The sequence below is a fragment of the Vulpes lagopus genome, chromosome 5 (genome assembly GCF_018345385.1).
Source record: "Vulpes lagopus strain Blue_001 chromosome 5, ASM1834538v1, whole genome shotgun sequence".
Classification (NCBI taxonomy): Eukaryota; Metazoa; Chordata; class Mammalia; order Carnivora; family Canidae; genus Vulpes; species Vulpes lagopus.
In genome coordinates, this window is record NC_054828.1 from 103,417,794 (window position 1) to 103,561,972 (window position 144,179).

Below are 144,179 nucleotides of genomic sequence, written 5' to 3' on the forward strand. Positions count from 1 at the left end.
CAGAAACCCACAGAAACCTTAATCAAACAACCCAGGTCAAGGCATGAACAGGAACAATACCTAACTGGCACTTACGAAGAATTAAAAGGTCCTTTATTATCATCAATGGTAAAACTTATACTTCTCAGTTGGTTTATGTTTCAACATAAGCTGTCTATGACTCATATTAATTTTTCTGGTACTTGTAGAACTCTTGACTGGGTCTTAGGACTTCCAGGCTTGCTCCTAGCCTGTTTGTGGAGAGCCTTCATTGCTTCACTTATGCCCAATTTTAGGGGTAGGAGAGGAGGAGTCATTAGCCTTGTGGCAAGTGGATTGTTGGAGCAGGAGGAGCTAGGTGGTGGGTTAGGGCATGTTTGGAAGTCATGTTCTTCTCTACAACAAACAATATGGCTGTCTCTCCATCAGCCATTCCTCCCTTCCTTACTAACAATATCTCAACTTTGGTCAGATATCAGGCAATTTAGTGCTTTAGGGAAAGCTGATTTTAGCCCAAGGCAGGGTGGATCTTGATTACAAGATCCAATCATGGAAAGGCCATTTTCCTTGTCAAAGACTAGGAATTGGCATGAGTAGCAATTTTAAGCAGTAAGACTGTAAGAAAGTTTAAAGAAAACTTAAAATTAAGTTAAAATTTTAAAAACTAAATTAAAAACTTAAAATTCCCCTTGAAGAAAAGGGATTCAAGGCAGGAGATAGACTCTCTTTTGTTCACACTGTTACATCTCTATGGCGCACTTAACAACTTTGGCAGCCAGTTTGCAACTACAGAAGATAAATGTGTGGACAAGTCAACATTTTGGTTGGAAGAAAGAAGAGCAGAGGAAGGAGAAATAGAAAATGTATTATCAATTATTATTCCACTTTGAGTAATGAAATAGCCTAGCTTTCCCTTCAAGATTATATTGTGTCCTCAAAAAGGGGTTTACTAGACACAGCCTATGAGTTTTAATGTTGCCCTTTATGTTCCAGGAGGAACCTGCTAAAGACTTGGAGATGTGATCAGAGATCTCATTGGCAGGAGAGAAAAGCTATTTTGGAAACCCGTGGTGGATTGGTAGGTTGTGTCCAATATTATATCCTTATACTGTAAATTCCCCAGGTATGCTACCTGGGGAATCAGGCATAGTCTTAGATTTAAAATATTCATACTCATGGAACTGCAGATGATCTAATTTTGAAAGGATCTATTCAGCCTACAAAGATGCCTTTGGGTTGTGATCACTATCTACAAGCCTATTATAGACTCCCTGAGGCACAGTCTAACAGATCCCACACTCATCTCAGGGTGTTTCCTGAACAGCATTCCCAAGTCTCTCTACTGAAATACTTGATGCTATTTTCCTTTATATTTCCCTCTCGCCTTTGTAGTGTGTATGCTTCTCCCCTTCCCTGCCCACCCAAGAGGGAATAGCTGGCCAGATTGCTTTAGCAGATGCTGGGGAAGATAGAATAGAAATCAAGGTCATGTTATTCTTCATCTCCTTGCTGTGGGATTTAGGAGCACCATCTTTTCATGAGCAGATACAAACTCTCCAGAATCATATGTGAGTCTAATACATTCCCTTTATTCTCGTTTTTGGGGTTCCTGAATTTTTGTTGTTGAATTTCTCTTTCCTGCTTTTGGACCCACAAAGGGCATTTCTTTGCTTGTCAGCCTTCTCTTACCTTCCTAAATTGAATTTCCTCTTAGTTTCCTCTGCCCATTCTCTACTGCTCAAAACTATCTCCTTTATCCCCACATACCTCTTTTCCTGGGGTTTTTTTGTTTGTTTGTTTGTTTGTTTTGTTTTTTGTTTTTTCACTAAGAGACCTGTTATTTTCCTTCCTACCTGCCTGGAGCATCTATATGTATACCTAGTTTTAGCGGTTTCCTGGAAATCTCTTGTCTTAATTTTGGAAAGTTACCATGCGTTAGTCTTTTGTGAATGGTGTTTAGCCCAGAATGGCCACCAGCCCTCGGTTGTCACATAAGCATTATGAAAGATGTTGAAATTACTCTGAAAATAGTTATCCTTGTGAAAATATTAGACCAAAAAATTTCATGTTCTGTTATACAACTGCAACATTTCTGGTGAGATGTAACCTGCTTATCTTGTCAAGAACGAGTATCCTATCTTCAGTCATGATAAACCTACTCTAGTGTTTCTTCATGGAATTTGACAGATCCTGTCCCTCATCATTCAGGATGAAATAAAAGAAAACATGACTGTATATGAGGACAGGGTTCCAATTCAGGATGTAGGGTGTTGTTGGCCTTGACCTTCAGATTTAAATATAGCCACAACTAAAACCTAAACATGCTGTTTTCCAGATGGACATGCACATTTTTGGTTCTACATACTTAAAATAAGAACAGGAGGAAAATACTTAACCCAGGCTAAAATTCTTTATTTTTTCCAGGCTAAAATTCTTAAGTATTTTTAACATCTGTTATAGGCCAATTTTGCTGTCCCAAACTAGGGCCAAAATACAGCTAGTGAGGACAATATTTCTTGTTCAAGTCTCTTTTGGCTTTGCATCCCCTTTTTATCCACAATGTGCATTGTGCTGGGTTGGTCAAATATCCAGTGCCCCTGCTGGGAGGACAAGTAGGATTACTGAGGAGTTGGTCCTGAGAAGTGAGTGGCAGACGAGAGGCACGATATCTGGAAACTCTGAGGGGAGAATCCAAAAACAGAGGAATTGGCTTCATGAGATTTTGAGGCATTCCCAGCAGGAGGTGAGAGGATGAAACTGCAGTCTTTGAGAATCTTTAGGCATAAGCAGAACTGCTTGGAACAAACCGTGGCAGCACTGGTTAGAGGTTGATCTCACTGCCTCTATGTGGAATTTTCTTAGCTGTGGTGCCCACTGGACCAGAGGTTCCAGGAGCATCAGCAGTCTGCCTGCTTGGCACACACCCTAGCTTTCTCCATGGGCGCTGTCAGCACCAGCAAGGATATGGCTTTGTCCTTAAGAACTCTGAGGAAAGCAGATGCTGATGGGAGGGGTGCTGGAGGAGATGGCTTGGCTGGGCAGAGCAGTACATTGCGCATAAATACTTGCTCAAGAGGAAACCAACCAACCAGTCTATAAGTGATAGTGGTATGTCGCATCCCCTTCAGTTTTGTGAAAATGAAGCTACATGGCGGGTAAACACCTTTTCAAGTAATCCTGTCACAGAGTCAGAATTGCAATCTGGAGCCTGGATTGCTCCAGTTTCTGGGTTATCCATAGCAAGTGTGGTTCTTTCTAAGGATGAACTTCCATAGATTAAAATATGCAACACACGTTGTACAGGGAATGAGCATACCTTTAAGATGTTCCAGAGGCTTCTGGAAGGGAGCAGAGAATACCAAGTAGGGCATACTTGGTCTCTGCCAGGGTGGCATAGTATAGTACCCACAGGGTAGTAACAGGTGACTCCTCAGAAGCAATGTGAGCTCTGATTTGAGAAGTAGACTACACTACATATACTGCAGCAGCAATCACTTTATCTTCTGAGATCTGCCACTAATGTCACATGGTGCTGAGGAAGGGACTTATGGTGGGGGATTGTCAGGCTAACCCCAAGGAGCTATTGGCATTATATACCTAGAGTCCTCGAACTGCTACAGGTAAACAGAACTTAGTAGTTCCAAGTGTACACTCCCAAGTTCTACCTGTGAGTTCAAAGCCTAGCTCCGCTATCTTATAAACTAGGTAGCTTTGAGCAAATTATTTAATTTTTCTTGACTTTAGCTTCTTAGTGTAAAACGTGAATAGTAATAGTACCTCTGCTTTGGAGATATTGTGAAGCTTAACTGAAAAAAGTGATAAAAAATATCTTATTATGATTATATGAATTACCAGACATATGTAAGAACCTGATAGATATTCTTTTTTAAATTTTATTTATTTATTTATTTATTTATTTATTTATTTATTTATTTATTTAAGAGAGAGAGAGTGAGAGAGAGCACACTAATGTGAGGAGGGGCAGAGGAAGAGGGAGAAGTAGGCTTCCCATTGAGCAGGGAGCCTGATGCGGAGCTTGATCCCAGGACCCTGGGACCAAGACCTGAGCTGAAGGGCAGATGCTTAACCAGTTGAGCCACCCAGGGGCCCCAAGAACTTCATAGATATTGTTAATAAGTCTTGGTAGAGAATTCCAGGGATCTTCCCCTGTGACTTGGAAATCTGACTCTGGTATCTTAGATTCCATTGTTTCTATTTCCTCCTAGAACAATAGCTAAAAAACAAGGTTGCAAACAGAGTGGAAAGCTAACTCAGGTGACTGTCTGGCAAGGGGAGGAGACCAGGGATACATGCCTGTGTCCCAGTGCTCTTGTGTGGGGTCTTGCTGGGCTCCGCTGGGAGGTGGCTCGGCTAGTCTGGTCCCTGGGCACCTTGTACTCCTTGCACTCCTGTGCACCATTGGAGTTGACCTGCCTGTAATTTGTTCTTTGTGTGTCCAGGACCCAGTGCTCTTTTCTGCTGATCCAGGTCACCCTGGTGTGGCATACCTCTCTGAACTACACCTACAACCTTCATCTGATTCCTGGTTTAGGTTGAATATTCTACACTCAAAGTCTTGCCCTTTGGTTTCCAACTCAACTACTTTCCCAGTCCTTCATGGTATGAATGGTCCCAGCCAAGTCCCAGCCAAGGGAAGCTCAGAGGGATAACCAAGGTCCATTGCCATCTAAACCCCACACACTATTGTTTTTAATGTGCTGTGAGCATTTCTTAAAGGAGCAAGGAGTGTCCTCCCTCCCACTCCAAATGGGGCGAGGAAGCAAAAACCTCCTCTGCTTCCTGTAATCCCTCCCATCTCTTTAACTTCCACTTCCTGGATTCAAGCCCTAAAGGGGCAAACCAGTACATACCCTCTGTCTCTCTAGTTCTGTGTTCTCAGGCTCAAAGGTGATAGGAACATATCAAAGAGAAGAAGTAGAAGAGTCCTCCATTGGCCAGCCCCAACAGTATGTGGATAGTAGAGGGAAAATAATGTTTGAGAAGTATGGAAAAAACTTAGTGTAGGGGAAATCCTTCCAACCACTGGATGGGTAAAATTGTAAAAAGAAGATTTTGACCCTATCAGTAATGATTAGAAATGGGTGGCTCAGTTCATTGGGCATCTGATTCTTGGTTTCCACTCAGGTCATTATCTCAGGGTTGTGAGATGGAGCCCCATGTCAGATTTTGCTCTGGGCATGGATCCTGCTTGAGATTCTCTCTCCTTATGACCCTCCTCCCCTAAAAAAAAGAAAAGAAAAGAACGAAAATAAAAGAAAGAGAATGAAATTTCTCTCCTGTCAAGAATCTACTGCAAAATGCAGCATATGCAGTTATAAATGCTGCATGCATTTTCAAATCAGAAGATTTGAGATTAGTCACTGAAAAGATAACTTAATATGCCCTGAAATTTGACACAAAAGAGACCTGATGGAGATCTCCCTAAATGTGACAATAATACTCAAAATTCACATGACATCAGTAAGAAAATGTTAAAAGCTGAGAGAGACTTTCAAAAACTATCAATAAATATGAACTCTATTAACTGTGCTAGAGGAAAAACTGAATTGCCTTTCCATTTTCTTTTCAGAAAATGATATCCTCAATTTGGTATAATATGAAGAGCCAATCAAAGACTGAATGGCCAGAAAACTAGTACTAGAAAGGCATGCCATAAAGTTAATTAATAAAAATATTATTTTTCTGTTTGTGGTATACATTAGCTTTATAAAATTCATGATTTCTTTTCTCCTTCGAAATAAATATTTACTTTTACATCAAATTTTGATTCAGTATTTTTTTTTTCTTAAAGAGGTTTCCCAAGTTTGTAGATGCTTTAGGCACCACAAATCCTGGATCTGCTCCTGATGAGTGCTGCATGGCCAATAGTCTAATTTACAGTGGCCACCCATGGATATTTGGGCATGCCTGTGGGAACATGTCCTGCAAGTGAATGCCATTTAACATTCATATTATTGTCAAATAAAACAAAATGACAACAACAAAAAAATCAAGCCCCACTATTCTTTTTTTTAAATAATAAATTTATTTTTTATTGGTGTTCAATTTGCCAATATACAGAATAACACCTGGTGCTCATCCGGTCAAGTGCCCCCCTCAGTGCCCATCACCCATTCACCCCCACCCCACGCCCTCCTCCCCTTCCACCACCCCTAGTTCCTTTCCCAGAGTTAGGAGTCTTCATGTTCTGTCTCCCTTTCCTTCCTACCCATTTCTTCTCCCTTCCCTTCTATTCCCTTTCACTATTATTTATATTCCCCAAATGAACGAGACCATATAATGTTTGTCCTTCTCTGATTGACTTACTTCACTCAGCATAATACCCTCCAGTTCCATCCACGTTGAAGCAAATGGTGAAGCCCCACTATTCTATACAGCAGAAACAAGCAACTTTACTGGAGTCATTACCACTATCCTGAATTCAGTGTTTACTGTTGCTACATATCTGTTTATTGTTTTACCACATATATATTTTTATGCATTGGTAGCATATACCATGTGTGGTTACCATTCTGGTTATCTACTGTTGTATAAAACATTGCCCCCCAGCCTGTGTGGCTCAGCAGTTTAGCGCTGCCTTCAGCCAGGGGCATGATCCTGGAGACCCGGAATCGAATCCCACATCGGGGTCCCTGCATGGAGCTTGCTTCTCCCTCTGCCTGTGTCTCTGCCTCTCTTTCTCTCTCTCTCTCTCTGTGTCTCTCATAAATTAAAAAAAAAAAAAAATTGCCCCCAAACATAATGCCTTAAAACAACAATCATTTCCCTATGTCTTATATCTCACCTTCTTGGAGGGTGATCATAAATGTTTTCTAGGCCGATGAGGTGGCAGTGGCATTATCTTCTGACATCTCAGCTCGAACAAAAGAATGGTTGTGGGAAATAGAAGGAGCTTACATTCTGAGCACTTGTACTTGAGGACAGACCCTGAGAATATGAGGCAGGGGAGAAGGGGTGTGGGGCTTGGGGAGGCGTTTTGGGGAGGCGTTTGAGGTAAGGTGCAGATCTGACTGTCAAAATAGAACCATGAAACTCCCTAGTGGCAGTGAATGCAAGGATTAAATAGGTTATAACAAGGACAATCAATTCTAAGGGCATTGTCAAGGTGGAGTGTGCTGTCTGCTGACAAGCCAGTCAGATTTTGGGAGCTTGGAATTAAGCTTGGATGTGAGATAGAAAAGATTTGGCTGCTTTCCACTTACAAATAAAATATGTTGATTATAATAAAGCCAATATAGATACCGTCCTAATCTAAAAGAAGCTAAAATATGCAATTCCTTCTGAGAGGCCCAGATTTCCCACTGACTTCAAAGGTATTCCTGAAGGCTGGGGAGTTATGGGGAGGATGTTAGGTGTGTCTGGACAGGCTTGGGGAGGGAATCATTGACTCCCCTGTTCTCAGAGGAATTGAAAACACATGGCAGTATTTCCTTCAAGCCACAAGCACATTTTCTGTATCATGATGGCGACATCCACCTCCTTCTTATTATCTTTGAAAAAAATGTGATAGAATCTGATAATAGTCCCTAAAGAGTTCCTGACAATGTCCTTTTCTTTTGTACACTGATCTTCATTTAAAAAGCAATCTCTATCTACTTTTCCAAATATTCTCAGGCAGGTCTAGTACACGGATTTGGATTTTTTTGCTCCTACTGCTAAGCTCTTTTAGTGACTGCAAGACACCTATGAATTCTATAGATGCTGGTCATTCAAGTAGATGCTTCTGTTGTATTTAGGAGAATGTCTGTCAGAGGGCTCATGTCCACCCTTGTCCTGGACTTTGAGAAGTATCTACCTCCACTCCAGCTACCTGAAACAGTCTCCTGAACAACCAGAAGCTGCTTCTAGCTACTTAATGGTCTGTATAAATGGCTTATGATTATAGAGTTTTCAGTGTCTAGCTTGAAGACTGGCATGTAATCTAGAGATACCTGGTTAAGAACACAGGCCCTAGAAGCAAACAGTACTGCATTTAAACCTCAGCCCTTCAATTTACTAGTCACGTGAGCTTGAACAAATTATGTGACCTTTTATTTATTTATTTAAAAGATTTTATTTGTTTATTCATGAGAGACACACAGAGAGAAGCAGAGGGAGAATCAGGCTCCCAGAGTGGAACCTGATGCAGCAGTAGATCCCAGGACTGCAGGATCATGACCTGAGCCACAGGTAGATGCTCAACCACTGAGCCACCCAGGCACCCTTGTGTGACCTTTTTTATTTATTTATTTATTTATTTATTTATTTATTTATTTATTTAATTAATTTTTTAAAGATTTTATTTATTTATTCATGAGAGGCACACACAGAGACAGAGGCAGAGATATAGGCAGAGAAAAGCAATCTCCATCCAGGGAGCCTGATGTGGGACTCAATCCTGGAACCCCAGGATCATGCCCTGTGTCACGCCCTGGGCCGAAGGCAGGCACTCAGCCACTGAGCCACCCAGATGTCCCTTTTATGACCTTTTTTTTTTTTATGTATTATTTTTAAAAAAATTTTTAAAAATATTTTATTTATTTATTCATGACAGACAGAGAGAGAGAGAGAGGCAGAGACAGAAGCAGGCTCTGTGCAGGGAACCCGACATGGGACTCAATCCCAGGTGTCCAGGATCAGGCCCCAGGCGGAGGGTGGCGCTAAACCACTAGGCTACCGGGGCTGCCCCTTTTATGACATTTTAAACCCAGGTTTTGTCTTCTGTAAAAGGCTGATGATGTTGATTAATACTTGCCTCATTGAGGTACTTTGTCAATTAAATGAAATTATGAATAGATATTATTATTATTATTATTAATTGTGTTTTTGCTTTTTAATCTCTGCTTAGACTCAAAAGAGCTGCTTCCATGGAGAAATAATCATGATGACTATCATTTATTACGATGTGCCTAAATGGGCTAAACACTCCATCTATATTATGTGCAGTCCTCATGACAAACATGCTACGAAGAGATCTTTATGTTCTAAGCAGAGGAAACTGAGGGTCAGAGAGGTTAATTAACTTTCTCGAGGTGACAAATAGAAGGTGCAGAGCTGGGGTCTGATCTCTAAAGTCAGTGTTCTTTTCACAAAGCCACACTGATGTTAACATAGCTCAGTTTGTCATTCTCTCTTGGGATCAACATGGGCTGGAGAGGTCATTATTTCCCTCTTGCTCTAGAGAAAAATGGACATCTAAGATTAAGCAGCCCAGGTGGAAACTCATCTGCCCACAGTCTTCCATATGGAGTAACTGATTTTTTTTTTAAAGATTTTATTTTTTCTTTTTATTTATTCACGAGAGGCACAGAGAGAGAGAGAGAGAGAGGCAGAGACACAGGCAGAGGGAGAAGCAGGCTCCATGCAGGGAGCCCGATGTGGGACTCCATTCCGGGTCTCCAGGATCAGGCCCTGGGACTGAAGGCAGCGCTAAACCGCTGGGCCGCTGGTGCTGCCCAGCAACTAACTTTTTAAATGCTGGAGAAAAAAGAGTGGGAAATGTCAGGGAGGGAGACAGAACATGAGAGACTCCTAACTCTGGGAAACGAACTAGGCGGGGGGTGGAAGGGGAGGTGGGCAGGGGGTGGGGGTGACTGGGTGACGGGCACTGAGGGGGGCACTTGATGGGGTGAGCACTGGGTGTTATTCTATATATTGGCAAATTGAATGCCAATAAAAATAAATTTATAAAAAATAAAAATAAAAAAACCTGGAATAATAAAATAAATAAATAAATAAATAAATAAATAAATAAATAAATAAATACTGATGATTCTCAATGGGAGACAAACACAGTTACGCTGGAGAAGCATGCACTCCTGTCCAGGCTCCTGCAAGTAATAGCCTCAAGTAACCTTGATGTTTTTGGTTTGATCTTCCTTAGAGAATATAACCAAATGACTCTGGCTCATCAGCTTTAAATATAAGTAAAATCTCCCTGCCAGTCAGTAACCCAGAGTCCCTATTCTGGTCTACATCTACTCTGGTTTCCCTCTTTTCCTGCAAAAAAATGTCCTCTTTGGCCTCTCTCTCCCTCAGAATGTTTAATCTCAAAGAAAGCCTCATAGATAGCAAAGCAGTTTGCTAGCCACAGTCACTGCAACTTCGGAATTAACCAGTGGCCATTACCACTGAGCCTGCAGAGTTCACCTAGGGATGCTGGTGATTGGGTCAAGCTTCCTGGTTGCCAGTGCTCCTAACACTGTCAGACCCCAGGCCGGTTCTCCAGCCTTGTTCTTCTTTTTGTTAACTGGGCCCTGAAGCAACTCTGCCTGTATGCAGAACTCTACATGGCCTCAGGGAAATGGCTCATTCATCTTCTGTCAGTGATTCATGCACAAAAAAGCACGTATCTTCGTATCTTCGCATGAGGGAGCGGTAGTTTGTAAGCATGGTGTAGCTTAAACTATACTTCCAGAAAAAACAACACTGAAAACGTAACAAGGTCTCCAGAGATGCAATTTGCCCCTAATGTGGGCAACTTTTTTTATTCTCAGAGAATAAATCATCTCCTTTTAGCCTCAGCCATATCTGATACCTTTTCTATTGTAGTCACTACTTTATGTTTGCTTACCTGTTCTCTTACCCTTACCCTGCCCAGTCCATCTGATGCCCCCTAATCCAAGGGAGGAGTTCCCACTAGTGGATATCCAAATCTCTACTTCTTATTGGGAAGAACATTCCTTCTATCTTACACCATCTCCATGGACATTAAAAAGATCATAGGGTCTGTTCCAGCCATTTCTCATACTCTTGGTACCTTGTGCTTTCCTTCCATGGAAAACTCAGCAAGAATCCATGAAATAGGAGTGGGGAAGTTTTTCTTTAGGATTCACTGCCTTTTCTCTTTGAGAAGGTGTTTTTCTTTCTTTCTTTTTTTTTTTTTTAAATAAGGATTTGGCCCATTTTGATTCAGGTAGAGTAACTGCAGACTGGGGAGGGAACAACATATACAGAACACCAAAAAGAGAAAAGTATATTAAGGAAAGGAAAGGAAAAAACATGGGAGACCAGACTGACAGATAGAATTGGGGTCTTTAGAACTGAAGTGAGGGAAAACTGTAATGGCTCTGCTGTGTGATGTGTGAGTCTTCTTAAAGAACACACCTGCGCTAAGCAGTAGATAGCGAAGTGACTTCTCAGGCAAACTTAGAGGTCAGTAAGGACTTCGGTAGCTTTTTGGTTGATTCTATCAACTTCAGTTTAGCAAATGGTCTATGCTGTCCTGCTTATAAAGTGTTTATTTCTAGTGTCTTGGCAATTTTTTAGTGAGCAAATGACAATGTATAAATCTTTGTGGAATAATCCTTTTAGAGCTTTTTTTTGTTTGTTTTCTTTTTTTTTTTAAAGATTTTATGCATTTATTTGACAGAGACAGAGAGAGAGAACAAGCAGGGGGAGTGATAGGCATAGGGAGAGGAAGAAGCAGACTCCCCATGAAGCAGAGAGCCCCATGTGGGGCTGGTTCCCAGAACTCTGGAATCATGATCTGAGCCCAAGGCAGACGCTTAATCGACTGAGCCATCCAGATGCCCCTTCTTGTCTTCTTCTTTTAAATACTATATTCTTCAGGCCAATAATAAAATAGATTATGTCCTAACAAAGCCAACTTTCTAAATTGCCTGTCACTCAGACATAAGGAGGATGCCACTGACAAGTTGATAAAGATCCTGCCATTAATATGAAAGCAGGGGAAAAGGTTTTCATTCTTTGGATTGTGGTGGTGGGTCAGGTCCCAGAACTGGAATTAGAACCTTCAGACCACTTCAGTTACTCAAAGAATATTGCCAAGAACACGGAAATGCTTTTCCCCCTAGTTCCCCCCACCCCCCCACCAGTTTTGTATGACAACTGGGACGAACTCCTGATTCAGGTTAAATATTTATTTTTTTAAATTATTTATTTATTTATTTATTTATTTATGAGAGAGAAAGAGAGAGAGAGAGAGGCAGAGACATAGGCAGAGGGAGAAGCAGGCTCCATGCATTGGGAGCCCGAGGTGGGATTCAATTCTGGGTCTCCAGGATCGCGCCCTGGGCCAAAGGCAGGCGCTAAACCACTGCGCCACCCAGGGAGCCCCAGGTTAAATATTTAGATTTTGAATCTGTGGCTTTTCTGTAAACTAGCTGTATTCTTCCTTTTTGACTTTTCAGAGAAATCAAGCAATTTCCAGAGGTTCTGTGAGAAGAAAGGAAAAGGGAGTAATTATTAAGAGAAGTAGAGGAAATGGGGAAGCAAGTTCTCCAATTCTACAAAGCATGGTGATAACATATTCACAACTAAACATCTGAATGTATGATTTCATACAGAATAGGTGATTATGTATGAAAGCAGAATCAGCTGGAAAATCCAGACTGTATGGTTGGAGAATATGCTGAGAGTTTTCCTTCTCTTCTAGACATATCGAACAAGCTGTGAAGGATATTGTGAGGTCTTTTAGCAGTATTCTATATAAAAGGAACAAACTGTATATCAGAGATTTGAGAGACTTTGGGTCATTAGTTACCCTGTTTAAAATTTTTCTACTATTGTTGACTTGTGCCAATATTTTCTAAGATTTCTTCCAGGAAGGAAGACATAGACATTAGAATGTCCAAGTTAATTCTTCCCCCTAAAATCAAGGCCTCTTCTATCCTTTATCATAGGCATTTGTTAGAAGCCCAAATGAACAACTTGCAAAGTAATTTTTAAATATCTTATGGGCAGTGCAGCAGGACAACCGGCAATTTGTAAAATAGAGAATATAATCCCATATCATCCAACCAGTTTTTTTTTTTTTCATCCAACCAGTTTTTAACATACTTCCAGTTTTTTCTCTGTCCACACATGTCTTTACATAGTTGTAATCTACTTTTTCCTGCTTGACATAAAGATATTCTTCTACTAAGTTGTTAGTTGTGATTATTTTTAATAACTGCATAGTGATATATGAAGTGTAAGTTTTGATCAATCTTTAATCAAAGAGATGATTTTTTATCCTTTAAAAGAAACAATTTAAGATTTTTTTTACATTTTTAAAATTATAAAACCCAAACAAATCCATTTTGAAAATAATTTCAAAATTACAGAAAAGTTTCAAGAGTAAGAATAAACATTGATAATCTATATGTTCTGTATCCAGACTATTATTAACATTTTGCCCCATCTGTTTTATGGTTACTTTCTTCCTTTCTGTCGTCTCCTCTCTAATATTATCTAAACCATTCCAGAGAAAGTTTGATACATACTGGCACTTTAAGATACTCCTGTATGTGTTTTGTATAAATAACGCTATGTTTTTATAAATTTAATACTGTAATATTTCTATCTACCAACCATATTTTAATTTTGTCAGTTGACTCAAGGGTGTTAGAACATTTTTGCAGTCATTCTTTGTCTTTTGTGACACTGATAAATTAAGATCTCTTCAGAAAGGAACCTTTGATTCTAAATATGGAGAATATGAATGGGTCCATAAGGCCTGGGAAATGGATACAAGTAGAAGAAAATTCCATTTATAAAATACTGAAGGAATAGTATTTAATTGTGCTAAACAGGTCTACTTTGGATGTATGACAGACGACCCTTTTCAAAATGTCATTTACTGGTTCCATAAACCTTTTCATGTCTGGACCAAGTAACAAGTGCCATGAATTACCATTCACTGTTTATGTAGCACATACAAATAAAAGTCATTTTGGTAAGTTAAAAAAAAAATTGGAAGAGTATTTGAAGAATATCTTTTAAAGAATATATCCCCTCTTGTTTTTTTTTTTTCTCTTTCCTCTTTTAATAGAATGTTTTTTGTTTTAGGCCTATCTTAGGTTCCCTCATGGCTAGGTTCATTCCAGACTGGCATACTGCATAAATGTTTCTCTCAGAGCATGATATCTGGAGGCACATGATGTCCATCTGCGTCTTCATTGGTGATGTTAACTTTTTTTTTTTAAAGTATGCTCTACACCCAATGTGGGGCTTGAACGACCCTGGGTCAAGAGCCACATGCTCTACCAACTGAGCTAGTCAGACACCCCTGGTGATGCTAATTTTAATCACCTAGTCAAAGTATCATCTAATTTCGATTTCTATTTTTTCCTTTGCAATTAATCAGCAAATGTGAAGAGAAACTTTAAGACATGCAAATCTTTGACTCTTCATCAAATCTTTGCCCCTAGTTTTAGCATCCATTAATAATTCTTGTTTGACCTAGGCTTTGCTATCATGGTTGCAACGTGATGACTCTTCAATTCTAGCACTGCCTTCACATTTACCAATTGACCCTCAGCATTTTACTGTAAACAAGAGTCCTCCCTTCATCTATCTATCTATCTATCTATCTATCTATCTATCTATCATCTATTTACCTGTCCAATCTATCATTGGTATAGACTTATAGATTCTTATTTTCCCTATTTTCTATAATTCATTGTTGTCCTTAACTTGTTTTGGTGCTCAAATTGTTTCAAATGTGGCCAGTGGGAGCCTCTTCTGAGTCTTTTTTTGTTTTGTTTTGTTTTTTGAGTACCTCCTTCTTCTGCTACAAAAATGATGCTCATGGTTCATATTGTTCTCACCCTGCTCAAGTTCTAAAATCAGTGGTTTCTCAATGGACATCTGCTTCCTTTTAGTAGAGAATGGTACTAGAGGCCAAGATTGGGCACTAGGTATGATCGTTGCTACCTGGGTGTCTTTGTTTATAAGCCTTTTCTGTGGCTAAGAAATGGAAATATATGCATGTATATACATATATACATTGTATATACACACATGCATGCATATTTACACTTGCAAACACACACATATATATATGCATGTTTTGTAAATCTTCAGTCCATATCAATAACTCCAATTTAGTTCATCCTATAGGATCCACCTTACTTTCCCCCTTTCATTATTTGTATGTCTCTTCTTCCCCACTGAGAACCCTAGCTCTCAGCAAGAACAACACATTTATTTATCTATAATTCATCTAAAATATATTTACTCATATCTAATATATACATGTATATACATGTACATTATATAAATTGATTGCATATAATATATATCAATATTATATATAACATATATATATTTACTGATCCGTAAATCAGCTAAAATAGATTCAGAATTGCTTTGCCCATACCTCTACAAGAATAAGCCTACTAGAAAATGTTCAGGATTTGTTTGTTGTTCTCCCCTTGGATAGCCCAACCAAGACTGAGAAATATTTATAGTCTGATTCTGTGTTTGTAAATTACTTGGATTCATTGCCTTTTTTTCCCCTCTTCAGGGTGGCTATTCATTTAGATATTGTTATGATTATTTATTTGGTTTGCTTTCAATTTTAGTAACACTTTCCTGTCCTTGTTTATTTTTTTTGATCACGTAGAACACGTTTTCAAAAGTCAACACTATATAAAACAGTATAATCAGAAAAGTGTCACTTCATTCTGTATTCTTTCTTATTCCCCCCCAACACCTACCCCCTTAGAGGCAACTATTGTTTTCTGTTTAACCTTTCTGAGTTTCTTTTTGGACAAATAAGTGGATATACGCATGTTTTCTTATTTCTCCCTCTTACCCAAAAGGTAGCATACTATATATGCTCTTCTGCAGTTTGATTTTTCCACTTTAGAATATCTCTTGGGAGCTATTCCATACCAGTTCATAGAGATCTTTCTCTTCTCTCTTTATAGATACAAATTGCCCCATCATGAGTATTTATCATAGTTTATTTTTCTGATTACCTACAGTTGGATATTTCATTTCCAATATTTTGCAACTGCAAATAATGCAGTGAATAACCTTGCGGAAATGTATTTTTTTTGTATTATTGGAGTTGTACCTTCAGAGTTAATGTCCAGAAGTGGGACTGGCAGGTCAAAGTGTAAATGCATTTGAAGTTTGTTGGACAATGCCAAATTCCTCTCCATAGAGGTTGCACCATTTTGTAGCCTTAGTGAGAAAGTAGTGTGTGAGTGCCTGTTTTCCCCCATGTCCTTGACAACAAAGTGTAATCATAAGCTTTTGAATTTTTGCCAAACTGATGGGTGAGAAATGGTGTCTCAATGTTATTTTAATTTGTGTTTCTTTTATTATGAGTGAAGCTGAGTATTTTCTCATATGTTTAAGGTCCATTTCTACAACACTTTTTTTTTTGCAAATTGTGGACAACTTTTGCCCATTTGTTCATAGGATTTAAACATTTTACAGTTGTCTATTTGGAAGAAATAATTTTGGATACAATTTACACTAACTGAAGGCAGAATCCCAAAGTCCAAAGTACCTGCTGTGGATAAGCTTTGGTTTCTGTCCTTCAGGAATGCACAGTGTATATATATATATATATATTTTTTTAATATATTTTTAAAGATTTTATTTATTCATGAGAGACACAGAGCGAGAGAGAGAGCGAGAGGCAGAGACACAGGCAGAGGGAGAAGCAGGCTCCATCCAGGGAGCCTGATGCGGGACTCCCTCCTGGGTCTCCAGGATCACACCCCGGGGCCAAAGGCAGCACCCAGCTGCTGGGCCACCGGGGCTGCCCAGAACCACAGTTTTTATTTATTTTTATTTTTATTTTTATTTTTATTTTTATTTTTTTATTTTTATTTTATTTTTTTTAAATTTTTATTTATGATAGTCACACAGAGAGAAAGAGAGAGGCAGAGACATAGGCAAAGGGAGAAGCAGGCTCCATGCACTGGGAGCCCGACGTGGGATTCGATCCTGGGTCTCCAGGATCGTGCCCTGAGCCAAAGGCAGGCGCTAAACCGCTGCGCCACCCAGGGATCCCAGAACCACAGTTTTTAAAAAGTAATCTCCACACTCAACATGGGGCTTGAACTCAAGACCCCAAGATCAAGATTAACATGCTCTACCACTGAATCACCCAGGTGCCCATGAATAATTTAGATCCTTGAGCCCCTGAAACTCACTTTCTTGTGTTGGAGGGGTCTGTGTGGGCTGTAGAAAGAAACAAAACAAAACAAAACAAAACAACTAGGTAAACCAATTTTGACTGTCTTGTTCATTATTTGATTATTTGTGGTTTAGCACATATGACAGTGTCAAAATTCATTTGTTAAATTAAAAAAAATTAAGAATAAGTGACAGAATAGTGAAAAATGAAGCTCAGTACATAGGTAGGGTCCAAATCATGAAAGGCCTTGTCAACTATTCTGAAGAGTTTGGACTTTATCCTGAGCAGAGAAATCACATCAACAGATCTGCATCTAAGAAAACTCAAGCCAGTGGCTGGGTGGAGGACCCATAGAAGGGCCCACAGTGACATTACCTCAGTGCAGTGGGAAATGATGGTGCTGAATCAAGAGGAAGGCTGAGTGGATGGATTGGAGGTGAGCTGGACAGAGATTCAGAAGTCAGAACTGACTCATAGACTTGCTTGATGGAGAGGGGAAGCGCGAGAAGGGAGAAATCTGAAGTAACACTGAGGTTTCACTGTGATGAGAAACAAGAGGGATAGCTGACTGGCGAAAACGAAGAAAGGACTTTTTTTTCAAGATTTTATTTATTTAATCATGAGAGACAGAGAGAGAGAGAGAGAGAGAGAGAGAGAGAGAGAGAGAGGCAGAGACATAGGGAGAGGGAGAAGCAGGCTTCATGCAAGGAGCCCGGTGCTGGACTCCATCCTGGCCCCCAGGATCAGGCCCTGAGCTGAAGGCAGACACTCAACTGCTGAGCCACCCAGGCACCCCAAGGACTTTTCAACACACGCAGATTTGAGGTGACTGTGGGACAATGCTCAATCTCTTGACTGTATTTGCATTTGACTTCTCCACGCTCAAAGTCAGGAGTTGTGTGGACCTGTGCAGGGCACTGTAGTACCAGTCCAGGATATACTTAGTGTCTAATAGTGGAAAGGAAAGCAGTTAGGCCAATAGACTAGGAGTAGAGCTGTGAATCCTTGGGGGTCCGTGATGGGGGGTGCTCAATACTAAGGTAACTGCTAATTCTAACTAAAGTTTATTCTTTGTCTGCAAAAATACTCATCTTTGTATCTTCTCTCATGCCCAAGACCATTTCTTGCATAAAACAGATCGTGGGCAACATTAAATAGTTGCTGCATGGGGAGATTATGAAAGGAAATCCATCATTAAACCAGGCTTATGGCTGGGATCTTAGGGGCACTGAAGCAGGATTCAGGGAGTTAGGAAGCCCAGGAGGAGGTCCAGCTCCCTTTCTATAAAGACAGAAAACAGATGAATAAATCCTGCAAGGATGGCACTGTGCAAGCTCCTAGGACACCAATGCTTTTTTAGAGATCATGCAAGATGAAAGGCTGTGATTTTTAGACTTGTGAGAAGACCTGGACAAGACAGCAATTTGGACACCTGGACACCTGTCTTGACCAAAGAAAAATAGTTTTGAATGCATTGGTGATGTGGTAAAAATCCAAAAGAAAAGAGACTGTGTTTCACAGAAGCTTCCAGAGGCTGGTCTGTCTGTCTGTCTGTGTTTATTGATTTAGTTGGTATTTATTTTATTTTTTTATATTTTTCTTTAAATTTTTATTTATTTATGATAGTCACAGAGAGAGGCAGAGACATAGGCAGAGGGAGAGGGAGAAGCAGGCTCCATGCACCGGAAGCCTGATGTGGGATTTGATCCCGGGTCTCCAGGATCGCGCCCAGGGCCAAAGGCCCTAGGCGCCAAACCGCTGCGCCACCCAGGGATCCCCAGTTGGTATTTATTTTAAAAGGTGACCTGAACTTTCTACAGGATATCACTGGATTCTCACAAGAAGGTTCATCATAGTAAAAGACCTCCTACAATTCATTTTCTGATGACAGTGCTTTCTGGCTTGTCCCTGCAGGTACTAGGGGCAGGAAAGGTTATGCACAGTCAAGAGGATAGGGGGAGGGTCTCATGAGCAGATAGGAACTAATGCAAATAAACCATAGGATGGTCTCAGAGGGGAAGCAACATTAGGGACTTGGGCGAGCAAAGATCAAGAGGAGAAGCAGGGCAGAGCAATAGCTTGGGAGGGGGGACAGTGAGGGAGGAAGAGAATAGCCGTGGAGGGGAAGGTGGGGGATAAAACAGAGAAAGGAAGGCGTTCGCGAAAGCAACCTCACGTGCAGAGCACGAGTTAAGGATAATCAAGAAGAGCCGCAAGAAGAATTGGGTTACTGAACTGGGAAGGAGGGACCTGGTTCTCTGGAGATCCCCTCTGCGTTTACACAGACCAGCCCGGCGCTAAGGGGGTGTGGTACTGAGCTCGGAGCTGTGCGGGGCGAGGCGAGGCGAGGCCGGCGATCGCGGTCGGGGCGCCGCCCAATCCCTTCCAGAAGTGGGAGGCCAGGAAAACCCAGCGACCGGCGGGCCGGCGGGGAGGCTGGCAGGGCGGAGGCGGAGCGAGGGCGCCGGTGGGCGGGACGCGAGAGGGCGTGGGGAGGACGAGGAGGTGCTGGCTGCTGGCGGCGCTAGGACCCGCGGGCGCCCCGCCGGCTCCCGGGAGGTTGATAAAGCGGCGGCGGCGTTTGACGTCAGTGGGGAGTTAATTTTAAATCGGTACAAGATGGCGGAGGGGGACGAGGCAGCGCGGAGGCAGCAGCCGCACCAGGGGTTGCGGCGCCGGCGCCGGACCAGCGACCCAAGTACCGGGGTTAACCACGTCTCGTCCACGACCTTCCTAGGTAAGCGCCGGCGGGGCGGAGGCGCAGGGCCTCGGTGGGAAGAGGGCGCGGGCCGCTCGGACCCGCGGGCAGCGGCCGCAGGCGGCGGGGTCGTCGTCCGTGGCTGGTTCAGCGCTCCTCCCGCCGCCGCGTCTGACGGCCGCCGGGCCTAGCCCCCGCCGCGCCCCGAGCTGTGGCGGCGCGCGGCCTGAGAGGGCGGCCCTGGGGCCGCGGCTCCCGCAGCTGTCGGGTGAACTGGCGGCGCGCGCGTCTGCGCCCGGCCCGGCCCCCTGCCCGCCCGCCCGCCCGCCGCGTGGCTGCCGCCGCGTCCGCCCCGACCTGAGGGGGCGGCCTTGAGCTGGGGCCGCAGACCTGGGGCGCTCGGAGGTCGGTGGCGCCGCGGCTGGGTGCTGGAGAGCTGCGGACGCGGCAGGGCGGTGTGTCTCCCGGCGGGCGCTGTCTGCCCTCTGCCTTTCTCTGGGAGACGGCGGAGACGGCCGGGGCGTTCTGGGCCCCGCGGAGGAGGAGGGCGCGGAGCGCGCGGCGGGCGCCGACCCCTCGCCGCCAGGTCGGGGAGCTCTCAGACACCCTTCCAGGAGGGAACCGCAGTCCGCAGGCCAGGGCTGCGCCCCGGGGCCCGCGTGCTCGGACGCCTCGGCCCCGGAGCCTGTTCTCGCGGGTTGCGCGGGGCGAGGGTGCGAGTCCGGGGAGTTGCCAAACTAGGGTTGTGAGCCGAGTACGAGTCGCCCGGGCGGCGTAGTAGGGCCCGGGGAGACTGTGGTGCCTGTGGTGTGAAGTCACCTGACCCGTCGCTGCCGGCTTTTGCTGAGTGTGAGCTGCTCCTGTACGTGTACGAGGAGCGCCGCTGCCCCCTCCGAGGCGCGTTCGCTTTGGCCGCGCGCGGGCTGTCGTGGGTCCCTCTCATAACACCCCTATTTTTAGGACGTTCGGCCTTTGATCTTTTCGCTGCGGTGTGACTTGAACGCATGAAGTCCCGATGGAGAATCTTGGTAGTACTTAAGGCGCAAAGTTTTTTTTTTTTTTTTTTTTTTTCAGAGGTTTATAAACAGTAAAAAGCTTACGGTTAGTTGAGTGCGTCCGTGGCATGCGTTGAGTCTATAAACTACTCCAAATGTGGACTTGGCGTTCTTGAGATTCCGCTTTTCTCCAACCTGATAAAGGTTTCGTGAGATGAAATGTAAAGCATTTTGATAAGATGTTATCCACGAAGGCCAGCTTCAGCAGGAAAGTTTATGTGAAACAGATTTCATCATTTTATAGTGACCTTTGAATGTGTTGAACGTATGTCCGAGGTGGTGACAAACCGTCGAGTTTTGATACAGGGAAAAGAACAGGGAATAAAGCGTATTTTATTATTTGCCTGCCAACAAAAGCACTTGACAGAACTGTTTACCTGTAGAAAAGAAAAAACACAACCAAAGAGAGGTTTTGCCTTAGTGCCCTTCTGGTTAGAATTCTCCAGTAATTAGTTTTGGAATGCTGATAGATTGATTAACTTAGATCTCTTGGACCCCAGGGGCGTGTGTGTGATGTGTGTATACGCTCTTGCACTTATTCGTATGTATTTTTAAGATAGCCGTTTTAGATGTAGTTTCAGAGTGTTTTGTGTACTTGCCTTATTAGGAGAAGCATGACTTTGTGACTTAGTCATGATTATGAACATCGTTTTTATTTTATGGCCCATCGAGAAGAGATGTGCTTCTTAAGAGTTGATAAATAGGGCTCACCATTTATTAAACATGCTGTCTGCTTACAGGTTTTTCCTACTCTTGGAGGTAGCCCTTCACTTGATAACCATACCTATCAAATGACTAAAACCTGCTGATTTGCTCTGGAGTCACTGTATGACATAAAAATCCAAATAAAACTTAAGATTTGTGTTTAAAGTCAGAGCAAACAGGCTGTGAATGAGTAGGGACTCGGCTGGTTTTGACTGTAGAAGAAACTCTTTGTCTCCCTCTGCTTTCTGGATAAGTAAACTTGAAGAATTGAGTTCAGGGGTGACTCAGGTGCCACTCTAGTAGTTTAGTTTTAGGAAGAGAAATGCATACTCTCTTTAGGAATGTAGGATCTTTGTAAACATTTATGTACTCTTGTATTTTAGTGACTTTGCAGATGACAGGTTCTGTTCATGTGATTAAATATCTTGGAAATTATTTGGGGAAGAAGGAGATGTCTTATATACAGTAAAGAGGTATTTATTATAGGGAAAATAAACTGTGAGTTAAAATGAGATTCTGGCCTTAATGGGTACACCTATTTTGGGATTCAGTTTTACTTTGCCACTCTTTTTAACTTTAGGACAAAGTTTTAAAATATTCACAGATGAAAGCAACTTTCTTGAAATTATTAGACCATTTCCAAAATTGTGCTTTTTCCATCTGTCTGATATTAAGCTGTTGTTAAAGAGTACTTGGAAGACTGTCACCTCATTCCATGCTGTAGTTCAAGGAATATGTTTATAGTTGGGAGACTTTTAACAAGAAGCATATTAAAATTTTGTTTATGTTCAAATAGGGCTCTCAACATTAAGAGACAAAAGAAATTTAAGAAATGGAAATGGAAGTTAACCTTTTTTTGTACTGGTGATTTACTGCTTTATAGGAGTTTTTTCTGGGGTGGAGTGGCTGTAGGAAAATAGCTTTTTTTTTTTTAGTGTAGTGCTATTCTGATTGTATTACTATTTTATAGTTTTAAAATTCAAGTGTGTTACTTTCTTGGGCATTATTTAACTTAAGGAAAATAGATGTGAATATTGAGTCACTGAACTTGATCCCCAAAGAATTCATTACTCATATAAGTTTCTTCCTATCCTTTACTGTTCCTCACCATCCCTCCTATAAGAATTGTTGAGTGCTTTCTCTATTGCTTTGAAAAAGAATTGCCAAAAACCTCCCACCAGTCTGAAAATATGATGGCAATAGAATAATCCTTGATATTTTATAAAGCGCTTTAAACGTTTTGCCTTTTTTTTTTTTTTTTTTTTTCTGCCTTAAAAATCTTTTGAGGGAATCCCATTAGAGGGAGTGATTTTAACTTGTCTACAGTCACAGAAACTACTCAGAGGCACTCTTACTGCTGTGGACTTGGAGGAGAGTAGGGGCCCTTTTTCATTGAAAATTATTGCATACATAATTAGAAATGTCTCAGTAAAACTGTTGAATGAATGACATCTGAAATCATACTAATGAGTAGTTGGAGCAGTTAATAGATAAGTAAAGATAGATCAAGTCACTAAGTGGAGTGGGAAATTTTGAAGTAGGAAGGGAAAAGGTAGATGTTGTAGAAAGAAGTAGAATTCATGAAATAGAACAATTTTGTTTGTTAAGGACATTGAGAAGTAGGAAGTGTTCAGAAGTGCAAAGCCAAGATAACTTTTACAAATGATTTTTTCAGGTTATTGGTAACCGTATCTTTGTGTGTTTAGGTGTAACATATATGCTAATCTTAGATAGATTTTTGTAAAATGTGTATTTAAGTACCCACCTTCACTATCTACCATGGGACGGGTGGCTGTAGATAGTTGCTTTTATGGACAGGATTTAGGGGATTCCTTGGTAATGTACCAGCTTAATGAAATTATTCATACAAATTATATTTCTGTGACTAGTGTCAAAATAACCAGTAACTAATAACTTGTTGGTGAACTATGTAATTTATGAAAGATGCTTATCAAGGATCTATAGTACATTTCCTTTTTTTATTGCATGATACTCTGTGGAGGCAGTGTTTTTTTAAGTATAGAGAAGTAAGGTAGTGCAATGGGAAAGAATAAGGAATCAGAAGCTGAGTAACTTCACTTAAACTCAGCCTTGAAGCCCCTTACACACTGCAGTGATAATACTCCCATAAGAGGGCTGTTGTGGGAAACAAATGAGATGATAGGTACAGGTGTTTTGTAATGGTAAAGCTGTTTATGTGTAGGAGACTATAATGTTTATGTAAGAATGCACCAATTTGATTACTTACTCTATTGTATATACATGTATATGTTTGCAATCAGTCTCTTCTAATTTTTTTTCCTGCAGTTTGGACAAAGGTTTAGTTTGGGCAAAGGTGGTAGGTGAATTTTTTATCTGTAAAATGCTGATAATGTGTTCATGATTAGGGATATTGCAGGTATTAAATGTGATAAAAGTGCTCAACCCAGTGGCAGACATTCTGTTGATGGTAGTTATTACTATAATGTAGTTATTTTGGACTAAAAGGTAAGTTTCAAAATAGGTGACTTGAAAAACATTTGTTCTCTTCTAAGATAAAAACTTTGTTTTTATATCAGATAAAATATATATTTATACTTCTCTGCTATCTTCAGTTTAATAAACTTGCACTTTAGAGAATCAGTCATATGGCAAAATAGTCTTCTGAAATTATTTCATTATAGGATTCAATATGAAGTAACTTAGTTAAGGTCATGGCAGTTTTCAAGGAGAGTACATTTACTTTTCAGATAGTAAATGTGCAGAATTTAACTGGGGTCTGTTTTGGATAAAAATGCCTAAAGAATGATTGACTTGGAAGTCCACAAATTGCTTTTTTTTTTTTTTTTTTTTTTTTAAGCTTTTTTCCCCTCTACATGTAATCATTTAGAGTCATGGATAGTGATTAGGACATATTTTAACTAAAGACTTAACTTTTGAATTCTATAAACTTCTTATGATCTCCTGAATGGATTTAGAACGGAGGCTTGGATTTTATTCTATTTTTTATTTTTTTAAAGAGTTTATTTATTTATTCATGAGAGACACAGAGAGACAGAGACCTAGGCAGAAGGAGAAGCAGGCTCCCCACGGGGAGCTCATGGGGGACTATCCCAGGACCCCAGGTTCACACTCTGAGCTGAAAGCAGATGCTCAACCACTGAGTCACCCAGGCATCCCGAGGCTTGGATTTTAATGCTAGCTTTGTAATAGCATTTTTTCCTTCCTGGTAGGTAATATCTGCCTTAGCAAATTTACAGGTCTTTTTTTTTTTTTTTCTTTTTGGATTATTAAATAGATAATCTGTGAAGGCACTTTAGAAACTTTTAAGGCCTTCTATAACTTTTTTAAAAAGGGGGGTGAAATGGGCGTGCTAAATGAACTTTCATTCCATATTTGAATGAATGGGCTTATGAGATATTAAAAGTTAGATTACGTTTGCTCTTATCAGAATGAGGATAGCTGATTTTTGAGGTAAATTGTAGGGACACTTTGACACCAACTCACTCTTGTTCTTAGGTTTTTTTGGAACATAGTTATCAATCACATTTCCAGAAATCGCTCTTTTCATCAGCACTTTAATTTTAAAATAGGTATGACAATATGGTCTGTGGAGGGTTTTAGAGTTGAGAGGCTTTTTATTGCAGGAGAATGGCAGTGGCCTTGGGTATGGTTTCTCAAATTCTGTAGTGTAGGCTAGAAGTTCTCAGAAAGGTTGAACAAGATTGTTGATGCCAAAAGTCTTTTTTTTTTTTTTTTTTTTAATGCCAAAAGTCTTACAATTAGATACTAAGATAGAAATTTACTGCCTTTAGGGATGGGTGGGTGCCTCAGTTGGTTGGGTGTCTGCCTTCAGTTCAGGTTCTGATCCTGGAGTCCTAGGATCAAGCCCTACATTGGGCTCCCTGCTCCTGGGGATCCTACTTCTCCCTCTGGGTCTCTCTCTTTCTCTCTTTCTCTGTCTCATTAATAAATAAATACAATCTTTAAAAGAAAGATATCTACTGCCTTTAAATTATAGCTGATCTGGTGATTGATCAGATCTTGTGATCATGGCTTTTAATCTAACATGGGTAATTTTAAACCTTGTAAAAGTTTTAATTTTTTTTTTTAATTTCAAAAGCAGTAAATCTTTGTAGACACTTGGGAAAATACACATAAAAAAGAAAAAAGTAAAAATCATACCACCTAGTGGTAAGCACTGTTAGCATTTTAGTATACATCTTTTAGTGTATATCCTTTTTTAATGTATAATTTAATTTTTTCTAAATTGGGATCTTTTGTGATTTTGTAATTTACTTTTTCATTTCATATTGTATTTCCCGGTGTGATCAAATAATCTCTATGACATGATTTTTAAAATGGCATAGTAGTACTAAACTAATCCTCCTGGATATGAGGTTATTTTTTGTGCATAATGATGGCTAACCATATTTGTAGATAAATCTTGACCTTTAGGATAAGGTTTTATTTTATTTTATTTTTTTTTTATTTTTTATTTTTTTTAGGATAAGGTTTTAAAAGTAGATTTCTGGGTCAAACTACTTACTCTACCCTTCAAGATTGAAGACACATCAGCAAATCCATTCAGAAAGTTTGTTCTGATTTATTCTGTGTTCATTTGGGTTAGGTTTTTTTGTACTTGTTTGCAAATACTTTTGTTCACAAGCGGGTATTATTTAAAAACAAATGCTAACACATAATAGGTAAAAATGAAGATCTTACTGTTGCATTTGTATTTCTTCGATTACAGTTAATTCTTAAATTTTGGTAACTGAATTTGAATTCTTTTTATTGCATTTTCATATTCTTGGACCATCTCTCAGTGTTCATATTTGCTTTTTAATTTCGTGGGATTTGGGGAGGAATATTGTGTTTTTGAAAAAACATCTAAATGGTTCCATATGAGTGTTTTTCTTAAATAAATTGTCAACTTTTCAACTTCTTGGTGCTAATCTCTTCTGAATTTTTTAGGTATGCTACCAGAAGGGTTTTATTTTTATTTTTATTTTTATTTTTTGAACTGTTTTGAATTCTTCCTGATACATTGTTTATTCCTGACTCTCTTAATGGCAGAGTATGGGCTTCTGCTTTGGTGCCCAGTAGCGTGGTAGGTTCGCTTTCTTAACTAAAAAAACATACTTTGGTAGTTTAAAAAAGATAATGTCTTAAAAACACTTGACATGTATTCAGTGTACAAAGAAAGTTATCACCCCTTCAGGGTAAAGAAGTTAGTTTTCTTTGGGAGTAAAGAGGTAGAGGAGGACAGGCCGATAGAAGACCATTTTTAGACAACTAGCTTTTTTTTCTCTTGATGTTATCTGTTGACATATTGAGCACCTGCCTTACGAAAGGGCTCTTTGGTTGCTTGTAATGAGCACCTGTGTAGAAAAGTGTAGAACAGATCCCTTGTCTAAGTTTTCATGTAGTTGGGAGATCAGATAGACCTTATGCGTATTTGTGAGTAAAGTTTATCCTTAAGTTTATAATTTCAGAAGTAAGAATTACCGTGTGCTGGTGTTACTGAGGAAGACTTCATGGAGGAGGGTGGGCTTTATCAGGCCTTGAAGAATGAGTGGGTCTTAGGAAGCAGAGTGTAGGATATATCCCTTCTTTGAAGATAAAAAGGCAGTATTTGGTAAGGTTTTTTACAAAATAGTTTAAGCCCTTGTCTTTTCTAAGAATTTTTCAAGAAGGGATGTTTAAAAAGTATGTAAAAGCAATTAGGTAAAGGTAACTAGAGGATCAAATGGTGTTAGAGCATGTGTAATAAAAAGAGAATATGGGCAGTTTTTGTAGTCAAGTTGGGCAAAGAATTGATTTAAATAACTGGATGATTCCTAGAAAAACTGAATAGCCCCAAATGTGACTTCTTAAAAACTGTGAAGATGTGTTCCCGTACACCTGTTTTTGAGCATGTACATTTATCTACCATAAAGAATCCTGACATGTACTCTAAAAAACTTGCCAAACTAGAGAAAGGGTAAAAGGAGAGTATAGTGAGAACCTCTGACTTTCTTATCCCTTTTGTTTTTTCAAAAAATCACATTTATCTATCTACTTGGAAGGATGTTTGTCTGTTTGGCACTATTTTTACAGCTGTTTTCTTAGTAGGAATTTTGCCTATTTTGAGCTGAGTTTGGGAGAGTGTATACTTTTTTTTTTTTTTTTTTAAGTGCTGCTATAGGGGTATTTGGGTGGCTCAGTTGGTTAGGCATCTGACTTCAGCTCACATGGTCCTGGGATCGAGCCCAGCATCAGGCTTTCTGCTCAGTGGAGAGTTTGCTTGTCCCTCTCTCTGTCCCTCTCCCTGCATACACTTTCTCTCTCAGATAAAAAGAAAAAAAAAAAAGTGCTGCTATAATGAGTCATCCGAGGTAGAGAGTTGTGGCAAAATGGAATGTAGCATCTTGTTTCTAGAGTCTTGGTAGATACCTATTTGAGATTTGTCATAAAAACCTTATTCTAAATTTACCGTGTGTGTGTGTGTGTGTGTGTGTGTGTGTGTGTGTGTGTGTATTTTAACAACTCCTTTGCTAATTGGTTATCCCAAATTTCAATAGCTTTTTAATGGATTTAATATCTTTTAACTTACTACTAAGTTAATTTTGGGGCCAAAAAGAGAATGATCTAATGTTTTGCCTGAGTCAAGGAAATCTAATCTGATTTTGATGGATTCCTGATGTCTGTGTTAGAAAACCTTAGAGTAACTGTACCAAAATTACTATTGGGAATGGAAATGTAGTACATTGCTGTTTTATAAAGGCTTATAAGAAAAGGATATGTTCCTTATAAAAATATGGAATAACTTAGTGTTATCTGTTGCCTACTTCAGAGAAGGATGTTGAACTGGCTAGCTTTTGCATGCATTGCTTTCCCTTTTTGCTATCACCTTCTGTCTTTGGGCTTCTCATCTTAATACTCAGGCTCTTCTAGTTACTTAATATCTGATTTCTCTGTTTTTAGATTCTCATTACACTTCTTATTCACTCATCACTTTTGGTTTATCTCTGCAGCTCAGCTTTGATCCTGTCACTCCTCTGCCTCAAAATTTTCCTTATCTCTCAGGATAATGCTTTCCTTGGCTCTCAGTATTCATAGCCTAAACTTTTAAGGTTAGCCGTAATCAGATTTTCAGGGCTCAGAGAGGTACAGCCTTCTCCAGGATGTCTTCATTGATAACACTAGCTAAATAATCTAACATAGCACTTTCTTTATACTGTTCTTTTTTACTTGTTTTTGTTGGCTCCTTGAGAGTAAGAACCATTATCATCAGCAAATTATATTTCTCTAGTATCTAGTATAATGCCTTGCTTTCTAATTACTACTAGTTTGAAATATAATTTTATTGCATCTCATATCTTAAAAGTCTGCAATTTAAAAGTGCTCTTCTAGAAAGCTTATGAAGATAAAAAGATTGTTTCCCCAATGTTGGAGGATGGTATAAGTGATTTGCTGTCTGTATAAATGATTAAATTTTGACAAGGAAATGTTTGGAAAGAGGGAAAAATAATCGTATGTCAAGATTTGTTATAAAGATGAGAAACCCCTCTTCTTTTTTTTTTTTTTTCCTAAACATATTGTGTTTAAGGTAACTTTTTTCAGCCTTTTAGAAATCTTGAGCATGTAAGAATTCAGCAAGTTTATTCAACAAACATGCTCATTTGGCATAGTTGGAAGATGATGGATTTGACAAGAACCTGAGTATGTGTCCAGATTTGAATACTTAGGAAATATATGTCCTTGCAAATTGCTTAATCTGATTCTCATTGTCCTCCTTTATACAGAAACTCATAGCTTACCCAACAAAGTGATTTTGGGGATTAAAGAGATAATTATGTAGTTATTAACTCAGAATAGGCCCTGTTTTTCCCTCTTCTGTAGTAGAAGGTGTACCTAAAATTATTTCATACATTATTTTGAAGAGTGAAAAAGTTAATAATGTTTTCACCTCTCTTCCCAGATATCCACTTCTTTCAATTCTCTGCTCAAATGTTTCCTTATTAGAGAAGTGTTGCCTGATTATTCTTTTATGAAGTAGCAAGCCCCTGTTTCCATTTCCTTTAATCTGCTCTATTTTTCTTTGAAGTACTTAATACTAGTCAATCCTATATTTGTTTACTTGTTTTCTATTTCCTCATCTTTAGGATGTAATAAACTCCTAAGGGCAGGATTTTTTTTTTTTTAATTTTGTTCACTAGTGAATTTTGCAATTCTTAGAATCATGTTGTAGGTGTTCAGTGAATGTTTGTTGAAGGAATAGAAACTTCCGTGCTCCCACTTCTAGTCCTTGAACCTCGCTGCATCAGAATGACCTTGGTGGTGGTTAGTGGGGTGCTTGTTACACATGTAGATTCCTGGATCCCACTCCTGATCAGCTGAATCAACTCTGGAGGCGAGGTCCAAGAGTCTGTATTCCAAACAAGCCACCCAGGTGGTTCTTAAACTTCAGTGTACATGGGACTCATTGTTTTATGGTGTGGTTTTGGCTAATTAAATGTTGTCAGCATAACTCAGATCCATGTATAATTAAATTGCAGGTGGTATGACCATGCAATAGCAAAGTTACGGGTTTTTTTTTTTCCTGTCAAGGAAAACTTATGTGTATCTGTAGTTTTGATTATTTTCGTTACTCTATTTTTTTTTTTTTGTCTAGACTGCAGTTTAAATCCAGAGCTTTAAGGATCTAGAAATCTCAAATACTAGATGTTTATTAGTCCACCTCTCCCAACCAAACAAAATCAAACGCTTTAAGCCTACAGATAATCTGTACTTGTCTTTTTTACTCATAAGAATAGATGAACTGGTACCAGGGATCTGTTTTAAGTGATAAACATCCTTTCAAAAATAAGGACTGATTTGAGTCTCTTTTCTATGGCTATACCACTGGGGGAGCAATGATTTTTATAAGAATTACCCTATAACGTAAAAAGTCTGGTATAGAGGAAGCAGGATGGACTTACTATAGAAACCTAGATAGAAAACTTGATGCATATATTTCTTTTTGGCTGTAGAATTTTGTAGAATTTCTTATTAAAAAATTTTGTCTACATTTCTTCTCTCTGAAATGGGGATAATTGCTAAGTTACAGGGCTGTTGAGAGGATTTCTGTCACAATGCCTGTCTTAAAGTCATAGTCATTCAATAAATAGTTCCTTTTTCTGTGGATGTAAATTCTGAAGTAACTTAACATGCTTCATTAAAAACAATTGTAACATATTTCAAACTTATAAAAATGATAGAAAAATATTATAGATGTTCAAGTTGCCCATTGTTGGATTTAATGCATACTATTTGCTCTAATTGTTTTGAATCATTTTTTTTTTTTGTTTTGAATCATTTTTAAAGAGAAGCAAACACTGTACAAGTTGAAGGGTTCTCCCAACATCTTTTTCTTTTCTTCCCTCCCTCCACAGATACACACTCATCTTGAAGTTGGTATTCATATTTCCTGGTTTTTTAATACTCTTATAAAATATATGTTTGTTTGTTTTGAAGTAGGCCCAACACTCTCCCTTAATGTGAGGCTTGAACTCAAAACCCTGAGATCAAGACCTGAGCTGAGATCGAGTTGGATGCTTAACTGAGCCACCCAGTTGCCCCCGTATATGTATTTTAAAAATGCATGATATACAGTATTGTGCTGTATTTAAAAATTTTAAGTTAGCAGCCCAAAGTATGTACTTGTGGTTTGTTTTTTTTCATTTGGCATTGGTTTTGAGTTTTATCCATGTACACACACTTATATCTTACTCATTAATTTTGATTTTCTATTTCATGGTTTATTTATCCATGAATATTTGGATTGCCTTTTTTTTTTTTTTTTTTTTTGCTGTTTCAAATAGTACTTCAGTGAACAAGGAACCTTGTTTTTCTCTTCCTTTGCGTATGTGTAAGAATTCCTCTAGCGTATAAATAACTTTCCTAAAAATTAAATTTTTCAGTATTTTGTACTCTTAGTTCTTTAAAAACTGGGACCACAGAACAAAAATATATCATCTTCCCCTCTTCCTCCTTCCAAAAAAAGTACTTAGGGCAGATGCAAGACTCCTGGGTGACTTGGGTGAGATTTTTCACAAGACTTAACTTTAGAAGACAATCGGGAAAAACCTTAGTAAGGACTTAAACTATATAGAACTTGAACCTATATAGAATTTTTCTGAATTTCTGTGTTGTTGTCTTCTGAGCCATTATTCTAGCATCTCTTAACTAGCTAACAAAATTGACTTCATAAACTGCATCCTCATTTAAAATATCTAGTTTAAATTAACTTTAGTTGAAAATTTTTTTCTTCTCTCAAATTACACTTGTATTTAAGTGTATGCTTTAAGAACTGCTTAATATTTGGTGATAAGCTTTGGGAAAAATACTTTGTGCTTATATATTTGTAGTCTGTTTTACATTTTTCTTAATCTATTAAGGTAAATTCATAAAAACATTTTTATGCCTCAGTATTCTTTAAATGGGAATAGTAAAAATTCCATGATATCAGTGCTGGTTACTATGGAAACAGAGTAGTTTTCAAGTGGAAAATAATATATGAATCTCCTAAGAAAACAACTTTTGTGTATCTCCTGATTTGACAGTAATGAAGGAAGGAGATGAATTACATTAGATAACTCTTTAAGAGCATTTTTAGCAAAATGATTAACAAAAGTGGCAAAGCTAATTTGGGAAAGTGTCTGGTATCTGATGTTGTTAATAGGTCTTCTGGAATCTTTGAAGTTTTTATTTTGCAATTTGCATTATGGTTCATGTTTTCTATGAGAGAAGTGTAACCTTGTGAGTTCTTAATAATACTATCTTACGGGAGCAAATAGATAAAACCTTTTCTTGAAGTACCTGGTTGGCTAACAGCTGCTTCTCTTTTTCAAAAAAACTATAGGATGGAAGTTCAAGTTTGTATCTGTCAGCATTCTTATTCTGGGCTGCATCTGTCTGGGGGATGGGGAGGGCGAATGGAGGGAAGTCCAGGACTATTATAAAAGCTCACCCAGGTGGCTGATGATGACTCCAGTCCAATGATTTTCAAATCTGGCTATATATATCATGTCAAATACTAAAACATTTTCTATACTTATATTTTTAAAGTAGGGGTGTCTGTATTCACTGCCTTTTTTCACTTTATCTAGAATCCTCAGTGGCTAGGCTGGAGTGATTAGTTATATAGTATTAGGTGTCTCAGGAAGAATGCAGGATTATAGTTTAGCTTGAAAACTTTTTTCCTCCTGTAAAAACCTTAACATCAGTAGAAACTACAAAATAAAATTAGTTTACATACTAAACAACTGTAAAATATGGTGATATAGTGTTGGTATCACTTTGGAGTTAGAAATGTGCAGTTTCAGGCTCCACTCCAGATTTACTGAATCAGAATATGCATTTTAACAAGATCCTCAAGTGATTCATATGCATGCTAAAAGTTTGAGAAGCACTGCTGTGGAGGAAAAACACTAAGAAGACCTAGCCCAGTTCTCCCTGCAAATAGAATCTAGTCCTGTGTTTTCCTTATCTGTAAAATTAGTGAATCTGGCTGCCGAATCTCTAAAGCCCCTGTGAGTGATATATTAGATTTAATTTTAAGTATTGAGGCTAATTTTTAAGCATATATTCTAGAACTTGAATGTCCTCATATGTCTTGACATATGTATGCTAGGAAGCATATGCATAATCTGTTGATGCTTAAACAGATTATGGAATTTATAGGAATAAAAAAAAGCCCTCCCTCCTCAATATAAAAAGCTGTCTGGAGTTCTTTAGGAAAATAAGTATTAGTAACTTCCTAATACCTTTTTATTTTCTAACCAAAATATTTTGGCATGATGTGGTAGTGGATTCACAGGAATTCATTCACAAAGAAGTACATTTGTCACCATTAGAAACACTCAAAATTATGTTTTCCAGTTCCTGAATTCAGGTCAAGAGAAAGCATTTTATATTGAATTTGAGCAGTGTCAGAATTGATTGACAGCTCTAGTTTTTCATCACATTGGAGTATAACCTTCATGGGTAATACTCCTTGAAGGGGACGTTTTTGTTCTGGAAAATGATTAATCAATTGTTGTATTGCTTTATCCTCTCATTTAATAAATGAAAGTACTAAGGTTTGGGGGCACCTGGACAGCTCAGTTGGTTAAGCATCTGTCGAGCCCCTGCTTGAGGCTCTCTGCTCAACTGGAAGTCTACTTCTCCCCCCCCCCGCCCCTCCCCTCCTACTTGTGATCTCACTCTTGAATGAATTAAAAAAAAGTGCTAAGGGGAATAGGTTGCATTTGATTTTTCCAAAATCTACCTTACTGAAATAATTTATATAAAAATCACTGATTTTTCAGTATAGTTTGATGAGTTTTCATGAATGCTAGTTTTGTAGCTACCACCACCACCACCACCACCACCACCAGTCATGTTACAGAACATTTCCATCATCTCAAAAAGTTCCCTTGTGCCCCTTTATAATTGACTTAGCTTGGGCTGCTATAACAAATTACCATAGACTGGTTGGCTTACACACACATTTATTTATCAGTTTTGTAGACTAGGAAAGGATCAAGGTGCCAGCAGTTTTGGTTTTAGTCCTCTTTCTAGTTTGCAAATGGCTTCTGCATCTGTCTTCACAGGGTGGAGGAAGAGATCATCTCTCTCAGGTCCCTTTCTAATTCCATACATGAGGGCTCTACCCCCCGTGACCTTATATTAGCCCCTCACAGGCCTCACCTCCAAATACCATCACATTGAGGATTAGGGCTTCAACATACGAATTTGAGGGACACACAGTTTGTAGCAGTAGTCAATTCTCTTCCCCTGCCTTCAGCTCTTGGTGGCCAATGATCTGCTTTATGTTACTATAGTTTTACTTTTTCTAGAATTTCATATATCCTTTCATTTAGTATATATCTTTTTAGATTTATCTGTGTCATTGTGTATTTTAGTAATTCATTTCCAAGTAATAGTCCATTGTACAGATTTAACACGGTTTATGCATTTTCCGGTAAATGGACATTGGGTTGTTTCCAGTTTATGGCCATTATGAGTAGAACTGCTATGAATATTCATTTTAAGTCTTTTGTTGTTATGTTTTAATTTCTTTTAAGTACCTAAGAGTGTGATTATAGATTGTATGGTAAATATATGTTTAACTTGGGCTCCAGGCTGGCTCAGTTGGTAGAGCATGCAACTCTTGATCTTGGGGTTGTGAGTTCAAGTCCCATGTTGGGCATAGAGATTATTTAAAATATGTTTAACTTTCTAAAAGATATTACCAAAAGTTTTTCAAAGTGGTTGTATCATTTTGTATTCTCAACAGAAATATATGTGAGTGTCGTTTGCTCTTTACCAGCGCTTTCGTTGGTCTTGTAAATTTTAGTTATTAGAGTATGTAGATGTATCTGATTGTGGTATTGTTTTTAATTTCCCTAACATCTAATGGTGTTGAGTATATTTTCATGTGCTTAATGACCATTCATATATCTTCTTTGGTGATATGAAGATAAAATCTTTTGCCCATTTTAAGATGGAATTGTTATAGGGGTGCCTGGGTGGCTCAGCTGGTTAGGCGTCTGACTTATGCTTGGGCCATGATCTCAGGGCCCTGGGATCCAGCCTCATATTGGGCTCCCTGCTCAGTGGGAAGTTTTCTTGTCCCTTTGCCCCTCCCCCATGCATGTTCTCTTTCTCTCAAATTAATAGTCTTTAAAAAATGGAATTGTTCTTAGTGAACAGTTGTAGAATTTTTTTGTATGTTCTGATTACTATATTTTTATTAAGGATTTTTATGTTTGTTCATGAGGACTGTTGGTAGTTTTTTTCTTGTAATTTTTTGTCTGATTTGGTTAGAATAATAATACTGGCTTCATAAAATTAGTTGGGAAATGTTCTTTTCTTTTTTTCTGTAAGATTCTTTGTAGAATTGGTGTAATTTCTTTCTTAAATGTTTGGTAGAATTCACCAGTGTAGCCATCTGGTTCTACAATTTTCTTTTTAGGGTGTTTAATGGATTTGATTTTAAGCCTCATTTTTTTTTTTTTTCGTAGTAATAGAGTATCTACTTTTAGTTAGCCAACTGATACTGAGTTTCTTAGGGATTTTGCTTTCAGATTTTAGGAGGGAAGGATTGATGTGTGTTTAGATGAACTGTTTTCATGGGGAAGTAGGTTGGGGGGAATGGTAGTGTAGATGTAGAATTTTGCAATTGCTTGACCTTGTATATTTTGAAAACTTTTTTTTTTTTTTTTAATTTTCCATGGTACTCCTTTGTTTCTCCCAATCACCAAAGGACTGTAGAAGTACAAGAAAGGTTGAGAAAGCTGCATTATACGATCTTTGAGACTTCTCTCTCACTTCTAATAGCACTGACCTGTATCTCTGTCTTTTGTGTTTGGATCTGTTTCATCTCCTAATGAAAACTTTAGCCTTGCTATTCTTTTTAAAGATTTATTTATTTGAGACAGTGAGTGAGAGAGAGCAGGTGTTAGCGCTCACAAGTTTGGGGAGGGCAGAGGGAGAGGAGAGAATCCTCAGGCATACTCCCCACTGAGCGCAGAGTTCCTGTGCGGCCTCAGCCTCAGTCTCATGACTCTAAGATCATAACCTGAGTCGAAATCAAGAGTTGGACGTTTAAGCAACTGAGCCACGTAGGTGCCCCTAGCTTTTCGACATTTTTTTTTTTTTTAAGGTTTTATTTATTCATGAGAGAGAGAGAGATAGAGAGAGGCAGACACATAGGCAGAGGGAGAAGCAGGCCTCATACAGGGAGCCCGATGTGAGACTTGATCCAGGGACTCCAGAACCACACCCCGAGCGAAAGCAGATGCTTAACCACTGAGTCACCCAGGTATCCCGCTTCTCTACTTTTTAAAAGAAACTTTCTATTATGGAAATTTTCAAATATGTATGGAAGTGAAGAGAACAATATAAGGAACCTGTGTATATACATCTCCCAGATTATTCAGTGATTATTAACATAATGGCCATTTTGTTTTATCTATTCTTCCATAGCCAACCTCTCTGTCAGATTATTATGCCTTTGCCCTCTCTGCCTTAGCTTAATGCCTGAAGTCCTCATAAGATCTTTCTACCATAGCTGGTCCAGAATGCCAAAGTGCCCCAATACTGTTTCATCTCTGGAGTCTGTGTTCCTGTTCAACACTGTAGTAGCAGCTTTCTGGTAAGCTTTGCTAGTATTGTGTGCCTTTGCACCTTGGCTCCACCTCTGCACAGCTCCTTTTTCTTTCTGCCCTGTGTAATGGTTCCAGTTGCTTTAGCAGTCCTCAACCTCAGATCTTTGCTTGTGCTTTGGTTCAAGCACAAGATTCCCATGCAAGATTACTGCTTGACTCCTATGACTATTGTCCATCCTTGAAAAAAGATGCCTCATATATTTTGTCTAGTATTATAGTTTGCAACAGAGGGCCAGTAGTTATTCTAATGCCTGGAAGTCCCAAGTGATGTGTGTGTGTGTATATATATATATATATATTTTTTTTTTTTCCCCCTAAGTGTACCTGTGTTTTTAAAAGCAAAGCAAAACAAAATTGGGGAGGAGTTATAATAATTTGTGATCTGCCTTATTCCCACGTATTTAATACTGATGTCTTAAATGTCCTTAATTTCTTAAATGTGTAGATGTGTTTTTAAGCTGCATAGTATGTCCACGTGGTTAAGAGAACTCTCAGGCCCATTTCCAATGGAGTTCCGCAGTCAACATTAATTTTTACTACTGTAAATAACATTGGTCAGCAAACCTGTACATCTTTGCATCCTTATTTTTTTATAAGATTCCTACAAAGCTTTGCCATGGTATAACCTCTTTATGGCTTTTAAAAATATGTGCTAGAATAAACTTAAAATAATTAGAATAATTAATAATAAAATAATTGGATACTGTTTCCATTTGGTTATAGAGTATAAATGTTGAGTATAAACATACCAGACACAAAAACATTGCTTTTGTCAAACTGCAAATTTTTGTAAATAGACTAAGTAGACTGAATCCAGGCTACTTTCCATAAGAATTGTTTTAAGGTTTTAGTTGGAATGTGAATAATAACTTAAAATATACTTTCATTGTTTTTGAAAAGTCAATTATTCTTTATTTGGTTCTCTTTCTATAAGTTTAGTTTGGGGTTGAAATAATCTAATGTTAGTAACATTTTATTGTAATACAGATTTGTAGTATCTTTTTATTGCCTTAGCTTATAATTAAGCTTGAATGCAGATGGATCTAGGTCAGTTTTGAAGTGTAAATTTTGCTGTTGGAATATATGCTGAATGTATGAGTTTGGCAGATTTAAGATAAAGTATGTTTAAAGAGCAATCAAAAAGACAAGTTTTTTCTTGTTTTATATAGGTTTCTTTTTTTTAGAGCAGTTTTAGGATCATAGCAAAATTGAGTGGAAAGTACAGAGTATGCATATACCCCAGGCCCCACACACATCAACAGCCTCCCTGCTCCAGACCAAAGTGGGTACATTTGTTAGAGTTGATGAATCTTCATTGACTCATCATTATTACTCAAAGCCCACAGTTTACATTAGGCTTCACTTATGGGGTTGTATATTCTTTGGGTTTTGACAAATGTGTAATGCTGTGTGTGTACCTTTATAGCATCAGAGAGAATAGCTTATTGCCCTAAAAATCCTTGTCTCCTTTCCCCTCAACCCCTGGCAATTACTCATCTTTTTTACTACTACAGGTGTCTTTTTGTAGGCCTTGTGGCAAATAGGTTAAGTATACTTAGTGTTAAGGCATGGGGAAATACTTGGGGAACAATTGATTTTCTATAAGTATCTTTCAGCTTTTATCTTGAAAGATCGTTTTGGGAATTGGAGTGGGGAAGAACTGACTTGGAACAGTCAATCAGGAAAATTTATTGGAGATCTGAAGTCACCTTAAGTCATTTTCGGGCATTGAAAAATGGAAATAAAATCACTATTCTCTGCATAGCATTTAACTTTAGTTTAAAATTTTAGAGTGATGCTAAATTTAAAAAGATTTCCAATTGTATGTAATCACTATGTGTTAATGTTTACAAGTAATCTAATGTACATTATTTTTCAGTTGCTTATATCAGTGTTTGATGAATTGAGTTCTTTATCTGTAGTTAGTACAAATTTGGTAGAAAAATCATAATGAGGGAGTAAACTTAAGTGAACCATGTCACTATAATGTGCTCCATTATACTTTTGAAACATGGTTTGTGCACTTCACTTTGAAGTCTACACACTAGAAATGATGACAAACTAGACACCTGCTGCCTATAAATCTGAGGTACCTATCTTTATCCATGTTAATCAAAGAAAACTGGCTACATGGTAACTATAGTCAACTAATCTAGGTAAAATTTCAAGTTAATAAAAATTTCCTGCCAAGTGATTTGTTTTTATTTTTCAAAAACTAATGCTTTCTTTACTGTAAGAACAAGACTATTTGTTGATTTTTTTTTTTTAACAAAATCAATCCAAGTTTGGTCATTGTGATATTTTAGCCTTTAATCATTTTGGATTCTTTATAATTAGTGTATTACTTAATAGAACTTAATACTTTTAATTATAATTTTGTGATAAATACACTACTCTTGAGTTGCTGGAAGTATTTTCCCAAACTAATTAGGTGATTCTCAAATTTGCTTTTAAAATACATAGGGGCAGGTATAAAACTCCTGAATGAAATGTGTAAATTTCATTCAATCAAGAAATATTTATTAAGCACCTGTTAGGTGCCAAGCACTGTTCTGGGTGCTGGGAGATGGAGTGGTCATCAGGGTGATTGAGGTACATATATTCTGTGAAGGGAGAGATAATAAGGTACACATGTAAACACATAAAAAAGGGTCATTTTAGATATTGAAAAGGACTGTGGGGAAAAATAACCTGTTTTTTTTTTTAATTTTTATTTATTTATGATAGTCACACAGAGAGAGAGAGAGAGGGGCAGAGACTTAGGCAGAGGGAGAAGCAGGCTCCATGCACCGGAAGCCCGACATGGGATTCGATCCCGGGTCTCCAGAATCGCGCCCTGAGCCAAAGGCAGGCGCTAAATCGCTGCGCCACCCAGGGATCCCAATAACCTGTTTTTTTAAAGTGATGTGGAGGGGTCTGTAATTTAGACTTGAGTGATCAAGGAAGGCTACACTTAAGAGAATATTTGAGCTGAGACCTAGATGATGGAGAATGAAGCCACACGAGTTTCTAGGGACCGACCATTCCAGATGGGAAAGCAGGACAAAGATTTTTTTTTTTTTAAAGATTTTATTTATTTATTCATGAGAGACAGAGAGAGAGAGAGAGAGAGAGGCAGAGACACAGGCAGAGGGAGAAGCAGGCGCCATCCAGGGAGCCTGATGTGGGACTCGATTCCAGATCTCCAGGATCATACCCCGGGCTGCAGGCGGCGCTAAACCGGGGCTGCCCCAGGACAAAGATTTTAAGGTGGGACACAGGTTTGGCCTGTTCAAGGAAAAGCTAGGGGACTAGATTGCAGGAACCAGATAACACAGGGCTGTGGAGGTTAAGGAACTTTGAGTTCTGTTTTTTTCCTTTATATTTTCTGGTTACAGTGGGAAGCTAATTGAGAGTTTTAAACAGAAGATTGATAGTCTAGAAGGGGGGACATATTCTGAGTCTTAAGGAATAAGTATGAATTGATTAGGGCAATGGCATGGAAAAAATATTCCAGACAAAGGAATATCATGAGTGAAATATGAGTATAGAAAGAGCTGTAATAGCATAAGGATCTGAAAAAAGGCTAGCTTGTCTATTTGTAGTTTACAGAGGCGAGAGTAGCACCAAATGAAGCAGGAGAGATTTGGCAGTGAGTACAGGATTTTATGTAGGATCGCAGTTGTTAATCCTCTGTAACTGATTTTTAAGGAGAGTAATTTAGTCACACTCATTTATGTATGTTATTTAGTTGCTACTCTGTGGAATTTAGATCAGATTAGAGGAGGGGGCAAGAAGAGAGACCAGTTAGGTACCACTCTGCATTTGTACCATGAAACTGGAAGTGTTAATATCCTCTTTAATTAAATATTGATTGCTTTTACTTTCAAAGATTCTTCTTTGAAATGGCTTGCTCTTCATACTGTTATTGTTTGCAGTGCATTTTGAAATAGTGTTGCTGCTTTTGCTACTTACAGTTAAAGGTGCCTTGTAATGTGGAAGTAAAGGCTCTCCTAGCTTTTGCAAATCAAAAACTAGATTTTTCTTTCTGTAAGGAGAAAAAAAATCCATTAATGTAGATACTTCATTTTTAAGAATAGTTGTTAGTTGGATAAGATATTCTAGCAGTGTTGGCTAATAATGTGCCACTCCTCATTGGACTGTCTGCTGGTAGAGAAGGGACAGTCATTGCATTGAACAGAACAGATACTGTACGTCTACATAGATTGGGAAGGAGCAGTTAGTAGACAGGTTCAAGGGGGAGAGTCTCTTAAAATTGTTGATGTGGAAGAGGATAAGGTCCTCAGGAGTAAGTTGTTGCTACATGGGATAATTGATAGGGAGGAGAGCCAGACAAGGGATATAGACTCTGAAACCAGCTATTAGGTGTTTTTGTTTATTTTTTAAAAGAACAGAAACCTAAACTTTAGAAACTTGTCTCTGCTGTTTCGGGTTTTATAGTTACTCATTGTTGAGTAAAGTTCTGCAAAGGTTACCTTCTTTTGGTGTGCGGGGTGAATGAAGGAAGAGCTTATATAACTGTTTTGGGGAGCTGTGTAATTTTGAAGTGGTGGCTGTGGTCTTTGGTGAAAAAGAGCCCAGAGGCAAATGAAACTATTCTATAGTTAGGCACCTCACTGTTCTTGTGTTTTCCACTAAGATATTAATCCTGTGCTTTGCTTTAATAAGGGAAGCTGTACTCTTAGGTTACTCTTACTAAATTAGGGACTTGTTAGCTTTACCATAAGTGTCTGTTTTAGAAACTTCTTATGACCCTAGCTTAGCCATTTAAGTTTCCCAGGGAACAATGTTTACAACTCCTGTTTTAATCTTTGTGGCTTAGAGTAATTTCCAGGTGATGCCCACAGGGAGAATTGGAATCTGAGTTATTCGGTAAAATAGACTCCCCTCCTACTCCCTTTTGCACAGATCAACTTTTTGTGTGCATACAGAAATTGTTTATAGAATAATGCAGGCTCAAGAAACAGCTACTGTTCACGTTTAGCTGTTAAGACTTAATAGTAGAGGCTGTACTCAGTATTGCTGCTTATTGTATATATAATGGGAAATCTTAGCGTATTCTTGGTTCTGTTATAGAGGAGGGAGTGAGAAATCCAGTATGTACTTGAATATTACTTTATGTAACTATTTTCAGATGATCTGCAATAAGGGGGAAATTACTTGAAATTTTGCTTTAGTTGTGATCCTTTAGAAGTTTGTCATGCAGGAATTCAAGTAACCTCTTCTCTTGTTTTAATTCTAGGTGAGAATTATGAAGATGATGACCTAGTAAACTCTGATGAGGTTATGAAGAAACCATGTCCAGTACAGATTGTTCTTGCTCATGAAGATGACCATAACTTTGAGCTCGATGAAGAAGCTTTGGAGCAGATATTGCTACAGGAGCACATACGAGATCTTAACATAGTAGTGGTATCCGTGGCAGGAGCTTTTCGTAAAGGGAAATCATTTCTACTGGACTTCATGCTTAGATATATGTATAACAAGGTGAATAGTGTCTTTTAAATTGAACCCAATTAAAACCAAAACCCGACCTTGTTTAAAAAGAATAGACAAAAAACAGTGAGAACTGTGTCTTTAATTTTACCAAAATCCAGTTCTTGCTAAAACTACTCAGTTAAGACAGTAATCTAAGTTTGTTTGAGTTTTTGATTCCTCTTCATCTCCGTAATTGCTTTTTGCATGTAGTACATGTTGATGCATATGAGTGAGAATCTACGTTAGAGTCATTGTAGCTCTAACCCGAGATGTCTGAGTATACGCTAAGGTCTCTGATACACTGTTCATCTCTCCCTTTTTGTTATTTCTTCACATATTTCCCCCCCCCCCCCCCGCCTTTTTAAAAAGATTTTATTTATTCATGAAAGACACACAGAGAGAGAGGCAGAGACACAGAGAGAGAGAGAGAGAGAGGCAGAGACACAGGCAGAGAGAGAAGCAGGCTCCCTACATGGAGCCTGCTGTGGGACTCCATCCCAGGACTCCAGGACCACGCCCTGGGTCGAAGGCAGGCACTAAACTTTTGAGCCATCCAGGGATCCCACACATTCCCCTTCTTAATCACCTTTCCAACAATGTGTGAAGTGGGCTGATAGAGACTTTTGTAAAAGTACACCTGTGCTCTTCAAATAAGTCCGCTTCAGTCACTATTACATTTTGAGCTAAAGTCCAGTTCCTTAGAGTGGCTTCCAAGGCCTTTGATGATGTCTGAGTTTCGTATCTTGCTTCTCTGTGTCAAGCATACCATCGTATTTGCAGTTCCTCAAGTGTTTCTTGTTATTTCTTCAAATGTTGCTTTATCTTTGGCTAATCTTTGCATAGCAGGCCTGCCCTGATTTTATTTTATTTTTTTTTAAGTAGGCTCTATGCCCAAAGTGGGACTTGAACCCACAACCCTGAGATCAAGAGTCACATGCTTGTGACTGAGCCAGCCAGGTGCCCTGAGGCCTCCTCTGATTTTTAAGACTATTTTATATTCTCCTCCCACCTCTGATGCGCAAGTCATTTGTTTCATTGATACTGTTTTACTTACTTATTTTTCCTGGCGAGTTTAACCTCTGTCAGGAGTGGGTCTTATCTTGATTACCATATCTCCCTCATCTAACACATTAATTGTCCCATAGTAAGCACTTCTTGTTTTGACCAGTGAATCTCCCCTTCTCCACAGATTTTCACTTTTTCATGATACCAAGCAATTGTTATTTCCCTCTCTCCCCGGATTTTGGCATTCTCCCCTGAAAAAAAAGCAAAAAATAATTTCACTTGAATCAGAATGTTTTTCTAACCATTGAATATTGGGCTGAGGGGGGGAGAATTTGATAGGGACAAAGAAGGAGGACTTGGAAATTTGGAGTGCCGCACTTAGGAGGAAGAACTCTCATTACAGGGGCGTTTGACATTCAGAAGCCACATGAAGATACTAGAAATAACGCTTTGACAGAATTATGTAATTGTCTAAACACATGTCAGGGTGCTCACCTTTACAAGTTCTATATCAATCTGTAACTGGGTGTGCATCTGCCTTAAGGTAAGTAACAAGGTAAACATTCCTAGCTGATTTTCCAGGAAGCTTTTCAGTAAATTCTTTTCATAATATCTCCTCAGGCATGGTCAGGTATGCCTCAATATCAAGAATGTAGTGCATATTAAACAGCACTATGTTACATGTGTAGCAAACTGAGAAAGATGCAGTATTTTATCCATTTAGATTATTTCTCACAATTTTACATCTGAAATAGAGAAATGAATAAATAGTGGCATATTCTTTTTAAAAAAGACTGTACATTTAAAGATGATAATTGAGGTTCTGACTCCTTAAGTAAGCTTATACTATTGTATGTATGTGTGTCTTGAGATGTTGAGTACAAATGTATTTGATTCCAGGTAGGTCACAGACAGAATGTTCAAAGGGGAAGGAAGTGTAGATCACTTACCTAGCAATGACAGATAAATTTCACCTCAGGTGCCATTTCTGCATCAATCTCTGATCAATTAGTAGTGGTGGTTCAGGAGGGGAGTAGCATGTGTCTTGTATTTACCGTCTCTGAAGTAACACAATATCCCTTTTCCTGGGGGAGACACTGAAGCCATAGGAAGGTTATCAGGACCCGAGTGAGGTTATATACCTACTTAGTGGCTTATAAGCTGAAATATCTTTACTAATTTTTGATTGATAAGGTTTCCATATAGAATTTCTGATATAAATAATCTTACTCTGTTAATTAAAAATGATGCTAAACATAGTCTGAATTTTGGGACCGCATGCCTCCACTTAAACTGATTTAGTGGTGGGTCATGCTTTTCCTAGGAGAATGAAAGTATAGAAGGAAAGTCACAATGGAATAGTTCTGAATTTATTTCATTAACCATATCTTGCCTGCAAAGGTGTTATGATAGCGGAAGAAGGTAGGAGATGAGCAGCGGCTTGTACTGACTTTGTCTTTTTATTGACGTGAGTCAATTTATGTAAGGATGCAGTTCACTAAAGGAGCGAAATGTAAATATTTTACTTTACGATTTAGAAATAGATGACTTCATTTTGAGTAATTAGTAAAGTAATACAAGATTGAATGTGAGCTTGTTTCTGTTGGATAAAAATGAAAACTTCAGTATTCAAATTCTTAAAACTAAGAATATTCTGAGGTTTTTATCAAACATTTCCAAATTATAGGGGAAATTCTGATTTTTAGGTCTTATATTCTTGTGAAGTAAATAGCTTTTTACACAGGGTTTTTGTTTTGTTTGAGCTACCACTGTGTTTTTTTTTTTTTTTTACCACTGTGTTTTGAAAAGATTGTTTTAAAAGTATAGGAGGAAAGAAGTTAGTCTTTTGTAAACAAGAGATGAACTAAACATTTTTCTAGAATAAGATTCTGTTGTGTATTGGAATTGATCAATAACTACAGTTCAACTTTTACCATGAAATATAAGATATGAAAGGGTCACTAAAATTGTTGATTCTTGAATTCATAAAGTAGTAGCACATTTTGAACTTAAAAGGATATCACTTACGACATTCACTATGAATGCCACATATGAGGAATACTACAGAAATTCAAATATTGTTGGTGAACCTAGTAATTTGTAAGTAGAATATTTATTTTTTGTAAAAGAGTTTGAGTTTTCTCCAAAAGTGTAAATTCTCAAAAAGCTGTAAATAATTATAAAAATTTATGTGAGAAATATTAGGTCTATTATGTCAGTATTTAAAAAAATCATTATTTGTAAAAGTAGAGAGTTATATAAGAGGAGATGAAAATCTGTAATGAGAAACAGAATAGGTGGTAGTGGTGGGAGAGAGGATGACTTTTCCTTGTGAATTATATATGTATACTCAAGTATTCTATGCCTTTCCCTTTCTAATGCTGATTTGGTTGTTGGGGGGTGTAGTTTAGATAAATGTATTTTTTCTTTTCTTTTTTTCCTGGAGTATAATTTATATACAGAAAAGTATCCAAATCTTTAATTGTATAGCTTTCTGAAATTTTACACATGTACACACCCATATTCCCACTACCCAGATAAAGATACAGAACCTCACCCCCCACCTTATTATATCCCTTCCAGTTAATATCTACCCCCTAGTTAATATCTACTCCAAAAGATAACTGTTATCCTGGATTCTTGTACCACAGACTGGTTTTGCCTAGTTTTGAACTGCATGTAAATGAAATCATACTATAAAAGCTTGTGTTTGGCTTCTTTGAGATATCTATGAAATGTGTCCGTGTTTTTGCATGTAGTGATCGTTCATTATTTTTGTTACTTTGTTATCTGCTGTATGATTATACCACATTTTATTTATTCATTTAGCTGTCAGTGGATATTTGTTTTGATCTTACCAGTTTTAGTAAGTTGATTTTTGTGAATCCCCTGCTTCCCAAGTAGATTACACCTGTGATAATCAGAAGTAGTAGAAGAATGCTGATCAAAAATTATCATGTAAAAGTAATTTGAATTTCAGGAATTGGTTTAGGAAGGTCAAAACTTAATTTAGAATTAAATTATGAATGTAAAACTTAATACTTGGGATATATGGGTGAGAGCTGCTACTGAACTGTTGTAGCTAGAGTCTTAATTCTGTACAGAGTTGCTTGTACTTTTATATCATTTTCTGTTTTTTAAACAAATTTTACTGTGAGTTTTTAACACCTATATATAAAAGTAGATGATAGCATAATGAGTGCTCATGTATTTATAGTTATCAACTCAATCTCATTTCATCTATACTCCAACTCATTCCATACTTTATATGTTGTTTTGAAGTATGTCCAGGTATAGAATTTGTCAATATTATAGTATATATCTCTTTAAAGATAAGGGGTTTTGTGGACATTACAATAATATCATGCATAAAAACAAGTAATTCGTAAGTTAGGTAATAAAAGGGATAAACTTTCCAGTTGACTCATGTTTTAATTTAAAAATTTTTTTACAGTTCAAGTCAAGATTGAACCAAATGAGATCCACATTGTGATTGGTGGCCTTTAAAGTGCTTTTAATTCTTTTTAGGCTTCCCTCCATCTCTTTCTTGGCAGTTTATTTTTTAAAGAAATTAGTTGCTGGTCTTACGGTTTCCCCAGTCTGGATTTGCTGTTGTTGTTTTTTTTATTTTTATTTTTTATTTTTTTATCTGAATGGTGTAGTTTTACATGTTCTTTTGTCCTGTGAATGTACTATAAATTGTGAGTTAAATCTATGGACTTGATCCGACTCAGGACTTGTTCGACTTTTTGGCAAGAGCATCTCATAGATGATGTATTCTTCCATGAGGAAGTACAGATTATCTCTTAAGATAACAGTTTCTGAATCTTTGTCGAATTCTAGGTATTCTGATTACTGGGCATTTAATAGGTATTATCTCACTCAGTATTCACATTACCCCAATACAGTAATATTAGTATTTCAACTTGATAGGTAAGGAAATGAGGCTAAATTTAAAAGACATAGCAAGGCTGAGTGAGACCAGCCAGACCAGGCAGTTTGATTCCAAAGTCTTTATTCTTAAAACCACTATGTAAAATGACGTTTGGTCCTTTTCCATACTTTCACTGAACTGTTCTTTTGAAAATGGTCACTTTCAGTGTCTATTTCAGTAGTTGAGATAGACTGACAGGGGCGCATGCCTGTTAACTTGTTTGCTGCCTACTGGTATCTATGCTTAGGTGAGTAAAGAGTTTTGACTACATTTATAACATAATTACTAAAGGCATTTTAAGGGAAACTATATATAGTTTTTATATTTTACTAGAGTTGCTCCCTCAATGGCTTCCAGAGATCAGGAGTAAGAACTATCTTTAAGGATCATATGTGCTGCTACATATAATTTGCCAAAAGCACAAATAACTCCGAATTGGCCATATGGGATGTTGAACTTGATTTCACCCTTTTTTTTCCCCTAAGGCTAATAACAATGTCTGAGATGTTAGACTTGTGGGAAATGTGTGGATGCATGAAGGAAGGCTTGTTTCATGTTCTTTTCTAAGAAAGAAATGTATTTAGAGTATGAATAATATTTTTAAAAGGTTCTTCCAAGGGTCATTATTTTTTTTGTGGTATGACTTACAATAAAGTGCATAAACCTTATTAGTATAGCCAGTGATTTTTGTGTACCTATACTTTTGTAACCACTGCCACTCAAATCAAGAAAGAGAACATTACTAGCACTCTAGAAGGCTCTCTCGTGTTGCCTGCCAGGTATTACTATCTTCAACACCAAGAGTCTGCCACAATCCTGACTTACATCACCACAGATTAGTTTTGTCTACTCTTGATTGAACTTTACGTAAATGTAATCATATTCAGTCTTGTGTCTCATTTCGTTCACTCAACATTGAATCTAAGAGATTTATCTGTGTTATCACATGCATTAGTAATTGTTATTGCTGAGTGGTATTTCATTGGATGAAGATAAATCACAATTTATTTACTCCTTTTGACAGATATGAGTTATTTGTAATATTTGTCTGTTATGAATAAAGCTACCATGAAATTCTTATATAAGTCTTGGTGACATAAGTACTTATTTCTGTCGGTTATATTCCCAAGAGTAGAAATGCTAGTCCATAATGCCCATTTAACTAGATGGACTGCCAAAATTTTTTCCAAAGTGGCTTTACCAATTTGTACTTCCATGAGCAATGTAAGAGATTTACGTTTGTTATGCATCTTATGAACACTATTGTCTTTTTAATTTTAGCTGTTCTGATAGGTATGCATTTTGTAAGTTTTAAGTCATCATCATACTCTATACAGGTTCATGTTTATAAAACTGTTGCTACATTTAATGTAGAAATTTAGCTTATTCATCTAACTATTACTTGAACTGAATTAACTTGTGTATTTCACTTATGACAGGTGAAAGGAATACTGTATATAACTTATGTGATAAGCTGCTGAAAATTTAAATTTTACATTGTTCTATTTTTGCCTATGCAGGAAGCCAGCAAAAAAATTTTTTTAAGGCAGCAAAATTTGATCAGAATTTTAATAAAATAAAAATTGTTAGGCTTATTTTTATTCCTGAATATAAGCTAAAGGGTTGAGTTATGTGAACTGTGGATTACCCTTTTTTCATTAGCACACTGGCCTTTTTTTTTCCTCTTAGATTTTGATTTCTGGGCTGAAACTAACCTTCTGTTCTCTCATATGCAGGTTTAAAATTAGTGTGAGTAATTTCAGTTAGAAAAACTTCACCAAATGTTGCCAAAGCTAGAGGAATCAAAAGCAGATGAGATGGAGTAGTCTACAATATATTGTTCAAAGTCCTTATAGCAGTATCTTAGGAGAGGCTTTCTCGGTTGCATTCCTGAGTGTCTATTCCCTGAAAAATGTTCTGTTGTTTGTAGCCTTTGAAAACATCTCTCCAGCTATAAGCCCCACATGTATATACTGCCTGTTTTGTAGTATCATCACAATTACAGTACCTGTGTCATCATATATTTGTACTTGGGAGAACATAAATTGTTCTAACAGATCTTTTTTCCATTCTGAAATCTGTGTTTCTTTTAAGTTAAAATTTACTATTTCTCGGGCACCTGGGTGGCTCAGTGGTTGAACATCTGCCTTTGTCTCAGGTAGTGATCCCGGGGTCCTGGAGTTGAGTCCCATATCTGGCTCCCTGTGGAAATCCTTCTTCTCCCTTTGCCTATGTCTCTGCCTCTCTCTCTCTGTGTCTCTCATGATTAAATAAATAAAATCTTAAAAACAAATAAAATTTACTATTTCTAAAGTACTTGATTTCATTTAGGTCATTTATTGAAGGATATCTTTAAGTAATAGACTGTTAATGTAAACTGATCAAACACATTAAGACATTTAGGGTGTTAAACAGTCTTGTATAAATTAAGTGCCTTTTATTATTAACTGTTGTTGAAGAATAGTTTTTTAAAGTTATTAACTCCCTGTCTCTCTCATTCTCCCAGTTTTGCTGTTTAACTGAATGAGTTTTCGTTCAGGAATGTTTGTTCCATTTGAAACATCATTTTCTTACACATTTTAAAAATAACTAATAGGATGCATTTTCTTTAGATACTTTGGATAATGGTTATCATAATCCGTCCATCAAAAAGCAAGTTTAGGGGCACCTGGGTGGCTCAGTTGGTTAAGCAGCTGACTCTTGATTTCTGCTGAGGTTATGGTCACAGGGTCCTGGGATTGAGCCTGGGGCATCTGCTTGAGAATATTCTCTCTTTTTCCCTCTGCCCTTCTCCCCTTGTTCATGTGCACTTAAACGCATGCGCGCGCTCTCTCACAAATAAAATCTTAAAAAAACCCAAACAAGTTTAGTGGTGCCTGGCTGGTTTAGTCAGTAGAGTATGCGACTCTTGATGTTGAAGTTGTAAGTTTGAGCCCTATGTTGGGTGTAGAGATTACTTAAAAATAAAAACATCTTAAAAAAAAAACTTAAGCCATAGGATTTATGACATATTGCGCTAGTACATGGATATATAGCAGAACCTCCAGTGGACTTTCCTTTTCCTCCTAGACTTCTGTAGTAGTATGGGATGGATTTTGTATGACTGGAAGTCTTTTGTTAAGCTTGTCTACTAAGTGTATTTGATTTTTGGTTTTTCGTTTAACAGCTTTATTGAGATATAATTCATACACCATATAATCCATCCAATTAAACTGCACAGTTTTATGGTTTTTAGTATATTCGCAGAGTTGTACTTGGAAGGGACCTAGAATAGACAGTCACAAAATATGGTGATAGTTGTCACCAAAAATCCAATTTAGAATATTTTTATCACCTAAAAATGAGAAAAACGAAGCCCTGTATCCTTTAACTATCACTTCCCCGTCTCTACCTCCAAAACCTCTGGCCTTAAGGAACTACCAATTTTTTTTGTCTCTATAGATTTGCCTCTTCTGGACATACACATAAATAATATATGTGGGTTTTTTTGGTGACTGGCTTCTTTCATTTAGCATAATATTTTATTTTTTAAAATATTTTATTTATTTAAGAGAGAGCATGAGTGGGGGTTTAGAGGTAGAAGGAGAAGGGAGCCTGACACTGGGCCTGATCCCAGGACCCTGAGATCATGACCCTGAGCCAAAGGCAGATACTGAACCAACTGAGCCACTTAGGCACTCCTAGCATAACATTTTAAAGGTTCATTTATGTTGTAGCATTATCAGTGCTTCATTACTTTTTAAGACAATATTATTTTATTTATAGATATACCACATTTTCTTTATCCACTTTATCAGTTAATGGACATTTGGGTTGTTTCCACCTTTTGGCTTATGAATAATGTTATAATTATCTGAATACATGTTAATGTAATTCACTAATTATAAAACAGTAGTATATAATAATAATAATGGAATTAGCAAGGGTCTAGCTTCAATTCTTTTATATATGCCTATCCATTTGTTCCAGCACCATTTGTTGAAAGGCTGTTCTTTCTCCATTGAATGGTCTTGGTACTTTTTTTGTCGAGAATTAGTTGATCATAGACATATGCATTTATTTTTGGACTCTCAGTTTTATTTCATTGATCTATATATCTATTCTTAATGCCAGGACCAGACTCTCTTGGTTACCATTGCTCTTTAGGGAAGTTTTCAAATCAAGAGGTGAGAGTCCTCTTATTTTGTTCTTTTTAAAGATTGTCAATTCTTAAAAAATAAAAAATAATAGTAAAAAAAGATCGTCTGGGGATCCCTGGGTGGCTCAGTGGTTTAGAGCCTGCCTTTGGCCCAGGGCGCGATCCTGGAGTCCTGGGATTGAGTCCCACGTGGGGCTTCTGGCATGGAGCCTGCTTCTCCCCCCTCCTGTGTCTTTGCCTCTCTATCATAAATAAATAAATCTTTAAAAAAAAAAAAAAGATAGTCTATTCTAGGTTCCTTGCAAGTCCATGCATATGAATTTTAGACCTAGCCTGTCGGTTTTATGGGAAGTTAGCTGGAATTCTGTTGGTGATTAGGTTGACTGTGAAAGATCAACTTGAGTATTGCCATATTAATAGTAAGTGTCCCACTTCATGAACATGAGATTTTTTCCATTTATTTATTTGTTTTAAAAATGTTTTTCTATTTATTTAGATCTTTAATTTTTTTTCAAAAATGCTTAATGATTTGCAGAGTATGTTCTACTTTTGATAAATGTATTACTTTTTAAATGCTATTAAGTATGGAATTGTGGTTCTTTTTGTTTTTGTTTTTTGAGAGCGAGAAGGAAAGCAAGAGAGATTGGAGAGGGACAGGGAGAAGCAGACTCACCACCAAGCAGAGAGCCCAATGAGGGCATGATCATGACCTGAGCTGAAGGCAGATGCTTAACCAGATGAGCCATCCAGGCACCCCTGAAATTGTTTTCTTAATTTTATTTTCAGATCGTTCATTGCAAGCTTCCATCAAATATAATCAATTTTTATATATCGATCTTGTATTCTGCGACCTTGTTCAGTTCCTTCATTAGTTTCAATAGTTCTCTAGTGTGTTCTTTAGAGTTTTCTACATACCAGGTCATGTCATCTGTAAACAGAGATAGTTTTACTTCATCCTTTCCAATCTAAGTACCTCTTAACCTCTTTTTGGCTAACTATCCTGTCTAGAATCTCCAGTACAATGTTGAGTACAAGTGGTAAGGTTGATATTCTTATTTGTTTTCTTAATCTTTGGGGGAGGAAACATTGAAGTTCTCACCATTATCTATGATTTTTAGCTGTAGGAATTTTTGTATTTTTTTTAAATCAAGTTCAGAAGTTCCTCTCTGTTACAAGTCTGTTCGGAGGTTTTGTTTTCTTTTGTTTTTTAATCATGAATAGTTGTTGGATTTTGTCAAGTGCTTTTTCTGTGTATCTATCGATATGGTCATGTGATTTTTCTTAGCTTGTTGATACGTTATTAATTTTTTGAGTATTGAGTCAGTTCTTGCATTCCTGGAATAAGTCTCATTTAGCTGTTGTGTATAATTTTTTTTAATATACATTATTGGATTTAATTTGCTAACATTTTGTTGAATGTTTTTGCATCTATGTTCCTGTGCTATATGGGTCTGTAGCTTTCCTTTTAATGTCTGCAGAACTTTTTCACCTTCACAAACTGAAACTCTGTACCCATGACACTCCCATTTTTCCCCTCCCCCTCAGTGCCTGGTAACTACCATTCTCCTTGTCTCCATGAATTTATTGTAGGTACTTCATATAAATAGAATCATACAATATTTGTTATTTTGCGGCTGGCTTATTTCATTTAGTATAATGTCATCAAAGTCAAGGACATCTTTTAACCAGTTTTTTTTTTTTTTTTAATTCTTCGTTAGTGTGCACCTAAGTTGATAGAGTTGTCCTTTGCGCTTGTGACTTGGATAAGTCATAATGTTATCTGTCTAGCCCCCAAAGAGAGGAGTTGGACATGGGGTTAGGTAAGATGTTAGATAATTTAAAACTGTTTTAAGACTCTGTTTCTTAATTTGTTCTAGGATTTGTAGAGGATTCTTATGTATTTAAATAAAAAGACTAACTGATGCTTTGTGGTCAGAATATGTATATTACTCTATCCACAATTTGGATGTTGATTGTTAATAACCTACCTCCTTAATTAGGTAGATTTTACAAGATTAAAATTTTCATCTGTGGTGCTTTTGTGGGGGAATGTCTCTCAACTAAGAAGGGTCTCCTCTTTTATTGTAGTGTTACTTGAAACTTTAATTTCATCTCTTTTGTCAGTTTTTCCTCCTAGCTATGATAAGTTACTATGGTCTTTATTCTTCCAATCTGCCCATTGAAAGGGTGTAGGCCTTCAAACAGGAAGTTGTGTGTGTTCTGACATTGACCTGCCTGGCTGGACCACCAACTCTGTTTAAAATTTACCTAGCTTGTTTCACTTTATTGCTAGGGAGTGTTATCTTGCCTATGGTGAAATAAGAATTTGTTTCTTATTGGGCAGCCCAGGTGGCTCAGTGGTTTAGCGCTGCCTTCGGGCATGATCCTGGAGATCTGGGATCGAGTTCCACGTCGGGCTCCCTGCATGGAGCCTGCTTCTCCCTCTGCCTGTGTCTCTGCCTCTCTCTCTGTCTCTCTCTCTCTCTGTCTCATGAATAAGTAAATAAAAATCTTAAAAAAAAAAAATTTGTTTCTTATTATTTAGAGTAGGTAGGGTTTCTTTCTTTATTTTTTGGGGGGTTTCTTTATTATTGATAATTATATTACATTGGTAAGTCTTTTTGGCAAGGCTTATGTTTATTCTCTATAGTATTTGATTATATTTAAAGTTCAGGTGTTTTTAGATTACTTTTTACCATTGAGATTCATTCTAAAAGATCTCTTTTTTTACTGAAGGACTAAGATTATTTTTGGAATTCTGAGTTTTAAGGCTTTTTTTTGTCTCCCCAGTAGTAAATGGCACCAGTTTACTGTATTTCAGTTCTTAGATTTATTTTTAGTAACTTATGACAAATATCATCTTTTTACAGTGAGACTGCTTTTAGAATTCCCTAGAATGCTTCTGAAGGGCAGGAAAGTTTGTTCTTGTGTACTGTTGTAGCCCTAGAACCTAGAACGTAGCTGATACGTGGTAGGGGTTCAGTGAATACTTGCTGAGTGAATGTATGAATATGTTTCATGGAGCTTCATAAGAAACAAATTCTTATTTTCACCATAGGCAAGATAACACTCCCTAGCAATAAAGTGAAACAAGCTAGGTAAATTTTAAACAGAGTTGGTGGTCCAGCCAGGCAGGTCAATGTCATATATTCAGTATGATATAGTGATAGACTTCTTCAAGTTTTACCTTTCTTCTCTTTAAAAAAAGATTTAGAGAGAGAATGTCTATGAGTGGGGGGAGGGCAAAAGGAGAGGATCTCAAGCAGGCTCCCTGCTGATTGTGGATCCTGACTCTGGGCTCCATCTCACCACCCATGACATCATGACCAAGATCAAGAGTCTGACGTCCAACCAACTGAGCTACCCAGGTGCTCCTCTTTCATACTTTTATTGACTAATAAATTTAGTGGTTTTTAAACATTTCCGTAACAGGGTGAACTAGGAAACCATGATACATAGTAGATTTTTTTTATGAGACTTTTTTTTTTTTTTGAGACATCAATTGTTTTTAAGTTTTGGAGAAGGTAAGATTAGCAGATATGTTGGCCTGTGATTTCAGTCATGTCTGCTTTTTAAAATTTGTTTTTACTTTCTTGTCTGTGTAATTGATTTTAGGAATAATAAAAGGGATCGTATTTCTTCCATAAATCTTACCCATGCTCAAAAGGAAACACATTGAAGCTTAGTAAAATTTTTTGTGTTCATTTATTGAACAAATATTTTGAGTGCCTACTGCAGGTCAGGTGTTATTCTATGTCCTGGGAATACTGATCTGTGTTTTTCTATGTCCTGGGAATACTGATCTATGTTTTGAGACAAAAAAAAAAAAAAAGACAAAACTTCCTTCTTCATGGAACATACATTCAGATGACATCATGGAACTTACAGTCTCATACATTCTTATAGATACATAAGACAAGTAAAATATAGAATAAAAATTGATTAACAGGGTGGATTCTTTTAAGTTGTTCATATAGGTTGGACCTTTTAAAAATAGTTTATCAAGTACCACTTTGGCATTGTTAGGAGAATGAGAAGCCACACGTGAGAGCCTAAAATGGGATAAGACACTTTGGTAGGAACAATTTGGTAAACAGAGGTGGAATTTATACCGTGTGCTCTGAAGACTCACGCAAGAAGTGCAGTCCAAAGCCATGTAAAGATAACCACCTGTAGTGTCAGCAGTATTCTTAGGAATTCATAAAAGTTAGAGTTCCTTGATTGCTGGCTCAGTTCACGCAGAGAACAGGTGGAACAAAGGTATAGATCTGCTAAACAACACACATATTTAGAATAGTGATCTTTTTGGTATGGCAGAAAATGTGTGTGTGTGTGTGTGTGTGTGTGTGTGTTAGGGGGATCATAGGGACTATTGGGAGCAGAGATAGGAAAAGTAAATTAAAAGTGGGTTGTATACAACAGATCTCCAGAGTTCTATAGATAAATGGGGAACTGCAGATGACTTTTTAAAAAAAGATTTTATTTATTTACTTATTTGGGGGTGGGGCAGAGGGAGAGAATCTCAAGCAGAGCCCAACTTGGAGTTCCATCTTACCACCCATGAGATCATGACCTGAGCTGAAACCAAGAGTCAGATGCTTAACCAACTGAACCACCCAGGCACCTCTGCAGATAACATTTTAGGACAGTAGCATGATTCCATTTCTTGTTGAGAAAATTAAGTGACTATGGAAGGATGGGTTGGAGAATATAGCATGGAGGTATAAGAAGACATATGTGGAGCATCCGAAATATAGTCCAAGGGGCAAGACCACCATTGGGCTTGTTTAGGGGATATCATAATCTCTCTAATCCTTGGAAGGGCCCCTCCTGAAGTGCAAGTCCTTAGTATATAATGTAAATAAAGTTGTGCCATGAGGTAGCTTTGTCACCAAAAGGGATGAAGGGGCCTTAAGTTGAAGACACTGAAAAGTGAAGAAGACTGCAAGAGAATTTTGTGATTGATAAGATTAGTAACCTATTGGGGATGGGAGTTTTGTGGGATAATAATAACTATAGGATGGCTTGAAGTTTAAGGCTGATTTTTACATTAGATGATAGTCTAGACAACACTTTTTTTTCCCCCACCTTAAATCTGTTTTTCATAAATTGTTTCATTCCTTATTGAGCCTACTTTAAACATCTTTACCTTTAATGTGACCTTTGCTATCTGTTTTGGACTATGTATCTAAGCTTGTTAAAAGTATTTCTGAAACAAAGGAATTTTTCCTGTGGGTTACTTTTGAGTAAAGGGTATGTGGGCTAAAGTATAGGGATCTTGATATCTGTCAAACTTATTCATTTATTGTGTCCCAGAATTAATTTTCCAGATAAATTATCTTATTATGTATTAATTTTTATGTTATTTCACGACATTTAATTATAACCGTCTAGCCCTGTGGTTTAGGAAGAACATTTTATTTGGAAAATTTTAAACATAACCAAAGATAAGATAGTATAATAAACCCCAATGTATGTATCAACATTTTGTTGGTCTTGTTTCATCTGTATACCTCCCTGCACTTTTATTTTTTTGCTGGAATATTTTAAAGCAAATGCCGGGCATATTTTTTCACCATAAGTACTTGAGTATTTAACAGATAAGAACTCTGTTATTGTTAGTATTACCCACAGTGCCGTTATCACACCAAACAGTCATTTTTACTGTGAGTTAGCACTGCCTAGTAAAATATCCTGTCTGGGTTCAGATGTCCCTTTTGGTTTTAAAAAAGGCTTTTTTTCTCTTTTAAACCAAAAAAACAATTGGACTGTTTGAATCTGATTCTAAATAAGTGTTTTGGTTATTTTTAAAGTTGATATTTTTTAAAGAGAAAATTAAGGCAGCGTGAAAACATTTTTAGTATAAGCTATTTTAAGAGACGAGTGCTTTTTAACAGCCATTCTTTCTGGAACTTAGTTTTGCTTATCTGTACAAGGTGTCACAATAGCTAGTATCTATTTTTTATGATTTTTAAACATAGGAAATCTTCAAAATGGGGAGAAAGTGGGTATGATCTCACTTATCTAGAAGCCTAGGGAATGAAAACGTGAGATTTGAGATGGTTTAGTTTGTAGGAGAGTGTCTATAAGACCAAAGCACCTCAGATAGGACTTGGAATTGCTTTTGTACCTACTTGTGTAATGTTAAAGTGTATTTTATCTTGCTGGGCTTACCTGCCTCATTTGTAAAATAAAGAATGGGTGATTTCTTACACTTCTCATTAATTAGTTCTTAATTTTTTGTGTTTTATTTTATATTTATGCTTGACTTTAACAGGATTCCCAAAGTTGGATTGGTGGAAACAATGAACCATTGACTGGCTTTACGTGGCGAGGTGGTTGTGAAAGAGAAACAACAGGCATACAAGTCTGGAATGAAGTATTTGTGATCGACAGACCTAATGGAACAAAAGTAAATGTTTATACTTTCTGTTTTTTTTCCTCCCATATTCTTTTTTTGATTTCTTTCCTGGTATTAAAGATCAAAACACAGAACTGTTAACGCGATGTTAACTTTAACATAACATATATATGGATTATCATGTCAAAACGTGTGAGATACTTAGAGTACTTTCCTTGACTTTATTACTGATTTTGACATTTATCATTTTAAATTTGGTTTTAATAGTCACTGTTGGTGAATATTTTACTTAGTATTTTAAACTTTTAAATTCCTAGGTGGCTGTGCTGCTAATGGATACCCAGGGTGCCTTTGATAGCCAGTCAACTATCAAAGACTGTGCAACGGTGTTCGCTCTGAGCACCATGACTAGCTCTGTCCAGGTGAGACACGAAATGGTGTGGTATAATCAGTTCAGATAATCCTAATACCTTTGCTCTTTCTTCAAATGCTTTTTGAAAACAAAACAGATGAACATAGGGCAAGTGGATGGGAGAGAGGGAAGCAAACCTGAACTGGTAAAGGACTCCACTATAGAGAACAACTGAGGGTTGCTGGAGAGGAGGTGGGTGGGGGATGGGCTAAATGGGTGATCGGGATTAAGGAGGGCACTTGTTTTGTTGAGTACTGGGTGTTATATCTAAGTGATGAATCACTAAATTCTCCTGAAATCAATATTACCTTATATGTTAACTAACTAGAATTTAAATAAAAATTTGAAAAAGAAAAAAAATGATCCACATTGAAAAACAAATGTCTTTTGATTGAAAAAAGAAGGATTAAAATTAGAGTTATTTACATTTCCGTGCTTTTCTGGTTCACAGTGTGGAATTTCATACTTTGAGTGGTTAGCTAGGAAGTAATAAACCAATAACCAATCCCTTTGGTTTTTCATCATAGCATCTATACTTTTTTTTTAAGATTTATTTATTTGAGAGAAAGAAGACAAGTGAGAAAGTGAGAGTGTGTGCGCAAACTTGTGGGAGTGAAGAGAGACAGAGGTAGAAACAGCAGACTGTGCTGAGCACAGAGCCCTACATGGGGCTTGATCTCAACAACCCTGAGATCATGACCAGAGCCAAAACCAAGAGTTGGAGGCTTAATCCACTGAGCGACTCAGGCATCCCTATGCTTGCTTGATTTTTCTTTCTTTTTTTTTTCTTTCTTTTCTTTTCCTTTCTTTCTTTTTTCTTTTCTTTTCTTTCTTTTCTCTTCTTTCTTTCTTTCTTTCTTTCTTTTTTTCCTTTCTTTTCTTTTTTTCTCTTTCTTTTTCTTTCTTTCTTTCCTTTCTTCTTTCTTCTTTCTTTCTTTCCTTTCTTTTTAAAGGAAAAGATACCACATGTTATCTTTTTTTTTTTTTTTTAAGATTTTATTTATTTATTCACGACAGACACAGAGAAAGAGAGAGGCAGAGACACAGGCAGAGGTAGAAGCAGGCTCCATGCAGGGAGCCTGATGTGGGACTTGATCCTGGGTCTCCAGGATCACACCCCGGGCTGAAGGCGGCGCTAAACCGCTGGGCCACCGGGGCTGCCCCGCATGTTATCTTTAATTGAATTCAGTTATATGGTTCCCAGCTATATTATAGAGTATGTTTTTTATATTTTGGCTAAACCAATAAAGAAAATATCCCAAGTAATTAAACTTAGTTTTCTACTTGATATGTATGACAACTAGTACTTGATTATTTGGTGGTAGTAGAGGCAGAAGAATTAATTCATATTAAACTTACAAAATGTTATGTGATGTTCCTATAATACACTAAGGACTTATAGGAACCATTTGATTTAGTAAATAAAATCCCTTCTGTTTTTCACTTACTCTGTACTTGAATTGTGTTTGGTATTATATCAGGTTTTGGTCTCTTCAAGCTAGTCCATCTCTTTTCTGTATAATTTAGGCTGATGGACTGATTTAAACTACCACATGTCATTTTGTATCTCTTTACTTTTTTTCCCCTGAGATCATCTGTGGTTGATGCTCCTCTGGCTGAAGAGTGAATTATTGAGTATGGTGGTTAGCCCTAGCTGGTGGTGATGTACGCAGAAGTATATATGCAAACAGTAGAACTATATGCTCCTCAGATGATGTTTCTTATTGATGGTAGATCATAGGTGGTACTGTCACAGCATCTTGGAATTTTGCTAATGGTTTCTGGTAATATCTGGAACATATGTCCAGTCTCTTATAAGTTCCCATTTCCTTCCTTCCTCATTTTGAAATATCTAGCTGTCAGAATGAAAAGAAATTTTGGATATTATTATGAGATAAAAAAGGAGTGCTTTTCAGAGTGGCTTCTGTTTTTTATAGGGCTGGTGAGCTCTGGTACTGCCAATTAAATAATGCTTCTGGGAACCCTTGCAATATCTTTTCTCCATTTTGTTCTACCTTTTTTTTCTCTGATTTTGCAGGGTGGCACAACTGCCATTCCCTTGAGGCAAGCAGAAGCCAGTCTTTGTGCACTTCAGATTAGCTGGCTCTGTAGCTTGCCTTAAGTTATAATGAAGGAATTCTCTGTCCTGAAATTTGTACCTTGGTGTTCTTTTGTTAATTTATTTAACTTCACGATAGTAGGTGGCCTGGTTTTAGACAATCACTTAAAGCCATTCCACCACTTTCTTATCTGTAAAATAAGGATTTTACCCATCTTGCATTGTTGTGTGGAGGCAGAAATAAGATCTAAATGAGATAATATAGAAGAAGATACTTTTCAAACTATGAACAATGAAGGTAAAATTATTTTCATTATTTTTTTCATCTTTGAGGTTACATTTTTCTTTCATAAATTATCTGGTTGGTAGATCAATGACAAATCCACTTGTCATTTATTCTTTCAACAAGTGATTGTTAAGCATCTATTAAGTAAAATACAATATACTAAGTACTAATGATCTAAGATAAACAAGTCTCTCTTTGTGATTTGCAACCTGGCCCAGACAATGAAAATATCTTGACCTGTTTTCTAAAAGCTAAGATCCTTATGGGTAGGAATAGGTTGGTCATGCTTTCAGATTTTATATTTAGCTCTAGTATAATCACCTCAGTCATTAATTACTTTTTAAGTTCCATGTTTGGAGTTAGTCTGTTGAGAATGTCATTTTAGGTTTGCTGGCCTGTTTTGGCTGTTTATATATTTTTTTTTTTTTAATTTTTTTTTTTTTTTTTTTTAAATTTATGATAGTCACAGAGAGAGAGAGAGAGAGAGGCAGAGACACAGGCGGAGGGAGAAGCAGGCTCCATGCACCGGGAGCCTGATGTGGGATTCGATCCCGGGTCTCCAGGATCGCGCCCTGGGCCAAAGGCAGGCGCCAAACCGCTGCGCCACCCAGGGATCCCGGCTGTTTATATTTTTGACCTCCAAGTGATTCAGCTAGATTATCACTTATTTGCCATTAGAACAAATTGTTCTATTTTTGGAGTAACCCTATTTTCTTAGACCTGAGTTATTTTTCTGCAGGGGTGACATCTGTGGATACTCACTTTTCTCCCTCGGCAGACTGTCACTTTTAGCCTGACTTGGAAGGATTGGACCTCTTTTACAATTCCAGTCTTTTCTCCAGTTTTCCTTCCTTGACAGCAGGCAAATCTTCAGCTCTGGGCTCTATGCCCTGTAAAGCCTCATAAAAGATTCTGGAAAGGGCAAGAGTGCCACCTACTGTTATATTTTTCAGCTATCATAGGCTGGTAAAATGTTCATTTTAAGTTATTTAGACCAATGATTTACTTGAAGTGAAAAAAAGCCATGTAAAGTTGATGATAGTCAAGGCACACACTAAATAACTATAAACTATATCTGTCTATCCATCCATCTATCCAAACACATCTGTTTATCTATCCATCCACCCACCCAAACACACACTCTTAAGATTATACTAGGGAGGAGTATATTTTTGCAGAATTATGTCCATTGACTTAGGAAAATAATTGTGGAAACAGTGTTCACTGTTAAAAAAATGATGAGTCACAACATTAAAGAAACTTTGGGAAGGAGAAAAAAACCCCCTTATTGCATAATATACCTTTAAAAAATATCTGCCACTTTCTAGACCCCTTATGTATGTTTTCATGATTTTTGCGTAATTTACCGTCACTACTTCCCCCTTAATGTTTTATCCTGTTAGGAAAAAAGAAAATTCTTTTCATGTGCCACTGGTTAAGCTAATGGCTAGGTGATTCTTTTGTGCTGATGTATAAAATACTCTTAATTTCAACAAGTAAAGTTGTACACAGCTAGGTATTAAAAAAATGGATAAAAACTACAATTTTGTTTTAACAGGTATATAATTTGTCTCAGAATATTCAAGAAGATGATCTTCAACACTTGCAAGTATGTATTTCTCAAAGAATGTGTGCCAAAGAATTGAAAATATAATTCTTACTTGTGACTTTCCATCTAGAAACCTATTATAGTGTAAGAAGATTCAGTATTATATGGTTTTAAACTGATACATAACTTCTTAACTAGAAGAAATTTTAATGTATAACTAGTCTGTTAGAAAATTAAATGCTTGACTTTCAAATGATTTTAAAGGCTCTGACATCTATATGGTCTTACATAGAGCGGCTTTATAGATAAATGTCTTTTTTCAATCTATTTGGGGGCATTATTTTAAATAACTTGCTTTAATAGTTATTTACAGAGTACGGCAGACTTGCAATGGAAGAAATCTACCAGAAACCATTTCAGGTAAATAAGTATTTTATCATTTTTAAAAACTTACATATAAAAAGCTATCAAGCCACTTTATCTTTTAAGTCTGAAGATAAGAGGATATTATAACAAACTCATTTTTAGTAACAGATTCAGTGTAGTTGAAACTAATGTAATTACCACCTGTAGTGGGCTAACAAGAGTAGGAAATAGAACAAATGAATATAGTTAGATTGTTAATGCTATGCTTAGATTAAGAGGTTAATGTTTCTCTTAATTAGATGTAATTTAATTCGTAAACTTGAGACAGTCATGTAAGTTTCTTTATACATGGAAAACTATTACAAAATATTGTAGGTTTTTTTGTAGTTATTCTTAATTTTGGTTTCATATAGAAAATTTCACAATTTATTATATCTCTCCCTTCCACTCCCTCAATCCCCATATTTTTTACTCCTGTTAAATGCCAGGTACAGAATATTGAGTCAGAAATAAACCTGGGTGGAGTTATTTGAGAAGTATATGCTCTGTTTGCTTCTGTAGAGTCCTGTTGTGACAGAGATTTAAATTAATAAAAGCAAAGCTAATTTCAGGTGGTTTCTTTTTTGAAGTAAGTGTAATTTATAAGTTGACATTAGTACTGTTTAGTCAGATGTGTTATAATAGGTGAGAATGACTCCACCCTGTTTGCTCATCAGTATGTGAAGTACTTTCTGCGTGACAGCTGATGATCTTTAGTGTTGGTGGGTTTATATTGATTCTGCCTTAGTCTTATGTGACTCAGGTGATCACTTTTATGAAATATCGGGGCAGGCTATGGCTTTATTTTCTGTCTAGGGATGAAATATACTGTATTTGGCCCAAATCAGTTTTTCCTAATTGGGATAATTCTGTCACCCAGGGGACATTTGCCAATGTCTGGAGACATTTTTGGTTGTTACAGTTTTGGAGGGAGGTTAACGTTGCTGGCCTAGTGCATAGAGGCCAGAAATACTGTTCACCAACCAGCCACATGCAGAATTGTCTGGTTCAAATTATCAGTAAGGCTGCGATTGAGAAACCGAAGCATATATGAATAAAAAATTCAGTGAAAAGAATCAGTTGGTCTAGAATTAGATTAATTGCTGTTAGTTATACAACCTTGACTTAAAATTATGATCTGTATGCCCTAATAATGCCTTTTGTTGATTTTTTTAAGATCCTGTATTATTGCCTCTGGTGACTCTTCAAATACCATGAAGTTCTCAAAAGGAAGCAATTGCTTGGTATAGGGGCTAGGAGTGTTGTAGGCTTAGGTAGGACCTTGCTAGAACTATGAGCAGTATTAACCATTTGGTTACTATAACTTTTCATAGGGATTGTTTAGGGGAGTGGTTGTTAAATTGTTTAGTGATTTTTTTTTTTTTTTTTTTTTTTGTAAAATTTTGTAAGAAATGATTTCTACTTTTTTCTGTCTGTAGACACTAATGTTTTTGATTCGAGACTGGAGTTATCCTTATGAACATTCATATGGTTTGGAAGGTGGAAAACAATTCCTTGAAAAGAGATTGCAGGTAAGCCCCCATTTCCTAGTGAGGAGAGCATAATAAGCACGAAGCCAGATGAAGGAGTCTGCTGTCTGGACTGCTGCTTAGACTTCCTGTCTCTTAAGTGTTGCCACTATAAATTGCATATCCCAAATTAGCCTATATAGAATTGATGAAAAGTAGGTTGGTTGTACTCCTGTACAATATTCAAAGGATAAAATTTTGAAGGAGACTAACTTTTTTGATCTACTTGCATGTGTCTCTTTTTGGCATAGCTGAGCTTTCCAAACAATTGGAACGGACTAGGTATAGGTAATATGATAATACATACATTAAACACAGATGATGTGTTCTGTCCAAAGAATACTGTCTCTTAGAGTGACAGCATTTAGAGCTAGAAGGATCTTAACCAAATCTAATTCAGCTTCCTTTTTTAAATATATAATGTAACTGAACCCAGAAAAGTGACTTGCCTTTGGTCTCTTAACTAATTGTTGATAACTGGAACTAGGACCCTAATGTCCAGACTCCTGATCCATGCAACATGCTACATTAAAGCATTCCTAGAAAATAACCTCACAACATGATCCTTTGTTCCTGAGGTGTACCCTCCTATCGAAGTACTTGGGGAAATTCTCAGGTCAGATGTATCCATCTACTCACATACACAAAAGTTACATGAAAATCTCTTAATTTGTAAGTGGTAGGGTCCTCACTTTTGGGTAATAAAGTTTTATTGCCTGTAGGATGATGTATTTAGTTTCTCAACCACATTAAAAAAACTCGGGGCATAATATAATTTTCTTATTAATAAAATAAGATGAAAACCAATTCCTCGTTCTTGGCTATTGGAAAGGCATTTCCAGACCCTATTGTCAGAGATAATTTCAATCATCAGAGTTTTCTCTGGTTTGTTCAGAAGAAATGAATACAAAGCATATCAGACATACTAACTAAAACTCAGAATTTTTTTTGAACTTCAAAGACCACGTTTTGTTTTTGTTTTTATCTTATTGAAATGATACAGGAAAGTGCTCAAGTCGTAAGTGCAGCTTGATAAATTTATACAAATTAATGTAGCCATGTTTGGTACTCACCAGAAGTACCCACCTTCATCTACTACCCCCCAGCCCTCTACTTGTATCCTGACCTCTGACGGGCTTTGTGTGTACTTTTTAGGAAAGGAATTATATACAACATGTATTCTTTTGTGTCTAGCTTCGTTTGCTAGTATTGTTTCTTAGATATTGTTACATGTAGTTTAGTTCATTCAGTCTCATTGTTATGCAGTATTCTATTGTATGATTAGACAACAATTTCTTCATTCTACTCTTGATGGAGATTTAGGTAGTTTCCAGGTTTTGTTGATTATAAATAGTGCATGGTTTTTTAAAATGGTGTTTGAGAAGAGTCATTGAGAGAGTATGTGAATTATACTGAGATAATTAGTTATTAAACAAAATCTAAATTTAAGATTTTCTTCTAGAAAACACATAGCAATCTCTCTTCCCAAAACACCGATAACTAGCATAAATCATAAATAGTCATTTGGGGTAAGTAGTGAAATCCCAACAAGTTTCAAAGATTTTTTAGACTGCATTGGAGCTTTTTCATTTTAGCTGTTATTTTGCTCAGGGGTTGACCTTTTTATTTGTAGGCAAATTAGTACCTTGTTTTTCTCTTTGCTGTTACAAGTACTTTAAAGGCAAATTCTTAATTTATCTACTGGTTTGTAAACCACAGCCACTACTTGTTAGTCTGGTGTTAGATAGTATGATTAATTATTATTTGTATTTCTTCATCCGTTTGCAGCAAACATGGGGGAAAACCTCTTTTCTAGTTTTCAGATAAAGTGGGGTCTTACCACAGTGGTCAGAAGTGGGTCTTTAGTAAAATTTTATGTTGTCAAAAAACACCCATCTGGAAGTATAGCATTGGAGTTAAGTGTGCACACTTGTGAGTATGCGTGTGTATTTTCTTTAAAACAACTTCTTCTTCTTCTTCTTCTTCTTTTTTTTTTTTTTTTACTGTTTGCATCTTCACCCTGTTTCTTTCTCCCCTCAGGTAAAACAGAATCAACATGAAGAGCTACAGAATGTAAGGAAGCACATTCACAATTGTTTCTCAAATCTTGGTTGCTTCCTTTTGCCACATCCTGGTCTTAAAGTTGCAACTAATCCTAGTTTTGATGGGAGATTGAAAGGTGGGAATTCCCATTCTTGCTAAAATCAGAACTTTAATTTTTTAGAGGCTGAGAGTTTAAAAGAAAAATACATGGTTCCTTAATGTTTTGTTTTGTACTGGAAGATAGTTTATGAGGTGATTTTAATGCTGTGTGGTCTGTCTAGCTTTCCATTGGGTTTGTCACAGACACCTAGTGTATGGATTAGCATATTTTATAATGTGATCTGTTGCTAGCACTAGTGTCCTAAAAATTCCAAAGGCTGAGAACATTTCAGTATTTCATCTGTTTGCAGTCTGTAAAATGTTTTACTAATATATTGTATTCATGTAATCAGATTTAAGACTCTGTTTTAGGGATGATGCAAATTTTTAGGTATGTTTTAGGATTAAATGTGATGGCTAAAGGCTGGAGGAATAATGAAAGTTTTACAATATAGCTGGAAATACAAAATCTAGTATTAAAATTTAGTATAATTTCAGGAATTGTTTGTCTTTTGAAAAAGACTTGGAATTTATTTTGGTAGATCGCAGTTTATTTATTATTTGAGCTGAAAAAATTATTGGAGGATGAGGGAAATGGAATAGCAGAATAAGAGGAGTATTTTTTCCTAGGAGATAGGTGTTTGGATGAATTTTTTTTTTTTAAATCTACTCAAGTAATAAATACTGTATGTATATTGTCGTTTTCATGAAACAGGATTTTATGAACCTTTACCAGAGGGTACTGCTTTTAATCTTTCTTTCTTTTCTTTTCTTTCTTTTTTTGACTAACATGCTGGCTTTTATCTCATCTCCTCCAGATATTGATGAAGATTTTAAAAGAGAGCTTCGAAATCTAGTTCCATTGCTGCTTGCCCCTGAAAATTTGGTAGAAAAAGAGATAAGTGGATCTAAAGTCACTTGTAGAGATCTTGTAGAATACTTTAAGGTAAAGCTACATTAAATGACTTTGTCTCAGTTAGAAATATAGCTGACTTAAAATTGATATGTATGTATACTTTAAAGCAAAAAAGTGAGGTTTATATATAGTTTCTTTTTCTGCTTTGAATCGGCTATATCAGTTTTTAAGGATAGTTAAAATTACAGCAGACAACTTGTATCTCTTAGACAGTGATTTTATTTGTTTATGGAATTATCCTACTTTTTCTCCAGCTCTGATATGAAGAGAAGACCATTCACCATATAATTGTAATACCATTCTATCATTTGTGAGCAATGATAAATAATTGGGAATGTAATTCTGCATCTTGAGTTTTCATAAAAGCCTTCTCTCTGAGTTCTTGAAAACTTGATAAGAGCAACTGAAAGTACAAAACTGGTTTCTGAGTTTAAGTAAATTACTCATAGATTTTTTTTTTTTTCTCTCTCTCTCTGCTCTCTTTTCTAGTCCTCATAGCTTGCTTGCCAGAGCAAAACCATTGTCAGGGTTCTTTCTGTTCATAGTAGTTAGAGATGGAAGGGAAATTCCAGTTGAAAGTATATTTTGGGTCATTTATTGGACAGTTGATGTTCACTTTCATACTATTTTTGTTATGAATTAATTTAGAGGTAGTAAGGAGTTAAGATGAGCAATTCCTATATGAACTTACCAAAAACTTTCATTTTTCCTTCTTATCCTTAAAGCATAAATTAGGTAATTTTTTTCTTGAACTGGAATATAATTTAACTTGGTCAAAGTGAAATATTGAGTAAAAATATTTTCTAACATTTAAAACAATGGCAGGAGGGAAGAATTATGAATGTCTTTTCATAAAGTAGATGGCATTGTATAAATAATTTTTATATATGAGATAACTTATGCAAGTTGGAATTATATTTAGAAACATTCTCTAGGATATTATTTAGCAACTTTTTTTTGCAACATGTATTTTTAATAATGTTGAGAATAGGGTTAACTTTGGAAATGAGAGTCTATGATTTTTAAGATTTCAATTTCCTTTTTTTTAATTTGTTTTTTTATTTAGAATTTTTTCCTAGACTTCCCTTTTATAAGCATGAATTATTTTTATATTAAATGGTTTTTCTTCCTTCATGATGTAGAGCCAAGTTGTTTAACCTGCCAATATAATGTCTTTTGTATTTTTAGGCTTATATTAAAATTTATCAAGGAGAGGAACTTCCACATCCAAAGTCCATGCTTCAGGTAGTGTGTGTGTTGTACATATATTTATGAAGGAAAAAAGTCTTTGGTTTAGAAATAAGTGCTGGAGATGGAGTTGTGTTTCTTTCAAGCAAATAATTTCTTTTTCAGGAGATGGCTTAATATGGGCCTCTCTGAACCAAATTTCTTCTGTTCTCTGAGCTTTGACAATAAATGTTGGAAATAAAGTTTATTTATCCCTTTGATATTAATGATTTAGAGTTGCTTCTAGTGCATATAGTTTTTTTCTTTTTTTCCCTCTCCTTTTTTAAAAGCTGTTCTTTTAGGGGTGCTTGGGTGGCTTAGTCAGTTAAGTGTCTGCCTCCGGCTCAGATCGTGATCCCAGTATCCTGGGATGGAACCCTAAGCTAGCTCCATGCTTAGTGGGGAGTCTGCTGCTCCCTCTGCTTTTGCTCTCTCTCTCTGTCAAATAAGTAAATAAAATCTTTTTTATAAAAAGTGTTCTTGGGACGCCTGGGTGGCTCAGTGGTTGAGTGTCTGCCTTTGGCTCAGGGCGTGATCCTGGAGTCCTGGGATTGAGTCCCACATTGGGCTCCCTGCATGAGGCTTGCTTCTCTCTCTGCCTGTGTCTCTGCCTCTCTCTGTCTCTGTCTCTGATTTTCTTGAGTAAATAAATAAAATCTTAAAAAAAAAAAAAAGTGTTCTTTTGGGACAATGTTATTTTAACCTAGTTCATTTTTTAAGAGAAGATGAGACAGCTTAATTTAAGAGATCAAGAATAATTGTTATTTTAATGTCAATCTGTTCTTGTAAGTTTTATATCACTGTGTTCATACTGTTAATTTTTCACTCAAATTTATGTTTAATTTTTTTCAGATGCATATCTAGGTGATATTTTTGGGCAATTTCTCAGTTTTATAGTAGATTAAACAGTATTTATTTCTACAGCTCCTGCAATAAGCAGTTTTGTCAATTTGAAAGTCTCTTGTATAATACTTATAGGAGAGAGAGCAAGCACTGGTTCTGTACATTTGGAGGCTTGACACATTTTAGGATCGTGTCTGATTTTTTGATTTCCTCAGCACATACGGATTTTTTTTACAATCCTTTTTTTCTTTTTTTTTTTAAGATTATTCGAGAGAGAGAGAGAGAACACAAGCAGAAGGGGCAGAGAGAAATCTCAAGCAGACTCTGTGCTGAGCACAGAGCCCAATTCAGGACTCAGTCTTATGACTCTTACTGAGCCAAAACCAAAAGTCGGATGCTAAGCTGACGAGCCACCCAGACACCTTAGCATACTCATTTTAATAAACCTAAGCAACACAAAATTAGGCAGTCCTGTTAGAAGCAATTATTAGATATTTTATACTGGTCTTCCCTTCCATTGGAAAGGAAAACTGGAAGTCGATAATGTTTTCTCTGGTTCATTTTCAGGCATGTTCATTGTATATAATTTATTGTGTTAATCAGAATTTATAGAGCCATTGAATATCTTTTGCATAAAATTGGCACATTTTGTTTTATTTTTTTAGGCAACAGCTGAAGCTAATAATCTTGCTGCAGTAGCAGGAGCAAGAGAGATCTATTGCAAAAGTATGGAGCAGGTTTGTAACCAACATTTAAATTTGACACTAGAGTAAGAGGATTTTTACATTTAAAATAATTGAACTAATTTGTGCTCTGCATGGATTATCACGTTATATCAGTCACTGATTCCCCTTTACCATCTCTACTGCAAATAAACTGAGAATATAATTCACATGGTTGGAGTGCAGGATACAGGTGGCAAGTTATTATATAAATTGTACTAAAATAGTTTTGACACATGATTCAGAGTGCTCTTATTAGTATCTTATGATGTAATATCAGTTTAAGGCCAATAACAACTTCTGTGCTAATCTTGCTAACTCAAACATTAAAATACCTTTTTTTCTCTTTTTTACCCACTCTGTGCCAGCAGTCTTTTTGTATTCTAATGGTGTGTTGGTGGGTCAATGAAGTCAGCTATAGATAGCAGTATAATTTTTTCTGTCTTTACTGGGATTCTTTATTTTGCCCAAGTAAGTTAAACATATAAGAAGTAACTTATGTGTAGGTTATTATGAACAAGTTTAAAACTCAACCATGTAGGTGGCTTGACTTTGAGACTAAAAACTGTGAGCAGGGAACTTCTTCCCAAATATAAATTACTTCTAGCCTGTAATGTGTCCTCCTGTAATTCTGTCTGTACAGGTATGTGGTGGGGACAAGCCTTACATTGCACCTTCAGATCTGGAGCGAAAACACCTGGATCTCAAGGAAGTGGCGATTAAACAGTTCCGTTCAGTAAAAAAAATGGGTGGAGATGAATTCTGCCATCGTTATCAGGACCAGCTTGAAGCTGAAATCGAAGAAACCTATGCAAATTTTATAAAGCACAATGATGGCAAAAATATCTTCTATGCTGCTCGTACCCCTGCCACACTGTTTGCAGTCATGTTTGCTATGTATATAATCTCAGGACTGACTGGCTTCATTGGCCTAAACTCTATAGCCGTCTTGTGTAACCTTATCATGGGGTTAGCACTGACATCTCTTTGTACTTGGGCATATGTAAAGTACTCTGGGGAGTTCAGAGAAATTGGAACAATGATTGATCAGATTGCTGAAACACTGTGGGAACAGGTTGGTATCTATCTTTTGGTTTTTCAGTGACTAATCTCATCCCTGTGACACTTCCCCACCCTTCTGCAGTATTTGCACACCTACTTTTCTTTTGTATGAGGAATGTCAAGAGGATGTTTTCTGTTTTGTTTGGTTGTATAATCTGAATATAAAAATGAACCGGAGAAATTTTTTCTTAAAGTCATAAATAATTATAGTGTGCTTTGATTAGCTTAAATCTGTTATATCCTTGGATAGATTCTTAGTCATGGGCCTGATTATGCCACATGATGGGCAAGGCCAGAGTCTCTAAGGAATTTTTTCTTAGAGGAAAGAAAATAGAATCGGTATAAGGAAAAGAAATTTGGAAGTGCAGTGCTTTAAGAAAGCAAAAGAAGTCTCTTACTAACACTGGCAAGAAGCAATGCATGCTTATTTGAGGAAAAATAGTGGATGGCATTCAGGTCTTTGTTGCCATCCATGAAGATAGTGGTGATTTGCTGATGTACTACAAGGAACAATCTTGTAGAGATTTCTTTTACCAAAGGAATTTTGTTTGACTTCTGTACTATGGAAACACTACACTCTGAACAAAGCAAAGCACTACAAAGAGAACCAGCTTCTCTTAATCGTAATCTTTTACCTCAGCCAGAATTCAAATCATAATATTTTACCTCAAACCAGAATTCAGAGTCGGGCCTGACAAGAATCTACTAAGGAAAGCCATGTTGTATATTGGCCAACTGTGTGCTGGAATTGCCTGTGTTGAGAAAATTCCATTCAAGGATGTTATTAAAATGATCATCGTGAAATACTTGAGCATCATGTCAAGGATCAGAAGGAAAGCTGCAGTTATTATTGATGGACAGTATAATAATGGCATTTTCAAATATCATTTCTGGGCCGATGAAGTAATTGGGCTTATTTCGAAGATCTAGGATATGCAGGTTCATGTTGGTTTTGGCCTTAAGTTTAAAGACTGATGAAGTAAATCATTTTTTGAAGGTTGATTGGGTATTGATTTTTCTTGTAATAATGTCATTATCTTATAAAGTGACCCACTATATTAATTTGGATTTTGTATTTATTCTTCAGAGAAATGCTTGATTTATTTGGATCTGATTTGGAAGCTTGTGTTTGGATATTTGTTAAATTTAACCTTTTATCTAAAAAAATCTCACTCTTCATATTCCTTTGATATCTTCTAATAGAGGATGGATTAAAAGCTATCAACAATCTCACTTTAAAAAAAAATACCTACTTTAAAATTTTGGACCATTACTAATTTTCTGCAGCATGAATTTTAATCATTGTACAGTGTTTTCTTTTGAAAGCCAGTCATTCTCCTATATAGCATTGATTCTAGGACTTTAGAGGTGCCATTATTACAAAATAATTAAATGGAAGAATCTAAAGTGTGTAAAATTATTTTCAGTGTAGTGAAGGTAAGTTGATCACTAGTCAGAGATCTGTGCTGTGTCAACAAACCTTGCCTAAATTTTCTTGCATTTCTCTTTTCTTTTGCTTCAGAGGAGTCCCAGGAAGGTGAGAAACCCACAAAGTCTCCGATTCTTGTAGTCTTAAACTCTTTAACTTCAAGGCACTCTGAGTCATTGTCCTAACGAATCACTCCATGTTTTAGGTGTTTTCCAAACTGTTTGAAGTTACTAGACGTCGAATGGTCCATCGTGCTCTTTCATCAGCACAGCGACAGAGACTGTCATCCAACAATAACAAGAAGAAAAATTAGACAGTATTTTTAACTTTTTTCTCTATCTGAAGTATTCCCACTAATACATGTAGGACAATAAGCAGGACCGTCTGGGCCGGTCTGCATAAATGCTGTATACTTACCAGATTTGATGCTGCATATAGGGTATGGAATTGCACATCCGTCTCCTAGGAATTGTAAATGGTTTGAATAGGAGGAAACTAGTTTTTGTTGCATTATCAGATGTCTAACTGCATTATTTGTAGCATCATAGCTTTTTTTTGGGAGAAGCATCTTTTTATTTCCCACATTTCTGGTTATTTTCTTCATTGCTTTGAATTGAATTTTTATATCTATTTTTATATGTAACTCTTTTTTTACCTCATGTTTTTATTTGTTTTGCACATTTCTCATACCACAGGTATTGAAGCCCCTGGGTGATAATTTGATGGAGGAAAACATAAGGCAGTCTGTAACAAACTCTATCAAAGCAGGCCTGACTGACCAGGTGTCTCATCATGCCAGATTAAAGACAGACTGACAATTCATCTCCTCATGGACTCCACTCTCCCTTTTTTCATGCTTGCTGTACAATGAGAACTCAAATAAAAATAAACCAAAGTTTACAATCAACTGTAGAAGTAGTTTAGTATAACTGGCTTCACAGATGGCTGCCACAGAGTGTGAAAATTGTTTGTTGGTTTTAAGCATTCTGTTCTTGGCTCCTAAGACATGGAGATTGGCTGAGGAGCATTAGTTTATCATGCACATTTGTGCCATGTTTCTTTTATTTTCTTTTCCTTTTAATCTAATGTTAGTGAAATTTGTCTTATGTAAAAGGATATTTCAGGGAAATATTTTAAAAAATCTATTTAGAGTCTCTTTAACACCAGTGTCCCATTGAAATTTTAATTTTTAGTGACGTTATGAATCACTGTATCAAGAATCAGAATGACAATGAAGCCTTTATTGAGCCACTACATTAAAAGTATATATTGCTTTACTGCCTTCAATACCAGTATTACATAAGTGCATGTATCAGAAAATTCACAGAAATTACATGACAACTCTTGTAGCTAAGAAAGTGATTCTGAGGTGTACATTTGTCTTGCCTTTTTAAATTTATAAACCTGCCCTAAAAGGAGATGCATATCTGGGAAACTGAACTGTCTTTATGCAGTTTAGCCTTCATGTACATAAAATATGCCATTAATTTTATTGGGGGAGAAATTCCATCCAAAAATGTTGCCTACAGCTATGAGTTAAGAGTGTCTGTACAGTGTGTAGCTTTTATTTTCTAAAATCACAGATAGGGCATGTATATGAATTATAAATATATAAATACGATTTTGTATTAAAAGTTTTGTAGTTTATGGCAAAATCTGGTTCTGTGGTAGGCTAAGTACAGTCCCTGTGAAGGAATGTTTGTGGCTCATGTCAGTGTGTGAATGCATAGACAATTTGAAGTTTTTGATATATTTGTGATATTTATCTTCTTGAGCACTGCAATCTCACCCCCCCCCCCCAAGGGAATTCAATGGGAATGTTTATTGTGACTTTGTCCTCTGTTGCATTTTAAAGTTATTTCCTGTAATTTATTTTCAGTACATAATTAAAAATTTGTTGTATATATAAAATGAAACTTGTGATTCTTTTTTAAGGAATCCTTCAAGTATGTATTCCATTACATAAACCATGTTTGTTTAAACTGAAAAGAGCATGAGCAGGAAACACCCAAGTGAGAGCTCTAAGGTATTGTACCCAAAGCTGAGCTTGTAAAAATTATTTTTCTTTGTCTGTCTCTGTTAGGGAAAACTTGTTGTGATTAGCCTAGGTGTAGCTGGGGATTTGTTAATTTCTTTTCTCCCTTTTTTTTTTTTTTTGATGGTATATGTAAGGCTAATATTTAATATTTTTGCAATATTTTTGTAGCCTTCTTTATAAACACTTATTATTAAAGCACCTAGTTTGGTTTTTAAGTAAAGAAAATTCAGATGTTGAGTTGCATGCCTGAAAGCTCTAAATTTACTTCGGTTGATATATCTCCTCCCCTCCTTCTTTCAAATCTTGTTTTTATATGGATTGTATTTGTTTCCATCTGTATTAAATTGCTACCGACTCATCTGTTCTTAAAACATAAGGAATCTACTTGAAAAGTCTTTTTATTTCTTCTAACACCCTGTTTTATGAATGCTGTGGACTGTTTTTATGAATGAAAAAATAAAAAGTTTGTTGTATAATAGCAATTCTTCTGAAATTAAAGACAGAGCTTACCTTTTTTTTTTTTTTTTTAAACAACAACAACAAAACATGAGTTGTGAAATCTAGACCATGGATTTGTTAATATTTCTTATTGGAGAATGTGTTTTCCACGAAGAAGAGAAAATTCTATAAAAAATTCCAAGAAAAAACACTTTGGTTTCAGCTAGAAGACTGAAAATAATTGTTAAGTAAGAAGCAATAAAAGGGATTAAAGACATATTCAAAACTGTTGACTGCACTAACTTTGGTGTTAGTATATTTTCTGTGGTACAATTTTGTAGTAGCCCATATAATATGAAAGTTTTTTTTTTAAAGGAATGCTTAATGACAAATGATTTATTTTCCTAATTAAGACACAAAGAATTTACTTTTATGGGAGGAATAATCGTTCACAACCCTGCTACTGAGTGTCATATATATATATATACATATATATATATATGTATATATATATATATATATATATAAAATTTTTTGTTTTGAAAGAGAGTGAGCAAGTGTATGAGCAGGGATAAAGAGAGAGGGGAAGGGGGGTGTGAGGGTTGAGGAAGTGAGAATCCCAAGCAGGCTTTTCATGCCCAGTGAGACCAATGTGAAGCTTCATCTCATGACCCCAAGATTATGACCTGAACTGAAATTAAGAGTTGGGTGTTTAACGGACGGAACCACCCAGGCACCCCTGACATACACATTTCTCATGAAGATAGCTAGTCCTCCTCATTTTACTGAACTTCCTCTGTAGAATTGAATAGCAATATTTCACTTGTGAGGGTTATATTTTCAGAAAACTCTGACCTGGACTTGGGCTTTAGTTATTTCCAGAATTGGATGGGACTAGGGGCTTTATCCTTGTTGAAGGCGTGGGTACTGTTGGTGTTATGTTGTTTCATTATTATGGGATTAAAGGAAGTTTGGTCTTAACTTGGTTAAGAACCTGTTGAAATTTCAGTAAACGCTGTGGTGGTGCTATTAGTGGTGCACTAGATAAATATTCAAAGTGGCCTTTCACAGAGTCTTCATAAGTGCATGCTTAGCCTTTTAACCAGGGAATCAGCTTTTTGATAAGCTGCTTATCTGCTAGGGGGGGTTACTTGGGTAGGTTCTCCAACTGTTAGACTTTATTCATGGTCGAATTCCTAAACTTTGATCAGAATCAATCTGTGCGCCTATTTTCCCATTCCTGTCATAGTTGTGGGATGATGAGAAAAATCAGCCTTGAGAGCAGTTGACTGTGCTGCTGGCAGCCACCTTCTCATGGCCAGCGTTTACTAATCTCACAAGGTTTGCTAACCAAGTGACTGTCTGTCTTGGATTCAGTTTGAAGCCTCTGTATTGGAACTTTGGGGAATCTGCCAGTAGGCCTCCTGGGCAAACAAAGTAGAATTGGGGCTTTTCAAAGGAGGACAGCATTGCTGCTTTCTCTACTGAAGTCTTAGATCCTAGGGATTTTTCCTCCAGATTTGGGCTTTGCTGGAGTTAAGGTTAAGGAATTAACCACTCTTGACATCCTTCAGTGCAATACAACTTTTGTTATGTTCTTTTAGATTTGTGACTTTCTGGGCTCTTTGGAGCCAAAGCTAGCAGTTGACCAGTTCAAAATTGCCTAAAGATATGTACAAAAAGGTTGAGAAGAGGGGATCACAGCTTTTGTATAGCCCAGCGAAGCACATCCACTTCATACAGTGGTCCTGTGAGGTTGGTAGGAAAGCACGTTATCAAAAAAAGTATCTGGGGAACTCAGGCTCACAAACCAGGATGTTACTACACACCTTCAGGGGTTTCAGACACAGAAAATCAAGTTCCTCATGATGAAAGCTGTCTTGGTGGCATTCTGTAAAGCACCAAAAGGTGGAGGAAACACAATTTTATTAATACTGAAACAAGGTGAAAATCACCCACAATATTCCTTTATATGAAGCAAGAAGTGAAATTTTCCTGTTCTTTGTGTACCTCAGAGGTAACCATATCTGGTATTGCTGTTGAAATAACTCCTGTGCTTATTGATACGTCTGTTTATGCATAAGACATACTCTTGATTTTTATTTTGCACAAAAACAGAATTACCCTGTATGTGATTTTTTTTTCAAATAACAGACATTTACCTAGGCCAAGAAGATCCTTTATGCTCATGTAGATTGCTTTGATTCTTCTGAGGGCAGATGGGGTTTTGAGGAGAAACCATTAGACCTTGGATTGCTAATAGTTGTCTTATTTTTTGAGTTTCCCCCACCACAGGATTGGTGAGAGAGTCAAGTAATAAAATGTGAAAGGTGTTTGGGAAGCAGGGATAGAAATTTTGCACTCTCAATTTTTCTTGTTTTAATGCTCCATGTAGTCTGATAACTTCCTGAAGCTTGTCAGGAACTTTTTTGGGTGGGGTGGGGATCATTTGTGCGTTAGTTTAGACTTCCCCAGTCACAAAATATGAAGATTACTTAAAAACTTGGAGGCATACTTAAATTTCAATTCCAGGAAAAGGAGATGGACCTTGGAGTTAAAACCGAGCTTTGGTCCCAGGGCCACCTTATCATGCTTTGTGAACTTGTGTAAATCCTACATGACAGCTTGGCCTCTGCTGTTTCATCTGCAAAATGGAGAGAATACCTCTCTCAGGGTTGTTACGAGGACGGGATGAGAACATGGATCGAAATCCTGGTAGACATTCTTTTGAATCCTTTTTTATGGAGATAATGTTTGTGAAAAATGCAACTATCTTCCAAATCATACCTACTTTTGATTTTATACCCTTTGCTTCCTGAAGAGAAAAAACATGACCATCTTGGAGGGTAATGGTCATTGCTATTTTGTCTGAAAAAATGTGGTATCAGTAAGTTTCTCATCTAGATTTAGGTCCTTGGAAAGACGAAATCTATATGCATTTTGTAATCATTCACATTATCCAATATTCTTGTACATGGTGAATATGCAGAATAACATGGGCTGGACTGGTAACTTCATCCCTTCCATCCTCCTCTCATACTTAACACATGTACCATGTACTCTAGATGAGCCGGCTTGTCATTTGGCAATCAATGTGTTTTCTCAAACCCTCTGCCTCAAAATGCTAGGAAACATTTTTTAAAAAAGATTATTTATTCATGAGAGACACACAGGCAGGGTCCCCACAAGGAGCCCGATAAGGGGACTTGATCCTGGATCCCGGGATCACGCCCTGAGCCAAAGGCAGATGCTCAACTGTTGAGCCACCCAGGTGTTCCAAGGAAGCAGGATTATTAACTAAAAATGTCTGGCAAGATAATTGTGAGGTGAGAGCAGTCTACCCTTACAGACCTGGATTATCTTTAGGACTTTAGTATACTGATTTGATCTGATGCAGCTTCAGTATCTGCTCTTCAGTTCTTTCAGAATTGGGTTTATAAGCCTGTGTAAGGAGTTAAAGAGTTGTTCTTATATTCCTTGTGTCTCTAAGAATGCTGATGTTGCTAGAACGCACTACTGGGAGGATGGAAGCCTTTACAAGAGACAAAAAAAAAAAAAAAAACCCCACCCCAAATGAATACACTTCACATCTAAACTAAATGCTGCCAGTGCTGGAGCAATAACTTTGGGGTGGCTATTTTTTACCTTCATTTTGATAGAGGAGTCATCCGAGTCTCGGAGAGGTTGCCCATGTTTACCAAGGGAGTGTTCTCTGGGCTTGGGAGCCAGATCTACTGGTTTTAGAGTCCAGATAGCCATGGACTGCCCACCCTATCACACAACCATGAAGCATAAATCGTCCTTCACAGGCAGAGGAAATGGGAAAGAGCTCAGCAAGGGGGAAATGCAGCTGGGCTCCAGGAGAGTGAGATGGCTGTAGGGCAGAAGTGGATGTGGCTGTGGGACAGAGCTATAAAGACAGACTGGTCAGATTGCGGAGTTCCTTACAGGCTCTGTGGCGGAACTTGGCAGTTAGATGTTGAGGATACCCGAATGATTCTTAGAAAAATGGAAGAGATCAGTTGAGTGGCAGTTTTAGTAGTCTTAGGATAGTTTTTCAAAGTTTGATTTTATTTATTTTTAATCCGAATCACCTGGAGTGTTTGTTTCAGATGCACACTCCTGTCCTCCCTCACATCGTATATAATGGATTTAAATTTGATTTCTAATAGGCTTCCCAGATAATTCTGATGCCCACTGAAACTTAAGATCCAGTATTAGAGTAGATTTCCTAATGGGTAGTAGGATTATTCTCCTGCTGTTTTCATACTGACTAGGAAAGCTTTCTGCACAGAGCTGAAATTATGTTCTTGTATTTGGTTGTTTACCTGAGAAGGGTGGTTGAGCCTTGGGGAAGGACATAGTGACAGGTGAAAAGTGTACTCTTTGATATGAAGGTGGATATTGTCTCTGCCAAATTACCCATTCTTTACCTTAACCATTCTTTCAAAACTGCTGTTCTGATTCACAACCTTTGGACCAGTTCTCCCTTTTAATATTTTTCTTGAGGAACAAACTAGTTTTAGGTACTGCAGTCATTAGGGAAATGTTTAAGAAGGAGGAGACTTTTCATAGTGTTTGTTTTTTCATCCACCTTTGAATGCAAAGAAAGAACTTCAGGGCTAAATCATAATATCTAGAAATCAGATTATATCTGTCAAAGTATAATCTTCAAAAAATCAAACATGACTCCTATAAATATATAATGAATATTTGTCAAATTTATTTGCCTCCTTAATGAAGAAATCATTAAGGCTGCAAAGCTGTTTCAAAGCAGAATTGGAGGAACAGGAGTCACACAGTCCACCCAGAGAGGGTTTTGAAATGAGTATGCCGAGTCATCTCCCCTCCTCAGAGTAAATAGCAAAGATCAGTGTGTCTCAGCACTTCAGACTTCTGGTCTCAGCACCCCTTTACGGGTCTAAAAACTGAGGACCCCAAATGATCTGTCAATAATTACTTTAGAAATTAAAAGTTTAAACATATTAATTTAAAAATCAAACCCATAATGTATTAGTATTTTTATAAAAATAGCTTCAGATATACATACATATATATGTATACATGTATATATATATATACACACACACATATATATCTTGAGAAAAAAGTCATTATTTTACATGTTTGCAAATAGAACACTTAACTGGCTTCGAAGACAGCTGGATTCTCATATCTGCTTCCACATTCATATGTTGCAATATGTTGTTTTGGTTGAAGTATATGAAGAAAATCTGGTCTTGCAGTTATGTAGTTGGAAAAGGAGGACCTTCCAGAATCCCAAAAGTGTCTATTGGGGACTCATAGGGATCCTTGGATTACATTTTGAGAACCACTGCCCTACAGTAAAAAATCCCCTTGGCAGGCCTGTTAACACCCCTGTATGAATTTGAAAGGACAGGGTGTACCATCATTTGCTGTATTTCCATATTTGAGGTAATTCTTCTTAATACTTAGAAGCCCATGGCATGTGCCTGTCACCAGAAACAAATTGCACTGACCAAATTCTCCTTGGGAACAGTAGGAATTGGAACTGATACTTTAGGCCCATTTCTTTAAAATAAGCCATCCGCCCCGCCCCAAACAAAAACCTTTTTTTCCGTCAATATAAAATGTGTGCAAGAAATTTTCAAAATGTGCAAAACAATCACCCTTAATACTTGTCAAAATTCAAAGGGATAAACACTGATTTCCCCTTTTTAAAGGTCTTCCAATCTGTTACTGTGTTAGTGTGTAAAAGCAAGTCTTTTTTGAGTTAATACCATGCTGTACATAATGTTTTTTTTGAAACTGCATATATCTTTGATATATCCCGAATCTTTTTTCACAACAGAAATCACATTCTAAGTTTTTTTAAATGGTTACATTTTATTTTGTTACTCTTTACATTTACACTTATATGTTTCATAACATTGCATATTTGACATTTTCATTTTTGCTGTGTTAATACAGCAATGGAGGACCTTGTAACCAGCATCTGGTGCATCTCTGTGTTAATAACCAGAATATTGGAACAAACTCTGGGAAGTAGAATCACTGCCCCCTAGAAGTCTTGTACAAATTACGTCTTCTCTAGCAGTACTTGAGAACACTGTCCCTCTGCCAGTGCTTCTGGGGCCAACCCCATTGTGCCTCACTCCCTATCTCCCCCATTCAACATCAGACAATGAAGCCATTTATCTCCATACTGCTTCACTATCATTTAAGCAAGTGGTTCACAACTCCGTATTAGGATCATGGCACCCCTGGAGATTGTATCTTAAATGGTCCCTACTTGGTTCTATTGTGCAGGTAGGATGGAGAAGCACTACCTACTCTTCCTCCGGGCTTAACCCTTCCCTGCCGTCCTGCCGCTTTCTTGGTGCTCTATAATCCACTGTTATTAGCAAAATTGCCTATAACTTGATCTCTCTGTGTGTGTTTTACAATTTTATTTATTTGAGAGAGATGACGAGTGGGGAGTGTGTGAAGGGAGAAGCAGACTCCCCACTGAGCAGGGAGCCACATGCTAGGACTCTATCCCAGGACCCTGGGATCATGACCTGAGCCAAAACCAGACGCTTAGTGGACTGAGCCACCCAGACACCTTCACTGTGTGTTTTCTCTTAATTTCTCCCCTGAGCTGAAACCTGGTTTCCTTTTCTACTTTCCCAGCTGAATGTCTCCTGTGCAGCCCATTCAGAACACACTCTGTGTTCTTCGGGTACTAGAGGAGGGTTAGATGTCCTTGTCCTCCATTGCTGATATCAAATCTCTTTTCTATTAACAACAAAACAAAACAGCTTTTTCAGAGTTGTCAGAATGTTTTACTCACCCCCCAGCATACTGTGGGCGTCTACTGATTTCCCTGCCACTGCCCCCTCCTGCACTGATAACTTTAGCACCGTGCTTATAGCCTTTTTACTCCTTTTGTGATCAGTCTTGGCAACCTTCCCTCCTATAAGTGCCACATCCCACGCTATGATTTTTTTTCAGCTCTAAGGATATCTCCTTTCATTCCATCTCCACCCATTCGTAAGACAGCCTCCTGCTGTAGAACTCCCTGCCTCCCCAAGTTAGATTTTTGACAGCAGTCACTCACCTTTTCAGCTCATTTACTCCTGTATTCCCTTTCAAGACATTCTCTAATTCTTTCAGATCTATCTCCTCCTTTGACCATCTGCTTTTTCGTGCATGTCACCCCATCTCAATTCCCTCTTACTTTTCTTAGGTGCAGTGTTCCAGCACTGTACTCATTCCTTTACACACATCCTTGGTCCCATCATGGTATTTGTACCTCTTCTCTAGCGGTTCAGTATAGCTGGAGAAAATAACAGAAGCCAGCCGGCACAAGTTTCTTAAATTGCATGTCTGCAAATCTGAAATGGGTACTCAGCCCTGCCAAACCACCTGACCACACTTCTCTGGTAAATTGACCTTCTTGTTTTTTACCTTCTTGCGCCTCAGATTGTTAAAATCCTTTCTCTGCCCTACTTCTGCACTGATGACTTCACCTTCTAGCTCATAAAGAAAAATGCATGCAAGAAGGCAATTATTTTTATCTTGCCACAATTGATCTATGAGTGTGACTCTAAATGTGCCCATATGATTCTGTATTTCTTTCTGTTACATAATGGATGGTGTCCCTGTTCATATCTAAGGTCTGCTCTTCTATATGTGCTCTGGAATCCATTTTCATGAGAACTTTGATTCTGTAGATAGCCTTTTTCTTTGCATTTCTCTGCATCCTCAAATTCTAGGCTACTGTATCATTTCTTTTGGCTTTCAGACCTTCCTTAATTTCACCCAACTTCAAAAAAACAAAACAAAAAAACCACTCTTCCCTTAGCCTGTCCTTGTTCCTTCTAGCTATAGTTCTCTGTTTTCACTTTTCACAGCAAAATTTTCTGAAAGATTTATATACACACACTGTCTCTGATTTCCGACCCGAATGGACTCCAAGGTGGCTCGCCTCCTCCAGTTTACAGAAATAATTAGGATTAAGGTTATAAGACATCTTCAAAGCTAACGGTTAATTTAATAGCACAGTCTCTTAACATTTGACAGAGTTGACCACACCTTTGTTCAAATGCGTTTGTGATTATTTCACTTCACTGGTCTCCTACTCATTGTCCTTTGCTGGATCCCATAACCACCATCTTTACACTGGTGACTATTAAATCTCTATCACCCACACAGACTCTGTATTGAAGTGGTCCATATCTCCCTTTGTTTGTCCGTTTCAGTTTCTGCCAAGAACAGGTCTACTGATTGTCTCTCAGCCCCAACTGAGAATGCTCAAAAGCAATTTGTCTCAGTCAACAGTCTAAGAGCTCTCTTCCATTCTACTCTTTCTCTTATAGCCACATTCAACCCACCCTGGGCTCATCGGTTCTGTTCTAGAACATATCCTGAATTTGATTTCTTCTCTCCAGCTTCCCTGCTACAACTGTGGTCATACACGGTCATCTGTCATCAGCCCAAACTGGTCTGCTCACCCTCTTTTAGTCTGTTCTCCCCAAAGTAGCCAGAACCACTCTTTCTCTAATAAGTGATTCAGATCATACTTTGCTGTTTCATTCTCCAATGATTTCCCCTTACTGGAAAAATTAAGCTCTGGCTCCTTACCTTGGCTGAGAAGCTCATCTTCTCTTTTTCTCACTCACTGTGTTCCAACCACACTGACTCTGCCCTTAAGCACATGAAGACTATCTCGGGGCTTCGATGCTTGTTGTTTATTCCACTAGGAACATTCTTTTTGCCAGATCTCCCTTCTCATCATTCAGATCTTAATCCAAATGTTAGTTACTTCCTTAGAGATGTCTCCTAACCAGTTATTCCAGTAGCTCTATTGCTATATTGTCTATTTTAGCATTTTCTTTTCAGTACCTGATAACGTATTTTTTGCGTATTATGTCTTTCTATATTAGTATGTTGGCTTCTAAAGGATAAGGGTTCTCTGTTCAACTGTCACATTTCTAGCGTTTAGAAGTGTGCCTGGTAGAGTTAAAATACAGTATTATTAACTACTTGAATTGTCAGAACTGTAAACACATTAAGTATACAGTTAGGCAGTTTAACAGAGCTATTGGATGAAACAATTGCAGGTCTCTCTGCCACAGCAAATCGTCCTGTAAACACACTCATATCACAAATTTGGAGGGGTCTTGAGAAGTAAATGGATAAACTTAATATTGAAAAGAATAGTCTTATATCATTTATATTTAACTAAAAGTATTTGGCAGATAATTTCAATGCTTAAAAAGATCCTATACATACATTAAGCAAAACTCTCGTAAATCTTTCAAGGACAATGTGGGTAGAATAATGGAGAAGAAGCTCCACAGAGGAGAAAGAAATTAAGGAGGCAAGTTTCAGGTAAGCTTCACAGTGGTTTGCCTTGAGTAATATTTCCCATGGAAGTTGACTCCTTGGGTGTCGGCAAATAGCTGTTGTTGAGTAAATGACAGGATATTATTTCTGGGCTGTTTGTGGTGTCAATGCGTATACCTACAGACTATGTTTTTCTTGACTAAGGAGGTGTGGTGCCAGGGGGAAGAGATCAAATGAGGAGTTAATGTAAAAGTCCATAAAGAGATGCTTAAGGATATTATTATGAAGATTTTCAGACGTAAAGAAAGTGGAACAGTATAATGAACTGCCATGTACCCATCACCCAGCTTAAATAGTTACCAGCATACAGCCAGTCTGATTTCATCTATGTACTCCCATTCCCTATCCCCAGACTCAGTTAATTTGAATCTCAGGTATATTATTTCAATCATAAATATCTCAGTATATATCTCTAAAACATTAGGACTTTCATTGTTAGCAAGCAATACTAATTTTTTTCCAAAAAGAATAACATACTACTCAAAATCAAATATCTAGTTAGCATTCAATTCTTCCCAGTTATCTTATAAATATCTCCATTATAGCCAAAGCCCCTGACCATCCACTACAAGAAGTTGAACTAACTTTTCATGGACATTACCCTGGTTGTGTGGCACGAGCTCTAGATCTTAAAGATTCCTCAAAAATTAAGGATGATCCATTTACCTTACCTCTTAATTTTTAAGAATTGTGCTTCTAGGCTGAGTCACTGGGTTTCATTGATTAGGGCATTTTAAATATGAACAAATGAAAGAATCCCCCTATACCCTCTCTTCCTCCCACCCCCCCCAAACAAAGTTACATTTGAAAATTAATAGCTTTTCATTCTTGATAAGGAAAAGTTATGCTGTTGGCTTAGTAACTTCCTGCTCTGAATCTCACTTCTTGCCCAGGCAGAATTTTGGAAGGTGAATACAATGAACTTGGAAAGGCCAGGAAAGAGGGCTGTAGTAGTAGTAGTAGTAGTAGTAGTAGTAGTAGCTGCAGCAGAAGAGTTGTAGAAGCAATAGTCACTCATTCATTTGATAACTCATTTACTCATTTGATAATTCAATTTATTCATTCCAAAAATCTTTATTGGGTACCATATTTCAGACCCAGGTGTAGGCCTGAGGGAAACCTCAATGAACAAAAGAGACGAAAACATCAAGCCTTTGTAGGGAAGTCAGACAATAACAAGTATAGTAAAATGAATTATAAGGTTTGTTAGAAGGTGGTAACTGTTAGGGAAAAAATGAGTCTCCACTCTACTTCACACTAGGCTACTATCTCTTTTACAAAGTATGCTACTCATTCCTCAAAAGAGGAAGCCCTAAATTTTAATTTATTGCATTCAACTCTAAATTAAGGATTTGGGTTTGGTGTTCATTCTTCTAATTTAAACACAATCTCATCTTAATACCCTATCATCTGTAAAATGTGAAACGAATCAACAGAGACTATTAGTAGGGTTGGGGAGAAAAAGAAGAAAGAATTAGCATTCATGCTTATGCACACAACTCATCAAGGATGGAGAAAAATGTCCGTAGTTGATATTTGTCCAATCTATGTTTCTTTTGCCCTCAGCTACTATTTCGTCTGGCTTTACCTAGTAGAGCAACACAAACCTTTATTCCTGAGAGATCTGAGCCCTTGGTGGCCCTCTACCTCTCTAGCATTGCTCTAGGCCTCTGTTAACTTTCATCCCTAAACAAGGCAGGACAAGGAGGATCCCCTAGTTTCCAAACATTCCTTCCTGTCTCATGTAGTTTTAATCCTATTTCCACTTTGTAACCAGGATCAATTACCTCAGCTAAAGTAGTAAACACTCACCCCACCGTCCATCTAGCCTCCATTTTATTTGCTTGTTTAGGGATATGGTCTAAAGACCCTGAACTGTATAAGTGTCTGTTTCAACTGGTAGAAATACTCCTTGGTGGAAACATTTGCCCCTTGGACATTTTGTATATCACAACTGGCACTTAATTATATTCCCTGTAGAACTGTTCTGCATATACTTATTTGTTGACTTTTCAGTGAAACCTAAGTTTCTTCAGGGTAGGTATAGAGGTATATCAAATGTTAAAATCTTAGCCCTAACATGACTTCTTTCATATTCAATAAACCTACCTCCAACTAAAGATGATGCCTATCTGTCCCAACCTTGCTTTACTACTCCTGGAGAGATACATGGGTAATCATTGGAGGGTTTGTAGAAACAGGGGTCTCTGGAGAAAAGGATGAAAGATAACACAGAGAACTTTATGATCTCTCAACTTGTTCTGCCATCTTGGAGAAAATTATATGGTGTTTTTTTTTTGTTTGTTTGTTTACCTCATGGCTTTTAGATCCTAAGCTCTCAAAGACTTCTTTCTTGACAGTAACATTTAGAAAAATCTACCTTTATCCTTAAAGTCTGACTATTCCAATTTTATTATGTTGTTTAGCCCAGGGAAATTATTAGAGAATGCTAGGCATGCTGATTGCTACCAATTTATTTCAAACACTTATGAAGAAAGAATCACAAGATGTTTGGACTATTTTTTTTCCTTGGGTCAGTATGCTCTTGCTATTATGCCTATGTGGAGTACATAAGCCCATTTCCCTCACCTGTATGTTTACTCATTTGGCACATTATCTATAGAGGGCTTGCTATATTCCAATTCTGCCTCATTTCAGGAGCACAGTGCTGAACGACAGGCACAGGCCCTTTGACCACAGCCTTTATATTCTACAAGGAATGTCCTTACCTACCTACCCTGGCCCCATCTCCTGCTGTTAGGAAGTCTTGTCATTTACCTAGAGTACGGCAGGGGGCAGAGGAAGTCCATCTTTCAAAATCATTTGCCAAGGCCTAGCATTTCAGGCGTTGCAGAGTAGAAATGTTATTTAGTTCAGCTTTTGAAGGAATCTGGAACCGGGTTTTGCATTCTGCTCATTGTTTATCTGACTTGGGGTACATCTGGCATCAAATTTGGGAAAAAGCCAAACATTTTGCCTTTCAGAGTAAATATTTTTCTGGAAGAGCTGTGAGAGAAGCTTGCTAAGTGAAGGAATTCTACTCTGAATGCTTTCAAAAATAAAGACAATTCAGTGGGTTTAATATTAATTTAATATTTTCAATGAATTTTCATTTAGGTGTTTGCTCAAATTGAGCAGTAGTTGCGTTTTTATTGTTACTGAGAGAGGGTAAAGAAACCATGATTCCCATTGGCTAAAATCTTATTCTTATTCCAGCCACAGTAGGTCTACAGCCTCAAATTTTGAGAGTGAATAAGAGGAAATTTTAGAAATATAGAGAAAGCAAATGTGTGTGTGAGTGTATGTAAGTGTGTGTGAATCTATGTTTTATATACTGTTATGGCCACAAGAATGGTATCAGAAAGGCAGAAACAAAGAAAGGATCAGGGATGTGGGGTATTAAATTTTGGGCAAAGACCTCAAGAGATCATTTTAATTTTGGACTATTTATTTATTTATTAAAAAGATTGTATTTATTTATTCATGAAAGACACAGAGAGAGGGAGAAAGTGAGAGAGAGGCAGAGACACAGGCAGAGGGAGAAGCAGGCTCCATGCAGGGAGCTTGACACGGGACTTGATCCTGGGTCTCCAGGATCAGGCACTGGGCCGAAGGCGGCACTAAACCACTGAGCCACCCGGGCTGCCCAATTTTGGACTTTTTAATGCTATGTTAGATTTGCTGGGTGCTTTAAAACAATTAGTATTCATTTGAGCTATGAAGATAGATATTAGGTTTCCTTTGAAAAGGAAAATCTGAGTCAGAGAGAGCAGAATCACCTAAGCAGACGGCATTTTTTCATCCAGTATCTTATTGGCTTGCATTATTAACCTTTGGTTTTCCTGGTCCCCCTATTCTGTTACTCCCTATGGGACATACACAGGAAAATTGCACCATCTCTCTCTGGCTCTCTCCCTTGAGAGCTAGTGGGTGAGTAGATGTGGAGGAGGAGGGGGGTAAATCAATTTCTAGTGAATTTGAGAGCCAATTACATCTCATATTCTGTGGAATTATTTATCTTCCCCCTCTAGATAGTAAGTTCTGTGGGACAGGGTCATGTTTATCTTCCTCACCATTGACTTTCCTGTGCCCATGATATTTCTCATATGCCAATGCTCTAGGAGCGTAAATAACAGTCCTCCCACTGACCTCATTAAAGAAAGACTAAAGAGATTAAGAAACATGGATAATCCTAGCCACGAGTTCTTTCGAAATTGTGTATGTGTGTACATGTGTGTGTGATTTCCAATCATTTGTCTCTGGCGCTCCTATGAATATGATGGGAAATGCAGATGTAATAAGTAGAAGTAGCTAAGTCAACTCTGGCATGCCTTCAGACTTGGCCATCTAATATTCCAGATTCTTTGAATTAGAAATTCAAATTCAAATTCTTTGAATTTGAACTGCTCTACCCATCCAATTTAGGATTCCAGTGTCCCTACGGGGAAGTTACTCATATTTTTTTTTTGAATATTCACCGTATTTTGAGGCAGCTATTTCATTACTAGACAGTTCTTGATTCTTTTCTTTTTCTTTTTCTTTTTTTTTTGAGGGTGGGAGCAGATGTTTATAGAAATATAGAAAAAGACAAGAAATAATTTAATGCCATTCATATGCCCGCTAAAAATTAACAAGCACTAATGTGTTGTCTGTTTTGCCTCAGTTTTTCATCATTGGGAAATAACTTTCCATGGATCTCTCACCTTTTTGAATATTTATGAGTGAACTACTGATTGCTCCTTGTTCTGGTTTATCTTTTCAAAGATGTTTGTATTGCAAACAACTATGAAAGATATAATGATTCCCTTCAGAATAAAGGGTGGGTTTTTTACAACCTTGGAAGACAGAGAGTGTGTCTCACTCTGGGGCAAAGAGTGGATATGCTTAATGCTCATTATACAACAATCAGATCAGGTTCCTTAAACTCAGGATTCTGCTCCTGTAATCCAACCACTGCATATGCAGGTGTCATCTGGTCCTCTTCACATTGCTCTGTGGGGATCAGGGCTTAAGAGATTGGCACAAATACACTGTTCTCTCACAACTGCTATTGCAGTAATAAACTGTCTTTTGTCTCTGATCCAGGAGTTTTGTGTCAGCATCTATGAAACTGTGGTGGGTTTTTTTTTAAACTATCCTAGGCCATAACAAAAGGTAGAAATAGTTCCCAAGCAATATTAATATTAAAACTTGAAATAGTAAAGCCATTTTAAAATCAGGAATAAATAACACTGAGAGCTTTTATCATTACTTGGTATTGTTTTGGAAGTTTTAAGGAATGCAAAAGAGCAATAAAATATGTAAAATATTGGAGGAAAGCCAAATAAATTATCTTTTTTTGCAGAAATATATATTTAGAATTTAGTGATGTTAATAACCTACTAGTCTGAAGATGAGAATTTGGTAAGGTGGTTGGATATGATAAACATATAAAAAGGTCAGTAGCAGAGATCCCTGGGTCGCTCAGTGGTTTAGCACCTGCCTTTGGCCCAGGGCGTGAACTTGGAGTCCCAGTACCGAGTCTCACATCAGGCTCCATGCATGAGGCCTACTTGTCCCTCTCTCTGTGTCTCTGCTTCTCTCTGTGTGTCTCTCATGAATAAATAAATAACATATTTAAAAATTATGTCAATTAACATAGAGTAAGATTGAAAAATGGAGATACACACCAATATAAGATTTAATTTGCAACATCAATCTTTATTAATAAGCCATATTACTATACACATATAATTCAAAATTAAAGGAATAAAACTCGTTATTTTGTGTAGGTGGAGGTATTAATGTTCCTATGGAAGAATAAATACCTGAGAGGACTTTAAGAAGGATGGCTTGCTTTACCAGGTAGTACAACTTGAAACAAAACTACAAAATTTAGACAGCTGAGAAATAGTACTGGAATAGATCAGTGGAAAGAAGAGAGTGAGGAGTAGAACCAGTGAATATAGAAGCATAATGAATGCTAAAGGTGGCAATTTCAATTCAGTGGGAAAAAGAAGCTTAAAAAAATCAATTGTACCAGGTGTACACGGGTGTCTGTTAAGACAAAATGAAGCTGTACCTCTAATTCACACCTTACTCAAAAATAAGTTCCAGATGGATTCACAATACAAGTCTTAAAAACTACATTAGAAAAAAGATGATACTAGTCACAGTTTGGGGTTTCAATATTTTTCTACATTCTTGGCCCAAGATTGTCATAAAAACTAGATCTCTTCACAGTACTTAGTTTATTAAGGACCTGGGGGGGCCAGTCACAGAGAGGCAGTCGGTGCCATGGAAAGATGAGGAAGCTGAGACAAATAGACATGGATCAGAATCTCAGTTTGGCTCCATATCGTAAGTGGAACTTTGGGCAAGCCATTTAGTTTCTTTATATTTCAGTTTTTTCTTCAGTGAAATGAGTATAATAACTTTTGGAAGTCCTGCAAGATAAATTTTGCTGCTTGACTCATAAAAGGGCCTAACTCAGTGACTGACACATGCTCAGTATTCAGTAAATGCTCATTTCCTTCTATCATTTTTGGCTTCCGAGTATTTGAAAAAGCATAAGATTTTAGATGAAGTCTGTCTGAAAGTCTGAAGATTTTTGTGAAGTCTGTCATTATATCTCTGTGAATAAGGATAAAACCAATACGGAGACCCTGATTTCAATTCTTTTGTTCTAACTTCTTTTGGAAACCTGAGAACTAACTTTCTCTTCTTTCTTTTCTTTCTTTCTTTCTTTCTTTCTTTCTTTCTTTCTTTCTTTCTTTCTTTCTTTCTTTCTTTCTTTCTTTTTTTCTTTCTTCTTTCTTCTTTCTTTTCTTTCTTCTTTCTTTCAGAAAAGATTTTATTTATTTATTCACAAGAGACACACAGAGAGAGGCAGAGACATAGGCAGAGGGAGAAGCAGGCTCCCTGCGGGGAGCATGATGCGGACCTCGATCCCAGGACCCTGGGATCATGCCCTGAGCCAGAGGCAGATGTTCAACCACTGAGCCACCCAGGCGCCCTGGAAACCTGAGAATTTTCAATATAGGCAAACCAAATTGATGATTCTGCCTCTTACAGAAGAAAATCAATAAACATTAGCTCTTCTGAGGCAGACAAATGACAGGAAACAGAAGTTCCACAGTGTTTCATAATCTTATGACAAACACCATCTGAGTTACTTACGGTTCCTGGATGAGAAATCTTTTCTTACCAGGATCCACTGGCCAGAGCTAAATCCGGCTATGTCTCCTCCTGGTTTTGACGTTTTGCTCATCTGGTTCTTTAGCACTTTTGCCTCTTGTGAGCTTAGCCATCTCCTGATTTGGTGGAATCTCAGCCTTTCAGAGCCAGCCAATCTCCACAGAGGGTCCCAAAAGGCTTCCTGGTCTGGCTACTAACCATTAGCCATCAGCTCCAGCAATAACATGCCAACCTAATGTTTAATTCTTTGGAATATTTTTTCTGGCTGCCTTATGGCTTAGCCTCCTCAGTATCTCTGAGGTTTCTCAGGGAGGTACCACTCCCATTATCAACTTTGGGATTCAGGGTCTGTTCTGGGCCACAGGCCCTATCTGAAGTAAGTGCCTTAGGTAAGTCCTTGTGTCTTAGCTCTCAGGATGTCCTCTTCCTTCTCCCTATGGATAAATTTGTACCTGTTAGTAGGAGGCTGTGTGTTGTTTGCTCAATGTCTAAATGAAAGATTATTTGGGTATAAAGAATAGATATTCCAACTTCCACTCCACCCCTAGTTTAAGCAAAGAGGGATTTATTTATTATACAATGTCAATGGAAAATCTCTTAGACATCGCAGCACCAGACACAAAGTGCAGCCAGACTAGAAATGCAACTGGAATGTTGGGAACAGAGATTGCCCTCTGCAGTTGCAAGGCTTAAATAATCTTTTCCACATCTATTTCTCCATCTACTCTACTGGCTTCTTGGACCAATATGGCTGCCCCAGGCATGGCTCTACATAACACTTTCTGTTCAATCACCTACTTTCTTTTTCTTTTTTTAATCTTTTTTTTTATTGGAGTTCGATATGCCAACATATAGCATAACACCCAGTACTCATCCCATCAAGTGTCCCCCTCAGGGCCCATCACCCAGTCACTCCACCTCCCCCCGCCCCCCCCCCCTTTCCACCACCCCTTGCTCATTTCCCAGAGTTAGGTGTCTCTCATGTTTTGTCACCCTCTCTGATGTTTTCCACTCATTTTCTCTCCTTTCCCCTATAATCCCTTTCACTATTTTTATATTCCCCGTATGAGTGAAACCATATGATTGTCCTCCGATTGACTTACTTCACTCAGCATAATACCCTCCAGTTCCATCCACGTGGAAGCAAATGGTGGGTATTTGTCATTGCTAATGGCTGAGTAATATTCCATTGTATATACAGACCACATCTTCTTTATCCATTCATTTTTTGATGGACACTGAGGCTCCTTCCACAGTTTGGCTATTGAATCACCTACTTTCATTTTATGATTTTAAAAATCTCTGTAACTGTTCCAATACTGGAAATGTTTCATTGGCAGCTTGTCAGCCAGTAGACTGCTAGATTGGTCAGCCAATGGATTGGTCCAATCAGCTTTGAGCAGAAGGCACGGTCAAGGACCAACCGTTGGCTGTGGGGCAGAAAAGGTTGTCTGAGAAGGGGGCTTCGTAGATCCTATCAGCTACCCCAGAACTGGACTCGTAGCATCCTAGGCCTTAACATTGAGACAAGACCCAATAGTTTACAAAGTACTTTTACATACACTACATTAATTTTATTGCCTGCTTGCTTAATTTATTCATTCAATATTTATTGATACGGCCTATACCAAGAACAGGAATAGATACCACAGTGCGAGTTCCCATGTTCCAATATGAGTATGTTGTCCTCAAGGCAGTCCTGTTAGGAGTGAGGGTGCAGGGTAAACAGATAAACAAGGAATGTGATGGAAGTGCACTGATGGAGAAGGTGTGGCTCTTGTGGACAGTAGAGAAGGATATAATTTCTGCTTAGGAGTAAAGGGAGCAAGCTAGGAAGCTAATTCTGTGGCTTGATCATCTTTCCACATCACAGTAATCAAGAGGTTAACAGGGCAGGTAAAAATATCACCTGCTATTGAGATAGCTAGATATCTAGGGCTCAGAGACATCAGGTGATTTGCCTGACACCACACAGCACTGCAATCCAGACCAGATCCAGATCTTCTGACTTCTGGTTCACTTCTTTCAATGGAGTTCTCCCGCTCCAGGTTTGCTCTGGCAACGCACTAGGTAGAACTCATCCCATTGGTAGGGGGGCTTGAGACTTGGAGCTTGGCTTGGTCAATACCTCAGTGCCTGGTATGGTCATGTTCTATAGATCCTGGAGCTTTCAAAGGCTGGGAGGATGGGGGATGGGAATGGAAAAGGGGAGAGGGATCATGAGGAGGAGTTGAGAAACCTGTGGTCACTTTGCTTGGGGTGGGGGAGGTGGGAATTCCAGCTTTGTGGCAAGGGATGTCTGACATGCAGATGGCAGGGTTGGGCAATAGAGGAGAAATCAGGCCGACTTTGACTCTGCCTTTAGCAAGTCCTATGTTAGGAAGGATACAAAAGACATGGAAGACCCTCTCCCTGCTCACAGGTCCTGGGGTGGTTTGGGCAGTACTGGAAACCCCTGTTCAGGGTAGGCCTGGATGTGTAGACCCTACTGGATGTCTGTGTTTAGGTAGGTGACAGGGCCATCCTTGGGTAATGATATGAACATTGTCTGTGGAAGGGTCTTGGGAGGAAGTCAGGGCAGATGGAAGTTTCAATATCCTTTCTCCTAACCCATCTACTTTTCTTATAATTGGCTTCCCTCTTGACCCACCCCCTCCTTTCTGCTGCCAAATAAGTGGTGAGGTCGATGTCAGGTGGACAATAGTCACCAAAAATCACATGTAGTTTTCAGAGTGTGCATTCATGCCCTTTTCTATTATTAGGAAAAATGTAGTTTCTTTGAGATTCCCCTAACCACATTTCTTGCTTTTGCTTTCTTTCTCTTGAAGTGTGGAGCCATCTAGGTCCACTTCTATTGTGATAGAAATATAGAAGGCACCTTTTTACTGTAAGAAGATCAAAATCATCGATATGAGAATCAATGGCAGCTGCTGCTGGACTGTAGAGCTGGGGAGGCCATGGCTTCTCAGTGCCCACCTCTGACTGCAATAGAAGCCCTCAGTCATCAGCTCTTTCTAGTTTTTAAGAGAAGCTAGAAATCTGAATTGAAAAAATTCAGCACAAAATTGGCTGCAAACTATGACTTGGTTTGACAGTAGATCAGTTTGTGACTTCTGAGTTACCTGGCCTTTAAAAAAATCCCTCCTGAGCATTTCATATCTGAGTATCTTCATCAAAACCTTAACCTTAGTCTACTCATGAGATAACATCAGAAAACCCAAATAGAGAATTCTATGAAATATCTGACCAATACTCCTCAAAATTGTTAAGGTCTTGATAAACAAGGAAAAGAAGACTGAAAAACTGTCACAGATCAGGGCAGGCTAGGGACACATGATGACTAAGTGCAATGTGAGATCCTGGAATACTAGTGGAAAAATTAGTGAAAAGCTGAATAATGTCTGGAGATTAGTTGATGGTATGTTAATTTCTTGATTTTGAGAAATGCAGCATAATGAAAGATGTTAACATTGGAAAGTGGGTGAAAGGTATGTGGGAACTCTCTGTACTATATTTGTAACTTTTCTGTAAATCTAAGATTATTCCAAAATCAAAAGTTTATTCAAAAGAAAAAGTCCCTTCCAAGTTGGAGATAACCTTTGGTTGTTATGGTTCTGCAAACGAAGCCAGGTTTCCAATGTCAAAACAAATGCTGTCCCACTGGTATTCCTTCTTTTGACCTGTGAAGTGTGCTTAGCACGGTGTTGAGCTTTAGTGTCATTTTATTTTCTTTTTTTTTTAATATTTTTTATTTATTCATGAGAGAGAGAGAGAGAGAGAGAGAGAGGCAGAGACACAGGCAGAGGGAGAAGCAGGCTCCATGCCGGGAGCCCGATGTGGGACTTGATCCCAGGACTCCAGGATCACGGCCCGGGGCCAAAGGCAGGCACAGAACCGCTGAGTCACCCAGGGATCCCCTATTGTCATTTTCTTTTAGAACACCCAGACTCCCAAAACGGGCCTGTGGTTAGCCCAGAAGCGTGCAGGTGGTCATGCAACTTTGCTGTACAAAATGGCGTCTCTCTTCCTATTAGTAAGAGGTCTACTTTGCAGCCACACACACTGCTGCCCCCTCACTCTAACTGCCCTGCAGCAGCTGGAGCCAGTTTGAAATTCATAGGCAGAGGCTAAGGTGCACTGTGAGGACTGACATTTTGCCTACAGATATGGAGGTTTGACCTGTTAGCCAGGCCGGGCAGCTGGATCATTTTCTAAATGGCTTCTGGCTGGGTGTAGTAGAATCCAAGAAGACTCCTTCCTTTTTAAGAAAACATTCCCAGAGTCAGGAAAATTGGAGAGGCAGAGAGGGCTGAAGTGAACTGTCCGAGTGAGGAAGGGGCCAGCATAGGGGCGAGAAATCTTTACAAACGTTTTCATCTTCCTGAGGGGAGTTGAGTTTCTCTAAATCTGTGGTCCCTCTGACTCCACAGGAACCGTATCTTTCTGCAGCGTTCCCAGGCAATTATTCCTCCTCACAAGGCTGAGCCTCTGCTTTCAGGACCCAATCAAGTGGCCACAAATCAAAGATAGCTTGGACTCATTCCACTAATAGCATGGAAAGCCATTAGCTGAAGTTGTTTGAAAAGGGAAGTGGCTCAGATATCTCTCGTCTCACAAGAAAAGCTTCTGTAATGTCAGATTATGGTTACCAAATGGCTTAGCGGACTGAGGCATCACATTTCTCATAATGAGAGGTTATTTATTGCACCACTGAACCAACACACTCTCCCTTGCTCACTTGCACAAGATAAGATGAAGAGCCCTTTCAAGTTGAATTAAGTTTAAAAGGAAAAGCAACACACATGCTCCCAGCTAATGCCTGGGTTTAGCTCTGGTGGTGCAGGCACCGAGCGAACGTGGCTCCCTCTGTGGGTGGTCCCGGGGGCTCTGCAAGGCTCTCCTCGCCCCCACCTCCAATGCTTGAGGTTGAACTCATTCGGACCATTTCTTTTGGTGAAGACACGGATTCCAAGAAAGCCTCGTCAAAATGTTAAGAACCTATGCTGTCCACCATCCTTAACCTAACGGGAGCCCCTCTTTCCAGGGCGAACTTCTTCCCTGGGGTCCCCCTGCGGTTCGCAGCGGCTGTCAATCCCAGCGCTCCCTGCCCTGGGCCACGGAGTAGGCGGGCATCTCTCCCTCGGGCTACGGTGATTGGTTCAGGGGTGGACACGTGACAGATTGGGCCAATCAGAGGCCTTTCCTAGGATCGTTCTGAGAAGACGTCAGGGTGACTGCAGGAGGTTGCAGGGAAGGGGTGGGAGGTTAGGGTTCCAGAGGCTGTATTTTTTTTTTTTTTTAAGATTTTATTTACTTATTCATGAGACACACACACACACACACACGCACGCACGCACGCACACACACAGAGGCAGAGACACAGGCAGAGGGAGAAGCAGGCTCCATGCAGGGACCCTAACGTGGGACTTGATCCCGGGTCTTCAGGATCATGCCTTGGGCTGAAGGCAGGTGCTAAACCGCTGAGCCACGGGCTGCCCAGAGGCTGTATTTTCAGACACACCGAGGAAACCCACGTCCACTGGAGAGAATAAAAGCCATGTGGAGGTAAGGAGAGAGGAGAGACAGAGAGGGATCCTCGTGACTCTGAGGCCCAATCCTAGCACCCAGAACCCAGATGTGTGTGCAGGTGCTCGGGGGTCCTTCCAGTAAAGCCCCTTTTAATTAAGCTTGTTTGAACTGATCTTCCACCACTCGCAGGAAGGAACATTCTAATGCACTCATCCATGTGCCTGTCTTCTGTGGCTTTCCATAAACACCGTTCCTGCCCTACAGGTGCAGGCTGCCTGCCGGCCTGGTCCCTGGCACTGGGCTCCGTGGTGCCAGGTACCTCTACTGGTCAGGAGTGGAAGGGAGCAGAGGAAGGAGAGTAAAATGCAGACACCTTGGAAACCACAATGGAGAAATGTGGGCTGTTCTTTCTGGGTTTCTGGTAAGGGTCTTTGGAAGAAAGGGCTCTGCAGCTCAGGTAGTTGAGGTGGGTGGCCTTCGAGGCCAGGGAGTTCAGGCCAAGTGCTGGGGACAGGGAAACCGGAACTCCCCCCACCCCCAGGACAGGCTCCCCCCAGGGCTCTCCTAGCAGCTGCCAACCCTGCCCCAACCCTGCAGCGGCCCCCCCAACCCCCCCCGAGATAAGTCTGGAGGAAGCCAGTCCAGCCGGTTCTGCCTCAGCTGGCCCTTCTACTCTGGGACGCTCCACCTCTGTCGGCAGGGTCCAGTGGTGCTGGGTGGTCTCAGATGCCTGAGCCCCCACCCCACACTACCCGCCCCCCCCCTGCCCGGAGGTGGCTGCTGCCAGCACAGGTGCTCCGAGGCCAGCGGGCGGCCAGCTGTGAGCGTGGCAGGGGGCCCAGGGCCAGGGCCAAGGGCGGGGAGATGCATGCGAGGGCGGAGGATAATAAACTCCTTCGTGGCTCTGCAGGCGCTTGCAGTCTGACATTCAATTATAAATAATCCCGGGATTTGTCCAAAGCTCCCCAACAGCCTCTGGTGCTCTGCAGCTGGGCAGAGCGGCCCACGTAGCTTTTTAGATCTCACAGGGGTGTGACAACCTCGCTGGGCCTTTACGGTGATGGAGGAGGGGTGCTGGGAACACACTGGGAGACAGGCATCGAGCTGAAATCAGAGTTACCAGCACACGTGTTTACTGGCATGTGTGCAGGTATGTTGACAGCGCTGTGCTGGCGGTGGGAGCTTTCCCTGACACCGCCGGTCTCTGCCGAGCACCTAGGGGACCTATTCGCCAGTCCTGCCCGGGAGGCATTTGGGGCGAAGGGGAGGCATAGAGAAATAAGTTATCATCCCTGAGTTCCAATCAGTGGGCGAAGCAATCCCGAGAGGAAGATAATGTGCTAGAATACAGGCCTTTCTCAAATGTCTAGGGGAGGTGTGGAGGGCCAGCTGCGTGGAACTGGTTCTTGCAGGACGGTCAGACAACCAGACAGGAGGACTGAGTTCCCAGCCCTGGCGGGAAAGCTCAGGAAGCAAAGAGAATCTGAAGTTCAGCACTCAGGAGTCAATGGCAAGACAGAATGTGTCCAAAGCAGAGGGTCTTTAGACAGTGTGGGACCCCTGAAGGGCCAGAGGATCCAGAAGTGGAGCGGGAAGCTGCCCCACAGCACTGAAACAGAGGCTGTGGTCTTCTGTTGTAAAATCTCTGGTTGGTGGCAGAGAAAGACCATTCCTTGAGAAAGCACGAAGGGCCCAAGAGCTGGCAGGAGTGTTGGTCTTGGGGTGGGAGGCCCCCCTCTTGTACTGTGCAACCAGGGTCCCAATCTGCTTCCACACCCAGAGCTGGCCATGGCCTGGGCTGAAAGGTTTTGGTTAGAAAGAAACACTTTTCAGGCAACACGAGGGAAGTCCCAGGAAATATAACATTCGAAGAAAATATCCTTCTAGGGTTTTGATGTAGGTGGACAGAAGGCAGAGTGGGGTTCAAAATCATGTTTACACCCAAAGCAATGATAGGGTACATGGTGTCCTTTCAGACATTGCTCTGCTGTGTTTTGGGAATGCGTTGGCTATAGGGCTATAGGAGAGGGTAAAATGATCTCACTGTAATTTGAGAAGAAGTGCCTATTTTCTTATTCCTTGAAGAAGTGAAAATAAAGTGTGAGTGTGTGTGTGTGTCTGTGTGTGTGTGTGTGTGTGTGTGTGGTGGAGGTACTGGCTGGACTATCAGAAGACAGGCCATCTGAGAAAAAAGACTTGTTATATGAGCTATTCAGTCAGTTGCCTTCGGAAGAAATTGTTAAGTCTTTTCAAGTCAACATTTTTGAGCCTCACAGCAAGAGTGTCCCGAGGGTAGTAGAAAAATACAACACATCTTTCCCAGTTCTGTTCTCCTAGTGCTCTCCTTTTCTCCCCTTCATGTTGTCTTCATAGGAAGGAAGAACTTGATGTAAGACAGGAAGGTTCAGGACACTGCATCAGAACTCTCCGTGCTCCCCCACTAAACTCCACCTCTAATAGTTTATTTCCCAAACTTAAAAGGGTTTGTGGATTTACTAGAAGCCAGATGTTCCTGAGGATAGAAAACATGTCCATCAAAGGTCCCCAGGTGCTCAGAGCTGGCAGGACACAGTTGGTAGCAAAAGACCTTGTCTGGCTGTTGAATGTATGCAAGTGATGCCTAAGGGGATCCCAGGATGGTGGGGATATGGCTGGAATATGAAGCAGCCACACAGAATGTGGGAATTTGGCTCTACTGTCCTCCGACCCTGGAGACAAGGCTGGCTCTGGAAACACCAAGGTCATCATGAGAGGGATTGGGTGCCAGAGCACCTAGACTGTGATAGAGCAGAGAGGGTCAGGTCTCTGGGAATTAGGACGTTTCAGTGAAGCACCAGTTCACTCCTCAAGCTCTAAGGATGAACGATGTTCCTCTCATTCTATCCTTCCCTTTTAATTGATTTCCTAAGCAAGATGTTACTTCTCCTCTCTGGGCCTTATCTTCCTTGTCTGATGAAGAGATTGAGCTAGATAATCTCTAAGGTCTTTTTTAGCACTAACCTCCTGGGTAGGGCTGGCCACATAATTTTTTGGGCTCACTGCAAAATGAAAATGCGAGGCCTTTGTTCAAAAATCGGGCAAAGCACTTTTTAAGGTCCTAAGATATAAAGTGTTCCTTTTCCTGTGTTCCCTCGACCAGTCATAATGTTTTCCATTTACTATTTAATGTTCTAAGTAAGTAAAAATTAAAATGTTAGCATGAATTTTAGCATTTATCTTTATATTGTGCAATGTCAGTTATAAATTATTAATGGTAAAAGCATTGAAATCAAAGGCACAATCACTGAAATTACACAATTCACATTTTGTAGCTTGCATATACACATGTTATTTTGTTTTAGCCAGAACAGTAGAAGCACTGCACACGACTAACACAGCTGTTTGCGTTTTACTTCGTGATATGTACACATTCTACCTATGCTCTCTACTTTTGGTTTTCTGATGAGTAAGGAGGGTCTGGGAAGAAGAGGAACACCAGGGAACAACATTTTTCACTGTTCTTTTACGTTGTCATTAAGTGGTTGACTTAGGCAGGGAAGTAACGTGAATAAGAAAGCAAAAAGCTGATACAAGAAAATATCTCCTGTTTCTGTAAGAAGTAGTGAAAAAAAAAAGGATGTAATATACAAAGATGTTACAAGAAAAAAAAGGAAAGGAAAAGTAAAAACAAAATATCAAGCAAAACACACACTCAAAAAAAATTTTTGCAGTCTCACTGATAAAAATGATGACAATAAAACAATATTGCACTTATTAGAATGGCCAAAATCCAGAACACTGACAACACCCAATATTGGAGGGGTTGTGGAGCAACAAGAACTCTCATTTATGGCTGGTGGGAATGCAAAATGGTACAGCCACCTTGGAAGACAGTTTGGTGGTTTCTTAGAAAGCTAAATATACTCTTACCATATGATTCAGCAATCCCACTCTCTGGTATTCACCCAAATGAGTTGAAAACTTATGTCCACATAAAAACCTGGACACAGATGTTTATAGAAGCTTTATTCATAATTGCCAAAACTTGGAAAGAACCAAGATGGCTGTCAGTAGGTGAATGGATAAATAAACTGTGGTGTATCCGGACAATGGAATATTCCTCAGTGCTAAAAAGAAATGGACTATAAGCCATTAAAAGGCTTGGAGGAACCCAAGATGCGTATTAATTATATTCGGTAATCTGAAAAGGCATATATATATATGTATATATTTTTGAGATACATATATATGTATATAATCATTTTGCCTTTTCCAGAATGTAATATAGTTGGAATTATACAGTATATATATATATATATATTATACAGTATATATACTGTATACTTATATATAGTATAGTATAATATATATACTGTATATATATACACACATATGTGTGTATATATACTGTATGTATACACATACTGTATATATACATATACATATATATACATATATATACAGTATATATATATATATATATATATATATATATATACTGTATAATTCCAACTATATCACATTCTGGAAAAGGCAAAATGATGGTCAGTAAAAAGATCAGTGGTTGCCAGGGTAGGAGGGATGAACAGGTGGAGCACAGAGGAGCTTTAGGACGATGAAACTATTCTATATATCATAATGGTGGGTACATGGCATCATTCCTTTGTCAAAATTTGTAGAACGTACCATGCCAAGAGTAAACTCTAAACTATGGACTTTGGGTGATAATGATGTGTCAATGTAGCTTCATCAGTTGTAACATATGTACTACTTCTGGTGTGGGATGTTGGTGGTGGGGGAGGCTATGCATGCCAGGGGCAGGATGTATGTGGGAACTCTCTGTATTTGATTTTGCTATGGACTTAAAAACTTCCTTAAAAAATAAAGTTTGTTTAAAAATTATGACAAAATACTTTGGAATTAATTTCAAACGTAATCAAGAGGGCACCTGGGTGTCTGGGTCCGTTAAGTGTCTACCTCGAGCTCAGGTCGTGTTCTCAGGGTCCTTAGATTGAGCCCTGTGTCGGGCTCCCAGCTCATCGGGGAGTCTGTTTCTCTGTCTCCTTCTACCCCTCCCCCTGCTCATGCTCGCTCTCCCACTCTCTCTCCAATAAATGAATAAATAAAAAAAAAAAAGAATTTGTTTGAACTGTATCTTGCAGGAAGTGGTGGTTAAAAAAAAGTAATCAAATTAAGAGCCTAAAGCAGAGATACAAAAGATCAGGGAAATAGATTGCAATAACAAAAGTTGCTGAAATGTAAACAGGTATAATATAAATTACCAAATAAGATTTAAGGGTAGATAGAATATCTATATAGACCAATTACATTAAAAGAAATAGAGAAAACTGCCAAACATCTATCTTCCTCAAGAAGCACAGAGCCCAGAATTAAAAAAAAAAAAAAGCCAAAAAACCCTGTGATTGAAATTAAAGCTATATTGGAAGGAACATGAAGGAAAACAGACACTGCTGAATATGGAGTAGAGGATATAAATGAAAAATCTGAGCAAATTGAAAAGAAAGTAAAGGGCTTTAAAGATTAAGAGGCACTACCAGCCTGAGTAATCTGGAATAGACTCCTCCCTTTCACCTTCTGTAAAATGAGTTTTGTCTTTCTATGAATTGACTGATGGATCTTAAAAAATAGATCAAGTGGACAATAATAAATAAGGATATGGAAGATCTAAATGACCTAATTAGTAAGGCTGATCTAAATGATATATGTAATGAGATCATACTAAAAATAATGTTCTGCAATCTGGTTTTTTCACTTAATATACCCTAGAGATCTTTCCATATTATTATAATTCTATCTCAAAAATGAATTGCCTGAAAAAATTACAGTGCGAAGTATCATTTTGAAAGGTTACAGGTGATAGAGTTTGCGAATCTAGACAATCTAATGGCTTTATATTCCTTTTGACAAGTCACTTCCTACTCGGGATTTTTTTTTTTTTAAGGTTTTATTTATTTATTCATCAGAGACACACACACACAGAGAGACAGAGACATAGGCAGAGGGAGGAGCAGGCTCACTGCAGGGAGCCTGATGCAGGACTCAATCCCAGGATCCCAGGATCACGACGCTGAGTGGAAGGAAGATACTCAACCACAGCCACACAGTGCCCTTTGTTTCTTGTTTTTAGAGCATGTTGAGTTTCCTTTTGGGGGTTATATTTTGTGCACTAGTGGAGGCAATTGCTGTTCCCTCTGCCTTGTCTGATTCCCAGGGTGAGGTGGGATTGAGTGACTATCAGCACAGAGGCAGGAGAATAGCTCTGACCCCTGGGACTAGCCTGAACAGAGCAGAATGAATGCCATGGGCAGCAGCTGAGTCAAGAATGCAGCTATGGAGTAAAACGTGGAAGGCAGAGAGGAACCTTACAGCTATTCCCCTTTCTGAGATTCCAGGCCTGTGTCCCCTCCTTCCTAAGGACATGGAGACATGTGTGCTTAGCTTAGAATACCTTTGAATCTTTGATATTACACCATTTCAGTTAAATGAGGCTACTTGTGGAGTTATAGTTAACTGGAAAGTTAATTCTTTGTGGGGATCTTGGGTTGCAAGATTCTTCTGCTTTCCTTTGATTTCTTGTCTGCAAACACTCACTGTACATAGACCACCCATATCCGTCCCTAAAACAGGGGGGCAAAGTAAACAACCCATGCCCTCACCTTAAAGGACATGAGTTAACTCTAGACTTGGCACCTCCTGTCCACACTGTCTCTCTGCCCTCCGCCCCCTCCCCTCTTATCAGAATTCAACCTCTCACCTTCCAGCCCCAACTGCCTCCACATTTCCTATTGCCTGTCAAGCTGTCTTTTAGACTATGAAAAAAGAGCTTTTGGGGCCAGGGCCTGCATTACTTCTGCTCACTATCAATGCTGCTAAAATCCAGTTGGGTGGTTGCCTAATCCAGCCAGGGCTTTGGGGCTATGTGCAGAGAAGGTTTACCCAAAGTGAAAATGCTCCACTGTGTAAGTTCTTTCTGTGTCAGTTCAGTGAGGCAGAGAATCCTTTCCCTGGGAGGGTGAGACCCTCAGGCTCAGCGCCTAGTTGATCTGAACATTTTGTCTAAACACATCCCCTATGCCAGCTTTCTAATGCCCACCACCCCGCTGAGGCCCTCAGGTGCAGAGGGATATACTGGAGAAAGTGAGTTAGGAAAGCTTGCCACTCTGGACAGTGATGCTCAGTGGGAGCGCTACTGCCCCCTAGGGGAGGATTTTGAGAATTTTAGGAGTATTTTTTTCTTCCAAGATGATTGGGGGCTACTCGCTTTTAGTGGGTGGGGACAGGGGTGCTGGTCACCCTACTATGCACAGCACATTCCTGCACATCATATACACTATTGCACATCCCATACGACTTTATAATCTCACTGCATATTCACGTAAAAAACTCACTTGCAATTGCTTGAACCTAGATGTGAACTCCATTTTAGATAGAAATACAAATACTTTTTTACATTGTAATAAAATAGTTTGAGTTTTCCAGGAATGCAAGTGCCCTGTAAATCAATGGACTATTTTATCTTCAAGTAATAGTATCCCGACTTTTGGCTGATTTGATGTAGGTGTAATTTGAGAACTACACAGTTTTACTTTTCATTTAAAGTTTTCCTTTCTCACCACAGATCCATGAGGAAAAAGTCTGTGTAGTAGAAATAATTAATATACAACACATGCTGAATGGTATCCTGAACATATATTTGTAAGGCAAGATTTATGAAAGACCAATGATTGGTTAATAGACCACATGCTTCAAAATGTTGGCTGCTTATACCTGAATTTCTCAAACAGGAGAGCTATAGATTGACCCCAGATTCTCTAGAAATTTGTGTTTCTGTTATGTTAGTCTAAAAAAGGATAAGCAAGCAATGTTCTGGATTACTCAGATACCCACCTTCTGATAATTTCTGCCACCAATTTAGTACATGTGTTTTTGGTTTTGTTTATGATCATCTTGGGAACAATAGCACAAATTTAATTATTGGCCAATGAGACAATACTTGAGAACTTAAGCTTCAGATATCAGAAAAATTTGTCTGAAATACTCATTTCTTTAAAAAAACACATAGACAAGATCTTACTCTAGGTCTCAATCTACTTGCTTGCCGTGTTCTACATGGAAGATGTAAAATGGTGGATGTTAGCTGGGTACCAATGGTTTAGATCTTCCCTCCTTAGAGTAACCCTATTCCAGAATAACCTGGAATAGCACTTACTGAAGCCTAAGAGCAAACAGTTTCTTGGCGGAATTGTCTCAGATACATATGTTCCTCACCTTTCCATGTATTTCCTCTTTCCTTTCTACAGTCTGAAAGCAAAACTCTCTCAGTAAAGCCAGTATAGCCTTCTGCTATGTGACCCAGGCAAACATGTATTCTGACCTCATAATTTGAAATGCAGTTGATAGAAAGGCTCATCATTAATACATTAATGCTCTTTAAGAAAGATAAACCATGCCACCAGGTCACTGTGTGGATACAGATGTTTCAAGTTAAAAAAAAAAAAAAGAGGCTTCCGATTGTCTATGAACTATTTCAAAATATTTAGCTTGGAATCAGGACCCTATAAAGGTGGGTTCTGTATTAATTAGGGTGTGGACAGCAGAAATTTGTGGTTCTGGAGGTTATACAAGAAGCAGAAGTACCCTGACATAGATAAGATAGAAATTTATTCCTTTGTCATGGGTCTAGAGGTGAGTGTCCAGCTATGGTGGGTAGCTTTGCCATCCTTCACTTATGGATTCCATATCTGAGTTCAAGTCTGTACTTGTTGCCATTTGCATCCAGGAGGAAGAGGAACAAGGGAAGTCTCAGGAAGGAGGGCTCGGTCTTTAGGACATTAGCATGGTGCTTTAGTAGCATGTCATGTCAGTTTATGCACCACTGGCTCAGACCTAGTTACATGACCATACCTAGCTTCAAGAGAGGCTGGGAATTGTATGTAGTCTCTAGCTGGGTAGCCATGTGCCAGGATAAAATTGGGGTTTTCTTAACAAAAAGAAGAGCAAATGGATACTAGGACATAATTATCAGTCCCTACTTTTTTTTTTTTTTTTAAAGATTTTATTTATTTATTCATGAGAGACACAGAGACAGAGAGAGAGGCAGAGACATAGGCAGAGGGAGAAGCAGGCTCCATCCAGGCAGCCTGATGTGGGACTCGATCCCGGGTCTCCAGGATCACGCCCCAGGCCGAAGGCGGCACTAAACCACTGGGCCACCTGGGCTGCCCTCAGTCCCTACTTTTAATTACGTCTTCCTTTACTTTGTCTACATTCCAGCTGCACAAAATATACTACCCAGATGTGTGCTTTGTCTCCTGGCTCTGAGCCTCTTTGCCCATGTCTCCCTCTGTCTAGGGCACTTTTCCCTCCTCCACTTATAAAGAAAGAGCCAGAGGGAGATAGGGAGAACTGAGAATTTGGGTGGACTTCATGGAAAAAGTAGCATGTTATCAGTGCCTTGAAATATGAGTATTTTGACAAGTAAAGGAGGCAAAATGTGCCCCAGACAAAGGCAGTTGTGAGCACAAAGACCCAGAGTCAGGAAATAAAGCACATTTGGGGTAATAATTGGGTATTACCCATGGTTTACCTCCTCTTTCTTTATTTGTTAATTTGTGAATTTGATAGATTTTTTTTTTGGTGATTATGTCTTATTTGCAAATATGTTTTACTTTTCATGATAGTTTGAAAGCTTCTTGAAACAAGCAAGGCTCAAGACTTGACATTCTGTGTTTGAATCCCAGCCCTGCCACTTAGAAGCCTTGTGATCTTGGCAAAGTTACTAAAACTTGCTACACATGATTTTTTCCTTTAGTAAAAATGTTAAATAATATTATCAGCCAAAGGTTAGAGTTATTTCACATGAAAGGTTTAGCAAAGTGCCTGGCATATAGTATGTGTCCAGGGAATATGAACCAGTATTATTATTGTTTTTGTTGTTGTCATTTTCTAGTGTTACCAGAATTTCCTATATTCTGTCTACATATAAGCACTAACTAAACTGTTATCTTGAAATAAGATATTTATAGTACATTTATTGTTATTCTTAGGGTAAAAGTATAATATCCAGCATTCGTACAACTCTTGGCAAAGTCATCTGTGCCTTACCACAGTCTTATAAGGTGGGTATTCATGTTCCCAATTTCACATGGGATGAAGCATAGGGAGGTCAAATGACTTGCTCACTCAGGGGAGGCCATTTCTACAGCTTTGCTTTAAGAGCCTTTGCTAAGCATTCTTCTAGACAGGAGCTAGAGAAGGAGGCTGACTGCAAATTTCCCACAAACAAGGACTCTGGCTCTGTTTTCTGGTGATAGGGAAGGTGTAGAAAAAACAAAAGAGGAAGACTAATGATACTTGGAATTTTCACCACACAGAATCAGGAACTAGAGAACGCTGAGATTCAGAGATGTCATCAGTGAAGTAACTTGGAAACCACTTGCCTTGCTAGGAACTTAGTAACCTGGCATGGGATCAACCAGTCTATTAAACAGATATAATGGAAGAGAAAGTGCTTCACTGCTCATTCCACAGCCAAACCGCAGACCCTGGCAACTCCTTGCCTCAAAGGCAGCAAAGACACATTCTTAGGGTTTGGCTCCTTTCTCCTGAATTCTACACCTTAAGCTAAAGAAGTCAGTCACGCGAGGCTGGGCTGCTGGGAAGTACATCCATGACTACTGCAGAGATCTCTGCCCTCCCTTCCCTCAGATATCGCCTCCCAGGTTCTCCCACACATGTGTTCTGGGAATGCTTGTTAATCACATCACTTATCATTTCTTCTGTTTTGCTTCCAGGAGTCTTGGTTTGAAGACATTGACCCAGGAGAGAGAAGTCCTTGGTATCGCTTTTGGAGACACCTTGTGGACAATCTGTCAAGAATTCTATGATACATAGCTAAATACATTGAGGGCCCATAAATTGTCAGACCTTGTGCCCATCTCAGAAAAGCAAAGATAAAGAAGATTGGAATTTTCTTTTCTTTTTATTATCCAACAGATGGAAGAGTATAGCATAGGGATTTGGTTCAAGGCAGGAAGTGTCAGAAGACCTGGATTTGGCTCCTGCCTTTGTCAGGTAAGCAGGGAGCAGTGGCCTGTGTTCTCTGAGCCTCAGTTTCTTCTGTAGAAATAGTGACGGGCCTGGATGACCTCTCTGCCCTGTCTTCCTCTAACATTGGATGCTGACGAGTCTGTGAGCACAGGCAGAAACATGAGATACTGGAAGGATCTTGTTTCTGTGTTCTTAGAAGAGCCTGGTCGCTAGATTTCCCTTTTAATAGCTGGTATGTGCAAAAGAATGTGAATATCACACAGGTAAGTGGTAGATATAACAACAATAGGAGTACCTGTGAGCTTTACTTTGAGGAGAACATGGCTAATATTCTTTCACTGGTGGCTCCTTTCCTGTATCATGCCCTGCATATCCCTAGAGGTCACCAACATTCTGAATTCGATTTCTTTTTTCTTTTCTTTTCTTTTTTTTTTTTTTAAAGATTTTATTTTTTCATGAGAGACACACACACGGAGAGAGAGGCAGAGACACAGGCAGAGGGAGAAGCAGGCCCCATGCAGGGAGCCTGATGTGGGACTCGATTCTGGGTCTCCAGGATCACACCCTGGGCTGAAGGTGGCGCTAAACTGCTGAACCATCTGGGGCTGCCCTGAATTTGATTTCAATGAACGCTTGGTTTAAAAAAATAAGTTAGCACATATACATGCAATATCAAATAGTATATTATTTAATTTTGCTTGGTTAATTAAAATGGTATTATACTATACCCAGTCTTTTTTTCACTTGCTGTTTTCACATTTTATTGTGTAGAATAAATTATTGTTTATTCATTCTCTAGTCACTTTGGACAAGGGTTGTTTCCAATTGTTATTCCAATGCTGCTAAGAATGTTCCTACATGTAAATGCTGTGTAAGAGCTTCTCTAGGATTTATACATAGAAGTAGAAGCACGTGAATCTAAGGCATGGGTGCAAGAATTTCTTTAGGGTAGAACTGCTAGGCTATAAAGTATGTGATTGTTCAACTTATTTTTTCCAAAGTGGTTGTACCAATTGACTCCTGCAACAATGTATAAAAATTCCAGTTGGTTCATACCCTCACCAAGACTTTGACACTGTTAGACTTCTTTTCTGCTCAACCATTGGGTGAAAAGTAATGGTGTCTTAGTGTCTCCTTTATTACTAATGAGGTTGAGTGTTCTCTCATGTGTTTGTGGGCCTGTCATGTTTCCTGCTCTATGAACCTGCTCGTTTTTCTACTGGGATTTATTCATTTATTTACTGGACTTTAAAGATAAAAAGAATATATTGTCTTCTTGTATGTTTTATTGGTTATACATGTTGCAAATTATCTTCTGGTTTGTGGGGTTTCTGATCACTTTCATCATGGGATCTATTGTTAAAACAGATGTTCTTAATTTGCAGCAGAATTTATTTTTTGTAGTTTGTACTTTAAAAAGTATTTATTTATTTGAGAGAGAGAGAGAGAGAGAGACAGAGAGAGCATGAGTGGGAGGGGCAGAGAGAGAGGGAGAGAGAATGTCAAGCAGACTTGATCTCACAATCATGAATGAGATCATGACCTGAGCCGAAGTCAGGAGTTGGACACTCAACCACCTGAGCCACCCAGGTGCCCCCATAATTTGTACTTTTTAAAGTAATCACAACTCCTAGATTCTGGAGATGTTCTCCTGAATCATCTTCAAAAATTTAAAGAGTTTGCCTCTTATATCTAAGTCTTAAATCCACTAGGATTTGACATTTCTGCATGGTGTGAAGCAGGATCTGATTACAGGGTTTCTTTTTCATATAGAAAGCCAATTGGCCTTGTATCATTTGTTGATGAATCTCTTGCTCCCTTAGTGATTTGCAGTACCTGCTCTGTTGTACCCCAAGGACCCACCCCTCTCTCCTCTCTTTGTATTTCTGGGCTCTTTCTTGTATTCCATTGGGCAATTTGTTGATAACTGTGCCACTACCACACTGTCTTTATTACTACAGTTTTGTAATGTATCTTGATCCTTCCCTTCAGGAGTGCCTTCTTTATTCTTAGGTCTTTGCTCCTCCATATACATTTGAGAATTATTGGTCAAATTCTTCCACAATTCTATTTGGCTTTTATTGGAATTGCATCCAATCTTTAGATCAGTTTGGGAAGAAGTGACATATGTAGGATATTTCCAAAAGATTATATTATAGCCCTTGAGTAGCTGATGGTCTAGTGGGGGAAGACAGTTTTAGACACATGATTATAATACCATGTGGTAAATATTACATAAAAATGAAATACCAGGGAGGAGTTAGGGAAAATGTTACAGAGAAGGTAACATGTGTAAAGATTCTCAGTAAGCAAAGATATTCTATATTCTGGCTTTATATGTACTAAGTCTGTCTATTCCATTTTGTCAGATTCCCTCAGGAGATAACCACCAAGGCTACCCTTATTAAAATCCAGGTTTTGGGCTAGAATTACTGGGATGGTTGCACAGCTGGATCAGCTTTCCCTGGGCCTACATCCAAACCAGTGTGCCACATCCGTTCTTTCTCTGTATCCAAACTTGGACATCAGCACATGGAATCCCTTCTTGTATTCTTTACTCCCAACTTTAAGTGTTTTGGTTACTTTAGTAGGTCTGACTTGTCTTTCCCAGATAGAAAGACATAGAAAGTGATAGAAAGACAACTCACAGTCTTTATGAAGCCAATTTATACCAGTTTAACAAGTTCAACTTGCAGTAGCTTTGCCTCCAGGATTTTATTTGATTCTGGACCACGTTTTCCTGGTGATACTTCAACAATCAATTAGTACAACCATGGAGTGCCTGTTATGGAGCTAGACACTTTTAGGAGATACAGAGTCAAGGGATTTGGAATCAGGTAGACTGAGGTTCAAGTCTGTAACTCATTAGCTGGTTGACATTGAGCCAACCACTTAGCTTTTCTGATTACTTAGTTATTCATGTATAACATGGAATAATAATTCTGGGTTACAGACAATACATATAAAAGGTCTTGCACACTTAATCTTATAATCAAAGGAGGAACAAAAAATGTTGGTTTCAAAAATTAGAACATCAAAGATAACTAGATACAAGAAGACAATCAGAACAAGAAGATAACTTGCTTCTGAGATAACTTTTTACTCAACAAAGTATATAAAGTGGTGGGAGTTCAGCCATGCATGGAGGATGTGCTGAGAGAATAGCACATGCTAATATAGTCCACAGAGTCACATGGACACTCCATTTTCGTCCAGAGAATATGGAAGATATCATGTAAAAATAGATAATCTAGAACAAGGTAACACATTAGAAAGGGTGAAACAGTAAAGGAAAGTCAAGAGTGGGGACATATAGTGTACAGTGAAGGAAAGAAGGAGGAAGGGTAGAAAATACACACTAGGGAGTCCATTCTACACACTTGCTTTAAGGGGGCCACAGATGTGATGTGATGGTGGCCTCCACCAATAGTCATGATGATAAGTATAGAAAACTACAAGGAATAACAAATATAGGAGAATGATGAGCCTGGAGAGGAGCTGGAAAGGGGAGACTCCTTGAACATGACGATGTTTGAGCCAGGTTTTGAAGGATGTTAGAGCCATCCTTCAGATAGAGGTAGCCACCCAAGCAAATACATAAGAGGAGAGTAGAGAGGTTGTCCTGGGGCATGGGACTCCCTTTGGATAGCCTCAAGGTAGTGTAGGCCAATGACAGAGCTCTTCAATACCAGTCTTTAGATTTCACACAAAAGGGAGCCCCAGCTGTCCCTGAGGAGAAAATACCCTGATGAGAGTGGTATTTGAAAGAAATGATCCTGGAACCACACAACTGCAATTTTCCCCTTTGCAAATTATAATTCATCACAAGCATTTAGGAAAACACTGTCACGCATGTCTCTCCTGATGTGGTTCACATCTGGCTCTGCCACTGGCAGTACAGAATATTTAGAAAATCTGTGCAGCATTAGTGTCTAATAACCTTTGCTTTAAACACAGTGAAGCAAACCACAAACTTAGAAATGGCACATATTCCCCTACAGTAATTTAGTCCAGGTTTCCTGTGTGACTTAGGAAATCCCTCATTTTAGTGGCATCCAGTAGTCTGGACAATGGCAGGAGTGCTGAAAACTAGGGAGGTTGAAATTAATCTTAGAAATAAGAGTAAACAGTGACTTTCGCTTTCAGTTTGCTTTCCTTGCATATATAAAGTTTTGAGAGTTTATTTTTTTTAACTTATTTATGATAGGCACACACACACACAGAGAGAGAGAGAGAGAGAGAGAGAGAGGCAGAGGGAGAAGCAGGCTCCATGCACCGGGATCCCGACGTGGGACTCAATCCTGGGTCTCCAGGATCGCGCCCTGGGCCAAAGGCAGGCGCTAAACCACTGCGCCACCCAGGGATCCCAAGTTTTGAGAGTTTAAAATGGCTCTAGACTTAAAAGGCATTCTTCTTAAAATATAGTACAATCAGCAGGGTTTTTAAGTAAAGTTATAATTTTGTAGCATGTGGACATCAGTGTAAGTTCAAATATTTAGATTTCAAATATAGGCTTGAACTTTTGGCCAGAGTTTTCCTTTGTTGTATTTTGAGGGGCTAACGAGCTCCTTCAGTGTCTTAAAAAATGAGTCTAATAGTTCCTTGGTTGTTAGCATGTCAGGAGCCTGTAGAAGATAGGAACATCAAGTACCACAGGCACTGAGCATTTGGAGGCAGGAAAAGATTTGAGGGAACATGTGCTTTGTCAGCCCCAGAGGCACCCCTTTTTATAAGACTGTGGGTGACCTTTTCTTGACTCCAGTTGGTTCTAATCCATTGCAAGCCATCCTCCAGCCCAGCTGTTACCAGGCTACATGGGGAAAGCATGTCCCCACTAACCTCTTGATGGAGAAGAGGAAAAGGAAAAGACAAGGCTTTATTGCTTTGACGGTCATGCAGTCACCTCATATAACCTAAGTGGCTGTTTTCTTTGGAGGGCTTTCCCAATTGACTCTTGAGAAGCAAGCTGAATTTGTTAAAGTGGATGGTAAAATGAACCACAGACCCATCTGTGTTGGTTTGTCCCTAACCTCAGGTGGGGAGGGAATTTCATTTACAAATGACAGAACCCTTGGGAGAGAGAGAGTCCTGGTGAGATTAGATTTTGACTTCTTCAGTGCCTACATGGATTGTCCAGATTGGGTGGTTCATTGTGATCCTGGGTGATTTCTTTTCTTGGTAGGGAAGTAAAAGCACAACCCAGGAAAAATACAGTAAGTGTAGAGCTTTGTGGTCAGTTTTTCTTTTCCTTTTCTTTTTTCAATTTTTATTTTTTAAAGTAAGTTCTATGCCCAATGTGGGACTTGAACTAATGACCTTGAGATCAGGCGTTGCATGCTCTGCCAACAGCCAGCCAGGCACCTCAAGTCAGTTTTTCTCAGTAAAATTCATTTATTCATTTATTTAACAAATTATTATGCAGAGTCTTCTATGTGCTAGCTTCTGGAGATATGACAAAGAAGGTAAATCATGGCCCATGAACCAATGATATGACATATGACAGAGTAACAGTTCTCAAAATGTATATGAAATGATGATACAAAGTCCATGATTCTCTTGCCTTCACCAGAACAAATGAATAAAGTGAGGGGGTGGGGGTCATGGTGTTGGTGGTGGATTTTTTTCTCAAACAAATTTGGGAAACACTGTATACTTTGTTTTGGAGACACACATTGTACCATAGAGTAATGAAGGCTTTGATATGTTCTGCTATAAATAATTGTGCTATTCATTATTCAACCCAGTATTTATCAAAAGTTAATAATTTAGTGACCATCCTCTCAGAGTTCTCTATCCACTACCCCATACACAAGTGCTTATCAAAAATGAAGTCATTTGGCATTTTTCACTTAGAGTGTATTGTGACAGGGCAGTCTTGTTTTCATTGTCCTTGTAGTGCCTCACACAGAGAGTGATTCTCTGTAAGTGGTCAATAAATTGGATGAGCAAATGACCAATTCTAAGGTCTTTTCTGGGTTTAAGCTTATTTGATCTTTATTATTCTTTTACTCTGTGAATGTTCCATATGGCTTCAATTTACCCTGTATTGATTTTCAGAAAATAATAGACCTAATTTTTTAGACCAGCTTTAGACTTACAGAAAAATTGAGCAAGTAGTACAGAGAGGTCTCATAAATGATTCTTCCCCACCAACCCAGTTTCCTTATTATTAACATCTTGCATTTGTGTGGAACATTTGGTACTGTCAGGTTTTTCCCTCTATGTTTTAATCATTTAATAGGCGTGCAGTGGTGTCTTACTGTTGTTTTAATTTGCAATTCCCTAGTGACATATAATGTCATCTTTTTCATATGCTTATTTAAGGTTTTGTATGTCTTATTTAGTGAAGTGTCTGTTCAGATCTTTTGCCTATTTTTTAACCAGGTTGTTCTTTTCTTATTGCTGAATTTTGACAGTTCTTTGTAGATCCAGTGACAATTCCACTGAGTACAGAATTCTAGGTTGATGGTTTTTCCTTCATCACTAAATATTTCACTTCACTTTCTTCTTGCTCACATAGTTTCTGAAGAGAAGTCTAGTGTAATTCTTATCTTTGTTCCTCTATAGGTCAAGTGTTCTTTTCTTCTTTCAAAATTTTCCCTTGGTCTTTGATTTACTATAGTTTGATATGTCTGGGTATAGATTTTTGTGTATTTATCCTTGGTGTTCTCTGGGCTCTCTGGCTCTATGGTTTGGTGTCTGTCATTAGTTTTGAGAATTTCTCAGCCATTATTACTTCAAATAAATCTTCTGTTCCTTTCTTTGTTCTCCTTCTAATATTCCCATTTCCTAAGCACTCTGTGAAAGGTGGATTAAACAGTGTTCTATTTATTCTCACAACTCTGAGCAAGATATTGATAATTTTACAAGTGAGGAAACAAGAGTGATGGAGTGTTTGTAACATCAGAGCTGGTGCATTGTGGGAGATGTTTGATGAAGACTCCTTAGGTAGCAGAATGAGCTCTTGCTCCTAACTGCTGTTCAGAGCTGCCTTTAGTAACTAGTTGTGACTGAGGGAGAGCTTTATGTAGATGTTGGGGATGACCATTGCTCTAGGCAAGTCTGTGAAATCAACATTTAGATGGACAGAACAGATCGAGATGGTCACTGTCACCCTGTTCTTCACCTGACTTGGATACTTTGCAGATGCCCTTTAGGTCAGTGCAAATCACTCCCATGACTGGCTAAACAAAAACTCTTGAGAACACTTTCCATTAATAGTGTGGTTAGGGGTGGGTGAGGTAAAGGAGAGAGCTCTAGAGGGCTCCAGGCACAGGTAGATGATGATATGAATCACATCTTCCAGGGTTGGTTGGAGTCCCAGCTTGGTGAAATTCAAATGACCTGGTATGCTAGGATTTATTGAAAAAGTGAGTTATTGGCTAGGTTTTGGAGCTCATCTGTTTTTCAGAGAATTTTGTAGGAAAAGCTTTGTTGCAACAGTTTGGCCCAATTTAAAGCATAGTAATGTAGTAAGGGGAATATGGGGACACACAGATCGTTGTCATAATTTAAGTAAAAATATTTCTAGTCTTCAAATAAGAAGTACACTTGACAGACACAGAGAACAATTGACACCTGCAGAGTTCTGTCTATCTAGACATCTTCCACCATTAGATTGTCTGTCATTATCTTGGGAAGTGTAAAGGGTGGTATTTTGGTCAAAGAAACAGTAAATGGAAAGACCCATTATGAACACATGAAAAGATACCCAACATCCTGAGCTATCAGGGAAAATCAAGTTAAAATCACAATGAGATACTACTTTATCTCATCTTTATAGGCTGGCTATAATCAGAAAGACAAATACTAACAGGTGTTGGCAAAGATGTGGAGAGACTAGACCCATCCCATGCTGCTGGTGGGAATGTGAAGTGGTGCAGCTATTTTGGAAGACAGTTTGGCAGCTCCTCAAAAGGTTAAATACAGAGTTACCATGTGACCTTGACGGTCTGCTCCTAGGTATATAGCCAAGGAAATGAAAATACATGTCCACAAGAAAAAAATAAAACCTTGTTCGTGTTTTTAATGTTCATAGCAGCATTGTTCATAATAGCTCAAACATGGAAATAATTCAAACGTTCTTCAGTGAAACAAACTGTGTACATTAACACAATGGATGGTTCTAAAAAAAAAAAAAACGATGTGAAGTAGTGATGAACCTTGAAAATGCACTAAATGATAAAAGCTAGTCACAAAAGACCATATATTGTCTGATTCCATTTTTATAAAATGTCCAGAATTGGCAAATCTATGTAGACATAAAGTAGATTGGTGGTTGCTTAAGGCAGCATATGGAGAAAGGAGTAGGGAGAAATAGAGAGTGACCACCAGTGAGTACAGGGTTTCTTTCTGGAGTGATGAAACCATTTTGTTAGTGACTGTGGTGATAGTTATAGAATGTACTGAAGCCACTTCCAATGGGTGAGTTATAAGATATGTGAATCATGTCTTAATCAAGTTATTTTATACAACTGTTATGAATAATAACCCCCACACCTCAGGAGTAGGGTGCCATCAGCTTATCAGCACATTGTCCTTGATATTCAACACTGATTACAGCCCCATTGGGCAGAGGGAATAAGGAAGTCACATTTACTAGATGAGAAAGCTAGCCACAATGAGACCATGGAGCTTTCCGCAGCTTATGAAGCTTGAAGATCCTTTAGGCATGCAGGTCTTCTGACAACTAGTTCCAGGCACAGTTGACAGATGTGTGGCTGTTAAGCTGTTTTCTAAAAGCCTCTTCAGGGGATGCTTGTGTGTGAGGGCAGTGGATTTGGGGTGGGCATGGGAAGTAGGGTTGCAGGTCAGGCGAGCTCTTGTCTCCTACTTGGTTTAAATCAAAGCACTTCTGGGTTTAAATTGACATATTGGGTTTGTGCATATTCTTTCTCTGGATAAAGGTCTCTCTGCTAGAATTTATTGTCCCTACACCCATGGTTCTCAGATTGCAAAGACAGTGAACAGAATACTTCCCTCATCCTCAGCACCCAAAGCCCTGAGGCAGTTTTAGAAAAATGTCCACATTTCAAACAAAAAGTGAAAACTCGAGCTGCCAAGATCTTGTTGCTTTGGTGTTGATTCTTTTCTAAGGAATGCACCCACAAGGTATCTGTTTACAACACTAATTGCCAATGAACAAGTGAGAAATTGTGCCCTTGGCCAAAGTATATTCTGTTGCTAGAAAACAATGCAGCCAAAGTGTTTATGAAATTATCAGAACATAGTCACTTATTAATAATATCGTACAAGATGTCCTTGTCCCCAGAAATGCTCCTATCCTCATCCAAGACTGTCTTAGAAGCAAATGTTGTTTCCCAACAAAATCAAGGTTTGTTCTCTATTTGTCTTAATAAGGAATGACATAAGTTTACCAGACAAAGGAGTTCCATTTTTTGGTTCCTTGTGTTTAATCTGTACAGACAGAAGGCTGTAAATATCGTAAGTGGTTATTGCTGGCTGGCCTTGGAGGGGCCCAGTTCGTTAAGGACCATGGTTCGCTGGTTTCTTGTATGCCTTCCAAGGGCCAGGAGGGTGCTTCCCCATCATCACTATGAAGCCTGGTGAACAAAAGCTGGGGCCCAGGAGCCTGTGTTGAAGGATGATGTGACCTTTGACCCCCACTAGCGGGGCCTAGAGGGAAGGAGGCAAAGTCAGGCTCCAGTAACGTTTAATGACAGATCTTGTTAGGGTTAAAAAAACAGCTCTGGCATCCAGCTGGGACTTCATTGGGGGAGGTGCTCAGAAGGCTTCAGCCACTGACAGCCCCCCCTCCCCTCCCCTTGCACAGTTGCATCAGGTGCCAGCCGAGAGCGGTCTTTTTGATCTTACTCTCACCAAGGACCCCCACCTCGTCAGTCTGCCTCCATAGGAAGACTCATTCTTTTACTTTCCCTCTTGCCTCCAGAGTGTCTCAGCCCTCCAGATGCTACGGTGCTGTTCTGACAGTTGGCCAGGCACCAATCCTGTTTTTTCTTTTATAAAAATGATCACCAAGTAAGTGACACAAAATGAATATCCTTATAAAGGAGACCTGAATGAGTGCCCCAGTCCCTTCTACCACTTGGAGTTACTGGGAGAGAGCAGTCGTCTATATAAGCCAGGAAGTGGGCCCTCACCAGCACCCCAACCATGCTTGGCATTTCAGTATCTAGAATTGTGAGAAATATATTTCTGTTGTCTATGTCTGATGTTTTTTGTTTTTGTTTTTTTTTCAGCAGCCTGAGCTAAGACAACATTGTAGGTGAATGTAAGGAGCTTTTAGTGAGGTGTGATTAGTGTTTAACTTATAAGTCAATTGGAGTCAGATAAAGATTGTGGCTGTTTCTCCCAAAGGTAACATTTTGAACACCATAAAGCAGTCCTACAACCATGATATTGACATTGATACAGCTAAGATACAGAACATTCCATCACCATAAGGATCTCTCCTGTTGCCTTATAGGGCCATGCTCATTTCTCCCTGACCTCCATCCCCTCTTTAATTCCTGGCAGCCATTCATTTATTCTCCAGTTCTGTAATTTTATCATTTTGGAATGGCATATAAATGGAATCCTACAGTATGTAACCTTTTGAGATTTGCTCTTCCCACTCAGCATAAACCTCCAGAGATTCATCCAGGTTATTGTGTGTACCAATAGTTTGTTTCTTTTTATTGCTGAGTGATATTCCTTGATATGAGTTTACCATAGGTGGTTAAAAAAATTTTTTTTAAACCAGTTATCCATTGAAGGACATGAGAGGTTTTCCTGGTTTTTGGCTATTATGAGTGAAGCTGCTATAAACATTGTATATGGGCTTTTGTGGGAACATCCTTCTTTATTTCTCTGGGATAAATGCCCAAGGGTACAATTGCTAAATTTTGTCATAGTTTAGTTTTAAAAGAAAACTGCTTAATTTTATGATAAAACTAAATGCTTAGTTTCTTTGGAATCTGTCAAATTGTTTCAAGAGTGTCTGTGCCATTTTACATTCCCACCAGTAATGGGTGAGTGACTCAGTTTCTCCACATGCTTGTCAGCATTTGGCATCATTGCTATTTTTTTTTTTTTATTTTAGCCATTCTGGTAGGTGTTTAGTGACACTTTACATGCAGTTTACTTTTAACTTGCCTATATCATGTTTGAAGTGAGTTTCTTGTTTACAGAATATAGTTGGGTCATGTTTTATTTTTTATTTTTTTATTTTTTTGGGTCATGTTTTAGAATCTACTCTGCTAATCTCTGCCTTTTAATTGCTGTAGTTAGACCATATACATTTCATGTAATCATTGATTTATTAGGGCTTAAGTCTGCCATTTTATTTTTTGCTTTCTGTTTGTTCTGTTTTTCATTTCTCTGTTTTTCATTTTTTTCTGCCCTCATATGGGTTACTTGAACATTTTAAAGAATTCTATAACGATTTGTCTATAGTGTTTGAAAGTGTATCTTGTATAACTTTTAGTGGCTGCTCTGGAGATTACATATGGCTGCTTTCAAATCTTTGTCAGATGATTTTAGTCAATTTCTCATCCTAATGGCAACATGTCTTTTTTCATTGAGTTAGAGATATTTCTGGTACTTGGTAGGATGAGTGATTTTTTTTATTAAAACCTGGACGTTTTCTAATTATGAGACCCTGGATTTAATTTAAATGATTAGTTTTAGCTGGCTTTCTCTGACATCACTCTGGCAGAGGGAAGTGGTGGGGAGAGTGCTGTCTTGTTTGTTCCAAAGGAGGTAGAAGTCCAGAGTCCCCACTTAGTATTCATTGACACTTGGCAGGATGGCTCCTCATAGCTGCTGGGCATGGGAGGGAGATCTAGCTTTCCAGATGGTCTTCATGGACACTACAGTAAGGGTGGCCTCATTACCCCTGGATGATAATTAAAGTCTTGACTGTCCACCTGACTCTGATACCACTCTGTAGAGAAGGGAGAGGGGTCATGTTACTGCCAGGTGGGAGTGGAAAGCCAGGCTTCCCACAAGGGGGAAAGGGAATGTTTGCTATCAGCCAGCAAAGATGAAAGTACTGGTTTCCTAAAGTACTGGTCTCTAACACCACCCTAGCTGGAGTTCTGGGAGCCTGGATACAACCTGGCAAGAGTGGAAGACTTGGCTCTCACTTAGCCTTTGCATGTGTGGGTGAGGGTGGGCCCACAGTTTTTTCTGTGGTGTTTGGCTGGAGTAGAACAATAATTATCTAAATTGTCTAAAAGTTTTCTGTCTTTCTAGGCCACCCTTTTCCCAGTCCTTTGGCTTAAGATAGCAATCTTCTGTTGTTTTTGTTTTATTTTGTTTTGTTTTGTTTCTCTGCTCCTGTTGGTGTTTCTGGGCTGCCAGCTTCTTTGGATTCAAGTCTGGTATATATGAAGAAGAAAAGAAAACCTATGGAACTCACCACCATGTTGTTCCATGGGTCTTAACATCCCTGGCTGGCTGCCTTCTTCTTCCTACCTTTCAGAGCTTTCTCATGTTTGCTTTATATATAATGTGCAGGGTTTTTAGTTGTACTTAGTGGGAAGAATGGAAAAGTACATCTCTTCTATCTGCCTGGAAGCTGAAGTCTTTTTTTTTAAAGATTTTATTTATTTATTTATTTATGAGAGAGAGAGAGAGAGAGAGAGAGAGAGAGAGAGAGAAACAGAGATACAGGCAGAGGGAGAATCAGGCTCCATCCAGGGAGCCCGATGTGGGACTCGATCCCAGGACTCCAGGATCACACTCTGAGCCAAAGGCAGGCGCTAAACTGCTGAGCCATCCAGGGATCCCTGGAAGCTGAAGTCTTGACACATTTTTGAGAAAAGAAAAAAAATCCATTCATAATCTCATCTTAATATAACTTTTCATTTTTACATATTCCTTTCCATTTCTTGCCAATATTCATGTAATTTTTTACAGGTTAGTAATAAGTGTATGTACGTTTTTATGTCCTTTTCTTAACTTATTATGTTTTTAAAATATGGAAAATATTTCCCTGTGTGTTTGGACTTCATAATTACTGTTTAAAAAATCACTAACTCTTACTCTGTTAACATCCTATTTTACAAAACTTTGTACCATTGGTTGTTTGTTACTCCCACTTTTTTTTTTCCTATTAGAAATAACACTGCCAAATTATCTTACCACATATAGTTTTCTGTTTGGCGTCTCTTGAACTTCTTCCTTAAGTTCTTAGGAAGGAGTTTTTTAGGCAAAGGATATTTTAAAATAAGTTTTGTGAATTGTGGCTCTGGTATGCTCTGGAAAAAACAGGAATTTATGCTTGGTGTTCAGAGTAGCAGTTTCTTCATAACATCATATCTTCTAGTTCGACTTTAGTTCTCTATGGTCCAGTCTTAATCTTACTTGAAACCCTGGAGAACTAACTTGTCCAAAATCCCGGGTATAACCTACCCACCCTAGCTCTTGCAACAGCAGATTTCTAAAAACACAAATGATGCCTTTCAGGAAAGGCAAATTTCTATTATCCGATCTGTTTTTGTTTCTTTGGATCCATTTGTCAGCATATAGGATGGAGGTGCTCATTCCAACTTTCATATATTTTTTTCTGATAGTATCAGCATTGGAACAAAACCTCCTGAATTATATAGGAATTTCAGTGAATCTAAGAAATTTTAAGGAATTTGATGCCATAAAAAAGACATTATTGATGGCTCACAGAGAACATAGAAGCACCCGAGGAATTCAGTGAATCTTGTTCAAGGATCCATTTTTAAAAGAAGTGATACGAGTGGCTGAGATGCCCCTTGGAAATAATGGGAAAGCTAGGACAGGAGCAATACTTTATTACATCAATACTTACATCAATACATCCATATGTTAATACTTAGTTACAGCAAAACTTCGTTCACCATGTGGGCTGCCAATCAATGGCATCACTGGAAAAGAAACTTCAGAGAGAACAGGTAAGTTGGCCTTTATGTACAATTGTCTAGGACTTCTCCCCTCTCTTTCCTAGGATGGGTTTTTAATGGGGGAGGCTTCTTAATCTAAGAAACAAGAACAATACCCCAGCATTATTTCTAGAGGATAGGTATGGCTGCATTCAAACGTCTCAGCCAACGGAGAAAACCACTGTTTTCTTCCTGGGCCACATGCCTGGAGGTTCCTATCTAATGGGGACCCTAACCAAACCATAGCCTCACTCTCATGTCTGGAGCACCAGAGAAAGTACTCTGGTGGGAACTGGAGAGGTTGACCAGACTCTTGGTGTCATGTTAGAAAGCTGCAAGATCCATCTGTGGTCTTAGGGACACTGGTTGTTCATCACTATTTCACTCTTGGTGAGAAAGACCATACTTCCTCCCCTTTCTCCCATTGTTCTCCTAAAATAGCTCCATTTCAAGTCCTAACTACTAAATTCAGCAGCCTTTCCCACACTTCTTGGGACTCTTTATATAAGTGGGTGCTAGCACTGCTCAGATGAACTCACCCAATGTGTTAGTGTCCATTCATCTGAGCAGTGCTAGCATTTGGCATTTGGCAGATGAGGAAATGGAAGATTTGAACCCAGAAACCCTGGCTCCAAAGTCCATACCCTTAATCACTGGGCCACATTTGCTGCTGCTCTGAGCTGCTCTTCTCCTCTTGGAAGCACTGTTCTGCTTTGGCTTATGTGCATGCATTTCTTAACCCTTTCTGACCTCTTTGTTTTTCCCTATTTTTCTTCTTCCAACACCTATGTTGGTAGACATTCCCCAAAATTCTTTCTTTAGCTTCCTCCCTCTTCCCTTTTGTCATTATCTATGACTGTTGTGATGAATGACACACATATATTTATCTCCAGTAACATCTTGTCAGCTACTAACATAGAGCCACATTTCCTGCTTGTTGAACATCTGTATTTCTACAGAAATCATCATTTCTTTCTTTTTTTTTTTTTCAGAAATCATCATTTCTAATTCTAACTGTATAACCTAACCCTCAAACTTGCTTTTTCAGGGATACATTTTTTATTAATGTATAACAGAAATGCAGAAAAATGTGCCAAATAATAAGCATAGAGTTCAAGGAATTTTTACAAAGGGAACACACACTTGTAACCAGCACCAAGACCAAGGAACAGAACATTACCAGCATCCCAGATATCCCCTCTCCTGCTTTTTTCTAAGTCCTTGTCCCCTCACCCCAAGAATAACCTCAATCCTGATTTTTAACAGAATAGATTAGTTTTTCTTATTTTTGAACTTCATATAAATGGAATCATATTTATGTGTTTTATGACTTTTTCCATGCAACATCATATTTATAATATCATTTTAAGTTCTTGCATGTAGAAAGAGTTTATTCATTCTCATTACTGTATAATATTCCATTATGTGAACATACCACAATTCTTAAAATCCATTATATTGTTGATGGACATTTAAGTAGTTTCCAGTTTCAGGCTGTTATTAATAATGCTACTTTGAACACTCTTTTAAAGTTTTGGGTTTTTTTGGATACATGTGCATTTACCTTGGGTTTGTGCCTAGGAGTGGTATTGCTGGCTTTGTGATGTGCACATATTTAGTTTCAGCAGATATCGCCAAACAGTTTTCCAATGTGCCTATGCTGATTTACATTTCCACCAGCAATGTCTGAAAATTCCATTTAGTCTATATTTTTGACAATATGTGGTATTTCCTATTTTTTTTATTTGAGTTATTTTGGTGAGTGTGCCATGTAATCTCGTTAGGGCTTTACTTTGCATGTCCTCAATGACTAATGAGGTTGAGCAACTTAGCATTTTTGCCCATTTGCATATCATCCTGTGAAGTGCTTTTTGAGGCTTTTTGTCCATTTTTCTGTTGGGCTGTCTGTTTTTCTCATACCAATTTATACTAGTTCTTTATATATTCTAAAAATGAATCCTTTGTTAGATATTTCCCACCACTCTGTGGTTTGCTTTTTGTTCTCTTAGGGGTGTTGTATTTTGCTTTGTGAACAAAAATGTTAATTTTAATGTAATTCAAGATTTATTTATTTTTTTACTTTATTGTTAGCACTTCTTGTATCCTGCTCAAATATTCTTTTATTTTGGACTTCTGAACATCTAATAATGGACTTCCCATTCCTTCCAGTCAAGCAAGCTTGCCACTTTGGAATCCCTTTGACTTCCTTCTCTACTCTGGTCCACGTTACTCACTATACCAATTTGATGTTACTTTAGAATTAATTCTTACATACTTTTCATTTATTCAGCCATTGCCTCTGTTCAGGCTCCACTGAGCTGTTCACAGAAACTTATTAGTAGCTCTTCTCACTTCTCATCTCTCCTTTGGCCATATCCCTGGCATAGTAATCCTGCTAAAATATACCACAATCTCATCAAGAGTCAGATTGTCACTCAAACTTCCTACTATTACCTACTATTCAGACCTTCCAAGATCTGACCCTCATTGCTCACATTTGTTTTCACACAACTTGTGCTCCACTAATACTGTCCTATTTGCTGTTGTTCCCAATGCTCCTACATTCTCTCTTCATACTATTATATCCAGAGTTTCTTTATACTCAGCAGCTTTCCCTGGCGAGGTGCCCAGCTTAAGCACTAGTTTCTCTATGAAAATTTCCATGATCCTTACTCACAGCACCATATTTGCTTCTTTTTAATGCTACCTTGTGTTACAGTTACCTGTGTATATGTTTGATTCCAATCATAGATTGTTAGATTCTGGAGGATAGGGACTCAGACTTATTATCTTTGTATCTCTCCATACGGCCTTAGACATAATTGGGTTTCAACATATATTTATTTATTATTAACAAGAAATAAGAAAGTAAAATAATAACTGCAATTTGTTGGGTCCTATGGTAAGTGTTAAACATGCATTATCTCAAATATTGTGGAGTTGTGAGGATTCAATGTGATATTGCAAGGAAAGACTTTGAAAGATAGTAAGCAGTTAGTAAGTGGTAGCTATTATTATTAGTATTAATCATTATCATTATTACTATTCCCATTAGTAGGTGAGAGAACTAAGGCAGGTAAAGTAAGACACTGCTCAATGTTGCATAGCAAGATGGAATTGGAACCTGAGCCCAAGCATCTGCCTTTTTTTTTTTTCTTGGTTTCTTTCATTTAGCATAATGATTTGGAGAGTCAGTCATGTTGTTGTATATCTCAGTAGATCATCCCTTTAATCAATGAATAGTATTCCTTATATGATACACTACAATTTATTAATCCATTTACCTATTGATGGACAATTGGATTATTTCTATATTTTACTATTACAAAATAAAGCTGCTAAGAAAATTCATGTATAGTCTTTGTGTGGGCATACATTTTTTTTTCATTGGTTAAATATCTAGGAGTGGGGTGCCTGAGTGGCTCAGTTGGTTAAGTATCTGCCTTTGGCTCAGGTCATGATCCCAGGTCCAAAGGTAGAACCCGCATCGGGGTTTCTACTTGGCTGGGATCCTGCTTCTCCTTCTCCTCCCTACTCATGCTCTCTGTTGTTATCTCTGTCTTTCTCTCAAATAAATAAATAAAATCTTAGAAATAAATAAATAAATAAATAAATAAATAAATACATACATACATACATACCTAGCAGTTGATTGTGTTGCATGGTAGGTGTTTATTTTAAGAAACTGCCAAATTGTTTTGGGAAAAAAATGGGTGTGCCATTTTATATTCCTATCATCAGTGTGTAAGAGTTTTCACTTTCTTCACATAATTGCAAAGACTTAGTGTGCTCAGTCTTTTTAATCTTAGCCAAAGTATGTGTAGTAGAACCTCATCGTGGTATTTGCATTGCTCTATGTTTGCCACAACGAGGACTAATGATGTTGGACATTTCTTCATGTATTTATTGGCCACTTATATCTCTTCTTTGGTGAAGAGTGTTATAGAATTTTGAATTATAAGAGTTCTCTGTATATTTGAAATGGAAGTTCTTTACCAGATTGATGTGTTGTGAATGTTTTCTGCCAGTAGTTTGTTTTTTTGTTTTCTTATTGGTGTCAGAGCAAAGAGCAAAAGTTTTAGATTTTGATACAGTTTAGTTTTCAATATGCTTTCTTTTATTTTTTTTTAATTTTTTTTTAAATTATTTATTTATGATAGTCACAGAGAGAGAGAGAGAGAGGCAGAGACACAGGCAGAGGAAGAAGCAGGCTCCATGCACCGGGAGCCCGACGTGGGATTCGATCCCGGGTCTCCAGGATCGCGCCCTGGGCCAAAGGCAGGCGCCAAACTGCTGCGCCACCCAGGGATCCCTATGCTTTCTTTTAGATAATGATTTTGGTGTCATATTTAAGAAATCTTTGCCCTAAGGTCTAAAGTATTTTTTCCTGTGTTTTCTGGAAGTTTTGTAGTTTCAGGCTTCACATTAAGCTACTGGATACCTTTTGAGTTGATTTTTGTGTATTGTAGTCATTAAGGATTGATACTTATTTTAAAAATATGAATACTTAGTTCATTGAACATTTATTGGAAAAACCTTTATTTTCCTATTAAATTGCTTTGGTATTTTTGTCAAAAGTCACTTTGTCTGTTTTTTGACTCTATTCTTTTCCATTGATCTATATATCTATTCCTAGACAGTACCCAACAGTCTGAATCAGTATAGCTTTATTTTAAGTATTAAAATCAAGTAGAAGAGGTTCTTCAGCTTTGTTCCTTATTAAAATTGCTTTGGCTCTTCTAGATTCTTTGAAGTTCCATATAAATCTTAGAATTAGTTTGTCAGTTTCTACAAAAATGCCAGTAGGAATTTTGATGAGGATTGTGTTGAATCTTGGGGATAATTTGGGCAATGTTGCCATTTTAATAATAGAATTTTCTAATCCCAGGACATGGTCTGTCTCTCCATTTATTTAGATCAGAATAGTTGGGATGGGAGACAAAAAGAAAAGAGGTTTAAGAAAGTTGTTGTTCTTAGGGATCCCTGGGTGGCTCAGCGGTTTGGCGCCTGCCTTTGGCCCAGGGCGCGATCCTGGAGTCCCCGGGGTCGAGTCCCACGTCGGGCTCCCGGCGTGGAGCCTCCTTCTCCCTCTGCCTGTGTCTCTGCCTCTCTCTCTCTATGTCTGTCATGAATAAATAAATAAAATCTAAAAAAAAAAAAAAAAAAAAAAAAAGAAAGTTGTTGTTCTTAGAAAATAGGAATTTAATATAAATTAGAGGACGGACTATCTAATTTTGTGATAATCCTGAACTAGGTGAACAAGTCTATAATATTCTATAAAGAAACAAGAAAAGTTCATTCATTAAACTTGTTCATTAAGTACTTTTTTTTGGGGATCCCTGGGTGGCGCAGCGGTTTGGCGCCTGCCTTTGGCCCAGGGCGCGATCCTGGAGACCCGGGATCGAATCCCACATCGGGCTCCCGGTGCATGGAGCCTGCTTCTCCCTCTGCCTGTGTCTCTGCCTCTCTCTCTCTCTCTCTCTGTGACTATCATAAATAAATAAAAATTAAAAAAAAAAAAGTACTTTTTTTTGTTCATTAAGTACTTAAATAAGAATTTCTTTTATGAGATAAATTTTGATATATTTTATAAATATGTATATAAAGCTGATTTATAAAATATATCAAAAAATATATATGGTATAAACCTTGGTCATTTCCTTACTCACAGGGACTCCTCACAGGTTTATCAAGTCCAGTTCCCTGAAAAGGGTGTCTCTGCCTAAAATGGATTATCCAATTTTGATTTTTCTCACTACGTTCCTTTTGAATTCTCTGTACTTGGCACATTGATGAATGATTATAAACCATCCATGGATATGCACTTAAAAAGGGAGACTATGAAATTTTCTAGATGCTTTAGGTAAAAAAAAATATCCTGCTCTTGAGGTCAAAAGAGTTGTTTTTAAAAGAACCTTTGTTTTTAAAAAATCTATCAAGCTTAACTTCTCTTGAATAAGCTCTTAATTTGTCTCTTTACTTTGGCCTTACAGGCACAGAATATAGGTATACTTAAAAGACTTTTTTTTTTAGTTGAATGGAGCATATTTTCTTCAGAAGTTTTACCATGGACTTTTGTTTTTTGGTTTTGTCTCTGTAGAATTCTGGGTGACTAGATTAACAATCATATTCCTTTTTTTTTTTTTTTACCAGTCTGATATATTTTTAATATTTTAAAAAGTCATGTGGTATTCATTCTCCAAGATGGCTCCCAAAGATTCTTGCCTCCTGGTACTCATACCCATGGGTAGTCCCCTCTCCCATCAAATAGTTTGAAGTGTAACCACTAGGATATTGTGGATATGATGAGGCATGATTTCTGAGGCTAAGTCACTAAAGAAGTTATGGCTTCTATCTTTCTCTCTTTTGGATTATCACTCTGGGAAAAGCTAGTGGCCGTGTAGTAAGAACACTCAAGTAGCTCTATAGTGAGGATGTGGCAGGAGCTGGCTAGTGCCTCCATAATACAATCAGCACTAATTTGCTAGACATGTGAGTGAGCTACCTTGGAAGCAAATCCTCCACCCCCTGACAAGGCTTTACATGATATCTCAGCTCTGGTCAACATCTTACTGCAACCTATATGGTTGCTCACAGAAACTATCTGAGATATTAAAAGTTTATTGCTGTTTAAGTCACTATGTTTTGTGATAATTTGTTATAAAGCAATTTGTAACTAGTACAACCAGTTAGAAATGCTTGAACAAAATATTCCTGAATCTCATTATAAAAATCCTCATCTAACTTTATTTAATTCAATGATAAGCTCTTTTTCTGAGATCTGACTATTTTTGTAAGATATGAGTGATTCTTGCAATTTTAAGTGAGGTGGTAAACAGGCCGGCATTACTTATGGCTTTTCTAGAGAAAGAGTTAAGACAAACAGTACAATATACACCCTCATCCTTATCTGTAGTATGAGAAAGGGACAGGGCATCCATAATGGTGATCTCTTTTCAGAGTCTCAGGCTCTAAATGAAGGTCAAGAGAACTCCAGGGTGGCTTTTTTGAACATCTCTGTCTCAGAAAACGTCCAGCAAAGCAAACAAAAATCTGGTTTCATTTCCCTATTGTTCCGTGGATGTATTTTGATGTGGCCAAATCCGTTCTTTGTGCCACATATCAGCATTGAATGATTGAGGTGTAGACTCTTGTGAAACTTTCATTTAATTACACATGAAGCTCCATAGAATTTCACCCAGAGAACAGTAGAGTTGTTTTGTCAAGTGTTCAAGACCTAAATTTGCTGTTGGCTCCCCCCCAGCGCAGTCATGCGATTAGTCACGCAAGGAGTCACAGACCCCCTTTGCCATAAAGGAATCATAGCTCACAGTCCCACCAGTGCTCTTTTCCCAAAGCATGTCTCTGAAAACTCAACTCAAACATGCATGTCGGTTTAGACTTATTTTTCATGTTTGTTTTGCCCAAAGCATGGACCATGTCAGGGAAGATGGAGACACCTTCACGGCCGGTTAGTCACATCTCACCAAAGCTTCTCAATGGGCTGTCAGACAAGAAAGGAGCCTCATGTAGCCACCTTAATCAGCATCCCCCATCTGTGAGGTCATCGGGATGTTTCAAACAATTTCCAGCTCTCATTAGTTGAGCGTGTTCCACAGGCAAGTCCTTATCTTTTGTAACTTTTGCTGCCACATCCTGAGAAAGCCTCTCTGCAGAATGACACTTTCCCCATGGGTCAACCCGCGGTAATGAGCCACCAATTGACGTGCCCTTTGCACTCACTGGCAGTATATGTTGATATTAACCTTTCGTGTTGTGAGATGTCGCTTTTACCCTTGGCTTCTGCCATGGAAGTCTCATTATTTCTAATAGGCTGTGGCAATTAGGGTCTTGGGGCTGTTGATCGCAGCCATTCGGAGCAGGGAAGGGGCACTCAGGGAGAACGGCCGCTTTTTCTTTACATGAACAATGTAGTGCATAACTCAGCCCAAATCTGCAAATAGCGAGGCAGTGGTGGACCTCCAGCCACTGATGGGAAACTCCTCACCGAGTCCTTTCACATGTGCTCTCCTTACATTAGCTGCTGGCTATTTTCAGACTCCTTTTGTGCAGAGTGCCGTGCTCGGCACATACTTCAGCGCATTGGATTTGGCCTAATAAGGAATTCATTAAACAGGATTTTTGGGAAAGAAATGGGTGCAAAGAGATCTTTTCTTTTTCTTTCTTTCAAAGATAGTTGGATGGAAAAGGAAACAGATGACGCAGACAACCAGCCATCTTGGGTGGCCCATGGACCCTCTGAGGAGGCAGCATTGAGCCTGATGGCCCCGGGAAGGCCCCTCAGGCTTGTGATTGGGAAATGTTGACTCCTGATGGAATTTTGTGGTTGTTGAACTCTGGTAGGCCTCTCATGGCTGTAACTAAGTAAAGAAGCTGTTGCTTTAAAGCTAGAACAATACTTTGGTTTAATCCTAAGTGCCCCAGGGGTAAGGGGGGGGGTGCGGGGAAGGGGATGAAGGGGGGGGGGGAAGTCCACACTACAGTAAGTACATAGGAAACCACAAATAATGAAACATGTAGGGTCAGCATTTATATTCTCTCAGTTCTTTGACCTGAAGTGCTTTCTATATTAGAAGGACAACAAACCAAAATTAAGCATACTTGTTGCTTCAGCTGGGATGAGATCGAAGGCCAAGGAACAACTGAGAGGAAAGGTTGTAGCTTATTTGTAAGCAGTGGAGTTTGAATGTTCTACATCAGGATAAAATGTCTCCAAACAAATGCAAGAAAAATCCCCTATATTAATCTGGTGGTTTATGAAAATAACAGTTGGGAAAGCCCCTCTAATGAATGTCTCACATATTAAGGACATGCAGTGTCCGAGACCCTGGTGTGCTGCTGCTGAAATCATCACTCTTGGTAAGATAGTGGCATGGTCTGTTTCTGAGAGCCCCTTGGTGATGTATGCTTTACTCTGCAAAATGACACATTTAAAATGTAAGTCCATTTCAGTTGGGTTGGTCCATAGTATAAATATATGGCAGTGGTGAGGTGGAGAGTTCAAAATGTGTGACCAATAATCATTGAAAGTTAATTCTTCCTTGAATAAGTAAGAAGTCTTCAGAAGCAAGCCATAAGTTTCCATCTCCTCTCCCCTCCTTCCTTCCACAAACGTTGAACCAACTTGCATGTGAGTAGGGGTTGGGCTGGGAGGTACCAAAGGCCCACAAATGAGTGAAGCATAGCCTTATTCCCAGAGGACTTTAGAGGGAAAGATGTGCAGAGGATGTCAACGTCAGACAACACAAAAAGAACAATTCAGAGAAGGGACAGTTGGAATCCAGAAGAGAGGTAAGACAATTAACTCTTGCCAGGCTCTGAGTACCACACTTTATTCTCACATTCCTTACCAGGGCCAGGCTCATCTAGTGGGATGAGCTCCTAGGACAGTGCTTAGCATCGAGATGCACTGAATAATTGTTCATGGAAAAACATAGACATCTTGGTAATGAAACCTCTTGGTAATGGCCTCTTATACTTTAGTGCTTTTTCCAGGTCACTCTCTCTGTTTTCCACCCCACCCTCAGAGCTCCATGATTGGGAAAAAGGAGTGTGATCCATGTCAAGAGGGAGGATACTACTGGGGAGATTTTAGGAGAGTTTAAAGGCATTTACATACTAATGCCATTGACTCTGACTTTTCTTTCTTGGATCATTTTCTTCACATTTGGAATCTTGCTCCTAGGCTTCTGGAGGAGCACAAAGTGCTTGGGGCTGCATTTTGTGTGGGAGCATCCTGTTCTGGGAAGGCCAGGCAGGAACAGGGTAAAGCCCAGGGAAGGATGACTCAGGCCAACTGCTCTTAACCCCGGGGAGGAGAGCTCTCATTCCTTTTGTTCTTTGGGTTCATTCTTCCTGACTTTTTCAAGTTGCTAGACCTTAGGCTACCAGGTGAAAGTGTGAGCCTCAGAGAAGAGGCCAAGTTAGCTCCTCTATTACTTTTGGTCTGGGCTGCCAAGGCTTCTGGGCAACAGAAGTCCTTTCTTTGTACCTGTGCAGCCTGGATCAGCAGATCAGCCCAGCTCGGCTAAGGCTCAGGCCCAAGGTCCAGTTCGCAATAAAGAGTTGACATGACTCTGGAGTCTCCTGTTACAATAATTTTCTCATGACCTTGTGGAAAGAGTTGGTGGCTTGAAAAAGTGGGGATGTGGGGTTCTCAGATGACTATCTTTTTATATTTGGAAATTGCAGAAGATTCGTTGTAATACATAGCACATCTACATAGAAATTGTTGGCTCTGCCAGGATAGCATTACAAAAAGGGATGCTTCTTATTGGATTTGCTCACTTTAAACACCAGAATCTTACTAACAATAGGTCTCTCTGCTCCAGATTATCATCTGTTTCTGTATCTATGTATCTATCTATCCATCCATCCAACTACCTATACTAGTTCTCTAAGGCTACCATAACAAAGTACCATAGACTGAGTGGTTTAAACAACAGAAATTTATTTTTCTCATGGTTCTGGAAGCTATGAGTCTGAGATCAAGGTGTCAACAGGGTTGTTTTTGTTTTGTTTTGTTTTGTTTTGTTTTGTTTTGAGGACTCTCTCCTTGGCTTAGGAATGGCCATCTTTTCTTTGTGTGTATCTGTCCTAATTTCCTTTTCTTAAAAGGACACTAGTCCTAATAGATCAGGGGCCACCCATATGACTTCATTGTATCTTAATGACTCCTTTAAAGACCCTATCTACAAATACAGCCACAATCTGAGTTACTGGGGGTTAAGACATCAAGAAATGAATTTTAAGGAGACATAGTTCAGCCTATAACATATCTATCCATCTGCCCACTCATCTATCATTTTTCTAACCATCTGTCTGTCCATCCATCCATCCATCCATCCAACCAACCATCCCCCCTCACAATACCTAAAGGGGACTTTAGAAAATAATAAAAATTATTGCAAATGACCAAGTCCATTGAAAAATTGACAGATGAAAAAACTGAAGCTCAGAGAGGGCAAGCAGCTTTCCCAGGTCAGCACATCTAGTGTCTGGTGGAAGTTGCACTCAGTGCTAAGTTTTTAGTCTTAAAATCCACCCTTTGTTTTACAATGTCATGAGTTCTGGAATAGCTATTAAACTTCTTCTCTCTTACATTCCCAGTTAGGATCCCATAAGTGACCCTTATTAAGAAAAGTCTTCTAAATGTAATAATAGAGGCCGCATGGGAGAGGGTGAATTATGAAACTGGATCTGGGAAGAATTCCATGGCGTGACTGGGCTGTCCATGCTATTGTCAGCTCTAATCCGACAAGAGCTCTTACAGAGGACTTTATTAATGTAGGGGACAGAGAATTTCAAGTTTCTTCTCCCTCCCCCGCCCCCCGAGTACTATGTCCATAAATGGCCAGAGGATGTGGGATCATTTTCTTTTGTAGGTTTATAGTTAGCTTGTGCCAATATACAAGGTTGAGGTACTTCTTTCAGAAAATATAGTTAAGTATGCTATGGTAACCTAGTGTTCAGAAGTAAACTTGGACACTTCCAGGCCACAAGGGGACCACATAGGGCAGCGAGATGGGCCCTCTGACCTTGGAGGGAAGAACTCTAAGGAAGAGTGCACGTACCTTACACAAGGTCATTATTTTCTCCATAGCTCTTTCCATATTGGATTACAAATCACGGTGGCTGTTCCTGAGACCATAGGTATTTTTTGGTTTAATTTCAAACTACCTCTCAGAATTGAGAGAATTTCACAACTTTACAACCTGATCGGTGGTTTGGCCTTTCAATTATTTGATGCATGGAAAATTTCATGTTTAAGTATTTTAGATAGAAGGTTCACATTCATTTGTATTTCAACTGGATGGTTGCACAGCAAAAACCAGTGCTGTGGCACCTTACAATGAACAGATTCAGTTTGACAGTGGGTAAAATAACATCCCTTGGGTTTCAAGTTTTTGAGTTTCAAATGGAAAAATAAGCCTTGTATTGAACTGGTTGATTATGGAATCCAAATGACCTGTGATCATTCAAAGGTGAGAGGCAGGAGGGTGTTTTGGGTAAGGAGGGAGGGTGTTTGTGGGTAAAGAAAACTCCTATGGGCTTTCCTTTCTGTACCTCTCCCTCTTGGGGAATCTGCTATCCAGGATTAGTTTTTCAGACCTACCTTCTGTAGGGCCCTCTGAGATAGGGAAGGGAAACCAGGTTTTGCAGCTGGAAGACCAGGGCTTTTTGAATGAGAAAATTGTTCACAGCTGTGTGTTTTCTAGGTTAAACAGCTCAGCCTCTTCCAGCTTTGCATGTAATTATCTTGGCTGTATGAGCTGGAGAATTTGTCTGCACTGCAGTATGACTCTTAAATTCACATGAATGATTGCCTTACATGTAAATCTCAAGCATATTTGTATTCCATCTTTCAGTATTCCATCAAGCAGAGTGTAGAAGTGATGAATTGCTTTAGCTATCCTGCTATTAGGTCACTGGCGATGGAATGACCACTTCATCCCAGTTGGCCTGGGGACTGTTTGGTTTGAAAATGGAAAATCCTGCATCCTAGAAATCCTCTTGGTCCTGAGCACCCTAGAGTGGAGGACTGAGGCTGCTTGGAGGCAAAGAAAGACAGTGAGGGAGTAAAGCAGCAGGTAAAGTGCAGACGAAGTGTTAGTCCTAATAGAAATGCAGCTTTGGGGTCATCTGGGTGGTGCAGTTGGTTAAGGGTCTGACTCTTGGTTTTCACTTAGGTTGTGATCTCTGGGTCATGGGATCGAGCCCTGTGTTTAGCTCCATGCTCTGCATTGCATCTGCTTGAGATACTCTCTCCCTCTCTCTCTCTGCCCCTTCCTCTCATGCTCTCTCTCTCTCTCTCTCTCACTCACTTTCTCTAAAATGAGTAAATAAATCTGTTTTAAAAAAGGAAGCAGCTCTGGGAAATAATCAGTGGGCCAGGCAGTGCCATTGAGGAAGCTTGAGCCCTGTTTTTCTCTCTGAGGACCTAGGCAAGGTTGTGTGATGCTATCTTGGGGAGGACGTGCCTCTGAGGGCTTCTGCCTCACTGCTTGGCTGGGAAACTGCCTACCTTTAGACTTTCTAGGAACAGTCACTCTATTTTTCTTATGAGACCCTGGCTGACAGAGATATTACAGCAACGTAGTATGCTACATAAGGAAAATCAGCATGAATTTCTACCCTATGAAAACATCATTCCTGGCTCTGTCACAAAATAGGCCCCAAGCAACAGTGGCTAAAGGCCTGGCACTTCTCTGTAACACACAGGCAAGAAGCTTGGACTGTCATTTCTAACATTATTCCTTTTTCAAAGCAATCAGAATTTCTTGGAAGTCAGTTGAGTCCAGTTGTGGGACAGGAAAAAGAAAGGCATATGAACATCAAATAATGAATATGAATATAATGATGGTAAATTGGTACAGGATGAGTCTGTGAAAGGCCATGCATTCATCATAATACTCTTAAGCAATACGTGTATAAAAATGTAGTTCTAATACAAAAGAAAGGTGAATGCAGTTTATTAGTATACATAAGCATTCTCAAAAAAATATTAAGTATATATCTGTTTTAAAGTATTGATTTGTATTGGTTCCATGAGAGAAGAAATATAGGGACTTGTCAGTCAGCCAAGCTGTCCCTGAAGAAGTAATGTCTATTCCAAGAACAGAAGGAACTCATGGGCATCATCGGTCATATTTATTGGTTAGGTAGGAAGGGGATTACTGAATACAAGGAAGGCTCCACAACGAGTTTCCCACTGATGAATTATCCAATATTCTCAAGAGGGGAAGTAATCTTTCACTTCTTAAGAGATGGAGCCTCAACACAGCCCCACCAGTGAGAACCAAGGGCTGCTAAAGAAACCATTATTTTGAGTGTGGGGGAAAGGCAGAGCTTTTGTATTGGGCTGCGGGGGCTGTGGGCTACAGGCGGGGGTTGGTGGGGTGTCAGTGGTAGGGGTAATGGGCCTGGATGTTGGCTGCATCTCGGCCTCCTCCTAGGCCCAGTTGAGCCACTTCTCCTTGTTGTACAGCAGCTCCTCATACATCTCTGTGGAGAACTCAAATTGAGGCCCTCAACTATGCTGCCACAGGGTAGGCCTCCCGGTAGATGCTGCAGTAGATGCACTTGGCCTTGTGGATGTCCTAGCTGGTGGTCCTGCAGGTGACGTGGGCCCCGGGGCTTCAGCCTCGCTGGTGATGGCCCAGACAGGGTGCACAGCCTGGAAGAGCTTGTGCATGGTGCAGTGCCCCTCTCCGGATGGAAGCGCGGGCTCAGTGGGTCCTTGGGTAGTTGATGGTGGCCGGCTCCCAGAACAGGACATTCAGGACCCTGCTCAGTCCTTGGAAGAGCTCAGTCCACAGCAGGGTCTGAGCCACCCTGTCAGTCACCGACTTTGTGTCCATCAAGGGCTCCAGATTGAATGTTTAGGAGCCTGTAGGTGGGATGCCCTGTACGCGCAGCCTGGGCCAGGGCACAGAGCAGCACAGCTGTAGTTAGGCTGTGCATCTGGAAGCCCTGCCACTCCTTCCCTTGTCCCGTGGCTTCAGGCATTCAATTTTAAAACACAGCTAATGGAGCAGTCCAATACAATTTTGATGACAATTTTTATTTCTGGGAAACAAGTCATATAAAAATGAAAATCTATCTAAAGTCAGGGACATAACTGTCCTATGTTGTGATATGAGGAGTGTACTAGATATCTATTGCTATGTAACAAATAATCCCCAAAGCTTTGTGGAAAGCAGAGAAAGAGAGAAGGAAGAGGAAGAAAACCAAATGTCTGGTTTGGTGGCAGGGGCTGACACCTAGGAATATTGATGCCTAAATTCAAAAGAAGAAGTGAGGGAGATTGGCCACTTGGGATATTTAAGGGTAGGAGGGGATGATGGCTCCCCACACAAGTGCTTTTTAAAGCTCCCAGGTAGCTATATTATGATCCCAAGGTTGAGAACTGCTGGTCCAGAGTGTGACCTGACAATCTGAATTGACTTTAGTCACACCATGTGTCTATGGTGGTGGGAAGGTTGCTATTAACATATGTTGAGTACCAGTTATGAATCAGGTTCAATGCTAGGAATTTCACTTAGATTTTCTTACTCCTGGGGAGATAGTAAGACTATTATCACTATTTTATAGAGGAAGATATAGAGACTAGAAACATTTATTAAATCTGTCTTAAATGAAGATTGTCTCTTATACCATATGAAATGGTATGAACTAAAGCCTCAAAGAGAAAAGACTATGGAAGATAATGCAGATAAGAGAGCTAGTTTGGTAGATTTCTTTTTCTTTTCTTTTCTTTTTTAAGATTTTATTGATTTAAGAGAGAGAGAGGGAGAGAGAGAAAGTAGGGAGGAGGGACAGAGGGAGAGGGAGAAGCAGGCCCCCCACTGAGCAGGGAGTGGGGCTCCATCCCAGGACCCTGAGATCATGACCCAAGCCAAAGGCAGACCCTTAATGGACTGAACCACTCAGGTGCCCCTGGTTTGGTAGATTTCAGCATGATCTCTAAATAGATTGAAAAAGATGAAGCGCTACTGGTGAGATTACTAAACTGCACACAATCTGCTGTGAAATTTGGTCACAGAGAAACAGCATGTACTGGGCGACAGACAGAGGGTGTGGGGAATGGGTTCAACCAAGGGGCAGCAGGGACTCGTGTGGGACAAAGGAGGAGGGCTGATCTGACCAAAGCTAGGGATGTGAATTATGAAGCTCTCTCCCCTCTGTGCCCCAGGGTGGCAGTGCAGAGGAACCCAGCCGCACAAAGTGAATTGCAAGATGGGAGCCGTGGGAACATGGTTCCTTGGCTCTAGTTAGCTCCTACTGGGTATTGAGTAACTTTGCGTGACAGGAGCAGGGAAGCTCAGGGAGACAGATGAGGCCAGGGAGGAAGGGTCAGGATCTGCAGATTTCAGAGACTGGGGAGGCCAGGAATGATTCTATGGAGCATCACAGCTGCTGCTCTGGGAAGCAAACAGTCCATTTCAAGATGAGAACTGGGTGTCTGGTGGCTTAGGGTTGCTGCTGTCAGCAGTTACTAGAAAATGTTTTGAAGCAAATGTGCTCATGCAAACACACCCATGTGCACTCATTCATTCCTAAATGCCAACTGAATTTTTTTTCTGCAAGGGCAAAATGCCTACAAAAGCATTTCAGCATTTTATTTACTTGGAGAGCAACATGTTAGGATTCCCTTCCTACAAGAGCTGTGTGTTCCCTTTGGAATGCAGAGCAGGTGCTCATGCTAGACCTGTGCTAGCTTTTCCTTTTTTTGAATGTTTGGTATCATCAAGCTTTATTTACAATCATGTGACGGTGTCTCTCATCATGTGGTTTCAAGATGATGTCCCTCGGGGGCATTTTTTAACTCTGGTAATTCACAAGGTGGCTTGTGCTGCCCTGGGAAATGATGTGAGAAGGACTTCAAAAACCCCTAGTGGCTGAAGAACGGTCAAGGTCAGGAGCCAAAACGAATGGAAGGATGGCCATGGTGCCAGGTACCAAATGAACATAAATGAAAGAAAACCAGTCACCAGATCAACCTCACACGTCCTACATGGTGCTTCATAGGCCATGGAATAGTGACTCTGCCTTCCCCAAACAGAAACCCAATTGTCAAGTAAGAGCTGCCTGTGTCAGAGGCTGCAAGGTACTCTTTTCCAATCACAAAACAAGAGAATGTGAGGTCTCTGTCAGAAGTCTGAGCCTGTGGAGAGTCAGCTATCTCTCTGATACTGAGCTTGAGAGTTAAGCTTGCTCCAACTCCTGGGGAGCCCCCCTTGGCCACGTCTTGATACCTCCCATCACTGAAGCTGTTCCCAGGCACCATAGGCTGTTTTGGTGGTTGAAGAACCTAGCTCTGCAGTTAAGCTGGGGACATTCTAGAAGTCAAAGATGGGGAGAAAGAGGAGGGTATACATTAAAGAGACAAAAAAGGGGTTTTGGTTTTGGTGCTGGTATCTGAAGCAGTATTGGGACACAGATCTAAACTCTGTGGAGCCATTACCTATAGGGCATAGAGAACTCTCAGTCTGAAAGCTTAACAGTCAGTACTGAATACAGCTCTGAATCAGCCACCTAGTGCTTCTCTTCTGTGTACATTGTTATAAGATGTATTTGGGAGTGAGAGTGTCATATGATCTGGGCAACAGATGGCCAATTAAGGAAGTGATAGGTTGAATCACTGGAAACTGCCATTTTGTAGGCTAAAAGTTATAAAAAGCCATTGAAAATGGTTGCCATTTTGACCTTTTTTTTTCTGCCTGTAAAATAGCTCTTTCAGGAGGTTTTAGTATTTCTAGTATTTTGTGCCTGGGTCTGTGCTAGGCACTGTGGAGATACCAGAAATGTCAGAACTACCCTTGTGTGTGGGAGTCAGCAAATTATGACCCATGGGCTGACTGGGCTGTCACTGGACACAGACCTACCCCTTTGTGTACTTACTGTCTGGGACTGCTTCCATGTTACTGGAGTCACGTAGTTGAACGACGACCACACCATCCACAAAACTTAAATAGTTGCTGTCAAATCCTTTACAGAAAAAGTCTGCTGACTCCTGCATCACACACATGAGAGACAATGATCACTCATAAACACTACCATTTTTTATTGATCCCTAACACCTCTCCTTTTTCTGCTTTCCCTTTCATCCTTATTCTTTTTCTTCCTCTAAGTATCTGAATTTCCTCCTCTTTCCTCAGTCTTCTTCACTGTTCTTGTTTATTCCTGGTCTGTTATTCCATGTTCCTTCATTCTCTCCTCTGTTCATTTTTCCTCCCTCTCTTCCTCTGCTTCTGCTCTATCCTCATTCATCTCCACCTGCCTCCCACTTCTTCTTCCATTTCTTTCCCTCCTTCTTTTCATCAGTGCTTCCTCCTTGGAACATGTTGGTTGCATTGACTTAGGAGAAGTGGGCTGATTCCCCATCTTGCCACTCAGACCAGCCTTCACTTGCTTCAGTGCAGCCTTATGTGAGTTTCCCCCTTCAGATTTGCCCTGTCCATGGAGTAGGTCTCATATTTAACTGGTGAGGAAAGGTAGCATGTGAGATTTAGGTTGGTTGGCTATCTGCCCTGCTTGGTCATTGTCGAATATTCGGAAAGCCATCCCTGCCATGAGATCATCTGCCTTAGCCAGCCAGATAGCTCAAAATTTAGAAGTGCTGTCCAGTTACCTTTTCTTAGGAACTCTGTTAGTCCCTGTTCATAGGCTCAGCCTCTTGGAGTTTTAATGAGGCACTTACTGTTTTTAATAGCATTGTTTTAGGCAATGTCTAGAATCCAGAAGTTAAGTCCATTCCAAATTAGGATGGGTCTGTGTGCTGGTTAGTGCCTTTCTTCCCACAAAGTAATGTGTTTTGAATCTAAGACACTTGTGGTCAAATGCTTCTCAGAAGCATGTACCACTGGTTGCTAAAGACTTTCTTATGCAATAGTGTAGGGGGAAAAGACCTAGATAATTTGGAGTTATTTTAAAATAATTTTCAAAGTTATATCAAACTTTGTCACACCACTCATCATCAATGCCAGAGTGACAAGTAACCTCATATAACTGGGTCACCAACCACCAAGCCAGCCCACAACTGAATTGAGGAGAAAAATGCCCAGAATATGGCAGCCTCAGACTTCACCTGGCATTAGAGAATGCTGCCTAACATATATTTCAGGGGCAAAGACTTGGTTGCATTTGTCTAGAGCTTGAATATATTCACTCTAGTTACTTTTCTTACCCTTTCAAAAATTTTGTTAAACACTTGCTCTTTTTTCTTAGCCCTATCATAAGTACAGTGATTCTGATTTCTGTATAATACATTTTTGAAACTTTGGGGCAAACCACTTAATCATTTACCTAACAGAAAAGTCATAAACTTGATATGGAAAAAAAGAGAAAGGGATTCAGCCAAACAATATATAATAGATATTTGGGGTTGATCCTGCAACTTCTATTATTTTTTCCCCATTAGTCCTTATTTCAATTTGGGGATTCATGTGTCTCTACAGAATCTGATTCTGGGGGTGGAGCATATGACTCAGATCCCCATATTTGACTCCTTGGTCATTGTGATTGGTTCTGGGAGGATATGTGACTAAGCAGATCCAGTAGTGCGAATTTTAAGACCCTTCATTAGAATTCTGCTCTGTATCAAGGCTAATCAATTCTTATCTAATTGTCCCTTCTTTTCTTTCCTTCTTTTGTGTTCTTACCAACATTATATATGTCAAGGCCTTGATCTGCTCCCTACATCTCTGTATGTTGTATACTCCTTTGAATCCATCTTTCTCACTCTTGTTGGACTCATTCTCAAAGAGACTTTAAAACCTTACTGGATTCCACATTAATGGAAAAATAAAGTAAACATCACTGAATATGGCATTCTGTGCAGTCCATTCATTGCAGCCATTCTAGCTCTTCTTAATTTGGATTACCTACAGCTTCCACTGAAACACAGGAATAGAATGATTGTCTTTTTTTTTTTTTTTAAGATTTCATTTATTTATTTGACAGAGAGAGAGAGAGCAAGCACAGCAGGGGGGAGCAGCAGAGGGAGAAATAGGCTCCCTGCTGGCCAGGGAACCCAATGCAGGGCTCGATCCCAGGACCCTGGGATCATGACCTAAGCTACCCAGATGCTGTAGGATGACTGTCTTTTTGAGGGTGAAAACGTTATGCATGAACTGTGTTCATAGTGACTTCCAAGGCCTTTCTTTGGAGGCACTGAAATCTGAGAGTAAGTCTGGGGCTAGATGTGCATTATGGACATTTATGCTGGCAAGTACCAGCATGCGCAGTCTTAGAGCTAACAACCTCTGGCCCTGTTAGCACCACATCCTTTATAAACTCCTTGGAACAGTGTGTCCTAGCAAAATGTGTATCCCTTCCAGATGTTAAATAAACTTATTAAAGCAATATGTATCTTGCATGTGGTCAACTCTGAAATGATGGCCATTTTAAACAAGTTTGTGATGGTAAAATAACCAAAACCGATATTGGCTAACGTCTAATTATTCTACCTTTTAGAACATATGTTAGTAGATCAAGTATACACTTTATTGGAATGCTCTGTAGTAGAAAGCCATGGGAAAAGTGTTTGTTGACTTATTGTAACCTGGAAATTAGTGGGGTATTGAGAAGAGAGTCTCTATTTGCTTTTTTAATACCAGAAAGCCTGGTTCCTGAAGGCCTGTGTGCTCTAAGAGAATGTGCCAAGCCCCAGCCTTATTTTTCTCTTGCTTTCTGTGACAGTGTGCTCCTCCCCACAAACCTTTGCCAAGCCATTATGCATGTTGAGTCAAAACATTCTGAATATGCACTCATCACATGTGCAAAAGGGCTTAAACAACAGCTCAATATAGTACAAATAGGATGGGCTTTGTCAGTCAAAGTGTCAATTAGAATTTCCTGAAGCTTAGATATCCGCATGTGGTTCATTCAGTATCTCAGCATCCCTCCTCTGGGCTGAAGTGAGGCACTTGGCTTCCTGCTGCAGACTAAATAAATAAATAAAGATTCATTTGAAGGAGCCCTGTGATAGTGCATTTATGGCTCTAGGTATTGTTTATCTCACTGGCTGACTTGGTGTGTACTTACCTATGCAATGGCCCATTGTGCTGATTCCACCGTCAAAATAAGAATTAACACTCATGAAAACCATCTCATCTGGCCAATGTTGATTTCAACTAGAAATCAAGTCAATTTAACTTCTAAGAGAATTACTAGATATAATTTTTATCTATTCTTTATTTTCATGGAGGAAGGGAGATCTAGGAATGAATTAGGCTTCTTTGCGACACAGGGTCAGGGAAAACCATGTGAGAATGTATGAAGAAGACAAGAATGGCTTGGGAAGGGAGAATGGGAAATGGATTATGAATGAGTGAAAATGGGACTTAGTCTTCATGGCTATGTTAAGTCCCACAGGGACATCCACTTCTCTGGCACTCCCTATGGTACTCTCGGAGGATTGCCTAACCCAAAACCCAAAGACCACCCCAGTCAAAAGGTTGCCACGCAGTCTTGTATTTGTACTCAAAAAAACTGAATTTGATCTTTTAAAGCTGCCCTAACCTGAATCCCTGACTTATTTACAGTGAGATTGTGGAGAAGTATCCCTGATGTGACCCATCCTCCCAAGAATAGTGAAGAGGATGGATAGAAATCAGAGGAGGTGATTCACTGACCAAGGATTTATCAACAGTAGATAATATATAGAGGAAAATTTCTTCCTTTGAATCATGCATGTTTATCAGTTTTATATGGATACTGATTGCCTTTGCCATATCTAAAATGTTATGCTATTATGGAGCTTTTCTTAAAAATGTCTTTGGTCAAAATTGAACAAGTTACTGAGTTGAATTTAGGGTAGAGTGGTCAGCCTGTCAGAAGGCAGACATTAGCTCAGTGGAAAGTAGATTCACAGAAGAAGAGGCTCTGAAAATATGAGACTCCTGGTATACACTTTGTTTTTCTTTTTCTCTTTGCTTCCTTTTTTTCAGGTGTCAAGTCGAAGGACAAAAAAAAAAAAGGCTTATCTTCTTTTGAGGAGTCTGAAGAAATGCTTACTATCAAGGATAGAGGTGAGTAGTATATCTCTTTTATGGGACTTGGGGTTCTCTCAAAAAACCCAAGGTGCAGGGCTCTTGGGGAGCCCAGGATGGCTAGTGCCTTTCCAGATGCGTGCTGGTGGGTAGGGTTTCTCCCAGGTCATGGAGCATGGCCTGAAAGGGACTTTACATTTCCTGATGGTTATACCCAGGTTGGTATGGAATTGGAGTAGAATTGGAATCCATGTTCTAAGAGAAAGGCGTCTCACATTGAGCTGGGCTTTTCAACTTCTTAGATCCCTTCTCTTACAAATCACATTTTGCTATCTTTACTGACCTCAGAGATGCTTGTTTTTTCTTTTCATCCTGCCTGAAGTCATCTTGCTGGATAGAATTTTGCTTTTTAGGGGAGGGAGTGTGTAGTCTTTTCTATATTTCACAAGGAGAAAGGAACAGTCAATATTAGAAGATCATACCTCTTCTTGCTTTGTTACATAGTTTTGAAAATCACAGTAAAACCCCACTTTGAATGACTGGAGGGGAGACCAAGTTAGTGAATGATCTCAAATATTGAGAATTAGGAAGAGGAACAGGCTATAACAAACATGTATATGTAAGGACATGAACTAGTGGCTAAGAAAGTGTATTGGGCACACCCAGGTTAAGAGTTTGCTGGTTGCTTTAGCAAATTGAGAAATGCCATTTGTATTTAGCATGTTTCTTGTTGGTAAGCAAATACTTACTGCTGAAATATTTGAAAACAGCTTATGCTCCTGAGTGGCTTAGACTTCCTCCTATTTACCTTGTTTCTGACTCTAAAGAATACATTATAAAATGTATTTTTGCTACTGCAAGTCTTGGTCCACTTTGTCTCCCAGTAATGATTAGCACATCATCGATGACCCAATTAATCAGACACTAGCATTGGGGTTCCTATTGCTAGGACTCCACTGAAGAATGTTTAAGAAAAGGAGCAAAGCGGAGTTGAGCCATTCAATACATTTGTTGAGTCTCTCTCTTTCCTGCCCAAACAGTTTTTGATGTGGTAAATTGGGGTAATCTGAGTAGAGTAGCTAAAAACAAAAATAAACAAACAGCACCAGCACATTCTCCAAACCACACTGTAGCCACAGACACCTCTTCACTCCTCACATCTCTCAGCCAAAAGGCCAGCAGAGGGTAAAACACAGATTTGAGTTTCACTTCCT

General features: G+C 38.8%; 1 protein-coding gene and 1 pseudogene across 4 annotated transcripts; one reads left to right on the forward strand and one right to left on the reverse strand.

Annotated features, from left to right (window-relative positions):
- Positions 1 to 18,775: 18,775 nt before the first annotated feature.
- On the forward strand, positions 18,776 to 74,487 carry ATL2 (atlastin GTPase 2). 4 transcript variants are annotated; one of them, XM_041754873.1, is made up of 14 exons: positions 18,776 to 19,598; positions 41,717 to 41,961; positions 57,307 to 57,441; positions 57,708 to 57,812; positions 61,706 to 61,756; positions 62,060 to 62,116; positions 63,541 to 63,633; positions 65,671 to 65,809; positions 66,591 to 66,718; positions 67,877 to 67,933; positions 69,424 to 69,495; positions 70,124 to 70,555; positions 72,065 to 72,079; positions 72,177 to 74,487. In XM_041754873.1, exons 1-14 carry the CDS (start codon positions 19,481 to 19,483, stop codon positions 72,282 to 72,284), a joined length of 1,755 nt encoding a protein of 584 aa, XP_041610807.1. In that variant the 5' UTR covers positions 18,776 to 19,480; the 3' UTR covers positions 72,285 to 74,487. The 4 variants fall into 4 exon arrangements, with proteins under 4 accessions (XP_041610807.1, XP_041610804.1, XP_041610805.1 ...); XM_041754870.1 differs by lacking the exon at positions 72,065 to 72,079 and having other exon boundaries at positions 18,799 to 19,598; positions 72,667 to 74,487; XM_041754871.1 differs by lacking the exons at positions 41,717 to 41,961; positions 72,065 to 72,079 and having other exon boundaries at positions 19,470 to 19,598; positions 72,667 to 74,487.
- Positions 74,488 to 135,372: 60,885 nt separating this feature from the next.
- Positions 135,373 to 135,934, reverse strand: LOC121491868 (annotated as a pseudogene).
- Between the last annotated feature and the right edge of the window lie 8,245 nt (positions 135,935 to 144,179).

What these genes read in the sequence shown, in the direction of transcription:
- ATL2 (XM_041754873.1), top strand. Translation starts at nt 19,481, where the DNA reads ATGGCGGAGGGGGACGAGGCAGCGCGGAGGCAGCAGCCGCACCAGGGG. An exon ending in ATGATCTTCAACACTTGCAA is followed by an intron (nt 61,757 to 62,059) that starts GTATGTATTTCT and finishes TTGCTTTAATAG; the next exon opens with TTATTTACAGAGTACGGCAG. An exon ending in TCCTTGAAAAGAGATTGCAG is followed by an intron (nt 63,634 to 65,670) that starts GTAAGCCCCCAT and finishes TTCTCCCCTCAG; the next exon opens with GTAAAACAGAATCAACATGA.